The sequence below is a fragment of the Thamnophis sirtalis genome, unplaced genomic scaffold, assembly GCF_051295495.1.
Source record: "Thamnophis sirtalis isolate CommonGarterSnake01/CBP01778 unplaced genomic scaffold, rThaSir2_p1.2 scaffold_1, whole genome shotgun sequence".
Lineage (NCBI taxonomy): Eukaryota > Metazoa > Chordata > Lepidosauria > Squamata > Natricidae > Thamnophis > Thamnophis sirtalis.
This window is the reverse complement of record NW_028261381.1, coordinates 66,166,803-66,286,948: the sequence shown is the minus strand read 5'-3', so window position 1 is coordinate 66,286,948 and position 120,146 is coordinate 66,166,803. Positions and strand designations below refer to the sequence as shown.

The window sequence follows — 120,146 nt, the reverse complement described above, 5'->3', positions numbered from 1 at the left end:
GAACTACCTTCTCCTCTTTCAGTACCTCTAAAGATTTTAGTTGTAGAACCCCCCTTTCTAAAGTGAGAAGTTGTCTGTAAGTGGTTCTATCGTGTTTTTGTTCTATATTCATATTTTCAATTGCATGTCTAGGAATTGCCCACATGGGTAACTTATCATTTAGTTTATGTTGATATTTTTTCCAGACCCGCAATAAAGCATTTCTTAAGATATGAGTTTTAAAGTTCTTATCCATTTTTTTGTTGAATAACAAGTAAGCATGCCAACCATATACCAGATCATGTCCCTTGATATTCAGTATTCTATCATTGGTTAAATGGGTCCAATCACTAATTGCGGATAGGGCCACTGCCTCATAATATAATTTTAGGTTAGGTAATTTCAAGCCTCCTCTCTCGCGTACATCTTGCATTATTTTCATCTTTACCCTCAGCTTCTTTCCAGCCCATACAAATTTGTTGATACTCTTCTGCCATTCTAAAAGATTCTCATCTTTTTAAAGAATAGGTAGCATTTGAAAAAGAAATAAAAATTTTGGTAAAATGTTCATTTTCACTGCCGCTATCCTACCCAGCAAAGATAAGTGCAATTTCTCCCATTTTTTCATCTCTATCTGTATACTCCGCCAAAGTGGTTCATAATTATGCTTATATAGTTTCCCATTTGCGGCTAAAATATTGACCCCAAGATATTTGACTTTTTTAACTACCTCACATCCTAGCATCCCTCCTAGTTCTTCCTTTTGTTTAGTATTCATATTTATAGCTAATATTTTGGTTTTTCCTAAATTTATTTTAAAACCAGACACTTGACCATATTGATTAATCGTGTTCATTAAAACCATACTGGATTCCTGCGGTTGTTCCAATATTATGACCAAATCATCCGCAAAAGCGCGGAGTCTGTATTCTTGCTGGCTAATCTTGATCCCTTTTAGACCATCCAAGCCCCGTATTTTATTCAGTAATACTTGCAAAGTTATAATGAACAATAGTGGGGACAAAGGACAGCCCTGTCTTGTACCTTTTCCGATTTGAAAGGAGTCAGTTAAACTTCTGTTGACTATGATTTGAGCTGTTTGCTGTTGGTATATTGCTTTAATTGACCATAAAAAGCTATCTCCTATCTGCATTTTTTGCAATATCTTCAACAGAAATTGCCAATTAACTCGATCAAAGGCCTTCTCAGCATCCAGAAATATGAACGCAGCAGGGATTTGATTGTTCTTTCCCAAATATTCTAATGCATTAATGATTAGTCTAACATTACTCTTCATCTGTCTCCCCTGTATAAAACCTGTTTGGTCAGTATGTATCAATTGTTGAATAACCACCATTAACCTATTTGCTAGTATTTTAGTAAAAATTTTATAATCTACATTAAGTAATGAGATAGGTCTATAATTTTTTGGTTGGGTAATATCTTGATCTTCTTTGGGTATCAACGATATAAACGCTGTCTTCCATGATGGGGGCACTTTACCTTCCGTTTGAATTTTATTAAATAGTTCTCTAAGAGGTTCTACCATTTCTAACTGTAAGTTTTTATAGTAAACCGCTGTCAGGCCATCTGTGCCTGGCGCTTTCCCTAACTTTCTAACTCTAACTCTCTAACTTCAAGAAAAACAACGAGTTTTAATTTTTTTTTGCTTTTATTAACATTATATCAAACATAAGGGGGAGGGGCGAAATACCCACTGAGAGCTCTGAAGCAAAAAGGTAAAACAAAACAACTGATACTCCCAAAACACAAAGTTTATGTATGGATAATGAATCCATGCATAAAGTTTCTACCTATACATTTTGATAAAAGGTAACCATATTTCCTTGTAGGTTGGATACAGGGGGAAGTGGATGCGTTAAACATGTAAAACAAAAATGGAGACAATGAGCAATACTAGGGTGTTGAATGAATGTGGATTGACTACAATAGTGACTGACCTATACAAAGGAAGTATGTTGAGGAGGTTTAATCATATAAAAAGAACATACACAATAGACAAAAGACATTTTATTTATATGATTAAATGTTGGGAAGAAATTACATAAGAGAACTTTATCTCTCCTTCCACCAGTAGAAAAAACTCTCTGAAAAAGGAACAGACCAAATTTGGTAGGACTGAGTGAAGTTAGGAAGGAAGGAAGGAAGGAAGGAAGGAAGGAAGGAAGGAAGGAAGGAAGGAAAGAAGGAAGGAAGGAAGGAAGGAAGGAAGGAAGGAAGGAAGGAAGGAAGGACAAACAAAAGAGAGAAAAGCAGGGAGAGGCCCCCTTCCTCTTGTTCATAAGACCTAAACTAAACAATGTATAGAGGTGTGCACATCCACGCATACAGACATACAAGGAGAGAGTAGAAGCCTAGTGAAGAAACATATATGCACTTATGTTTTTTCTCTCACACAGACATTCACATACAATATCCTCAGAGGCAACATGCATGCAAGAATTGTTCTGCCTTGGGCGTTGTAGGTTTGCTCGGGGCATCAGTTAACTCCACACTTAGGAATCTCTTTCAGATCAAGTTTATTAACAGGCATTCTTAATAGCAACACTTACAGTTCAGTGTTAAGATACTTCTGACTTTCCATGATCTGTCCCATCATGTAGTGTAAAAAGATGATGATTTCACTCCCATGCTGAGCGGAGATATAAAGCACTACTATTCCAGTTCATCTCCTTCACTGTGGCTGCTCAACAGGGAGAGCCAAGTCCCACCCTGCCTTGCGAGGCAGCAGATCTAGAGTCCTTTGGGGGCTCTGCCTGATTAATAGCAATAGCAATAACAGTAGACTTATATACTGCTTTATAGGCCTTTCAGGCCTCTCTAAGCGGTTTACAGAGTCAGCATATTGCCCCCAACAACAATCTGGGTCCTCATTTTACCCACCTCGGAAGGATGGAAGGCTGAGTCAACCCTGAGCTGGTGAGATTTGAACCGCTGAACTGCTGATCTAGCAGTCAGCCTGCAGTGCTGCATTTAACCACTGCGCCACCTCCGCCACTCATTCCCCTGGAATGAGGCAGGAATGGAGATTTTGCAGTATCCTTTCCCTGGAGTGGGGAGGGAATGGAGATTTTACAGTATCCTTCCTGATGCATTCCTGACTGATGCAGCTCTTTCAGCTGGAACCCCTGAAGCTGCAGCCCCTTCTTTAGCTGGAGCTGTCTCGCCCCCTACCTTGCCTCACCTCACCCTGTGGGATGAACCTCCCGCCCACCGCCCTACCTACCTGAGACCCCTGGGTTCGCTTCCCAACCCCACCCAGCCCCTACTGGCAACATCCACACAAGCGACATCAAGTGGGCCATGCCCCCTGGCCACGCCTAGTTGGATGTGACCACACCAGCCACACCTCTTTCCCCAGCCATATCCTCCCCTGGCCCTTGGAGGAAAACCATAATGCTGATCCGGGCCTCAATGAAATTGAGGTTGACACCCCAGACTTAGGGCTTCAGCTGAATGTGCTCCTGAGTCCCCTTTCTAGAAGTGTGTCTGTAATGTTTTCACACCCTGAAGGAAATCTGCATCTCACTTTTGGGACTATCCTGTTTCCTTATCAGTTGTAATTCCTTCCTTCCTTCTTTATCTTTCTTTCTTTCTTTCTTTCTTTCTTTCTTTCTTTCTTTCTTTCTTTCTTTCTTTCTTCTGTCATTCTTTTCTAAATTGGCACCTGCTATTAGTGTGTGTGCATGCTCAAACTGCCTGTGATGACCCTGGGCACAACACAGCCAGAACAAAGGCTTAACTCTCCTTTATTGTTCCAATTTTTCCCCAAAGGTTCTACGATTAACCAGAGCATGGCAAACAAGTCAAGCACAACAAAGTATCCAGACATCAGTAACAGCATGTGAGACTGGATAAAGCAACGCTTGTTCCCGACAAACACCCCTCCCAACAGCATCTCTTTAAATCTCATTCCCCAGGTGAACCTTTTGACAATTTCTCCTGAGTTGTCGAGTTGCCCTGCACTGATCCTGCCTCATCTCCATTCTCGGGGATCGCGGGGGTGGGGCGGTAATTGCTTGTCACTCACTCCTCCTTTGCTCTCTCCAACTGGTTTCTCACAACCTGGTGTAGTATGCGCAGCTTATGGAGAAATTTGTCCACTGCCAGTACTGGGAAATTCAATGGGGCCAATGGGAACAGCTATGAGTGGAGCCTGTGGCTTGCAAAAAAATGGGGACATTTAGGTGGATGCATGGTAACAGTTACTGTAGGCAAATTTCACCAATGGCAAGACCTCCCCCCAATTGTCTTGTTGATTGTTGAAGCACTGGAGGTACTGCTCCAAGATAGTGTTCACTCTCTCCATGCTCCCTTCATTTTTGGGATGATGGGAGGGCAACAGAAAGGCCACCAAATCCGATTCCAAGAGTGAGTAAATCCGGCCAATTGGCAGCTTAGCATCAGGCACGAGCTCGATTGAGCAATCATAGGGTCAGTGTTGAGGCAACTGATCTCCCTTCTTCTCCCCGGACACATCAGCGTACACATCAGAGTGCTGCAGTGCAACCACTCTAACCCAAGCATCAATGGGAAGTTTATGCAGCCACATAAAATGCAACTCCTCCATATGAGCCCCGATACGCATGTGAAAGAGTCGCATTGACATGACCACCAATCCCAACCACAGTGACCGACCATCAAATTACTGGCTGTTGAGGAATGGCCCAATGCATGGCAAAGTCCAAATCCATAAAGTTGGCCATGGCCCCTGAGTCTACCTTGGCTTGAACCAACCCGGCAAGGACACAAGTACTGTGAAAATGAGATGTTGCGAAGTGGTTGATCCTGGAGACTGGGGACAGACCACATCCAAAGGAGCCAGGCCTACAATGTCCTCTAGGCCAGACCCTGGCTGTTTCCTGCCACCAATCTCGCCACTGATTTGGTCGCCTTTGTGGAGCACATGGTCGCCTCATTGCAAACAAAGAAAGGCACCATTGGTCTTTCTTGGCCTGGATTAGGCATGGTCAGGCAGCCCCCAACTGCATAGTCTCTTCCAGTGGCAGTGGATGCAGTGGATGCAGCCAAGGCCTCCGTCCATCGTCACTGCTGGAGCCATGAATCAATGTGTAGGCATAAGTGCCTGAGGTTCTGAAGTGTGGAGGGTAAATCTGTGTGCACCAGCTCATCCAGCAATTCTGAGGAGAGGCCTTCCTGGAACTGATACATTAGAGCAGTCTCGTTCCATTTGAAGGTCCTTCCTGAAATGTTGCTGATTTTTCCATTCTAGGCCCCTCCCTCTTGTTTATAAGACCCAAAGTCGAGGATATGCAGTTCACCCCAGAATAGTTGTATACACATCCAAGCACCCAGACATACAAGAAAGAAGGATTAGAAACACAGAGAAGTAACATATATGAACCCATGTTTTCTCTCATACAGATTATGCACATATACTCATAGGCAACATGTATGCACCCCGATCGGTTTTTGGGATAAAGTTTGCGTGCGTGCAGCACACACACATGCACATTATTGCTTACATTCAATAGAGCATGGGCACATTCTGTGTCTACTGCGACTAAATAAAGGAGTTGGAAAGAATTTCAGATATTGGGCTCGGCACACAGAAGTTTTAAGCATACAGATAGTCTACCCATCCATCAGTTTCTTGTCTTCTGGATCCCACCATATTGTTATTACAGTTTTCTCCCTTATTGACAAAATTGTCTCATTTCTTCTGAGGCAGCATTATTCTTCTGAAGGTCCTGTTCATTGCCTCTTTTAACTCTTTGCTCCTCAGGCTGTAAATCAGGGGGTTTAATACAGGTGTGATGAAAGTGTAGACGACAGACACCTCCCGAACTTGCGTGGCTGATAAGCAGGAAGCAGGGCACAGGTATATTAAACTGCTAAAGCTATACTGCATAAGGACGACCATTATATGGGAGGAACAAGTAGAGAAAGCTCTTTTACGCCCCAAGGCAGAAGGGATGCGCAGGACGGCCACTGTGATGAAGATATAGGATATGCAGATTAGTATGACAGGGACAGTCAAGTAAACAGCACTTATAATAAAAAGGCCATGTTCCTGGGCATGGGTGTCTCCACATGCCACTTTTATTAGAGCAGGAAAATCACAGACAAAATTTCTCACTGACATATTATTGCCACAGAAAGTCAAAGTCAGTATGAGGAGACTCAACTGGAAAGAAAGAAACCCGCTCATGGCCCATGTTCCAACTACAAGAATCATACATCTTCTCCAGGTCATAATGAGAGGGTAGCTTAATGGGCGGCTAATTGCCACGCATCGATCATAAGCCATGATAGCCAGCAGGATGCAATCTGAACCCCCCAGGAAGGTAAAAAAAAACATCTGGGTGCCACACCCACTCAAAGAAATGGAGATCTTTCTCACTGAAGCAAGATTAGCCAAAGTTAAGGGGGCAATGCTACAGGAGTAGGCGATCTCCAGAAATGCCAGATTAGCCAAGAAAAAATACATTGGTGTATGGAGAGAGTTTACAGTGTAAATGATGAAAGCAACAGACCCATTCCCAAGTAGACTGAGCAAGTAGAGAATAAGAAAAGTCCAGAAGAGCAGCCATTTAATCTCTGGGATGGTTGTGAACGGTTGGAAATGAAATTCTGGATTCAAAGTTTGATTTTCAATCTTCATTTAAGACCTGTAGTCTCTTAAAAGGAGAAAGAACAAAAATATATGAAAATGAAAACTTTGGAAATTAAAGTTGAACTTAAGAAATTCATCAAGAGATAATTAAACAACCCAACATCTGTATATTAGACTATTGTGTTGCCCTTAATGTTGGCTGAGAGGAAGTCATTCTTTATTAAATACTTCACCAACTATTTTTTCTGGGTCAAGATAACATGGTAAATATTTTAAAAGTGAATTTGGTCTCCAGGTATGTACGTATTGTACATCTCTCTTCTTTTATTAAGCAGCAGAACATTTTGACCAATAGCAATAGCAGTAGACTTATATACCGCTTCATAGGGCTTTCAGCTCTCTCTAAGCGGTTTACAGAGAGTCAGCATATTGCCCCCAACAATCTGGGTCCTCATTTTACCCACCTCGGAAGGATGGAAGGCTGAGTCAACCCTGAGCCGGTGAGATTTGAACCGCTGAACTGCTGATCTAGCAGTAGCCTGCAGTGCTGCATTTAACCACTGCGCCACCTTGGCTCTAACCAGGCATTAAGAGGCCAAGAATACTTATTTTTATTGCTAAATTAGTAGCATTAGACTGGCTGCCTGACTTGTTCCATTTATAAAACATTTGCATTAGGAACAACTAAAGCATATACAACTACTTTATCATATATAGTCTTGTATAATGAAGTTTGGGTTGGTGAATAGAAGACATTTTCATTTCTTACCTGTATTTTTAGAAATATAATATCAACTTCTGCTGTCTTTTCTTTGCAGATTCTGGTTCTGAAGTCTTCTTAAATATTCCTTGGGGGGTGTTTTTACTATTGAGGTATTTTCCCCTTAAAGCTATCATCAGCAACATGGCATATTATTATCTGATTACTGCTGATCTCAGAATGAAAATAGTTTATCACACTTTATGTCAAGATTTTTCAATGTCTTACATTATACATTGGCCATGTTGGATTAAATATAATGTATCTCTGATAAGACAGTGCCCTTTGTGTAATACATTGCCTATTAAAGAACTTCCAAGATGAATCTTTATTCAATTTCAGCATTCATAAAAATCATTTGCAACAATACAGCACGTATTTATTGATTTTCCAAAATGTTTTCATGAGCTATAACTCCAAAGGCTCAAAGCACTAATCAAAAAAACAAGTTGCCATCTGCCCTTACTAAATTTTGTGGATGAGTTCAGGCAACGGCACAATAAAAAAGTTGTAACAAGACAAAACATATAAAAATATGGCAAATAGGTTGGGTTTCATTTATGAATGACAGGGGAGTATGGATATTAATTAGTTCTACATTTTCTCAGCAAGGAACCTGACAGTTCATTTTTAGTCCTTTTCACAACCAAACATGTGCACATAACTTTTTAAATTCAATTTCTGGTCAGTCACAGCTGTACTGGTTTAGCCATCGACACAAAATACTGTATGGAGAATCTTATTATATGGAAAGTTTTCAGTCAAAACATTTCAAAAGGAATACCTTACTCCTTTTTCTTCTAAATAACAAAAAAGCAATAAGTTCTTGTAAATTCTAATTCCAACTGGAATTAATGTAATGAATGTTGTTTTACCTGATGTTGCATTTAAAGATTAAATATAACCTTGAAATTAGTTCCAAATCTGGCAATAAGGATCTTTAAGTCCAAGCTTTCCAAATAATATCTTTGATGATAATTTGAACCACCTTTTATATAATTGGCAGAAGTAGCTAACTAAGAATCTCTTGGGTTTGAAGGATGATGCAATTGGGAAAATTTTTAAGTGTGTTATACTTTTTTCCCTTTGTAGGCAGTTGCTTTCATTATAGCATGCCTGGGAGACTTGTTAAAATAAGGAAGTCTCTTATGTGACAGGTAACTAAACTAAACTAAAAATTAACACAATTCTCTAATGAACATCAGTGATTTTTATGGTTTTTAAAAAAGTCATGCATCAGAGACAGATTCCTGTGGCCTATATAGAAAGGTCTCGTCTGTAAATTTAGATTGCAAATCTCATGACAAATGCTTAGGCCCCAAACTCATGAGTGGGTTGCCATTTCAGAATTAAACCAATTTTATATTAGAGAGTTCTGATGTGAACATTTGTCCAATCACTTCTTGTTTAATGGCTGGGATAATATTCTTACCTTTCGAAGAACTATGCTTAAATCCAGCATACCAATGAAAAAGCACCATCAATTTGTTTAATTTCTTCATCTGGCCTGTACATATATTGTACAAAGCAATGCATGCTATCCCTTCTTTGCCTCTCATGAAAGAGCTTGTAACTGCTTTACTTTGCTGTTTACTATACAAGCTTGAAATGCAGACTGCAATGTTAACACTCATATAACGTTTCTTTCCCTCCAATAGGAGTCTGCAAATAAGGTTATCTAATAGTGTCCCACCCACTGAGCTATGCCTAATCCTAAAGCAACAAAATTACCCCCACTTCTCGTTTACACAGAAAGAAAATACAATGATTTCCTAAAGTGATCCCTATTCAACGTTTTCAATACATGTACAACCTAAGGTCCTATGCTATAACTAAGGTGACCAGATGTCCCGCATCTGGTAGGACAGGCACGCCTTCCCATAATTTTTCCCGCGTCCCGGGCCGTTCTCAAAAAACCCCGCTTTATTTTGGCGCTCGCAGCTCGCTCGCTCCCCCGCCCATCAGCTGCTAGCTAGCTCGCTCATTCCGTTCTACACTAAAAATCTAAGCCAGCCCAGCCTGCCACTCACTGATTGGCCTGGATTCCAGCCAATCAGTGAGCTGGCTGGGATGGAAAACTTTAAGCATGCGGCGTGCTTAAAATTTTCCATCCCAGCCAGCTCACTGATTGGCTGGAGTCCGCTTAGCTTAGCACGCCACGCGAGTCTCTATTTCATTTTGTCTTCGCTGTTTGCTTGCTGCTTAACTGGTGAGTAATGGTACCGGTGGGAATCGGGAGGCTTCGTCGCTTCGGGTGGGCGGCGGCGGCCTTTAGCAAGGGAAGGTGTTCCCTTGCGAAGGCCTTCCCTAGGGAGGCAGCGGTCTGGCTTCCGCCCCCCCTGCCTCCTCCACTAGCCTTTGTCCCTCCACAGTGGGGCGGCTGGGGGGAGGAGATGGCCCTCCTCTCCTTCTCCCCCTTTGCGAAGCTTCCCTGTGTCTCCCAGGTCGCACCCATCCCCTCTCAAAAGGATTCGGCTCCCTGTGTGCAAGAAAGGCGCCTGCTCGCCAGCCCGCCCACCCTTGGGCTCTGCAGGGCGCAAAGGAACCAGCGCGGCAGTGGCGGCGCTGGGAAGGTGCTGCCCCCGGAGCCCAAGGGTGGGTGGGCTGGCGAGCGGGCACCTTTCCCTGTGTCTCCCAGGTCACGCCCGTCCTGTGTGCGAGAAAGCTGTCCTGGGCGGCTTTCCCAGCCTCCTTTCTGTGCCCCCGGCCCGGTTCCACCTCCTCCGGCTGGCAGCCAACGGGAGGGAAAGGCGGGAGAAAGAGCGAATGTGACGATGGCGCTGTTCTTTTCTGCCCTCCGCGTGGTGTTGGGCCTTTTTTTCGCCATCAGCGGGGCGGTCACCGACTTGATCGCCGGAGACGCCCACCGGCAGATGGTGAGCGGGGCGCCTCTGAGGAGGGAGAGGAACATGAAAAAATCACAAAATACCAGGACTTAAAAATCAAAATTCAACAACTATGGCACAAACCAGCAGTGGTAATTCCAGTGGTAATTGGCACACTGGGTGCTATTCCAAAAGCACTGGAATTACATTTAAAACAGTTAAAAATTGACAAAATCACCATCAGTCAAATGCCAAAAGCCGCACTGCTTGGATTACGAAAATATGTTATGACGTCCTAGGCCCCTGGGTGGGGCCCGACTAGTAACCAATGCCAAATCCGGCGAAACAACTGGCCGCTGTGATACAATTGTATAATAATAAAAAATAGAAATAGAAAAAGAAAAAGAAAAAAGAACTAAGTTAGATACAATTAAAGTTTTGATTATTAGGGGGGAAATGTTATGAAATAGGACATAGTCAAATAAAAGAAGGATAAGAATAACAACATATATATATTGATATGGGTATAACAAGGAAACTGGATGTAAACTTTAAATAGTGATTTGGAAAGGAGGATTAGAAAACTTTGTTATTAAATATTATGGATGTCTAGCTAAAATCAGACATAAGGATTTAGTGCTAGTGGAGGATTTTAGAAATAGTAATTGAAAGGCCAGTATGTGGTTATGTATTACATTTTGGTATATTTTATGATGGATGCTTAAACAATTATAGTCAAATGAAAATGGAGATATGATGATGGTGACATGTATGAATATTTGAGCTAAAATACCTAAGTTAATATGAATTATGTTTGTTGACTGTGGAAGAGATGCACGAAAGTCTTTTTGTAACCAACTGATACACTTTCTATAGCAATAGTAAAGAATGATGTTGTATTTGTTTTAAATTAAAAATTAAAAAAAATATTTAAAAAAATCTTGGTGCATCTTACTAAAAATATGGTACTTTGTAAAATACTGCTTTCAACTGTCTTCTGTATTGCAAGCAGTACAGAAGGATACTGAGGATGACAAAATCAAAAGCCTCCAAGAGAGCTATGAGAAAAAGAAGGTCATGTTGCTTCTACACAAATGACCTATGGGTCATCCACTAGGATGGCCATCCAGTTTCTGACTGAGGTAGGTCTGAATCTAGGTGTCAGCCTCTGCTTCGCTGCTGCTTTTCGGCTGCCATTGAAATGGGGAGGGGGGGGCATGGTATTTGGGAGGGGAATCATTATGTGCTGAAGGATTGTTATTAGGAGCTGTCCTGAGCATCTATCTCCGCATGTGGAAGAAGGGAGTTTCCCGCCAAGGCCAACTGTCCAGCATTCCAGCCTGATGATGCTTTTTGAAGACATCTCCCACCTGACGGTTGGGTGAATTATTATTGGACTATGAAATGGGGTGCCAAGGGGAGGGGATTGAATTATACATGATATCCATTGCTTTCGCGCCAATTTACTCAGACTCAGCTTTGCTTTGCTACTCATCATTTGTAATTAGTAAAAGTACACTTAATTCTAAGAATGGAGTTGAGTGGTTTCTTTCCTGATTATTAAATGAAGGAGCACCTGACATTAGGCTTGTAGGTTCAGTTCAGAGGACTCTGTAACTGTAGCTCTTTCATTTTCTCCACAATCTTTTCTGGATATATTGCTGTAGACCAGTGTTTCTCAACCTTGGCGCCAGTTGGCTGTAGAATTCTGGGAGTTGAAGTCCACAGGACTTAAAGTCGCCAAGGTTGAGAAACACTGCTGTAGACGTTACTAACAACTGCGGTGATTCACTTAACAACACTGGCAAGAAAAGTCATAAAATGGGGCAAAGCTCACCACAACTGTCTTGCTTAGCAACAGCATTTGTGGGTTCAATTGTGATTGTAAGTCAAGGACTAACTGTACTGCATATTACTCTGCATGGAAAACAGGCACAAATACTTTTGTAAAAAATGAAGCCCAGAAAAGATGAATTTCAGGTTCAGAACAATGACTGAATAGTCCATTTCCAGTCCATTTCCAATCCATTTTCAGATAACCAAATACAGTAGTACCTCAGTGCTCATTGATAATTGGTTTTGAGAGGCATAATGAGTACCAAAGATGCTGTACCAAATGCTTTTTTCCCATAAGGAATGATGTATTGAGTCACAAAGCAGCCAACACTGACAAGATCTAACTTGTGTGTTGAATACCAAACAAATGATGAGTACTAGGACAAAATTTTCATATTGAAATGTGTTGAGTACCAAATGAGTTTCAAAGCAGTTGAGTACCCAGGTACCACTGCAACACTATGCAAGCATAATCATAGATGGGAAATTAGAATTGCTGCATTAGAATTAGAATTTTATAATTTATTGGCTGAGTCATGCTTCTTTCTTTTAAGTAGATGCTTGACTTCCTTTGCTCTTCTCTTTATAATTTGCGACGTATTCCTGAGCTCGAGATCTTCTTTGGTTCAGGATCTAGATCAGTTTACTCAGCCGGCATTTGGTTCTCCTCAGATACAATCTCTTCAGCTAATTCCTGTGATGGAGGCTGAAATTCAGTCTGACTAAACTCTTCGATTTCTAAATCTGAAGAATCAGACTGATCCCTAACTCTATCTTCCCCCAAGCACTCCTCCTGCTGCTCTGAGGATTTACTCTTCAGGGGGTACAGTATATAATATTGACAAATTAACATTCTCTGCATTTTCCCATGCAGGGAACTGCAGAGGAAAATGCAGAGACAGGGCTATTCTTCAGTCTCATATCCTTTCCTATCAATGAGACTTTGAAGCTTTCTACAAGTCAATGATGTGGGCTACCTCATACCTCTGGCTCATCCTGGATCTTGTCACAATGTGTCAAGGTATTAGTAAGGATCTATGGAATATCAGATAGATTTTCATGGGCACAATGAAGAAATGTACCAAGTTTCAACTGTCCATCTTTTTTAAGGGTTGTTTTGATTGCAGATAGAGGCATCCAGTGTTGGAGAAGATGGATTTGATATTGGACTGGATGGACCTGGGGTGCTAGAGAGGATGGGCCTGATGGTGAAGAGAATGATGTAAGATGCAGGAAACTATGAACCACACAAGTAATTCCTCAAGTAGTCACTTTATTGCTGTTCACCTAATATACAGTATCTTTCCAGACTAGAACACAGCCTGCATAACTATCTGATAAGTGCTGTGAAAAATTAGGCGGGATCCATTCTGCACCTCTTCCTACATAGAAATGATTCAAGGTTGATGTGTCTCTTTATTCCTTTCTCTCATAACTCAGTGCCAGATTCCACTACACATGGGACGTGCTGAAGAGGATGGACTTGATATCAAAGAGGATGGATCAGATCCTGGAGAAGATAAACTTAGAGCCAGAGAGGATGGACCTGATGTTGGAAAGGATGAACCTGGTGCTAGAAAGTCAGAGTTTGATTCTATTGCTGGAGAAGAAAGGTTACAAGAACCGTGGTGGCACAGTGATTAGAATGCAGTATTGCAAGGCTAACTCACTGCTCACTCCAGGAGTTCGATTCTGAGTGGCTCAAAGTTGACTCAGCCTTCCATCCTTCCAAGATCTGTAAAATTAGGACCCAGATTGTTGTGGGAACTACACTGACTTTGTAAACCACTTACAGAGGGCTGTAAAGCACTGTGAAGCAGGATAAGTCTAAGTGCTAGTGGTAGAACTATTGCTACTACTGGACCCAATTACTTGAAGTTGGCATCAAGACAGGTTTGTATACAGCTTTTCTTTTTCTCATCATAAATGACCTTATAGAGCTGAGGTCCTTGATAACTATATAGTAAACTTTGGTGAATCTCTTTGTATTGAGATCTTGCTCTGCCATTCCTGATTCGATGAGATGAAAGGCTTCATTTAACTCTTTCATCAAAACCGTTTGTGGTTGTGGAGTTTTAAGCTCCTGTCTTCTTCTTTAAATCCTATCATCCACTGTTACAGTTCTCTAAAGTCTTCATTGGTCAGTTGTCCAGTGTGAGAGTCCTTTAAAATTGTTCCAATCATTGACTGATGGCAGCCTAATGCTTTTCCAATGACCAATGGCATTTCACTTCTTTCTGATTGCTTTATTCTTTTCATTTTATTTTCAGTCATGATTGTTTTCCTATACTTTGAAGTGCTGAGGTTTTCCTTCAAGTTTCAAAGATTACATTTTTACTGGCAAGGTTTACTAATAATTGGTGCTGTTCCGATGTATCTAACTTACTCAAATGATAGGCACAGAAAAGCAAGATCAATGCAGCTTTTAACAAAATAGCCCTTACTGCAACATCAATATTTGTTTATTTGTTTAAAATAGTCAGGTAGGGGCATAGCCAACAATCTCACTGTTGTTTTTCTGTCTATTGTTTTATATTTTCCCTGTAAAGCAAATGTTTTAACTAAGTAAATCAATATCTCCCTCCCTCCCTCTCTCTCTCCAATGTAATTTTATTAAAGCTTACAAAGATAAAAGACTAATATAAACTAAGGAAAATACATTTTAATAATAAGCTCGATATTTATTGCAATGGTAATTCTTTCAATGAAGTGACACAAAGTAGATTAGTGCAAACTCAAAAGCTGTCTGTGTAAACAACAGATGTGAGACCTGTCAGAAGTAGACAATATCAAGAAATAAAAACAGCATGGATTCTTTATTGTTGTAGAGCTAGAGCTGGATTAACAGAATCTTGAAAGCCTGTCTGAATTTCTGTCAGAGTTTATTGATATCAAAAATAATCAAGGCAGGGTTATTTTCTGTTTCTTTCTCCCCACTTTCTACTTTCTCAGGACTGAACTGACATTTTTCCTCTAAATGTTAAGTCCATCTATTTTCCTTCCTCACCGCCAGATTTACATTCATTCCCAAGAGCTTACTTTTGCAAGAGAGTTTGAAGAGATAAGTCTCAAGGTCAGGAATAGTCTATTTTAAGTGCAGGGTTCCAGGTCATCCAGCAACAGCACATGGGCAGAGCCACCGAGAGGAAATTAGAAAGTCATTCTTACTTATAATTTATACAGCCACCCAACTCACAACAACTCAACAGCCAGTTGATTAAAAAAAAGCATTATGCCAGAGGAATATTGAAAACCTCAGCCATATTAACACAATCCCATTCAAGCAGGCACACACCCCACATAATCCAGAGCCTGGAGGAAAAGCTTGGTCTTCAAAGCTTATTTAAAGGACAGCAGAGTCAGGATTGTTCTTAATCTTGTAAGCCGCCCAAAGTCACTTGTGCGAGATGGGCAGCTGTATAAATGATATAAATATTTAAATGAACAAACATCTCAGGGGAGGATCCTATTCCAGAGGGCAGGAAGCATTCCAGAGAAAGTACACTTTCTGCACCCTGTCAGGTGGCACTGCTTAATAGGTGGGACCAGGAACATGATTATATCTTACAAGACAGGCAGAAACAGTGGAAGAAAAAGCCAATCCGAAAAACCCTGTGCCCAGAGGTGCTTTCTGGGTGATAATCAACACCTTCAATTGCAGAGGTTAGATGAGTAGTGTAGTTAAAACAAATGGAATAAACCTTTCCGTAATTAAAATAAATCTTCCATTCCCCTCTATCCTGCCAGAGCCGTAGAAGTGTTTTGGATGAGAAGTGAAACATCTTTAAAGCAAAAAATAAGAAAGCCCAGTTGCCTCCTGAAAAACCACCTTTGGATGACTGAGAAACTCTACAAATTAAAATAAATGGATTATAGTGGATAAAGTAAGCTAAACTTAAGAGGAAAAGAAAAAAAATGAAAAACAAACAAAGCAGATAAGAGATATTAGTCTAGGAGATATTTATTTCATTTGTCCTGGACAGATCAAGATGTCCAGGCTAACTGGAATCATAGCCTTGAAGAATGCATGCAGCACTCATTTCATAAACATCAGCTGAGCCTTGAAAGATAGGAGAGGGTGAGGAAGAACCTCAAGCATGGCCTGATTTGACTGTTTTTATAAGGAAGAAATATTCCGTCAGGCTTTCAAAATGTTATTTCCTCCTATATCAATAAAGCAGAGTACTAGCCTTTGTTGTAGTGGGTGTTTCCTTACCTGCAACCTCTAGAAATATGATGACGCTTTCCTATAGCTTTCTTTCACAGACCTCAGTTTAATTCATTTTTGTTGTACTAACTAAACATTTGCTTATTAGCTGCATCATTCCTGACTTTAAATATTACTTTGCTGCCTTGGAAAAAAAGCAATTGGTAATGTGAGGGCTACTTGAACTCACAGCTCCTGATTGAAAAACAGGTGAAGACAATGGGCAGGAGGACATTAGCCACTCTAACCCTAATCTGGAATAAGATGAACTTCCATATTGTCCATCTGTTAAGCATTCTCTGCAGCAGTCTCCTCCTCTGGAATAGCTTGCCCCATGAGCATGCATGAACTCTAGCCTCATAGCCCTTTGGAAGAGATAAAAACATGGCTCTTCCAGAGGGCCTTTTGGAATGATCTGTACACAGAAGTGGTGTTTTCCATAACTGGCAACCTAAGCAGAATATATACTGGTTAAGGCTCCAGGCTAGAAACCAGGAGACTGTGAGTTCTAGTTCTGCCTTAGATATGATAGCCAGCTGGGTGATTTTCTGCCAATCACTCTCTCTCAGCCCAACTCTTCTCATAGGTTTGTTGTTGTGAGGAAAATAGGAGGCAGTAACCTGGCTGGCAAGTGGTAGTATCCTTATAAATTTAAGCAGAAAAGTGATTGGTGGATTCCTCCGGAATCGCTCTCTCACGCAACCACCAGTCATTCTCCCTAATGTGCTTATATCAGGCTATGAATGGGAGTCTAGCACTCTTTTGAAAAAGTGCTACCCCCCCTCAATAGCTCAGTGGGTGGGCTGCAAATGCAGGAGGGGTTTGGAAAGAGTTGGGAAGTATCTTGTGAGTATAAGAAGCCTGCATAAACCCTAACAAACATGTTCAAAAGTGCTGATCATGTATTACACAGACAATTATCTGTAGAGGGCAGGGGTGTAATCTGACCTGCAGCCAAAACCAAAATGTTTAGTGATCAGAGGCACAAAAAAGGCATATTCCTGGCAGCCTAAATGTTGCCCTTTGGAGTTGGACAGGTCCCAGCCATTACTGCACCATCAATGACCATATTGAGGAAGCATGGCCAATAGTTTCCACAGCAGAAATGGTGTTAGGGGAAGATTGAAAATATGGGTTCACCACTTGAACAGTTTAAGAAAATTCCAAGCTACCATACCTTAGCTACAAGTTCTTCATGATAGAAACTGTTGGAAGAAATGTCCTTCTAGGTTCAGTTCCAAGTGGGGGGAAAGACACTGGAAACATGGAGGCTGCTTGGAAAGATGGTTTTAATGGTGGACAGGACCACATGGTTTGAGGTCCTGGGGGAAAAGGTGATCACATGCTTTAAGATGTTGGGTGAAGAAGAAAAAGATGACCGAGATGCTGAAAGTCCCCAGTTTTATGCTCTCTCTGGCTTTTGATCTTGATCTTGTATTCTGATTGGTTGTCAGACTCCCATGGGGCCATGCAGAGGCAACTCTGAAGGCTGTGCTTTGAGTCCAGGTTTGGTTGAGCATTGCTTCTTCCCAAGTGCCCTGTGGTGAGATGGGTAAAGGGCTAATGCTATCATGCCTTAATCTCATCACCCTGGAGCTGAAGAGGAGAGGGAGATCTTTTTTATGCAGAATAGACTGGCTCATGCCTTTTAATGGCCCATTGACAAAGGTGGGGACTATTAAGGGTGAGTCTGTTTCCTGCCTAAAAACATGTTTTTCCATTTCTTATCCAGGAAATATAATAGTCTGCCTTTTCAATATTTCCCAGGATATTTCATTTTTCTAGAGAGGGGTAGTTTTAACTTCCTATTGTGGGAAGTTATCATCCAGCCCTCTCCCAGAAAAATGAAATATCCTAGGAAATATTGAAAAGGCAGAATATTTCTCTGGACATTAAAAGAAAGAAACATGTTTTAAAAGACAGAATAGTTGCCTGTAGCTTCCTGCCCATCCCCACTGTTAATGGGCCATTAAGAAGGCCAAGCTAGTCCCTTTTACATAATAAAGACTTCTCCACTGCAGCCCCAGAGAGGATGGGAGTAAAGGCATGATAATATTGGCCCTTTACTCAACTGACCACATGGCATTTGAGAACTCAACAAAACCTGGATTCAAAACACAGCCCAGAATGTTGCCCCTGAATGGCCCTATGGGAGTCTGACAACCAATCAGAATACATTTCTTACACAGTAACAGGAAACAGAGAGGTGGGACTGAACAGGTTATAAAAAGCCTAGCAAGCCCCTCCCTCGGCCCTTCTCTTCTTCTCCACCAACATTGAAGCATGTGATCACCTTTTCTGTTCAGGGCTCAAGCCATGTGGCCCTGTCCAACAATAAACCATCTTTCCAAGCAGCCTCCATGTCTCCAGTGTCTTTTTCCCCACTTGGAGCTGAACCCAGAAGGACATTTCTTTCATCAATATAAAACAAAGAAAGACTCATGAGAATTTGGTATATAAAATGTTACAGGGGCATGTTCATGGCCACAGCCGGAAATGGAGAATGCGCTGAAGTTACATTTGCTTTTTGTAATTTGGTAGTGTTTTGATTTTTATTTAACTTCACTGCCCTCTAGTGGAATATTTCATTTTGATTCACTAATCTTCATACTTTAAGTCAGTAAGTATAAAACAATGAAATAATTTGATTTTGTTAAAGAAACTTATGTTTCATTGTATCTTATAAACTAGGAAGCTTTAAAATGTCAACAATGGGTTTTTAAAAGGATCAAAGAAATGATACAGTATTGACATACAAAAAAGCTATTTGTTTTTTTAAATCCAGGTTGTTGATGTAATTCATAAGAGTTTCTGTCCATAGCCCTGATTTATGTCTCTAGTAGTTAAGCTACTGAAATGTAAAATAAATTGACTTGTAAATCATAGCAGGTTTTGAATATTCAAATGCATAATGAGTCCTGACCTATACCAATTTATAACTGAATCTCAGATTATTTAATTTACAGTACATTATCTTCACATGCTCATTCTGCATGCCCAAATATCCAGACGATGCCTCTTTGTGCATACTTAGATTGGTAAAAAGTCCTGCTTCTAGTAATGATTAGTTTCATACTAATCAATCTACCAGCACATTATTGCTTATAAGGCACACACTAATGGATAATTTCATCAAGATGCACTGGACAGAAAACTGTTCACCATTTCCTGAATATACTTCAGGAACAATAGATAGATAGATAGATAGATAGATAGATAGATAGATGGATGGATGGATGGATGGATGGATGGATGGATGGATGGATGGATGGACGGACGGACGGATACTCTTGTGTGTGTGTGTGTGTGTGTGCGTGTGTTTGTGTGTGTGTGTGTAAAAACACCCATAACAATTTAAGGGTAATATAAGTATTTAAACAATGTTTTCTTTTGAATGTATAAAATTGGATTTATAACATAGTAAACTGTTCTGTCCCCCCTTCTCCGCTCGTTAACAAACAGCAGGCAGACAAACTTAAAAGGAACTCTCTTTATCAGTTCTCGACTCAGACTGGCTGCGAGCCCAAAAATAACATAAATACAGTCTCTGACTAGATAACAGAATACAAAACAAAAACTCTTACAACGCAATGCACTTCTCCAAGTGTATCCTTGAATCAGGGTTACAGAAAACAAAGCACTTTTCCAAGTGTATCTTACATAAACCACGACTGATGATCAATCAATGTTGTACGAACCAAGGAGCGTTGACTCCTACAACCAGGGCGTTGACTCCTACAACCAAGACTCACAGAAGACTGATGCTGAGTCACAACACTATCCCCCACCACAGGGCCCTTTCCCCGGGTTCCGATGGTCTGGATGCGGCTGGAATGACGTGTCCACAAGATGACCCGCACCCATTTCCCATGGTGCCTTTTTCATGAATCCCAAACCTCTGGAGGCATAGCCCCCGTGAATCGGAACTCCTTAGGTATCCGGTGGCCACCATGTTTCCTTCCGCCCCTTCACGGCGTCGACACCCCGTCCAGGGTCATTCACCCTCTGCAAGGCCGACCCACCAGCCCCCCTACCATTGGAGGTTGATGGCACCTCTACCAGCTTCGGCCGAGACTTAACACCCTGTCCAGGGTCCTCCACCCTCTGCAAGGCCGACCCACCAGCCCCCCTACTGTCGGAGGTTGATGGCACCTCTACCAGCTTTGGCCGAGCCTTAACACTCTGTCCAGGGTCCTCCACCCTCTGCAAGGCCGACCCACCAGCCTCCCTACCGTCGGAGGTTGATGGCACCTCTACCAGCTTTGGCCGAGCCTTAACACCCTGTCCAGGATCCTCCACCCTCTACAAGGCCGACCCACCAACCCCCCTTCCGTCGGAGGTTGATGTCACCTCTACCAGCTTTGGCCGAGCCTTAACACCCTGTCCAGGGTCCTCCACCCTCTGCAAGGCCGACCCACCAGCCCCCCTACCATCGGAGGTTGATGGCACCTCTACCAGCTTCGGCCGAGCCTTAACACCCTGTCCAGGGTCCCCCACCCTCTACAAGGCCGACCCACCAACCCCCCTTCCGTCGGAGGTTGACGACAGCTCTACCGACTCCTGCCGAGCCACCACGCAATCCCCTCCCACAGAGCCCTTCCCCGGTTTCGATGATTGGGGTGCGGCCCAGAAGGGTTGGTGACGGCCTCCCCAGAACACGGTCCAAGAGACTGGTACCCCACTGGGAACCTAGAGACAAAGTCCAGTGCTGCGGGGACCGGAGTTGACAAAGGCTGGAATCTCGGCGGAGTTCTCCTTGTAGACCTGGCCCAATGACGCTGGGCACATGACTTCACGCACCTCCGCACGTCATTTTTCAGATGGGGCCACCAAAATTGACGGGAGGCCAGGCGCAACATCAGAACAAACCCCCAATGTCTTGATGCAGACGCGCAATGAATCTGCGCGAGCACCCGTTGACGGATGTGCCCTGCGGGAACATAGAGCCGGCCCCGACACTTCAAAAGATCCCCTTCCAAAGTCCATGGGGACGCCGGCCCCACTTCCGCCTTTTGTCGCTCCACCCAGTCGTCACCCCGCTGCGCATCCCATATCAGAGACTGCATGCTCACGGGATGACAAACGGCAGCGCAGGATGCAACGGGTAGAACAGTCCGAGGTGGAAGCGAGTTCGCTGGGTCAGAGTTCTCTACTTTACTCAGCAGGGCATCCGCCCTGGGACTCCACCCCCCCACCCCGAACGCACGCTATCTTGTGCGAATGGGGTATCACGGCCGCACCAAGGTGCTGGTTATCCGACATGATAGTGCGTTGCTGAGGGACGGCTGCAGTCCGCGCAACCCTTCTGTTCTTCTTGGGGCAGCTCCCTGCCAGATGTCCAAGATCCCCACAGTAGAAGCACAATCCCTCCGCACGTCGTCTGTCCATCTCTGTCCGTGACACTCGAGGTCTGACAGCACCCAACTCCATGGGCTCCTCCCAGTCCACTGCAGTCCCTTGCTGAACCGGCATGCTGGTGGTCTCCTGGAATACACGGCAAGGCCTTCACCTCTGCAGCTGGGCGTCTATCCGGAGGCACAGGTGGACCAATGCATCGAACATCGTTGGGGCCACCCTCGCCAGTTCATCCTGCAAGGCCTCAGACAATCCATCCTGGAACGTGTCCATTAGAGCTGGTTCATTCCACGTGGAATCCTGGCTATGTAGCCTGAATTCAGTCACATAGTCCTGCAATGAACTACTCCCCTGCTGCAGTGACTTTAGACTTCTAGCAGATGTTTCCCCCTTGATCGGATCTTCAAACATTCGTTTGAAGTACTGGCAAAAGCCCTGAAAGTCATCCAACAAAGGGCTCTGCTGAACTAACAAGGGGGTAGACCAACGGGCAGCTGTGCCTGAGAGCAAACTGATAATGAATCCCACCTTCGTCCGGTCAGTGAGAAAGTCCTCCGCTCTCAAACTCAGGAACAGCTGGCATTGTCCCAGAAACGCGGCAAACATGGCCAGACTCCCATCATATTTATCTGGCATGGCTACTGGGCACTTCCTCCTTGGCTGGGGCGGGGGGATGTTGCAGCTCTCTGCAACTGTTGAATTTGGTCCGACAACATTGCGATTTGTTGTGCCATTAGTCTATTTTCAGCCATTAATTGTTCCATAATTACGGAAATGAAGGCTTGTCAGGCAGGAGTCAATCTGTTCTGTTCCCCCTTCTCCACTCGTTAACAAACGGCAGGCAGACAAACTTAAAAGGAATTCTCTTTATCAGTTCTCGACTCAGACTGGCTGCGAGCCCAAAACTAACATAAATACAGCCTCTGACTAGATAACAGAATACAAAACAAAAACTCTTACAACGCAATGCATTTCTCCAAGTGTATCCTTGAATCAGGGTTACAGAAAACAAAGCACTTTTCCAAGTGTACCTTACATAAACCACGACTGATGATCAATCAATGTTGTACGAACCAAGGAATGTTGACTCCTGCAACCAGGACGTGGCACCATCCATCCTTTTAGCCCCAGAATATCCCCTAACGAGCCCCAGCTGCATAATTAATCTTGCATCCCGAAAAGACTCACAGAAGACTGCTGCTGAGTCACAACAGTAAACAAATTATGAAATTATAACAATTTTTTCTCATGAACAGTAATGTATTAATGTCTGCTGATACTTTTTTCCTTTCTTCCACTTTCTCTATATTTATCTCTATATTCATAGAAGTTTTAATACTGTTATATTATTTACTTGATGTTTATCAGTAACTTCTCTCTTAGATACTGAGGAACAGGGACTGACAAAATTTTAAATATTTGTTTAAATAATATATCACATTATTAACTTTATATCAGCCTTCCCTGTCTTGGTACCCTCAAATCCTGGCTGCAATTTTAATATTTGTAAGTCAGCATGGCTAAATGGTGGCTGGGTGCAATTATTTTCTCCCCAAATTTATATTTAATTTTTCCATTATCAACATTCATTGGGACATAACATACAATTATCACTATGTATTTCTACTTCCATATGCATCCACTACAACTTGGACGACACCATTCCTAATCAATATGTATAACCATACATTTTAAAAAAGGAAGTATATTTATCATTATAACTATTCATCAAATCAATACCATTCCATAAGATCAAACCACTTTCATTTAAATATATTGCATTTTTCCTTTATTTAATTTCAGTCATCTGCATGGCCAGGTTGTTCCAGTGATAACACTGACTATGAATCATTTCTGGAAAGCAGAAACACTCACTGCCCTCTATTCATCCTAGTCCATTGGAAAGAGAACCTTGGCCCATATTTTTTCTGCTACACACATCAAAAGTTGTGTTTTTGGCTTGCACTGGCTCGGGTCACGTTGTCTAATTCACCTGCTATACTTCCTTTTATATTGACACAAACTCTGTAGTTTGATATGGCCTATGAGCTAATCAATAAAGTAAACCTATTGTACACAACCTCCTCCTCTTCTCCCCTCAATGGTTATTGCCCTCCCCAACTATTTGTCCTGGGCTAACTGGGATGCCTTCCCATGTTGGAAAACAGCTGGACCAGTGGGCCTTTCTGGTTGTTTTTACAAATCCGCTCAGCGGCACAGTGAAAGGCTTTTTCTTTCTCTTCCAAACTCTTTGACAGGGTGTCAAAACTGAATCTTTCTTTAAAAAGAAAGAAAGAAAGATATCAGGGGAAAATTAGCAAGATATATGTCAGTCTCACCCAAGTGAGAGGAAGAATAGTAAAAAAAAAAAGGGGTGAGTGGGGGTGTTTTCTTGTTTTCTGTTTCTATTCTATTCTATTTCTGTTACTTATGGCCGGGCAGCTGATTCGGATCCGATTTTGAGCAAACTTTTGAGATTCTTATATTACTGGTTGGGAATATCTTAGTTCAAAAGCGGGGGTGGGGGTTGGGATAGACTGTGTGCTGGTTACTGCGGAAGGAAGCCGCAGAAGCCCAGAAAAAGACCTCGCTGTTTTATGTTCTTCCCAACAGGTATTGCAGCCAGGTCAAATCACATTCTACATTTTGAAAACAGCCCTAAAGAAACTTCAATGCAGTATGCTCCGCAGCAGCAACAATTGATTCGAAGGCTTTCTATATATAGCCGGGGAAAGCGCGCTTCCGGTACAGAAACCATCGCCTGCCCCTTTAAGGCGGCACTCCCCCTGACGAGGTGCGGGGGGGGGGGGAGACACACATTTTCTTTTTCAATAGCGAGAGCGGGTGGAACGGCGTCCATAAGCACGCATGCGCGCCGAATCCATCTACGCAAGAGGAAATCTGTGTGGTGGACTTTAGGTGATACGTCAAGACGCGGAGCACGTACCAGGGGGGCGGGGTTCCCGGGGAAGAGCAGGGTCCGCGCGGAGCCTCCCGGGCAGCGGGGGAGGGGGAGACCCCCGCGCCCCGCCAACCATGTTCCGCTACCAGGTGAGAAGGTGACGGCAGCGCGCGGCGGAGGCTGCCGGTCTCCCGCGCAGGCGGGGCCTCCTCCGTCGGGAAGGGAAGGCGGCCAGGGACCACCCTTGCGGTGACCTTTGACCCGCCGCGGGAGCTCCCCGGCATTTGCGGAGCGGAGGCTCCATCTACCAGCGGGAGGTTCCCCACCCCCTCTGCACGCCGGGGGGGGGGCATTTAGCCCGGCTTGGCCAAGCGGAGCAGATCTCGGGGGTGGGGAGTGAGTGGGGGGAAGATCGGGCTCCTCTTGGTCTTTTCTTTGCTTCATCCAAGTTCCGGTCTCCTCGCAAGGCGGCAAAGGCAGAGATGACTTGTAGGGCGGCCGATGCTTTGCGGAAGAAGGCTGGCCTCTTCCTCCGACTCTCGGCAGCCGCTTTGCCGCACCAAAATAATAATAATAATAATAATTTATTTCGAGCTGTGCCGGAGCTTCTTTGGCTGCCCAGGGCCTTTTAAGGATCGCCCCTTTTTCCTTGTATTCTCCAGGGGCTGGTATCTTTGAAAACACGTGGAGCTGAATTAGAGACCCCGGCGTGAATCAGTTATATTCCTTTTCGCAGGGAAGAAAATTACCGAAAGGGAAACCTAGCTAGATGTAATCCATGTAAATTAATATCTCTGTGACATGGTACTTCAGGATTGGAAGGCAAGGGAACGAGGAGGTTTGGTTCGCGGGACACAAATCTAGGGATTGGGAAATTTGGAGGTAAAGAGTAACTCTTATCAGGGAAGGTATGCAACTAGCTGGTGCCTTGGAAAGTTCAGTAATCAAAATTATAAATGTTGCTTAAGAATGATGCTTTTAACAGCCGTGTCGAAGTAATCTTTTGTCTGCAAAGATGAGTATGAAAATGGATTTTTTAAAAGAAGAAATAGACATTAGTTGATAATTCCATTATTGTTTTGATCTCAGTTTTCATTTGGATGTTGCCTGTGGAGGTTAGGATTGATTTTGAGACACTAGAATAGGTTCCTCTTATTCTCAGCATTTAACTTAATGCTGTTTATAAGATTCAGACCTGCAGGAATATAAGTGCAGTAAGCTTTTCTAACCTGATGACCTCCACATGAACCTATAGCCATCAGAGTTCCTAGTCAGCATCACCAATACTAGCTGAAAAGACTAGGAGTTGTAATCCAAATACTATAGGGCATAGGCATGCTAGGATGCTAGAATTTTGTTTGGTGGGTCAAACATGACTGTTGAAGATACAAAAGTATTATATGATGCTGTTTTCTCTGAGCAATTTAATGAGCTAAGCTCCATGTAACACAATCTCCATTTTACCTCAACTTTAGTCTTCCCCATAACCAACTCTACACCTGGGATCATATACTAACTCATGTTTGAAGAACTGATGAACAGAAGGCTGTTTAGCACAATGTACTAAACCAGGGATCCTCAGCCCTGTTCTATGAACCGGCACCAGTCCCCGAAATACCAGAAACCCATTCACACAAACAAGTGAAGCCCAATGTGTGGCATGCAGGCAGCATATGCAACCACACCCCCCTCTGATCCATGGAAAAACTTCTCCACAGAACCGGTCCCTGGCACCCAAAAGGTTTGGGGGCCCGTACTAAACTATAAGATGGAAAAGATAACATTTGTGAGAGACAGCAGTCACAGTAGATTCAGCATTTTCATTGTTACCTATACATTTAGAGAGGATGGCTTTCCCCCATGGTGTTTTGTGTGTGTGTGTGTGTGTGTACCTATGAAAGGTTTATCCTATGCTTTAGAAAATTCAAAACTTTCTCATTTACACACTCTTAGTATCTCTAATTTTTTTCACCCCTAGGCCAAAAGACTATCCAAAATCCAGCTTTGGAAATGTATGTTTCAAAAATTCAAAGTATCCTGTGGCACCCCAAAGTGCTATGCCACTAGTTTTGGAATCATGGCTACAGTTTATTGTTTGCTTACTATTTTAAAATTATGAGAAATGACTAGTTTTTGGTAATGTAGTGTGGAGGTGCCCATATGTGACTCTGGCTTCAGGCTTTCACTGTAAATGTATAGCTGGGTTCGTATAACTCACTAAATCATAGTAAATCACATTATGCTTAGTCTGTATTTCTAAAATTACTGAAGTGGCTCAAGCTTTGAGGTGATTCAGGTACAATTTTCCCAGATCAGTCTAAGAACATGAACTCATGATCCCTTAACTTAACAATTATGCTTAAAATTCCATTAAGCATTTTGTACTTGTAACAATGACTGTAAAAACAAGGAGATGAATGTGTGTAATCACACCCTTGTTTTTACACTTTCACTCTTTTATCCGTCTGTGTAGTTGAAGAAATAGTTACTAGAAGGAGTAGTTGAAGGTACTGTAGACTGGTGGCATTAATAAAATCGATCCCTTTAAGTAAGAAAATGAAAATTGCATTCTTTTTCCCATTCCATCATTACTTCTCTCTCCTCCCTAGCTTTTCTGCAACAGAACATTACTTTTATATATATTATATACATATGAGAAATAAAGCAGTGGGTTACATTTAAGTCCAAAGATCTAAACAGGTTTTGATAGATAATGTAAGGAAAACTTGCAGAATAAATAATATTGGCAATGTGATAAATAACTACTTTTATTTGAAGAAAGACAAGTTTTTGCAAATTAACTTTATTCTGCTTTTAAAGCAGACTTTACATAAATGCTTTTATAGTACTACACACACATGGGCGCGCACACTTAATTTCATTATTGTGCTCTATCCTGCAATCATAGGCTGATTCTGGTATCCAGGATAAAAGCAAAAGAAGAACTGTTTGTTATATGTTAACATGTGCATTTAAGCTATACTTAACTCCTAAAAGATATAATAGTTTAGGATTTAATAGGGCAGTTAATTGAGTTGAGAACATAAAAGTACGTGTGAGGTAATTGCTTTCTTCATGATTTGTTCCTTGTCATAATTTAAATTTGTGTACGCACTATGGATAAATTATTCATTTTCATTTTCTGTTGGGAGGAGAAGATTGTTATGATTTGAAACTAAAATATATATTTAATCTAAATATATCTTGAATTGGGTCATGATTGCAGTCATTCACTGAATGAAACAGATGTGCTGTGCTAAAAAGGAAGAGGAAGCATACAGATATTAAATTTACAATTTTATATAGAATGATTCTGCTGGGGAGAACAAAGTATTTTGGAAGAGGTGGTATCCAACCATCAAGTTAGTCATTCAGAATTAGTTTCATTGATGCATTGTGCTGAAATATAGTTTATTTAATAATGGCTTGAAGAAGCCATAGTTGACAGGCTTTGCACATTGTGCTAAATTATATATTATTAATAGTAAACCATAATTGTTTTGGGTCATAAGCGATGTTAATTCAAACCCAAACAAACAACATTGTGGCTAGTAAAAAATGTGAATCCAGTTTGTTATTTAATATGATATATGAATTTAACGTTCAATATTAAACTCTTAACTTGTGAAATTATAGATATTGGGGGTCTAGTTTTGTTTTCTTTTGGGGGAAAACAGATTTCTAGACTTTTTTCTAGAATAATATTTTTGGATTACTGTAGAAGTGGGCTAAAATCGCTAAAATTTTCTTTATTTTAAGTCCCTTGAGGACTGCCCTTTAGATGAAGATGAAGAAGCCTTTCATAATTTGGCTGAGGAAGATGAGGATATCGATCAATTCAACGATGACACATTTGGAGCTGGCGCAATTGGTGAGTTCGTATAGTTAATATAACCTGACTTTCTATTTATATGACTGAGATTCTCTAATACCTTCTGCCCATACATGTAATATCATAATTAAGGTAATCAGTCTCATGTCTTCTCCATGGAGTAACTTTTAAATTGGTTCTATGTTCACTGCTGAATGTAGATGTTCTGGGGAAGCCCCTCTCTATTCCAAGGCGATGATCTTCTGCCTGGGAGATAAAGGCATAACATGAGGCGTGAAGGAATACTGCATGGGAGAAATGTGAGGGAAATGCTGTATGTGTCATTGCTTTGTAGACGATGACTGGCAGGAAGCGCACGAAAGATTGGCTGAGCTGGAAGAAAAGCCTGCTTCCTCAACAGAGCAGGTGGATCACAGAGTTACGGATGAGATGGACCTGTTGGGTGATCATGAGGAAAACCTGGCAGAGAGGCTTAGCAAAATGGTGATTGATAATGAATTGGAAGATCCAGCCATTATGCAGGCTGTGCAGACTCGGCCTCTGATACAGGTATGCAGCGAGTGATGAAAATGATGGGGGAGAAATAGGATCCAATGTTTACTGGTTCATGTAGTAACAATAAAGCCATTTCACTAATTTTTTGTTTCCTTCTTCCCAGCAGCCACGTGGCCTCAATTCAAGCATCTGGGATGGACCCTCAGTTTTGAGGCGCATTAGAGGACCACTCCTCACTCAGGTTCAGTGTTCTTTTTATTGTGTTTCTTAATCATCAAGAATATTAGTTTCTCCTGTCAGATATTGTCTTTCCCTATTCATTCTTACATAATGTTCAAGGAGCTATGTAGGAGCCGTGTAGCTGATAAAGGATCTGTTTTTAACCAAAAAGGTTGCTATCATAACGGGATGGCCAAAGGATAGAAAGAAATCTCTGTTACTGAAGTTTTGCAAAAGGAACAAAGTGCCCTAAAAATAATTAATAACACACCATATCTTATCTCTTTGTTTCATCTATTGATAGTCCAGGTGGAGCAGCTAGAGACTTTGGAGTGCAACTCTTGCTCAATGTTTTGGAACCTTTGATGTTTGTGCTTAATCAGAGTAAAATTAAAGCATTTTAATAGATTATCTAAAATTTTCTGCAAAAATAAATTACGGGTAGTTGTCAACATACGACTGGTCACTTAGTGACCATTAGAAGGTACGACAGGCCTTGAAAAAAAAGGATTTACGTCGTGGATTTGAAGTTCCAACATCTGCATCCCCTTCTGCCGTGCTCATGTGACCACATTTGGGCACTTGGCAGCTAGCCCAATTTGCAACCGTTTGCAGCATCCCACAGTCACGTGACCACAATTTATGATTTCCTCCCCTTCCCCCCAAATCACCATTCCTTGACTTACAGGCCTTCGCTTAGTGATTGTCCAAAGTTACATTCAGCTGCTTGGCAACTGGCATATATTTATGAGGGTTGCAGTGTCCCAGGGTCATGTGATCGTCTTCTGTAACCTCCAACAAGGACAGGCAATGTGGAAGCCAAATTTACTTAATGACTGTGTTACAAACTTAACAACTGCAGTGATTCACTTAACAGTTGTGGCCAAAAAGGGTATAAATTAGGGCAAAACTCACTTATCAGCTGTCTTGCTTAGCAACAGAAATTTTGGGCTCAATTTGGTAGTAAGTCGAGGACTACTTCTGCTAGGATCTTTGGGCAACCACTACCAAAAATGTTGTAAAACCAGTTGTGGTCACGTGGTGTGGCCACTTAACAAATGTCACTACCTAAAACTAAAATAATAGGCTTAAGTTAAGGACTACCTATTAAAAAAATGTAGAATTTTTAAAACTTAGATTAGACAAAATTAGTTATCAGAAATTGAACGACCCTTTAAATGAGGATTAAATCAATTTCACGCTGGATAGTTTGTACCTTCCTTTCCCAACTTGGTCCCCATTCAGTTAGCTGACAGAAAATTATGGGAGTGAGATCTAATGTATCGAGAAGGAAGAAGGTAGAACGACTGCTTGTCAATACCTGCTAGCCTTTCTGCTCCTGCTTACTGAGTCATTCTTCTAAATTAGAGGCGGAATTTATCATTCCCTGCTTCCCCTCCCCCCCACATCGCTTTCTCCCCCTCCCCCTCTCTCTTTCTCTAAAGAACTGTTAACACGGATGAAAAGGGATCCCATGTTTCTCACTATCTAGTATCTAAAACTGCAGGTACTATGTTTATTTAACAAGAATGTTTCTCCTCCATTGCTAGTTCTTGCTTGCCACAAAAAAAATACTTCTGTTTACTGTTTGATAGCCACCAGTCTAAATGCTACTTGAGAAAGATATTGATTAAGCAATATTTAAAGGGAATGCCAGATGTGATTCTCTCCTCTTCAGGAAGTGCCCTCCGTATCTGTGCTGGAATATGCCCTACCACAGAGGCCTTCGCAGTCCCGGGAAGAGGAGCAAGATGTCTCAGAGCGAGCTCTACCCAGGCGATCATGCTCCCCAGTTATTGGCAGTCCTCCTGTTAGGGCTGTTCCTATTGGGACACCTCCTAAGCAGCCCACCATGCCCAACTTCAACCAACAGGTATTGTTTGCCCCCTCTACAATAAAGGTGCGTGGACCTACGGTAGAGGATGCTTAAAGGGACAGAATAAAGTAGAATGCAATGTAATAAGCGATAGCATCCCCTGAATGCTAGCTCTCCTTCAGTAGAGAATGTATTTCTTTTTGGCCAGCTGTCAAATTGACATGGTGTCAATGTCAACCTGAACTTTCCAGTCCTATTTCCATTGTGAAAGTAACTGGGAATTAAACTTGGAACTGGCAGAAACATTTGGTGGTTGAGCCTTAAACAACTTGCCATGAATGCTTACTCTACTTTCTTCTCCTTTCTGTTCAACAGATCCTATGTCCGAAGCCTGTCCACATCAGAGTCCCAATTCAGCAACGTTATCCAAGTCCCTTCAATGAGAGGATGTCTCCAAACCAGCTCTGCAATGTAACGGTAGTCTTGCCTCATTTGTTTTGTATGTTGAGTTGGCCTTTGATAATTATTAGTCTTGCTTCCCCTTTCCTCCTGGATTACTTTATCCTTCTAATGTTCCTGAAGGTGATTTGTCATAAATGTATTCTTAAATTCTATTATCAGCCTGCCCTTTTTTGAAATAATAATTTCTGATCTTAAGCAAATTTAATTCTCTATGGACAGCAAAGACCATGTCAATGAAAGGAAACTCCCAGAGCAATCTCCCTACATTTCTGACTTCCATAACCTGGGGGCTTCAAGAAGAGTGGGACTTTTGGAAATTAATGTAATCCTAACACTTCTGAAAGCTATTAGTTTTGGAAAGATGGACATATGACTTTAGCTTTTCATTTTGCAAATAAGGAATATTGAAAAATAATCATATCCTTTTATTTTTATACAATTTATAAAGACTTTCAGGTCTCTCACAATGAAACTGTTGGTTTCAGCATTAACTCCGTGCTAGTGGCTGTAAACCATACTTAGCCCTTCAGGGGTTTGTGATCTACAGATCTTATTGGCCATTCAATGAAGTATGGCATTCTGTTGTTAAAAAATATTGCCTTTTATATTGAATTGCTCAGCCTCCCTCTTTCACTTTCCTCTTTCTTTATCCTATCTGTATGATAGAAATAATTGCTATACATACAAGATATTTTAAAAAATTAATTACATGTTCATTTTGGTGCTGTCCAAATTAATTCGGTATTTTAACGTAATTATTCTGGATACTTTATGTACAAATGAATAAGTAGTATTTCTGCTTCTCTATGATTGTTCAAGCATTTCTAGTTTTGCATTTTCCTTTCTCCTTCTGAATGTATATAGAAGCAAACTAAATTTTACCTTAAGAATTCAAGTATTCCATTTCTTTTACCAGAACAACTCCCTCTTAGGCCATCCGTTCCCTCCTAATGTTACTCCTGTTCTTACCCACCTCCAGAGAGCACAGCTACTAGGAGGAGCACAGGTAAGCATCAGCCTACTACTCCTTCTCATTTCCATTATTAATGGGTGCAGCATTTTCTGCATGAGGAGCGAAACCTAAAATCCCAAAGATGCATGAAACCCTGAATTTGCTAATTGTATGTTTAAATTAAATCAGATTCATTGTCTATCTTGGCCCTGTTTCTTTTTTGTCCCTTGTTTCTCTTCCTTTCTTACATGCAGCTTTCTTCCCTTCATCCCGCTGGGACCTTCACTTCTGCTATACAAGTTCTTCCTCTTTACATTTGTCTCTATCACTTCCTGATTCATGCATTTAGGAACAGCGGAGCTATAAACAAGTCTGTATGGGTGGTTGAAGATCTGATGCTTCTGCTTTCCCTCTCCCACTCTGTAGGCAGGGAGGATGTCTCCCAGCCAGTTTGCACGGGTCTCTGGTCTTGTTGGCAGCCCTCTTGCACCCATGAATCCAAAACTGCTCCAGGGCCGAGTAGGACAGATGATGCCTCCAGCCGGTGGCTTTCGTGCCTTTTTTGGGGCACCAGCTACGCCACCATCACAACACCACTCCACATGTCCTGGAGCTCACCTGCAGAATTTACGGTAACCTTCTTCCACCCGCCTTTTAACATACTGAGTTGTGTTTGTGAACACTCCGTGGCCCTTTCTGAGGAGGATCTTTTATTTTCCAGGCCTCGGCCACAGATGTTCAGGCCAGATACAACTCACCTTCATCCACAACATCGACGACTCTTGCACCAGAGACAGCAGCAGAACAGGAAGTGAGTAGCCAATACGCTTCTTTGCTTTCATGAAGATAAAGGAGAGTCTAATTGCTTTCACACTGCAAACGGTGAGGTCAGAGCTCCATGTGCTTTGCATCAAAATAACCCATTTTTTGTGTTTGTCCCAAGCGACTTGCGCAGTAACATGATTGTGCTTAGAAACATATAAATCAAGAATTCTGGGAATGGGCTGGAGGGCAGAAGCAACTATGGGAAAATGAATAATCTCTTTAAAAGCTCTATGAAAAATTTCAGAAATATATTGCAGGGAGAGAGAAAATCCAGAGTACTGTATTAGACCAATCTATAGACTTTTGTTAGTTATTAGCCATAATGCTTAAAATTGAATTTCCATAAGCAAAGCATCTGCTGACTAGACAAGAAGAACAGACGGGGAAGTGTATTCCTCTTCTGCATTTCTATAGAGCAAGCAGTGAACCTTTGGACTTGATGGATGGTTAGCTCTTTTCAACAAGGCTTTTCATGCATTCTTGAGAAAATATCTGCACTGGATACCTGTCCCCCTATCTGCCATTTACACTTCTGTTTCTTCATTGCGCTATTCACTGAAAGTAGTAGTCAGCCTTTTGATAGTTTGCCCTATCAAAACATGTTATTGATTGAAATTACATTGTAATGTTATACTTATCTGGAGCTGTCTTTCACGACAGCTGCAGAAATTTGCTTAAAAGCGGTTTGCTCTGCTTAGGATGGACTTGTGCTTTATACAGTTGCAAAAAAAAGTATGTGAAATCCTTGGGATTACGTGGAGTTTTGCATGAATTGGTCATAAAATGTGCTCTGAATTTCATCTAAGTCACAACAATAGAAAAACACAGTCTGCTGAAAATAATACTACACAAACATTAGATGTTGCCATGGTTTAATTGAACATAACATGTAAACATTCACAGTGCAGGGAGGAAAAAGTATGTGAACCGTTGGACTTAATAACTGGTTGACCCTCTTTGGCAGTAATAACCACAACCAAACGTTTCCTGTAGTTGCAGATCAGACCTGCACAACGATCTGGAGTAATTTTGCACCACTCCTCTTCACAAAACTGTTTCATTGTAGCAATATTCTTGGGATGTCTGGTATGAATCGCTCTCTTAAGGTCATGCCACAACATTTCAATTGGGTTTAGGTCAGGACTCTGACTGGGTCACTCCAGAAGGTGTATTCTGTGCTGTTGAAGCCATTGTTTTGTTGAATTATTTGTATGCTTTGGGTCATTGTCCTGTTGCATCACCCATCCTCTGCGGAGCTTCAGTTGGCAGACAAATGGTCGTACGTTTTCCTGCAAAATGTCTTCATAAACTCTGGAATTCATTGTCCCATCAATGACAACAATCCGTCCAGGCCCTGAGGCAGCAAAGCAACCCCAAACCATGATGCTCCCTCCGCCATGTTTTACAGTGGGGATGAGGTTTTGATGTTGGTGTGCTGTGCCTTTTTTTCTCCAGACATAGTGTTGTGTGTTTTTCCCAAACAACTCAATATTGGTTTCATCTGTCCACAGTATATTTTACCAGTAGTGCTGTGGAACATCCAGGTGCTCTTTTGCAAACTTCAAACGTGCTGCAATATTTTTTTGGGACGGCAATGGCTTCCTCCATGGTGTTCTCCCATGTACTCCATTCTTGTTTAATGTTTTCCTTATTGTAAATGTGTCAACAAAAATGTTAGCATATGCCAGAGATTTCTGTAGATCTTTAGCTGACACTCTAGGATTCTTCTTTACCTCATGAAGCATTCGGCGCTGTGCTCTTGCAGTCATTTTTACAGGACGACCACACCTAGGGAGAGTAGCAATAGTGCTAAACTTTCTCCATTTGTAGACAGTCTGTCTTACCGTGGACACATGAACATCAAGGCTTTTGGAGATACTTTTGTAATCATTTCCAGCTTCATGCAAGTCAACAATTCTTGATCATAGGTCTTCTGAGAGCTCTTTTCTGTGAGGCATGGTTCACATCAGACAATGCTTCTTGAAACCAGTAAACCCAAAACAGGTGTGTGTTTTTAAAGGGCAGGACAGCTGTCAGCAATACATCCAATATCATCACACTGATTGGAGTCTAGGTTGGCTCACTCCTGGCTCCAATTAACTCTTGAAGAAGTCATTAGGCTAGGGGCTCACATACTTTTTTCTCCCTGCACTGTGAATGTTTACATGTTCAATTAAACCATGGCAACATCTAATGTTTGTGTAATGTTATTTTCAGCAGACTGTGTTTTTCTATTGTTGTGACTTAGATGAAGTTCAGAGCACATTTTATGACCAATTCATGCAAAACTCCACATAACCTCAAGGGGTTCACATACTTTTTCTTGCAACTGTAAGTCGCATGCCATTGTTCCAAAGTATTTTCTTCAAAAGATACAGAATACAGCTGTTAATTGCATTTTGCCGGATTATGTTGCATTTCTTTTAGTCAACACAGGAATCTAAATGGGTCAGCAGGGGACCGAGGGAACCACCGAAATAACCACCAAGAGCAGATCAGGAAGGACCCTTATGCTAATCTTATGCTGCAACGGGAGAAAGATTGGGTATCCAAGATCCAAATGATGCAGCTGCAAAGCACTGATCCCTATTTGGATGACTTCTACTATCAGGTTGGTATTCCACCTATTTGAACAAGTGACTGTTAATTCTGTAGTCCCTGGTTATGCTTCATGGAAGATGCAGGCAGTAGCATCTGAAGGGTGCTTGGATAGATAAGAGAGTGACAAAACAGATGCAGTGGGGGGAGGTGGAAGGGAATTATCACATTCTCCTTATATTCCTCTTCTCTTTGCAGGTCATTTATACAAAGTTTCTGTCTATCTTTATTGTTTGGGTGGGATAGTGGATTTTTATTTTGTTCTAAAATATGTCAAGCTCATGCTGCTCAAGCTGGCTTCTAACCAACTTTTTGATGCTTTAGAACTATTTTCAGAAGCTAGAAAAATTGTCTGCAGCTGAGGAGATGCATGGCGACGGTCCTAAAAAAGAGCGTACAAAACTAATCACCCCACAAGTGGCGAAACTAGAGCATGCCTATAAACCAGGTAAGTTTCTGTTGTATAGGAAGAGGCTGCTCTATATATGCAGTACGTGGGAGATAAAATATAGATGTGCATGAATGGAATGGAGGGGGATTGAGATATCATAACTAAGGTAATTAAGAATCTGCAACTAGAAAATTCATCCATTGGAAAGATGTGTTTCTTAGTATTTTCTTTGCTTCCTATATTCAGGGAAAATATTCCTTCCCCTCATGCGCATACATGATGTTTAATTTTACTCCCATGTACAGCAGTTCTACAATTCTACTGCAATAGATTTAGCATAATACTGTAGAGGACGTAAAGGAAAGCAACCATATGCACACCAAGGAATAGAAACATTTTGTAGGGGTAGACAGATGTGAGCTCTTAGGGAAGTCAAAACAGAGCAATAGCAATAGCAGTTAGACTTATATACCGCTTCATAGGGCTTTCAGCCGTCTCTAAGTGGTTTACAGAGTCAGCATATTGCCCCCAACAACAATCCGGGTCCGCATTTTACCCACCTCGGAAGGATGGAAGGCTGAGTCAATCCTGAGCCGGTGAGATTTGAACAGCCAAACTGCAGAACTGCAGTCAGCTGAAGTAGCCTGCAGTGCTGCATTTAACCACTGCGCCACCTCGGCTCTTGTCCATACTTGGCTTTATTATCTAACTTGCAGAAAGACTAGAACCTATGGCACGCCAGCCATTGCCCCAACCCAGCTCCACCTTGCATATGTGTGCGCCTTGTGCCAGCCAGCTGGTCTTTGAGTCTGCTGCGTATGTGCGGGGGTGGGAGCACTCGCATTGCATTTTGGGCCTTGCGCAGCGCCCCCACGCCCCGTTTTGGACCTGGAAAGTCACTTGTACCGGCCTGGAAAGTCACCTGCACCAACCTGGAAGCCAAAAATTGAGGGTGGGAGATCACCGGGGGGGGGGTCACACATGCATGCGCTGGGGGTTGCACATGCATGCGGGGGATTGTGAGGGCAGGGGGCGGGGCATGGGTGAGGTCACACGTACATTGCATTTTGGCATACGACGACAAAAAGGTTAGCCATCACTGGACTAGATGTCCAAAGAATATGTAAAGATCACAAGAGTTTCAGACAAACAGTTTTGACTCATCAGACTCATCTGCATTGTTTCTCTTCTGTTCTTGCAGTGCAGTTTGAGGGCTCACTAGGGAAGCTGACCGTATCCAGTGTGAACAATCCCCGCAAAATGATAGATGCTATCGTGACTTTAAGAGGAGAGGAAGATGTAAGTTCCTCTTGTGATAATTACTTTGTCCTTGACTGGAACTTTTGTCTTACTATTTCATGTTTTTCCTTTCAACTATGAGAGGGAAATTTTTGAATTTTCTTCTCACGTTGTGGGAGAGAAATTTTCTGAATAATATATGTCCATTCAGCTGTAATTTCTTTCTCTTCCTTAGGAAACTAAGGAGAAGCAGGTTCGAGATAAAAGGCGCCAGACTCTCTTCACTATTGAAAAAGTGAGTTTGGCATTAATTCCTCATCCATCTTCAGATTAAAAATAATTACTGATAATCCTGCTGATAATAGCAGATTAATTGAAATCAGTTCCATAGTACAAAACAACAGGAGTACTGACTTGAATTAAGCTACAGTTTCAACAATAGTCCCCTGGAAGGACATCCTTCCAGTAGCTTAACCAAAATTAACCACAATTATTGCATTAACTTCGTTCTTATAATGCTGTTTCCAAATAAGTGAAATGAGCTTAAACAAATAGACTAGTTTACCAAGCCAGATGCTTGCCTGTTTAAATCAGAAATCTGTCCATACATACTGTCAATAAAGCATGGACTTGATTCATCGGTTCAAAACCATTTTCAAATTTTGGAAGTGTTGGAATGTTAGATGACATGTCTAAAATCTGTATGTTGGTACCTAGACATATAGCCTCCTCTTGGATGTAGAAGACTATGAGAGGCGCTACCTTTTGAGCTTGGAGGAGGACAGGTTGGCCTTGATGGAGGAGAGAAAGCAGAAAATCTGTGACATGTATGACAATCTGAGGGGAAAGGTGCCCAATCAAGAAAGGTAAGAAACTACCTGGTAGAATACTAACAGTTCAATAAAGAAAATGCTGTTTTGAATTCCTCTCTAATGTTTAGTAAGAGATTTCTTGTATCAGAAAGTACAAAAATAAGTAATTTTGGGGTTTGTTTTCCCCTTTCCACCATGCCTTACTACTATTATTTTGGGACCTATGCTTAATGCTGCTGTCACAACAATTGTAACAACTTCTCCCAGTTTGTCCCTTGCTTCTCAAAAGAGAGCTGAATGTACCTTCCAAATCACTTAATTGCTAGGTCAGCTTAAGATAGTACAAGCAAAAAAATGACATTTGACATTAATATAGCTAGTACAACTCCCAGTGAAAGTTTATTTATTTGAATTTATTAGCTACCCAACTCCAATGGACTCTGGTCAGTGTACAAAACTAGAAAGAAAATAGAAACAGATAAAAACATCAAATCAGAGAAACAGCCCATAATAAAATCATTTACATATCACTCTGTTATATATTTCAGGATGGTTTGGCATAGATCCATACATTTATGATTAAAAAACATAAATTTCATGGCATAAATTTCATGCTGGTGGTAAAGCTGTAAATTCAGAAGTTATTCCAAGATCATGAAATCTGCTTTACTTGGAAAATATAAAGACCATTTACATGTTTGGTTTCTAACTGAAAGTTATATATCCTCTTCCATCAGACTTAGTGATGACCCTTTTGTGCAGATTATGTGTATACGTAAAGGAAAACATCTAGTTGCACGGATCCTACCTTTCTTGTCCAGTGAACAAGCAGCTGAGATACTAATGGCAACAGCCAGGAATTTGCCCTTTCTAATCAAGAAAGATGCTCAAGATGAGGTAAATGAAACCTGAAGACAAAATATTATTATTATTATTATCATCATCATTGTTGTTGTTGCTATGGCACCCGCCTCACATAAAGCAGTTGTGGGTGGCTAGCACAATAAAAACATTGAAACAAAATACAAAACTAATGAGAAAAAAGTATGCAGAAGATAACCAGTCAGACAGCAAATTCACACAACTTATGATCTCAATCATTTTCTGACCCCTGTATCTGAGAGAAAAGCCAGGTCTTGTGGAAGGCCAGCAGGGTTGAGACTAATCTAGTTTGCAGAGGAATGGTGTCATTGAAAGTTTTGTCTGAAACATTTAAAGGACACCATTGTGTAATTCATAATCCTGAATTTTAGCATTCAGAAATTCCTTTGTATACTTTAATGTATTCTCTTGAGAAAGGAAAAGAAACAGTCTATATTTTCTATTTGTTGTTACTCAGATGCTTCTCTGTTATATAATACATATATGGAAATAAAGGTTCATTTGAATGAAGATACCTAGAATATTTATAGTAAAATATGGTATTAAAACTTTTGAGTATTTGAGTTCATTTAATCCAGAAAGACTCTAGTCAATAGATAGCTGCTTACGAAAGTGACAAGATTCATTAATTAATTGGTTTCAAACTTAATAGCCTTGCTGTAATTTAATTCCATATGTAATATACTGTATTTTTCGGAGTAGACACACTCTTTTTCCCCCTAAAAGAGGATGAAAACTTGGGTGCGTCTTATGTAGCTCCACACACCCACTGGCCCCAACCCTTTGGCCTCTGCCTCCCAGCAATTTACCTCCTTGCAGCAAACAAGAGGCTGATCTGGAGAAACTGAAAATGAAACTTGCTGTTTGCTTCACTAGGCAAATTGCTGGGAGGCAGAGGCAGATTTTTTTTCTTGTGCTAATCAGGCTGTTTGCTGCAAGGAGGAAAGTCAATAACTATAAATGCCTATAAAATGTTCAAATTATTAGACTTTTTTAAAAAAAGACTGCTTTATTATTGTTCTAGACAACTTAACAAAATGAAGAAGCTTTTTAAAATAAATGCTTGATCTGAAGAGGCCCTGTGCTATTGTATCTTCTTTTAAATAGCAGAGACTAACTATACTTCCAGAAAGCCACATCAATTTTAACAGCATCTGTACAAGTATAGTCTGAAATATAACACTACAGACTGTGTATATTGTCTGTACTGTTTGCTGTTTGTTGCAAGGAGGCAAATTGCTGGGAGGCAGATATTTTTCCCTTGTTTCTCCCTCCCCCCCCAAAAAAAAAGCTAGGTGTGTCTTATACTTCAGAGCGTCTTATACTCCGAAAAATACGGTAGTTTAGTTCTCCTTTCCCCCTTTTCTTTTCCAGTAACTTCTTCCACTGAAATTATTTACTCTTGTTTAGCAAATTAAAAAGTGCCATAATTTCTACTAGATTGAAAAATTTAGAAATTGGTGTGGTACTCTAGATTTGTTCCCGCCATCTCTTTGTGAGGTGCGTGCCATGTCTAAGTAACATGTGTTTTTTAATGTAACCTCCTTTAGGTGCTTCCCTGCCTCTTGAGGCCCTTTTCCCTTGTTCTTTATCATCTTCCATTGGGAACTGTTACCAGCATCCTACAACAGCTAATGAACCTACCTCACAGTGCAACAGTGACCACAGCTGCCAACCTCCACCTCACAGCAGTTCTCCAGAACAAGGTTTCTAATTCTTATTTTGCTTCCTCTGTACCTGCCTGATGGTTCCAGTTTAGGGTGCTACTTCTTTTCAGGATGTATAGGCAATACTCAACATATGACTGTAATGGAGCCTGCCTATTACAGTCATACGTTGTAACTGTCAAGTGAACCTATCCAACTGTATGACCATTTTTGCGGTAGTTATTAAGGAAATCCATGGTCATTAAGCAAACACCATGGTCATTAAGTGAACTAATTGTTCACTATAGACATATTTTGACAAAAACCAGAAATAAGTACCAATGTGCAGCAATACCATCAAGTCATGTGAACCTGGGATGCTGCAAATGACCATAAATGCCGAGGGCTTGAAGTTCACTCATGTGACTGTGCACTGGACCCAATCATTGGTCTGATTTGTATGATTGGTATGACCCAATCATACAAATCCAGGTTGTAAGTCCCCTTTTGGGGGGCAGTCATAATTTCAGATGGTCATAAGTCAAGGACTACCTATATTAGAAGCTAATGTGGTTCTTTCACTTCTGCTGCTCTGAAATAGGGAATCATGCTAATTTCAGAGTTTTCCCTCTCCCAGAAATGACTTTGAGGAATGAAGGGAAGACAATCTATGACACTTAGTCTGTAATGTAGCTTGGATATAGTTGTTAGCATAGGAATGCTTTTGTACCACCTGTTCAATGAAGCTCTTGAGGTGGTATCACTTTCCCTCCCTATATTATGTGGTAATTCTTGAGATGCCTGACTGCTTTGCATGCTTTTTATCACTCTAGCTTTCTTTTGACTATAATTGAGAATTGCTTTGGTGCAAAAGTAGGCAATCTTTCAGGGTCACAAAATGTTTATGGTCAGCCACAAACCCGCATTTTTCCAGGCAGTAAGCTAGGATACTTTCTTTTTTGGGACTTGGGAGAGTGTCAATACGTGACTTGCTTTGCAGTATGCAGATGTAATTTTTTTGTTGTTGTTGTTTTGTTTTTCCCCATTCTTTAGTTTGGCCTCTCTTTGTTATACTTGGTCTTAAGTCGAGGAGAGGAGTTGCAGAGTTCAGATTCTGTCACAGAACTCACACAAGATAATCAGTGGTGAGTCTTAAAACAGTGTATGTTGGATACATTTAGACTTGTGTTTCTCAGCCTTAGCAACTTTAAGATGCGTAAATGTAAACTCCCAAGAATTTCCCAGCCAACATTCCCAGTCAATTCTGGGAGTTAGAGCACACATTTTAAAATTGTTGAGGTTGAGGAGCAGTTATTTAGACTTTTAAAAGTTGTTCAGACTATAAAGCCAGCTTACTTAATGGAACATTTTCCATGGCAATTCCACAGTTGGCAGTTTAATTTCTGTATCGAACACTGAATAAAATTCACTGTTTTCACAACCATTGTTACTTTGTCCTTGGCAGGACGGAAGTGATGATCATGGCAATTAGGGAGTTTCTTCGAATCCCTCAGGCGGTCTTGGCTAAGCCAGTATCTACTCCCTCTAATCTTTTATCCCTCTTTTCTCGCTATGTTGATCAACAAAAGCTGAATGTGCTAGAGACAAAATTGCAGTAAGTATGTCCTGTTATCCATATAATAAGGGAATAGCAATAGCAATAGCAGTTAGACTTATATACCGCTTCATAGGGCTTTCAGCCCTCTCTAAGCCACCTCGGCTCAGTGGTTAGAAACAAGTGGGAAGAAACAAGAAATAAAGAATATTAGTGAAGAAGGGTTTGGAGAAGGTGGTATTGATCATTCTGTCTTAGTATAACCTACCTCACAGGATTGTTGTAGGGAAAAATGGCGGGAGATATGCCACTTTGAGCTCCTGAGGGAAAGATGGGGTTATTAAAGTAGCAAATAATGTATATAAAAAGGAGGGACACTTTAGATGTTATGTGTGTTTATACAGTCTTCTAAAACTCCCACAGTATTTCTGTAACACAAGCTTAAAAAAGAAAATAGGTAGGCGGGAAAGAGAAACATGGGTATTCCGAATCAAATAATTGTAATGTCATTAAATGTCAAAGACATTATATGAGCAGAGCATTGAATCAGGTTGAAATGTTTTCTGCAAAATATTTTTAGCCTATTAAAATGAGATGTAGAAGGGTGTAATGCAAATTTCATGCTTTATTCATGCCTATTTCCTCGTGGTCTTTTTTAGACTGTAAGGTCATGCAGTGAAAACATGTAATCTTATTCACATTATTTATAAATAATTCTCTTTATTTCAAAGATGGGTTCTGCTGTACTGCTTTTAAATTTGTTTAATCAGATTGTCAGTTTTTGCTTGGAAGTTATATACTGAAAAAAACTTTACCTTTCTGGCTAGTATTGCTATAGCCCATCTCATGGTTTTTATTCCCTATTTCAGGTTGATCCAAGGAATACGGTAGAAGGCCTCAAGAGTGTGGTCATGCTGGTCCATCATTGCTGTCACTCCAGCATCTTTTAGTGGGCAAAGAGGAGGCAGTGCCTTCTTCAAATAAATCCTTATAGGGTTATGTCTCTGGCCCAACACAGAAGATTGCTCTCTTGCCCTGAGCTTGGTTGGGGTGGTGCTTTTCCTTCTGCATGCCCTTGAATTGAATTCTACCCAAGCTCCGCCATCCTTTTCCTTAGCACTTTTGCAATGGCTTCTCTTCCCTACACAGATCCCTCTGCCCACTACACTACTGATGGACTATTAGAGAAAAGAGACCCTTCCTGTATTACTGCTAACAACCCAGAGCCAAGGGGTAGTGGTGTCGTTTTATTGTGGAAATGGAGAGGCCTGATGTTTCCGTGCCTCTGATAACGTTGGAGTGTGTTTTTAGATGATGGGAATTCCTCTTGATTGACCCACTGAGTCTATTTTCTGCTCTTCCTGTGGTAGATGCCGCATTGTAGTGCTGCCCATTCCCTACAAAGTAGTCATCTTTCTGAACCTTGTGATGAAGCAACATCATCTTTGCACACGTGTCTAGTCTTCCCAAGACTCATTTTCTACCTAAGCTTGTCTCTTAACCTGCACCTTGCTTCAAGCTGGCCAAGATCTCCCCGTAGACTAACCAAGAAGGTACCAGGAATGAATTCCTCTAGAGCAGATTAATCTTAACTGAATTTTGGTATCATACATTGCTAAGTACTGCTGGGTTGTCTTTTATTTTTTTGGAATGTGGTGAGGTTTTTTAATTTTTACTCTGTTTTTAAAAACAATTTGCACATGTAGGCATCCTCTAAGCAGTGAACTCCTCTTACTAACTGGCTGCTTCTCCACAGTATTCTCTTCCCCTATTTTCCTCTTGAAACCACATTCTATAGGACATTTCACCCCTTCCTTGAGCCCTCGCCCCCACTGTTACTCCTTCAGTATACACGATCAAGTGGTCCATTATTATTGTGCTTTTACTTTTTGGTTTGGTTATGATTAATGAAAATTTCTAAATTTACATTTTTATAGGGTATTGTAAATAAAAAAAATCTATACTTGTGGGGAGCGTATAGGTGTGGTTTATCTGTATATCTGGTTCATCTCTTGTTACACAAACTCCAGGGTGTTTGGGGAGACAAGATTAATTATATATCCCTGATGTTAGGAAAATATAACACAAGATTAATGTGTGCATTAAGGATTCCTACAACATATATCTGAAAAAATTAAATTGATCTAATGAGAAAACACTACCGTGTTTTCCCGAAAATAAGACAGGGTCTTATTTTCAGGGTCTTATTTTCTTTTTACCCACAAAATATGGCTTGGGCCTTATTATGAGGGGAGGGTTTATTGTTTTGGGGTTGCCGAGCAGCTGCTCTCTTGTGAGCAGCCTCCCAAAGAGCTGGGCACAGCCTCATGGGCGAATGGCTGTGTTGCGCTGTCACAGCAGCACAACACAACAGCCATGAAGCTACCACGCTCACGTGCAGCCACCCGGCAAACCCCCTTTCCAGCTGAGCACAGTGCCATTCACTGACCTAGGGGTATTGCCAAGCCGTGTGAGCACCTGTTCGCCGCCACCCGGGTCCCGCGGCTTGGTGCCTTCGAAAGGCCAGTGAATGGCGCTCTGTACGGCTGGAGAGGGGCGTTGCATGAGCAGCTGTTCCGCTCTTGCTCATGCGCCTGCCAGCTTCACAATGCCCGGTCCCAGCTCTCCCTGCAGAGCCAGGGCATCTCCGCCATCACGCTCTGTGCGTACGGTCTATGGTTGTACACTCTGCCGGCAGCTGGCCCACAACCCAGAGCGGCTACTGCCAGAAGACTCGGTTTGGAAGCCGCCGAAAAAGCCATGCTGTGATGGCTGCGGCGGCAGCAGCGGAGGTGCTCTGGCTTTGCGGGGAGAGCTGGGCCAGGGAATCTTGAGGCTAGGAGGCGCGCAAGCAGGAGCGGAACAGCCGCTCGCGCAACCGTCCTCTCCAGCCGTGCAGAGCGCCTTTCACTGGCATTTCGAAGGCGCCAAGCCGCGGGAGCTGGGCGGCGGTGAACAGGCACTCACGCAGCTTGGCGATACCCCTAGGTCAGTGAATGGCGCTGTGCCCAGCTGGAATGGGGGTTTGCCGGATGGCTGCTCGTGAGCGCAGTTGCTTCATGGTCCACAGCTCATTGCTTGTCTTGCTAACTTTCCATATTAGTTTGTGAAAACAGTGAATCATCTATCTAAGCACAGACCCTCCTCCTGTCCTCTAGATTTTCTTATTTGAAAGTGATACATAGAAACCCTAACAGACAAAGAATATACATGGCAGCCTGGATCGGGACCTTGCACTGTACTAAATGTAACAGACAAGCTGCCAATTGAGCTTTTATGTCTGGAATAGGATGCTGCCAATATTGAGAGCAGCAGAAATGAACTCTTGGATGATTGTTCCAAAAGGAGCAGGCACATTGATAACCCATAGCTTTCTTAGCAGATCTATATAACAGTAAGGCGAGCCACAGGAAAGATACCCTTAGGTCAGGGGTGTCAAACCCGTGGCTCATGGGCCAAATGTATCGTGTTGGTCATGCCCACCCCTGTTTTAGCGAAGGAAAAGTTGTGATACGTCACGTGATGCTGCAAGTTTGACACCCCTGCCTTAAGTCATCCATTCATTCCATCCTGCACTTGTTTAGTGCAGGAATCCCAGTTCAAGCAGCTTCAATAGAAGGAAGGTTGTGAAATACCTGTTTGAATTTATCCAGAGGAGAGTTCAGTACTTTCTCAATGACTGAAATCACTGTCTTTAAATTTCTTCCCAATATGCAATGAGAATATACCTTCCGGTAATTGAAGACTTGTTATTTAATTACTTTGGTGCAGGATCTACTGTTTGTAAGAATCTGTTCGAAACAAGTTAAAAAAAGACCCATTTGGAAAGCCTGTTTGCAACTGAGAGCTATTTTTGGGGATGAATGGTGGGTACCCATACGGGAGAAAAGTTGGGGTGAATATGGCTCCAAAAATGGATATCTTTCAATTCCTGCAAGGATTGGCCCATATAAAACTGGCATACCATCCCAAACCTGCTGCTTTAACGATTCTAAATATAGAGGCCAAGCCAGGATGACCTAAAGCAGGATGCCTGACCTTTGATTTTGAACTTGAGGCTCCTTCCCAAAAAAGTAAGAAAAGCTAGCTGGGAAGTTAAATTCGGTTTATGCTTTTGTAATGTAATGTCAAATAAACTAATAGGGAGGAGGGAGTGCTAATTAAAAATTAACATCTTTTAAACCAAGAATTTGCCCTAGGAAATTCCACAACTCCTAATAGATTTTCACGCAGGTTTCCTGAGCTTCACAGCATTGTACCTTCCCTGCCTCCCTTAGGCACTGCTATCAATGTCCCAGTGCAGCATATTTTGCCTATTAACTCTCCTTAATTGTGATCTATTAAAATGGTGTGCATGTGTGTAATACATCAAAATAATTTGTTGCAACTTTGAGGGGATTTAAAAGCAATATCTAAGATCTCATAATGTTACAGATTGCTTCTACATGGGCCATGCTACTATCTGGGAAATGAGAAAGTATAGCTTAACTATACTGTGCAAAATTTTCCAACATTTTGAAGATTTCTGAAAATTTATGGGCTAACAATAGATGTGTTCTTTTTCACAGTGCAGTTGGAATTGTTAATGATGAGTAATATTCATTTAGAGCGTCATATATAGTACAAGGGACAACTTGGCAAAATAAAGGATTCAACAATACCCTCCATTCAGGGACAGATTTGGTGCTAAAAGTGAAGATTGCTGCACCTCTCTTCCCGAAACCTTGACAGCAGATCATTGAATCCGATGAGAATAAAAACTTTTATGTGAAACACAGAGAGAATGTTCTGTTGCTTAACTGGTAGTTTGGACAGCATAAGTAATAATGTAGGTTGCTTAAAGACTGTCCTGTTTAATAATGGAAGTTACCACAATGCTGAAAGAGTAACTTTATGACCATCACAGTATCTCCGCAATCTAGCATGCATTTATGGCCGCATTCCATGGTCCACCATTTGCACCCTTCACAACTGGCTTCCAACAAGCAGAGTCAATGGTGAAGCCAGCATTAAAACTGCAAATCACAATCATATGAAATCTTGCTTAACAATGACTTATTGACCAAATGGGAATTGACATTGTAAGTCCATCAGAGTCATGTGATGTTTCACTTAGTAACCATGTCAATTAATTACCAGAAAGTAAAGGAACTTTTCTCCTGAACTGCTTACATCAGTTTTACCCACATTTTTGTTCCTTTTTTAAAAATTACAATGGAATTTTATCCCCTTTTTTGAGTTACGAAGTTTATCTTGAAGTTAGTGACCACCGTTCTTATAAATGCTGTGCTATGTAAGTAATTTATCCCTTACATAATTTTAATTTTCCGAATAGTTGCAGCCTTAGTTTTTAAGGAGTTTTGGATTAAGTTAATCAGATCATGGTTCATATTTTAAGAATCCATGATTAGACTTTGAATTACCTAAGAATTGTTTAAGGAATCCTACATAAGGAAACGGGGGAAAATGGCAAGGTGACAAAAGGCTACCAATGTTTGCCTTTCATTTTTCCCCTCAGTGCGGCTACCATATATAGTAGAACATCTGGTCATGACCATAATTTGTTGCATAACTTTGGCCGCAACCCAATTTGGTCGTGACCTGAACCAAATTTTGGAAATATGGCACTTACAAAAACAAATGGTCCCGAAGGGGAAATTGGCCGCAAAAAAAAAAGTGATTTTTTTTGTTGGAACCCAATTTGGTCGTGGTCAGAAGCGTATGCTGCAATATATCTGAAAAACAGAAGGAAGCTGCTAACAATCATACAGACCTGGAAAGCCATCCTGATTATATATTAAATATCCTTATTACAGCTGGCTAGATTTTCAGAGACTAAACTGATTTAGGTTGCTCTCTCTGAGACCAAGCTAGGCTTTACCATATGAATGTGAGTTCAGCAGCTATATAAATTGAATAAATAAAAATAAATATACTAATCCATAATTAATTGAAGCATAGTTTGATTAATTTAGTAAACTATGCTTCCGTTAATTATGGCCTTCCTTCCTTCCTTCCTCTTTTTCTGCCTCTTTGTGCTCTACTTCCCTTTTCAATCAGGCTTTCGATTTCCTGAAGGAAGTCGCCTTAAATTGTTTGCTTTCTGGACAATATTAAAAAGCTCTGCTGACCCCTTTTTTTTAACATTGTGGAACCCATTATAGTTGATTTATTTCTTAACTAAACCTACTATTACAGTGTTGGCTAACTTTTTTCAAACAGGAGCGCATCCAAGTGTTTTTGGCACTTCCGGAAACTGGAAGATCATCTTCCCAGAGCGCGCATGCGCATTGGGAAGCTGCTCTTTCGGTTTCTGATGCTCCCGCATGTGTGAAGACCAGCTAGCCAGCACACCGGAACCCGGAAGAGCAACAGCGATGGCTCTGCGTGCCATTTCTGGCACACGTGCCATAGGTTCACCATCACGGAACTACCGTGTAGATAAAATAACAGAAGAGCGATTTTGAAGAATGGGGAGTTTAGGGCTCTGAGTTGATTTGGGAACCATCTATGTCCATTGAAAGACCCTGAGTACAACCTTTATCCTCTCTTGAACTAAGAGCATTTCCCCTCTCAGGATGGGAGGGAGGGAATATAAAAATAATATTTAAACTCTGTTTAGTGATTGGGAACATAAATGGAAGGGACATGGAATTACTAGAAAGTTTTCTTACATTAAAAAAAGTTATAGTAGTTATTCCTTTGTTCCATCTGTTTCTTATCTTATTTTGCCTTCTATCATTTTAACAAATAAAAAAATAATCGGAATATTAATTATATGTACAGTAATACATATTATAAAACATATTATGCCTATACATGTGGGGAATAAAAACAACTTATTTAAATAAATGAAGCAGAAAAAGCAGTAAGTGAGTTGTCTGGGCCAATAAATAAAAAAGTAATGAAAGGTATCCTCAGGGAACATACAGTACATGCATTGCAGAGAACTGAATCTTCCCCATGTAGCTTTACTACTGAAGTAGGTTAGATATCTGAACTAGATTGACTTTCTCAGGAAGCAAATTGGAGCAACGAAAGCAAATACTGTACAGGGAACAAGAGAGGTTATGTTAATACATCTTGACAGTCTGTACTAAGAAATCACTGGGTTCTGATGGCATCAACCCAAGAGTTCTCTAATAAGTTACAGCAGGAAAGTGCTGGCCTCCTCACAAAAATGTACAACTTGTCATTTAATCAGGATCAATATCAGAGGACTGGACACCATTGTTTAACAGACACTCTGGGGAGATCCTGGAAATTGTAGGCCAGTCCACTTAATATCTTTCCCAAGCAAATTAATAGAAATGAAAAAGAAAAGAACATCTGGGCACATAGAGGAACAAGGAGCAACGCTAATTCTTGCCTCACTAGCCATTCAAAAAATTGTGAGAATATCAGCAGACCCATGGCTGCTGATGCTGCTGCAAACTTTATATGATTTTTTTAAAGTCCCTTTGATACAGTTCTTTATTAAATGTTCTTGTGTAAACTTCTGTCTCATACTCACACACTCCAAACTGCACCAAGAAGCTATGCCACTTTATTTAAATGACCTGCTCTGATATTGGCTTCATCTTATTCCTAGACCACACTGCAGCCATGAAAATTTGATTAACAGACAATATCCTTTTAGTACTGATCTTACAATTATTATTTATTTACACAAAAATAATCATTATAAAAATGGAAAACCACTATTAAAATATCATTTATTTGAATGGAGGTGGGGTCTGCTCTTTCTAGTGGTACCACTGGATGCTGCCCACTTGCCAGGGCAGCCTTGAGCTGCACAGAGACCAAACTGACTTCAGGCCCAGGTGACAAGCTAATCGGTTACTTTGTTGTCGCAACCAATGGATCTACAACCATCTCGGCCAAAATGCAGAAATAAATCTGCATTTGATCATGCAAGGTGGCATTCATTGATATGAAAAACGGACCCTGCACCTAAAGGAATAATGCTAGTAAAATGATGACGGCGATATTTATTTTTATCTGAGTATTGTAATCTACTAATCATTTTTTGGGAGATGGGCAGTCAAATAAATTGGATTAATATTGTAAATAAATAATAAAGCCATCATAAGGTATTCTTGATCTTCTAAGAGAGTTTTTAGTTATAGATATAATAATACAAACAGACATTTGGATCTGCCCAATTGCTAATTGTCACATTAGGCTCTTGTGGATATACTTCCTCTTCTCTGGTTATTATGCTTTGCTTTCTAGGGATATTCTGCTTTTGGGACAAAGACATTCCTTCTCTTAGGCTGGACTCTCTTTTCCCCCCCAACAGGCCTATTAGCAATTTTTCAAACTAGCTGGCAAGCGCTGGTGGTGGGGCCCACCCATGATAATACACTTTTCCACCTGGAAAAGTGGAAGAGGATTCTCCCCCCCTGCCCACCTATTATATAATAAATGGGGTAAGGCTGCCCTGTAAAAATAGTTCACAATGTCTTTATGTTGTGAAACGAATGCATGCCACCTTGTTGGCAGTACTGCACTACCACTTTCATGTCACAAATGTGGCCATTCCCAGAATTGCCTTCCCCTTCACGTAAGTGAAGAAAGCCAGTGAGACTGGCTACTTGAAGATCGCATTTAAACAAGGCAGCTGGATATATTTAGAATACTGTAATGATGTTTATGCAACCTTGCCAAGAAATACCCATGGACCCATTGACGTGTTTGGGAAACCCAAGTATTTCCAACTAGCTGATAAATCCCAAGGCAAAAGCAAGGACTGTGGCATGAAGGAGGACCTGATAAGGATCTGGGAGTCCCCTCCTGCTGCCCCTCCCTCCCCTATTTCCATCCACTTTCTCTGTGTGATCTGTCAGCTGGACTTATTTTTGAACACAAGTCCAGCTCTTACTCCAACGCCTTTCCAGCATGGAGGTTTTAGAGGCAAAGTTTCCAAATGCCCAATAGCGGTTCTTTTTCTCTCTGAAAAGAAGAGAGATTCACACAACAGGAAAAAAAAATTACACGCGGAGATTAGAGCAGATGACGTCCACCGTCTCCGTTCATCGGCGAAGTGCACAATGGTCTCTATATTTAGATCCAAGCCTCTCCGCGCGATACTTATAGGCTTTCCATTTTTTTTAATGCGGAGCTCAACTGCCCTGCTGTAACCGAAACGAAGGAGATCTATTTCGATTTGGGGGGGGGGGTGCACACCGTAAACAGAGATTTGGGGAGCCGCGGATTATATATATTATAAATATATTTTAATTTCCCTTTTGAAATCCAAGTCTCCGCTTGCCGTCAACGACCGCGTTTGACACCAGTTCAGCAAAGGGGCGAAGCTTTGCCCGTTAAGTCTTCAACAGTCGTGAACGAAGCGAAAAGAACGGAACTTAAAACGTGAAGTAAATGTTAAAATCGGGAGGGCTTGCTGAAGGCTGCGGCCAGAATTTTAAAGATGCCTCTGCGAGACGATGGCACTTTCCCGGAATGGAGCAAGCGTCGCCTCTCGTCAGTCATAGGCAGATCGGTGGCCCCCTGAATGTGGAGCTTCTCTTCGTCTTTTCCATAAACTCCCATTTTTGCGGAAAGCCAAAATACCAGGCATATCTCCCCAACCAGGAGTTCCGGTTCTACAATTACATCATGGCAGACCCCTCCTCCAAACTTCCTACTGGTTCCTAAGAGAAAGACGACAGAGGCGGCGGCCAATAAGACCGACGATTAATAAAGAGAACAGGACAACTGAGAGAGCGCATGAACTGATCACTTTACCGAGGGAGTCCCGCCCCTCCGACTTGGGCAAACCAATAGCAGTCGCCAGAGGCAGTACCAATCGGGGTTCCAGCTGCTGGAGTGGATGACTCTGAGAATAGGGCGGGCTTGTGAGGGCTGGTAGCCGTTCCATTGGTGGCGCGGTGGGGGTGGAGGGCGAAGGAACGAGAGAGGGAGGGAGGGAGGCGCTCAGCCTCCGGCGCTTCCTCGGCTCCCGTTAGCAGACAGCGCTTAAGCTCGGGCTTGCGAAGGCGGCGGTTCTGCGGCTGTGCGATGTCGGAATTGCGAACAGCGGGACCCGGCCCAGGGATGACGCCTGGCGGACCAGGGACCCCCATAACCACCGGCCCAGGAGGAACCTGCGGACCTGGCCCCGTGACCCCGCTGCCATCGCCGGGGCCAAGTGCCGGAAAAGGTGACGCCGGAGGAGGGACACTGGGCCCTGGGGGACCGGCCCCTGGGGGGGTGACGAACGCTCCAGGGGGGAGCTCTTCTTCCGCTTCCGGGTCAACGAGCTCAACTTCCGGGGCAGCTCGGGAAGGCTGGCTTTTCAAATGGACCAATTACATCAAAGGGTATCAGCGGCGATGGTTCGTTCTGAGCAATGGGCTTCTCAGCTACTACAGGTGAGGCCGAGTCCTCTTCCGCCCGCACAGCCTGGCTCTTCTGCCCCGCTTTCCCTCGTGAGGGCTGTCCGAGCCTTTCTCCCCTCTTGCCCTTCTGCCGCCTCCGCCCCGCAGGCAGGCTCGCCAGCGCCCTGCGTTTTCCTGCCACGTGGCAGGAGGGTATCCAGCACTAGCTACAGCCCCGAGGAGTGTCCGGGGCGGAGCAGGGGTAGGGGGTGGGCAGCTGTGCTTTTCCAGCCGCAATTGGAAGCCAACATCTGGCACCTCTCTGTCGGACACCAGCTAGTTGGGGCTGCTAGTAGTTGGAGTCCAACGACTTCTTGGAAGCCACGGGGGTCCCACTCGTTTGCTTAGCCCAGAGGTTCCCAACCTTTTTGTTGTCATGCCTCGCCTAAGCACCTCTAAAATTCTGACACCCCCCCCCCCCGGTGACATATAATTCTTACTTTACTCAGCAAGTGAACTCTATTCACGCCGAGGAAGCCTAAAAGGCCCTTAACTTGGTTTAAACAAGGTTACAATTGCCCCCCTGTGGGGCCTGGGCCTTACATTGGGGACCACTGGCTTAGCCGAACGCCCTCGCCAAGATGCCCAAATCCCATCCAGTCTGGCCAGTTGTTTGGAGGGACCACCCTTAACATGTTAGAGAAAGTTGTGGGGATTTTGTTGTATCACTTCTTTCCTTTCCGACCCTTTGGAACGAGCTCCCCGTGGAGATTCGTACCCTCTCCACCGTCCAAGCCTTCCGCATAGCCTTGAAGAACTGGCTCGCCCGTCAGGCCTGGGGATAAGGACCGTTACCCCGCCCGAATACTGAATGTATGGTGTTGATTTTATTATATGTTGTCGTCTTAATGTTGTATTCCCCCTCCCTTGGTTTTCTGTGAGCCGCCCTGAGTCCCCTCAGGGAAAAGGGCGGCCTACAAATATTAATAAAACCTATAAAACCTATAAAACCTTCCCCCTCTTTATGTTTCCCCCACCCATTTACAGTACCTTCAACTCACCAGTGTTTTGAGAGGTTTTGGTTTGGTTTTTTTTAAAGTTAAATACATTGGAAATTATTCACTGCAGCTAATGTTAGGAAAAGTTAACTCATATTTAATGGCCTCTGTAAGCAAATTGATAGTTCTTTGCAGAGCTATGGCCTAGATGTGGCTAGATGGTTTCTCCTCACTCCAGAAATCTAAGCGACTGTGTCCAGGCTGCTAATAGAATAATTAACTCTTCTGAGATAGGTGTTGTCAAAGTTAGGAGAGAAATTCATTTTGGTAGCTTAGAAACGTTATTCACAAACTCTCCATGTCACACATTGCAGCTCTTTTGAGGCTGTGGATGTGGCATAACGTACTTTGGACAAAGGCTGATGGAAAGGAAAGGAAACGGATGACGCTGTGCAGGCAAAACAAAAACATTTTCAACCCAGTTTATTTGCAGCTTCTCGCTACCTACAGCCTAGATAATGAAGGAAAGTTTGGCTGACTTCCACAATACTATATCTTCTTTAGAAACCCATTAAGGCATGCTTGTTCACGCATGCATTATGAGATAACAAGTTGAGGACCAAATTGTCTTATAAGTTGGTCTGTTCTTTTGTTGTGGCCTTTTTGATAAATGAGCTTTGTTTTAATTTTTGTACTTTCTGTCTCTGAGTGCTGTTGGAGTTATTTTTGTTAATTTTATTTAAGACTCCCCTTACACACATTATTGGTTTTGGAGGAAATAAACTGCTATAAGGTCCTCCAAGAAGAAGAGCAGTACAGAAAATAAATACATACATGCATACCATTGAGGTGCAGGGATAGAATAAGCTTCTGAATACTCCCCCCTCAACTTCTTTGAAAAGGAGTGGATTAAAAATATAATATCCCAAACTGTTAGATTTTGCTTTTAGAAACAATCCCATTTGAATTGCTTCTCCTTTAAACTCTGGTATATTTGTGTTTAATTTATCTTCAGGACATTCAGAGTGGTGTTTTTTTTTCCTGCTAAGCAAATGCTTACCAGTATTTATTGTCTGTCTCTCTAAACAGCCCATGGTAATTTAGAGTGCTGGGTTGCCTCCCTGCCTGACCCATCTATATGTTTCATATAAATATTAATGTATATCACTGCAGATGAACAACAGTTTTCACTTTCCAATCTTGTGTGCCACTATATAATAAGTTTGTTTTTTCTGTAAATTAAACTATTTACTTTAATGAAGTATATAATCTGCTATTTGAAAGACAGTTGTATCCTCCCAAGTCCTTCAGGTCAGAGGTGGGAGGAATCTAATTTCAGAATACTAAATTTGACTTTGAATCCCTCCTCTCTGCTTCAAGGAATCTGCTCTTCAAGGTCATTTTGATCTCAGAAGCACCAAAAGGAAATGTGTCTATCTGGAGACAGGACAGGACAGGATAAGGATCTAAAGAAACATGATCCTCTCACTCCAGAGGAAAATTTAGACCTGCCATTAGAGGGGAAGCAATCCAGAAAATAGAGGGAGAATTTAAAATCTCTCTCTCTTATTCTGTGCTCTACAGAAATACAAGGAAAAGACATTGGATTTGGTGGAGTGTTTTGATCTTGGCTTTGTTCCTGTACTAAATGGCAAAACAGAAGATTATTGTAATAAATAAAAAGCATTTCTGAAGATAGAGGATTTATTTGTGTATTGATAAATGTTATTCTAGTTTGTTTAAATAATTTGTTTTCCTTTGAAATGGGAGACTAATTTCCCCTTTTGTCCTGAGTTTACCTAGCAGGCTTATTGTTATACAAGAGAAGAGTTGCTACCTGTTGCTATCTTAAAATGCAGAGTAACTACCACTTGAAGTATCTCTTCCACTGAATTATGTGTGATGTTCCATTTGGAACCCAGTCTTGCACATCATCACTTTTATTTGGGGTTTAATGCATAAAGACATTTGAAATAATACATCAGCCTGCTAACTAGACTCATAAATTTACTGATCTGTAAATAATAATATAATGTACTTTTATTAGCTGCCAAGTGGCTAGCAATTCTTTCTCTATTGCCAAGCACAGCACTCTGTTTTAAAAACACTTTATAAAGCAGCTTTGTAGTGTAGATGAAAACCTTCAGAAGAAGTCTGAAATGAAGAGATGGAATCATCTGCCCCTCATCTATTCTTTCATACACATTGAGTTTGTTGTCACTCTGTTGTTGGGCTGTTAATGTGTGATAGTCTTAAGCCAGGCAACTGAAAATTTATTGAGAAAACTCAGAATAGAAATGTGCTTTAAAATAATAGGGGGTTTTGGTGGTGAAATTGGTGGGCACTATTGGTCTTGGAACATTTTTTCTCTTTAAAAATGGCATGGTTTAAAGGAAAACTATTTGATAGAAGCAGATAAGTTAATTCTTATCATTATATGATAAGAATATTGAACTGAATTGTTTCTTTAAAAAAACACAATTATGACTTTATGATCAATACTTGGGGTTATATACAGGGTATGTTAACCATGCTGCATATTGTAAATGCCCTTCTAAATATATTTAAGGTACCATTTTCCAGGAGATGTTAAAACATAAGGGTCTCCTGAGCTCAGTAGCTAATGTGCTGTTTAAAGGGCCTCCAGCTGTCTGAGCTGTGCAACAGGTTCAGTTTTGAGTTATAAATGCTTATGACACTACTAATGAAATAGGAATATTATTCCTTATACATCTCAAGTAGAAATATTTCCATGAGTATAAGCATAACCTGGTTATGGATATTCTAGAAAATTTATAAAGCCTGGCTATATTCAATCTTATTTGTAAATAAATTCACAGGATTCAGTGGGAAATGCTTCTAAATTAATCTGCAGAGAAACAACATAAATCTCTGAGATTTAAATCTGAGTAAATATTTATAGATTTGTGCAGTTAGATTTCACATGAGTGATCTTGCATGGGAAGAGAGGCATCAAAGGAAAACCTAATCTTTAAATTTAAATATGTCATTAGGGTAGAAACAGGCAGTCTTCAATTTATGACCACAATGGAGCCCAACATTTTCATTGCTAAGTGAGACAGTTATTAACAGAGTTGTGCTCTGTTTTACAACCTTTTTGTCCATGATTGTTAAGTGAATCTGGCTTCCCCCATTGTCTTTGCTTGTCAGAAGCCAGTTGGGAAGGTTACAAATTTATTTCTTTTTATTTAATTTGTATCCTATGTTTATTATTTTTACAAACAACTCAAGGCAGGGAACAACACACTCACCTTCTCTTTTCCACACAATAACAACCCAGTGGGGTGGGTTCAGCTGAGAGAATGACTGGCCCAAGGTCACCCAGCTGGCTTTCATGGCTAAAGTGGGACTTGACCTCTCACTCTCCTGGTTTCTAGCCTGGGGCTTTAACCATTGGACCAGGAAAGTGCAACTATGATAAATACATGCCAGTTGCCAAGTGCCTAAATTTAGATCCCTTAACTATAGGGATGCTGCAACGATTGTGTGAAAAATAGTTATAAAAAAATGGTTACAACAGCACTTTTTTTGGTGCTGTTGTAACTTTGAATAGTCACTAAACAAATGGTTTTAAGTTGTATTTGGAATTGTAGATTTAGGTTATACAAACATCTTTATACTTGTATTTTTGATATTCAGCAGATTCTTTCTGTTCCCAAACCAAATTTAGGCTTGCAAGTGGTTCTACTTTTTCATCATTGAACTCCAGTGTGTCTGATTGGGTCGTCTGGTGATTTCATGAAAATAATCATGTAGCTTGGCAGCAGTATGTAATTAACATTAGAGTACCTTCTTCCAGGATTTATTTTTCAGTAAGTTCCTAGTATCCTCATGTAAAATCCTGTTATGTATAGCTTCAGTTATAACCATAACTGAGCCCAGAATTACAGTCACAAATGGAGACATCATGTGACCAGACCCAATTTTTTTGGCATTTTTGTGGTGATCATGAAACAAATCCTGTGACTCTTAAGTAACTCCATTATGCCCAATGGGTGGGGTTTTTTTTTGCCAGAAACTAGAAGTAAACCCTGGGAACTAGTTAAAAAAACCATCGAAAATAGCAGTCACGTGACTGCAGGACAACTGCAAACAACTGTAAAAAAGTAAGCCTGTTGATCATGGGGTGTAGGCAGCTATTGTAACTTCAAAATCAAGGTCGTAAAGATTTTTTTTTTGAGGGGGGGAGTCTGTCATAATTTTGAATGGTCACCATGCCACTGGTTGTAAGTCAAGGACTTCCTGTAGAAAGGAACATGATTAGAAAGTACTAACCTTTAATCGCTTGCTTGTTGACTACAAGCTCTTTATTATTCATAAAGTAACCAGACTCAGGTGGATAAGAAAAGCTGGCAACCAGAGGTCATATTTCTCTGGTGGCCTGAAGTTGCTGAGAAGGAGGCCTGCCTTGTTACTTTCTCTAGACTCGGGATGGGGAGGTAGAAAGCCAGTGGCATTTGTAGGGATACTTGTTGGCAGTTTCTGTGTCCCATCTCAAAGTAGGTTATGCATATTCCAGGCAATGTTGCTCAACTTCTCAGTGGAAAAGAGATGGCTCTGTCTGGTACCAGGTCAATATAAGAGGACTTTGTTCTCTGTTTACGCTGGAGCGGGGAGGAGTTGGATGAATGTCAAAGGTATGTGCGGTTGGTGGAAGCACAGCAACATCTACAGCCAGTTTTGAGAGAATTGAAGGAAGGAAGGAATTGTGGTATGGTTGACAAATGAAGCCTTGCTCACAAATATGGTGGTCTCATTGATGAAACGCTGATTAGCTCTGGAACTTTTGTCAAAGGCTTGGGAACAGTGTGTGTGTGTATATACATAGAGATGGGTGCACATTATATGTTTGACTAGACTTTCCCACACTTAGTCCCTCCTTAGTGTGTTGGATTTCATCTAATTATCAGATAATCCGTTCATATACACATATTTACACACACACACAATACGTAAATGTATTTGTACTTAGGATATGTTACTGATTTCCATTCGAGAGATTACACTTAGATAACATATGCTTAGTCTCAATTTCACTCTTATTATCCTTGGATGCCACAGCAAATACTCATACCCTCTTTCCTTTAGTCTGGAGCTGGGAATTCCCATCCACTCACTCTTCTCCCCCTGCCCCCAGAAATATTTAAAATTTCCTCATTCCTGGGTTTTGTGGCTGATATGCATCACAGTGAACATTTGAAGAGATGTAATCTGCTGGGGTTTTTGTCTTGCTTTGTTTTTTAAGGGAATCCTGGGACAATTTTCTGTGCTAGGAAAGAAGGAAAGACCCTGAGCATTTTTGTGAGTGTTTTATATTGTATGCAAAAAAAGGGGAGAGGACTAAAAGGAAAAAAAATATACTTTCATCCACTAGTAAAAAGATTGTTATAAAGTGTATTCATCTCTCGTTATTGTTATTTAAATGTATTTAACAAAAAATAAAAAATAAAACAAGAATAAAAATCTAAAATTAAGAATATAAGATAGCATTTGCAGTCCCATTTTGACTAATATATCTTCTAGAATAAAATTAATATGTGAAATAACTTGTTTCTAAAAGAGGGTTAACAAGCCATTTTCAGAAGTGGCTGACTATGGGCAAATCCAATGATCTCTTGCACCAAGGCTTGTGCAAAGCTGTCTCTTCCAGCTCTCCGAGGTCTAAAACCTTCTGGAAACAGCAGTTTTATGGTCTCAAGGAGCATCTGTATGAAGTACTTATCAGCATTTTCAGTTTCTCCCTTTTATCCAGGGACGAATTTTGAGGCCCTAATCCTTTGCAAGCTCCTTGTTCTGCCATGGTAATTGCCTCTGCAAAAAGCAAAGGAATCTTAAATCCACCTTTGTTTCCCCTGAAATCAGTTCATATCTAGACCTTCAAAGATGTTTTAACTAAATATCATCATTTTGTGCATTTTGACAAATGATGCTTATGATGGAACTGCTCAAATGGAAGCACAAATAAATCTATACATAAAAGTTTATGTTAAAGTGGGTATGCACACAAAATTCAGTACTGAATTTATAACCTAACTTGCTGCAGTTCAGTAGAAAAAATTGATGCACCTGCATGTGTTCACCTCCACTTAGGCTTTCTTGGAAGTTTAATACTTTGTGAAAACTATTAACGGTAGCTTGTAAATAATTCTGGATTTGAATCTATATAAATCATAATTCCCACTGTTATTTGGCTGCAGTACTTACACCAGGTGTAATGATTGTGCAATTAGCCCAACCTTTCCCAACTTGTTTTCTTCCAGTGAGTTGGGATTACAACTCCCAAAATGGCCAGGGATTATAGCCAGAGAAAGTGTGGCCAGAAATTTTGGAAATCAGAATGCCAAAATTTCTGGAAAACACCATTTTGAGAAAGGCTGCATTAGACGAGATGAGATGCTTCATTCTGGTTGAATAATTTTGGAGGTACTGAGCAGCACACTACTGAAATTTGGGGATGTAGCTAGTATGATCAAAGATATGAAGTGCCTACTAACACATTATTTCTAGGCAGTACCAGTTCACACTGTCTGGAAGGGTGTGATGTGACTCATTGTTTTTCTGTGGACAAATATATCTGTGGAAGAGTGTTTTCTTTTCCTTTTTCTTTTTGAGTAAGAGATACTTGAACTAGGTGAATACAAGTCATATTAATATCATATAATTACTGTCTTTAGGATTACTGTCCAGGAATGTATTAAACAAATATAATCATGTTTGTCCATGAGAGAGAAAATTTCAAAATGTACAACTAGTCAATACCTTTCTTAAAACTATGAAACAAAAGAGAATTGTTCTCCATTTCACTTGATAGCTAGAGAGTCTACATTACTTTAAATTGGAATTGTTGCTGCCATATGTTCATAAAATTTAAACCAGATTTTATTCCCACCTGCGCATTTGAAAAATGTAAGTAGTATTGATCAACTTCACAAAACAGTTGCTGTACAAATAATTAATTGGAGGAGTGCTTAAAAAATCAGAGAGCCAGATGTACATAGGGAGGGAAAGAAATATGGCTGGTGTTAACATTATCATGCTTAATAATTGGAAGCTCAAAGTAATTCCACTTTCCTTCTAATCATATAATTTAAACTGTGTCTATTCATATGCAAAACTGCTTTAGGATTCTGCTCCTACTCTGGTCTCATTGCTTTATGTACTAGAAGTCCATTTTTTATTGACAGCTCATTTATTTAGTTCTATTGAACATCACACCTGGTAGCTATTCTTAAGCAATTTATAATCACTGAAATCCCTAGACTTCTTCCTTCTTGTGGGAACAGTAGCAGATTACTTACTGCCCCAGGGCATCAGGTAGCCTAGCCCAGTGATGGCGAACCTATGACACGCGTGTCAGTGCTGACACGCGTAGCCATTTGGGGTGACACGCACAGGATTCATCCCTAAGGTGACCAGACGTTCCGCTGTTGGGACGCGATGCATCTGTAGCGGAGGAGCGGGATCCCGAGGGAGGCTGTTGCAGAAGGGCGAAATCTGAGATTTCTTCGCTTCTGCGGCAGGATAACATTTGTTCTTTAGAGGAAGGGGGGGGGGAGAGACCACTACAGTTGCATTTCTTTTCTTGCTGGGGATTTAGAAGTCTTATGTTCACTTTTATTCCCGGGGAAAAAAACAAACCCGAGCCTCCGCCGTTGTCCAACCCTCGCATTTCCTGGCAAGAAATCCATCCCCCATTATGACGAGGTACGCCGGCTTTCGATTGGTAAGGCATCCTCGGCATCCCCCGGGTGATCTCCGGGCCCCCGGCTTCCCCATCTCTCCTATGGGGAGACGTGCATCATAATGTTGTAAGCTGCCCGGAGTTACCTGTGTGTGAGGTGGGCTGCCCTATGCATTTGCGTTTGTGTGCTGGAGAGAGAGTGAAAAAGAGAGGGAGAATTATATTAATTAGAAGCGGCGGTGGCGGACGTCGGCAGCGACTGTAACGACTGCTCGGGTGAGGTGCGGAGGAAGAACGGAAGGTCCCTCCCGCCCGCGACGACGGCTCCAGCCATGGATGACCAGGCTGGCCCCAACAACAACAACGCACTGCTCTTGCCGCCACCTCTGGATGGGAAGCAACCACGCCTGTGCAGCCCCTGTGCTGAGGTGGGAAGCGAGTCGGCAAGGCGTGGTTGCTTCCCACCCGGAGGTGGCGGCAATAAAGCACAGAAACCGCTTTGGTCGCATTGACCGATGATCTCTGGATGGCCAGAGATGGAGGCTATGCGTCCATCCTGGTTCTCCTTGACCTCTCAGCGGCTTTCGATACCATCGACCATGGTATCCTTCTGCGACGACTGCGGGAGGTGGGAGTGGGAGGCACTGTTTTACGGTGGTTCTCCTCCTACCTCTCGGACAGGTCGCAGTCGGTGTTGGTCGGGGGGCAGAGATCGTCCCTGAGGCCCCTAACATGTGGGGTGCCGCAGGGCTCGGTCTTATCCCCCCTACTATTTAACATATACATGAAACCGCTGGGCGAGATCATTCGGAGGCACGGGATAAAATACCACCAATATGCGGACGATACGCAGCTGTATCTGTCCTCCCCGTGCCAACTCAATGAAGCGGTGGACGTGATGAACCAGGGTCTAGAGGCCGTTAAGAACTGGATGAGCGCTAACAAACTGGTACTCAACCCGGACAAGACCGATTGGCTGTTGTGCTTCCCTCCCAATAATTTGGCTAATGTACCAACGCTTAGGCTGGGGGGTCAAATTTTATACCCCTCAGATAGGGTCCGCAACTTAGGAGTCCTCCTGGACCCACAGCTGACCTTTGACCACCAGCTGTCAGCTGTGACCAGGGGGGCATTTGCCCAGGTTCGCCTGGTCCGCCAGTTGCGGCCCTACCTAGATCGGGAGGCTCTCACAACAGTCACTCGAGCCCTTGTGATCTCTAGGCTGGAATACTGCAATGGGCTCTACATGGGGTTGCCCTTGAAGTGCATCCGGCGACTACAGCTAGTCCAGAATGCAGCCGCGCGAGTGATAGTGGGCGCACCGCGGTTCGCCCACGTTACACCCGTCCTCCGCGAGCTGCACTGGCTACCTGTTGGTCTCCGGGTGCGCTTCAGGGTACTGATGACCACCTTTAAAGCACTCCATGGTAGTGGATCTGGGTACTTGAGAGACCGCCTTCTGCCGATCACCTCCCTACGACCAATTAGATCGCACAGACTGGGCCTCCTCCGAATCCCATCTGCCAGTCAATGCCGACTGGCGACTACACGGAGGAGAGCCTTTTCTGTTGCAGCTCCGACCCTGTGGAACGATCTCCCCGTTGAGATCCGTACCGTCACCACCATCCAGACCTTCCGCGCAGCCCTCAAGATCTGGCTCTCCCAGCAGGCCTGGGGATAGGTTCCCAATTCACCCGCCCGAGTGTTTGATTGCTGAACGAAAGTTGTGTTTTTACTATTTTTCTCTGTTCACATTTTGTTTTGTTTTTTTGACATTGCACCCCCCTCCCTTGTGGTTGTAAGCCGCCCTGAGTCCCCTCAGGGAAAAGGGCGGCCTATAAATCCCAATAAACTCAAACTCAAACTCAAGAGCAGCGCGTTGTTGTTGTTGTTGAAGAAGACGCCGGGGCCAGCCTGCTCGTCCATGGCTGGAGCCGTCGTCGCGGGCGGGAGGGACCTTCTGTTCTTCCTCCACACCTTGCCCGCGCGGTCGTTACAGTCACTGCTGACGTCCGCCACCGCTGCTTCCCTCGTCCGTCTCGATTGCTGGAAGCAGTAACAAACGGCGCGTCTGCTCCGCTGTCAGCGCCTTGACAGCCACCCCAGCCGGCGGCTACCGGGCCTTGCTGGAGTCAATTGCAAAACCACGTTCAGCGCTTTGAGGACCTGAGGCATCTTGGGAAATGCAGTTCCCTATCGGAAAGAATGGAGTAGCTGCGAATTTGTAACAACAGAAGATAATAACTTGGTGCTTCGCAGGTTACGAAAATCTCAAGTTTGATTTGCACACTGTTTTTTAAAAGTTAGATAAAGAAATTATGCTGTGAAAGCGACTAGAAAGCCGCCCCTCCCCTTCCTGTGTGCGAGAAAGGGAAGGAGAGGAAGGAAGGAGGGAGGGGGAAAGGAAAAGAAGAAGGGAGGGGGGAGAAGATGGAAGGAGAAAAGATGGATGGAAGGAGAAAGAATGGGAGGAGAAGGAGGAAGATGGAAGAAAAAAAGAAGAAAAAGAAGAAGGGAGGGAGAAAAGAGGGAAGGAGGTAGGAAGAAAAGGGGAAGAGAGGGAAAGAGCAGAAAGACAAAGAGGATGAAGTTGATAGGCAAGAGGAAAGAGGAAGGAAGGAAAAAAGAAAAAGGGAGGGAGAGAGGAAAGAAGAAAAGATGGAACTAGAAAGGAAAGAAGGGAGGGAGGGAGGAAAGGGGAAGACAGGGAAAGAGCAGAAAGACAGAGAAGGTGAAGGTAGATAGGCAGAAGGAAGGAAGAAGGAAGAAATAGGGAAGGAAGGAAGGAGGAAGGAACAGAAGCGAAGAGGAAGAGAGAAATGGAAAGAGCAGAAAGACAGAGAAGGTAGATAGGCAAAAGAAATGAAGCTGAAAGAATGGAAGGAGGAAGGAAGAGGAAAGGAGGAAGGGAGTGAGTGAGGAAAGAAGAGAGGATGGAAGGAGAAAGGAAGGAAGAGAGGGAAAGAGCAGAAGACAGATAAGGTGAAGGTAGATAAGCAAGAGGAATGAAGGAAGAAGTGAGGAGTCTCGAGGAGGGGGAAAACATTTAGTGACCAGAGTTACAATGGCATTGAAAAAAATGACTGATGAACAAAGAAGTTACTAAGCAGGTATGTTAAATAATTTGTTTTTGGTTTATTAAATACAATTATATTGCAATTATATATTTTTGTAGTTTAAACTATAAATTGCGCAAAATTATGTTTTTGTCGAAGTGACACACAACGCGAGTTATGCTCGATTTTTTGCCGATTTTTGACACACCACGCCAAAAAGGTTGCCCATCACTGGCCTAGCCTCTGCCCTCTCGTCTCATCCCCTCATCTCTCCCTCCCCTGTATTCCATAGAACCGCATCCCATTGATCGCAGAATTGAAATAGAAATGAATTTTTTAAAAAAACCTATAAAGTAAGCCTAAAATAAGTTTTATATATATGAAATAACTGGGGTTCTGTTGGTGCCATGGAGTGACTTTTTCAATGAGAGCATCAATTAATTGAGTATGGAGGGAGATGAATTTCCATGATCTCCTCTTGTCTTGCAGCCTCTCACCATCATCCTACCCAGCTAGTCTTGTTGATTTGGTGACTTTCAGAACAGAAGGGGAGGATAATGTGTTGTGACTACAGAATGGATGGGCATGAAATTGTCTCCCTCACCTTTCTCGTCAGCAGAAATATCTTCCAGATCGCAGAGCCTTCCATTAGTTGAGTGACATCAATTAGATACAGCCTAATGATGTTTCTAGCTTGCTGTTAATGTGAAGTGCTGGTCACATTTTCCCAGAAGGAAACTTAAGCTAGCTTTTCCTCTCTCTCTCTTTGGTTTCAGACTAAACTGCTGATACTTTTACTGTTTCATTCTCCTGTGCTCTCTATGTGCCTTTCCCACAGATCCAAAGCAGAGATGCGACACACCTGCCGTGGAACCATCAACTTGGCCACAGCAAACATCACTGTGGAGGACTCCTGTAATTTCATTATTTCCAACGGAGGGGCACAGACCTACCACTTGAAGGCTAGCTCAGAGGTTGAGCGGCAGCGCTGGGTCACAGCTCTGGAGCTGGCCAAAGCAAAAGCAGTTAAAATGCTGGCAGAATCAGGTAAAAGACAAGTTAAGAGCAACAGAAATAGAGCAGGATGCGGAGGAGGGGCAGGAATATTAAAAGGCTTATTGTGGAGGAAACATGCAAGAGAAGTAATGTGAAAAACAGGGCAATGAGTAGGCCTAAACTTGCATGAACTATCACTCTTGCCAATGGAAAGTAACTGAGATTGATCAAACCCTTTTCATCCTACTCCATTATTTTTAATATCTAATCTCTCCTATGGTTTCAAGGATGGGTAGTTGGATGCATAGATAAATATATCATGTATACCTTGTATATGGCTGTCATGTATATAGTGTCTATATGTGACCAAGAATTAAAATATTTGTAGATAGTATCTCCCATTTTATTCTCAGCTATGAATTATGAATGTTATTCCAATTTGTCCTGTTCAGGCTTGCAGCTCCCTGAAGCAAGAATTTCTACCAAACACCAAATGTTTATCATTCAGTTAAATTGCTCGATGCCCTCTGGATTGTGTGTAGGGCATACTGAGGCCATTGGCCACATTGAATTATTATGAATATAAAATTATACTTCTCAAAATTGAGGTTTCTATTTTTAAGCATAAGATTTCCCAGGACCAGTTAGACTTATTTTCTATGGATACCATTGAATTGACTCTTTGGTTCATGTAATGCCTTGAATCCTTTATACCTGATTAGGTAAAATACCCAAACGTCAGTATCAAATGGTTACTCCAGTATAGAAGAAAACTTTGTGATTAAGAAGTTGTGGTTTAGACCCTCAGTTCCTTATATGATTATGCTAGATATAAATGTTGCTATTTCCGAAAATACTTTTATTCCTTTCTTGATATGTGCTGGGTGCATTCTTTGCTGACTTGCCTTTAGTTTTGTAATTTTGTACTTAATTACTGTTAGTGAAAGGGAAAACACATGAAAAAATGTGCCACTAGCTCCTGTATGGTGTCCCCCCACCCCCCATTTCCATGGAGTATTAAAAATTTGGCTCTGAAAGCTAACAAGGTATTTGGCAGATTTTCCTGGAACAACATTTTCAGTGCTTTCAAAGCAAAATGCCATCTGCCTAGTAATATCTTTTCAGTTCGCTTTGAAGGTTGCCAATGTTAGCTTTACTTTAAAATTCTGTTGAATTTTCAGTCCACTATTTATTTTTCCATGTAGTCTAAGGTAAAGGCAATAATAGGACCATTAATTGTACAGATTATTGTACTTAATTTAAAAATGTAGTAGATTGCAAGCCAGAATTCCTCGACCTAGCAAATTCTTCTGACCATTACCTTGGGTTAGAGAGTAATATACAGTATTTGAAATCTTGCCAAACACAGTACTGTACTATTGATTTTCATGCTGTGTCTGTGTTTTACTTTTAAATATTTGTGCTCACAGTTCACTGTCATTCTGGTTTGTGACTCACTGTTTGTGGAGAAGGATGAAAAAGAGTGATGCAACTTTTTTAAAAAAAAGATCGGGGTGTGTTTGCTTTTTAAAGAAGAGCTTAAGAAAAACAATCAAAGGTCCAACTAATCCACCCTTCTGTCTTTGAACAGACTCTGGCCATATACTCTTGAAGTCCTAACTAGCGCACAGAAGGAACATACTTTATGTCCAGAATTTGACATTCAAAGGTGTTTCTATAATCGAGGTTCCTTGTCCCCTTTGCAGCGTAGAGCTTCCTGATCCTCTGCTTTTTGAACACTTTTGTCTTTATGGTTGCTACCTTTGTGTTATTGTTTTACTGGTCTGTCATTGCTTCTTATTTTTATCATTCGTGCCGAGAATTGCTTTGCTTGTTTATTGAGGGTATAGACATTATTTTGCTTACGTGGGGAAGGTATATTTTTCCCTATCATATTAAGTATCTGTACAGAGGTGGTTGGAGAGTTTGTTCACTTTTCTTATGTGACCACCTCCACGTGTTCTTGTAAAGGCAGTGGCCAGATGTGCAGATGTGTCTGGTTTAGAAATAGGCTCCTGTGGTACTACATTTCCAGCTTATTCCTCACAGATGAGTCAGGTGATGAAGAATCTGTATCCCAAACTGACAAGACAGAACTACAGAATACTTTGCGCACCCTCTCCAGCAAGGTGGAGGATCTCAGCACATGTAACGATCTGATTGCCAAACATGGAACAGCTCTTCAGCGCTCGCTCAGTGAACTGGAGACTCTGAAGTTACCTGCTGAGAGCAATGAGAAGATCAAACAAATCAACGAACGTGCCACGCTCTTCCGCATCACTTCCAATGCCATGATTAATGTAAGTGGGGTTTTGTGTGTGTGTGTGTGTGTAATTGCCTATGCAGCGATGCGAAAATCATCAAATGTGCTCTAGCTCAAATAAATGCTCTGGCTAGTTAATAATATTATATTCAGGTTAGAGCATCACAGTGGCATTTACTTTTCTTTTTATTGCTCATATGGGTTTTTAGTTGCCTCGACTTTGGGTGGATTGGTAAAATGCCTTTAGCTGGGGAGTGGTGTACACACAATACCTGTTTGTTTTGAATACCCTGTAATAGCCATATGCTTGCTGTTCAGTGTGGTGCCACCGCATGGCTAGTTGAAAATGGCATTAAAATCAAATTCCAATCAGAAGAAAAATCGGGTTTTCAGATACTGGGAAGAAACAGAAGAGATGAGTAAACTAATATGGGGAAAAGGATCTTCGGAAAAATTACGATAAGACTTCATTAGGGTTCACGGCACAATTGCACTCTTTTTTTCCTGGTTGTTGCCATCAGATGAGGGCATGAAAATAGAAGGCGGATGGGGAGGTTAAGAAATGGCAGAGTCAGCAGAATCTTGGAGAGGCTTGGCTTCACTGAACAGTGGGATACATTTCTGGGCAGGGTTCAACATGCAGCAAGCTCCCTTATCTTAAAGGAAATATAAATAACAAGTTAAGCTAAACAAACCCCCATTAATGTCTGAAAAGCAGCTTTATGGTTCCAGTTCAGTTGGTAACCTTAGTACTCTTTAGCGCTGTTCTAACTCTTTAAGAAACTACCTTGAGAAAAACATTTGTGCAAAGGAGATGTATTTAAAAATGGGAGGTTGAATAATACGCCTGTAAAACCAGCATTCTAATTTATATATCTGAATAAAGGAATCTTATTATTTAAAAAAATCTTAAATAGCTGAGTTCTCTTCTTCCTGATCAAATAAATACAATCTTTGGTATTATTTTTAGTCACTAGAAATTGCCATAATTAAATCTTCTAGGCTAATCTCCTGTTGTTGCATAGTAGCGAGATAAAAAAATCTTACCCACTTGCATAATTATTTACTTTTCTGATTAAGAAGATAACAATTACAATAGTGATGAATACACCATTGGAAATGCCAAATGACTAGCTTAGGGATAGGTCAGTATGGAAAAAATTGTTAAAGAGCTGACAACAACTTGATGGCACATAATTAGTTGTAATCAGCCTGTGATTTCATTGCGGAGATCAGAGGCTTCCCCTACCCTCATCTTCTAGGCAGATGGACTGAGTGATATGCATATCACTTCTGAAAGGCTATTCATAGCCCATTATGGAATTCCTTGTTGCCTGTGGCTACCAAGTGTGTTGGACTGGAATTCTGATCTTTGAAGAAAGAGTGACATCACAATATTCTTACAATGTGTGTTTTCACTTCAAAACGGTTTTATGCATCAAAATGAAAAATAGCCCTTTAGGAATGTTGTAGTTGGCCTCAGAGATGCAGAAAAATCTCAAAGTGGATTCAAAATGTGAAGATAAAAAGGTGAGAAGGGTCCTGGTATATGTTTAGAGCAATATATCTTGGAAGCTATATTTTTCTTTTCACAAAAATTAATAAGGCATCCATACATGCTTGTATTGAGATTTTTAAACATGAGTGCTGCTGGGTCACTCATCCAGAGTCCTGTTGCTGTAGTAGTCAGATTTCTGTGAGAAGCCTGAAAGCAAGACATGAGCTCAGTAGATCTTAATTTCCTCACCCCCATCCTTCCGCTCCACCTGGAATGATGAAGCTTACTGCCTCATTATTTGTTTGTTTGTCTATATCCCGCCTTTATTGTTTTTATAAATAACTCAAGGGGAAGCAAACATACCTAATATGCCTCCTTCCTATTTTCCCTACAACAACAACCACCCTGAGAAATGTGTTGAGCTGAGAGAGAACGATTGTCCCAGAATCTGAATTTAATTTCTATGGTGGGATTAAAACTCACAATCTCCCAGTTTCTAGTTTAGTGCCTTAACTACTAGATTAAACTAGTCTAGGTAATGTATAGCTATCATACATCAACCTAAAAGGAGCATGGTGGCTTATGAGGTTAGGGCGCTGGGCTGATGTTCAGCAGGGTCATGTTCAAGACCCAATTGCTGCTGCAGGACTAGCTGAGCTCCAATCAATGCTCCAGCTCCTCTCAACCTAGCAGTTTGAAAGCAGGCCACAAATGGATAGATGGGTACCACTTTGGTGGGCAACTTAACAGGGATATAAAAAGAGCCCCCAACTGGGCATCTCCCAGGTCATAGTGGTGTCACCATTCAATCCTTTCAACCCAGAAGTCCTTTGATGCTCCTGTCATGAAGGTAGTAGCATATATCAACCTTTTAAGAACCAAGTTCTCTGGCTTTGTCTAATTCTGTTTTAAATCTACTTTATTTGTCATCACTAGTTTTTATGGTAGTGAATTTCATCGTTTAAATTTATACTGTATGAAGAAATGCTTCTTTTATCTGTCTTGAATTACTCATGACTCAATTTCATCACATGATTTTAGTATCATGGATGTGTGAGAAATACCGTTTCTATCCTTTTTCTCCATACCAAGCATAACTGTATACAACTTTATTATAGACTCTGAATATTTAAAATTGTATACATTGGCAACTCCGTTCTCAAATATCCAGAATACTTTTTTTCAAATAGATAAATGCTCCACTGTTTTTTAAAGAAACTTTTTTAAATCTAGGTATTTCACATTCAGGAGTACTAAAATTAAAATACTTTTCTAATTTGCATGATAAAAATTGTCTGTTCAAGTTTCTGAATGTAACACATTATCTGGCGGGTTCTCCTTACTCTTTATATGTCTGTCCTTTTCTGTCAATGTTAGTCTTCATGATCTTGTGATTTATGATCTTGGAGCCATATGAAATATTTTCATTGGAATTTTGGTAACCAAATGATTCTAGCTGTGCCTATTTGAGTGTAACTGTTCAAGTATTTTTGGAATTCTTTGGGAATTTATTGAATACCTATTGGGTCCAATAAATTCTAATGGACAGAAGTAAGCTCTTATATAGTTAGTGTTGTCCTAACAAGAGGTCATTGTTGGCAGTGTAGTAATAACAGGCAATCTAGTATAGTTTAACCTGGGATGGCTCTATTATGAAGCAGAAAAAATGACTTCTTTCAGGTAAACATCCTTTAGAGGAGGCAGATTAGTGTAAAAAGGAATTAATGCCAGAATAGCATGGCAAGATTTCATATAGTTTTCACCTTAGGAAGATGATATTGAAAGCAGCATAATGATTTTAACCATATCTTCTTCCATTCAGGCTTGTCGAGACTTCCTAATGCTGGCCCAGACACACAGTAAGAAATGGCAGAAATCTCTACAGTATGAGCGTGACCAGCGTATCCGGTTGGAGGAGACCCTAGAACAGCTGGCTAAGCAACACAATCACCTGGAAAGAGCTTTCCGTGGAGCTACAGTCCTACCCGCCAATGCACCTGGCAACATGGATTCCTCGAAAGGTAAAAGCCAAACTCTTCTTCCAACCCGTCTCTTGTCATTTATCTTCCGCTGAAGTTCTAGAATCCCAGATAATTAAATTCATAAAAAATGATGTTGATATGTAATTTTCTACAGATCAGTGTTGCTCGTCAAAGGGTGATATGAGCGATGAAGATGATGATAATGAGTTCTTCGATGCTCCCGAGATCATCACCATGCCCGAAAGCATGGGACACAAGTGAGTGATCTCCTGTTCCAGCCCTTCAGCCTTTGGCTTTTTGCCAGATCCATGGAAGTATTTCCCTTATCCCCTGACCCTCGTCATAGCGAGCAACCAGAACCCTGTGAACAAAATGCAGTGCATAAAGCAGGTTCCCCATCTTCCTTAAATACCTTTGTGTGTGAGAGAGAAAGGCAATGCAGGTAGCCCTCCACCTATGGCCACAATTGAGCCCAAAATTTATGTCACTAAGTGTGAAATGTGTTAAGTGAGTTTTGCCTCATTTTACGACTTTTCTTGCCACATTTGATAAGTGAATCAGTGCAGTTGTTAAATTAGTAACACAGTTGTTATGTGAATCTGGCTTCCCCATTGACTTTGCTTGTCAGAATGTTGCAAAAGGTGACCACATGATTCTGGGACACTGCAACGGTCATAAATGTGAGTCGGTTGTCAAGTATCCGAATGTAAATCACATGACCATGGGGATGCTGCAACGGTTACAAGGGAAAAATAGTCATAAGCAATTTTTTTAGTGCCGTTGTAACTTCAAACAGTCACTAACCGAACTGTTGTAAGCCAAGGATTATCTGTCTTGCTCTTTCATTATTGAGCTCTTAAAATGTGGGAGGAAAGAGGATGAACAAAATATGTATGTCAGCTTAGACCAATCTGATACTCTTTAGAAATACTGGACATCCAAACCCATAATTCTCAGTGTGTCTTTTCCGTAAGGGAACAATAACATTTGGTCCAAGAAATGTAGTAAGGGCAGCTGATGGTAGAAGAATACGGTAGAATCATGATGAATTTGCTTTTAAATGCAGATATTCACAATTGCGCCCAACATGTCTATTGTTAAATGAGACATTTGTTAAGTGAATTTTGCCCCATTTTACAACCTTTCTTGCCAGAGTTATTAAGTGAATCATTGCAATTGTTACTTTAGTAACATGGTTGTTAAGTGAATCTGGCTTCCTCATTGACTTTGCCTGTCAGAAGATCTCAAAACATGACCACAGGACACTGCAAGAGTCAAATATGAGCCAGTTGCCAGGCGGTTGAATTTTGATCACGTGACCATGGGGATACTGCAATGGTTGTAAGTGGGGAAAATGCTGATAAATCACTTTTTTTCAGTGACATTGTAACTTTGAACTGTCACTTAACAGATTGTTGTAAGTCAAGGATTACCTGTATCTTCCTGCTAGTACATCATATCTATTAATGGCCTGGTCTAACCCATGTCTATTACTGTTATCAGCTGCTTTTTGACATGTGAAGGATTGAGATTATTTGTGGTTTTGCAGTGTCCATGTTAATACTTTTGAATGTAGAAACAAACTGGTAGCCATTACAGTTTCTTAAGATAGTTGTAACATTTTAGTATCACTTTATGTCATTAGCACTTGACATTTCAATTCTATAATATCTGAAATTTCTGAAACATGTTAAAATCACCTAGGCATGACTATGCAAGTTCCTGAGATGCCAAGAATATCTGTGAGCTGTATCTTTCTCTAGGGCAGCCATTTTGAACCAGGCTAACTTATTGATCTCCACTACAGACTTAAAGTTTAAGCTCAATCTTTTTCATAGATTCATCTCTGACTTCATTGGATAGAAGATGGGTGGCAAATAAATTTAATAATAAATTAAATAAAATTTCAGACACAGGGAAATTTCTGTCTAGCTGGGCGAAATGAAAACAAAAAATTGAGCTTAATGTGCTTAGAAAACAGATGTTATTCATTTCAGTAACTGTAGATCATTCCAAATGCAGTTAGTTCAGATAAATGTTAAGTAATATGAGCACTGGATTGAATTGTGGGTGGAAAAAAACCTATCCCAAAATTAAGAAAAGTAAACCTTATCAGTTATAATGTCTTTTAGGGAATGTCCCTAAGACTTTTAGAGAACACCTCTAAAATTCTTTTAAAAATGAATAGAATTATATTTTCCCAATCTTTCTGCCAATATTGGTGATTATCTGCAGTGACCAAAAGATGTTTCTGCTACTAAACACTAAGCCTGAATTTCAAACTGAAAGCATGTGGAAGTTATTCAGATAGACATTCTTGAAACTTGTTGAATACACTTAGCTGCAGAATTATGGTTCTTTCCCTTATCTTTCTTCTTGCTCTCTTTTTTGCCCAAAGCACATTAGTTTCTCTTGTCTGGAAACCTGGAGGGGAAGATACCTAAAGTTCAAAGAAACTGCTATTTGTCTCCCACCAATTCTTGTGGTTGCAAATCTAAGTGGGAGAGCATATAAAACAACTGACAAGCACTGACCTTACATACGTTATTGTGCTAAAACACTTGAGGCACTCAATTCCTGACATTCTGGAGTGGATCTGGTTTTCATTCAAGTTTTTTATCTGATTCTGTTGCAAAAAATCACCATGGTTTCCTTGTAAGAAGACCATTGTTGGGTAAGAGAGAGAGAGCATGTGTGATCCACTTGCTTCATTGTATAATCTCAAGAGACTTTAAAACCATTGACTTTAGAGTCTGATTGATTGGGGGAACAGAGATTATACAGGTAATCCTTGCTTAACAACAACACGTGAAACCAGCAATTCCATTGTTAAGCGACACAGTCATAAAGCATGATGAGATGTGACCACATCAACTTACGACAGCAGTTTGAGACAGTTCCAGTTGCCTCTATTAAGGGAATCCCATGCAGCCATTAAACTGGGATGTTATGTGATCACCATTTAGTGTCTCCTGCAGACTTCCCCACTGACTTTGCTTTTTGGAAGCAAGCAGTGAAAGTTACAAATGGCAATCACATGACTGCAGGATGCCACAGTTCTAATTGTGAGCTAGTTGACAGCCCACATTGTAATCAAATGACGGCAGGAATGCTGTGATGGCCGCAATAAAATTGTTTCCTTGTTCAGTGCTTTCATAACTTAGAAAAGTCTCTTAACAAGTGGCCATCAAGTAAAGACTATCTGTATAGCATTGCAGTGACCCCACACTTCCCTGGTGACTATGATTAAAAGATGGTGCTGAAGCACTTGTCTCTCAGCTCTGTGATGCCCCATAGAATTCTGATTTGTTTGTCATGTAGATCACCATCTATGTGAAATAACAGAATAGATAATCCAGAGATGGGAAGATACATATTAGGTATGGGAACCAATCACTAATGATGGCAAGATAATCAATTGAAACTCAATTCATAAACAGCTTTAGTAGATGGTTTCTCCACCCAGACAAGTCGTGATCAGTAGCTTTTACACAATTGCATCATCATCACTCAGTTGTTCAGGCCTGTTACCAATCTACAGCATTCCTTGGATTAGATAACTAGTGTTTAGTGTATTATGTCAGTGGAGGCCTCTCAATGAGTCTTCCTTCAGTAAGAAGCTCAGGATGTAACTCTGCAAGAGAGTAATCGCAGATGAGGCCACCCAGTTGTGGAATGTTCTTTTTCCCCAAGAAGCTTGCTATGTTTTTTGCTACAGGTAAAGACATTTAAATTCTCCCAGGCTCTTATTATCTTAAATTATGTAATGTTTCAGTTCTGTCCACAGCAAGAATTAAATGTTCAAATGCCAATATTAATGTTTTAGGTGTTTGTGACTTTTGCTGATTCATTTTGTATGAGCTGATACACATTTCTGAATTGCATTCAATTTGCTTTATTACTATTTCTTCATTTTTGTTATAAATGCTGATATAGTATTTTAGATGATAAATAATTGGTGGGGAGTAAAACTTGGAAGATTTAACAAATTCCTAAATAACATTGCTAAATCAAAATAGTTATCTGCAATTGTATAGTTGTATAGTGCTTTTATGTTCCCTTTTGACTTTAAAACATTTTTAGCCCTAGTAGCCAACAAGAATCATGAATGTTTCATATTTGACAGAGTTCTTAATGGTTTCCAACCCTGGCAAAATAAGTAGCATAATGTAGCTCTGCCAGTTGCTTTTTGAACAGTTTTTTTTGGGGGGGCAGGAAAACATCTCAGGTGGAGCATCCAAAATTCCTTCTTTCTTATGGTTTGTCTTTCTAACTCCTTTAGACGAACAGGCAGCAACATCAGTGGCGCCAGCAGTGACATCAGTCTTGATGAGCAGGTAGTTTGATTTTTTTTTTATTTGAGAGGAGGGAAAGGGACATGGCTTTTTATTAGATTCTATTGGGTGATCAAAATTTAACTGTGGTTTAAGGTCTAGATCAGGGCTAAGGAACTTTAACAGCTTCCAAGTATTTTGACTGTCAAATCCCATAAATCTAAATTATGATTAGTGGCAAAATTTACAGGAATTATAATCCAAAGTATCTTGAGATATCATATTGCTTGTCTCTGATCTAGATTACTCATTCTAGTGTAAGTTTGAAAAAATTTAAGCCATAACTTGAGATACAGCTTATTGAAGACAAGGGGAAAAAAGTATAATCTTGACCACATCTTAACTCACCCCATATTTTTGCTATTTGGAATGCAGATTTTACTGCTTCAGAGGCAGCATTTTTGGGGATAGATGTCTTCATTTTGATATATTAGATGTGAGTATTTGACATCAGAGTAAGTGTACTTCTAAACTTTCAGCAAAGTGAAGTGGAAATTGTAGGAATTTGCTCAGGAATTGATATGCATGTTATCCATTCCCTATAAGACTATAACTACAATAGTCTTCTTTTTCTCCCAAAGTACAAACATCAGGGAGAAGATACTAAGAAGGAGAAGAGAACTCGGATTCCACACAAACCAAATTACAGCCTAAATTTATGGAGCATCATGAAGAATTGCATTGGCAAGGAACTCTCCAAGATCCCCATGCCGGTGAGTGGCTTTAATCTGGTTTTTGAGTAAAACCCCATGCTGTGTGGAAAAGGGTAGAAAGCCAAGTAATCCCAAGGAGGATAATTGTGCAAACTTCATTCTGCAACAGACAGTTTGATTTGGATTTTGGTACAAATTGGGGCATGGTAGATACAACTAGCTTTGAATCAGATACTTCATCCCTAAAAAGGATTTCCTGCTTAGCACCTATTTCTTCTGCTTCCAGGTTAATTTCAACGAGCCATTATCCATGCTGCAGCGTCTCACAGAAGACTTGGAATACCACGATTTGTTGGACCGGGCTGCCAAATGTGAGAACTCCTTGGAGCAGCTCTGCTACGTGGCAGCTTTTACTGTATCGTCCTACTCCACGACTGTCTTCCGCACTAGCAAGCCATTCAACCCTCTCTTAGGGGAAACGTTTGAGCTAGACCGATTAGAAGAAAATGGCTATCGTTCCATCTGCGAACAGGTAAAAAGCAAGAGCATGTTCCTTTTCTGTTCCTTGATCCCATGACAATTCTGGCACTTTCAGTGTTTATAGTATGGGGATGATAGGCCTTCTCAATGGTGGTTCCTACTCTTTGGTTGATCTTACCCAAGGCTATGAGGATGGCCTCCTCCCTCTTTGTATTTGGGAGGCAGGTTAAAGCCATGTTATTCCAGCAGACACATGGACTCTGTCTTAGTGCTTCTTATATAGTTTATTTTTATTTGGTTGGACTTTGTGTTAACTTAACTGTGTATTCCAGCTGTGTTATTCATTGCCCAGAATTATAGCTGATCGGAGTGACTTAATTAATATGGTAAATTCTGTCTGCCTGTCTGTCTATATCACCAGTGGAGTTTACTTTCATATGAAAATTCCTCGTAACTTAATAAAGCCATTGCTGGAATCTCTTTTCATCTCTTCTTCTGGTGCATATCCCTTAACCCTTCATTCTAGGATTGAATATGCCTTTTTTGTCTATTTGTCATATCTGCTAGGTGAGCCACCATCCTCCAGCTGCTGCTCATCATGCTGATTCCAGACATGGTTGGACCCTTCGGCAGGAGATTAAAATCACCAGCAAGTTCCGTGGCAAATACCTCTCAATCATGCCACTTGGTGAGTCCTGGTCACTTACCGTCCCTTTTGTGGCCTGCTATTTTAGGAAGGCATAGGCAATTAATATAACTATTAACACCTAATAATCATATTAGTACAAAGTCTGGTATTTCCAGCTTTTTCCTAACTAGACATAAACATGTGAGAAAGATGGAGCCTCTATACTGAATATTTGTCATTAAGTGTAGCATTCAGGGAGCATTAATCTGTGCTATGTATTTCTTGGAGATATTTAGAATATATGCAGACTTTAAGGGCCCATAAAATACATGCATGGAAAGAATAGCAAGTAGCAAGAAAGGATAAGAATTAAAGTCTTTCCTGTCCATACCCAATAGTTACCGTGTTTCCCCGAAATTACAACATGTCCTGATAATAAGGCCATGCCACATTTTTCTGGTGGGCAAAAATATAAGCCCTCCCCCTCAAATAAGCCCCCTAGACAACCCCCCACACCAACCTAGCGGTATCCCGAAGGTGCAAAGCTGCAGGAACCGGGGGGGGGGGGGGAAGAGGCAAAAGTGATCACATTGCTTAGTGCCTTCAGGATACCGCTAGGTTGGTGAGCAGCTGTGTGCCCAGCTGAAGAGGGTGGTTGCCGGGTGGTTGCTCTTTTGCGAGCAGGCTCCCAAAGAGCCGGGCCCAGCCTCATGGGCGAATGGCTATGTTGCGCTATCACAGCAGCGCAACACAGCAGCCATGAAGCGACCACACTCATGGGCAGCCACCCGACAAACCTTTCCAGCCAGGCACAGCGTCATTCACTGACCTAGGGGTATCGCCAAGCCGCTGAGCATCTGTTCGTTGCCGCCTGGCTCCTGTGGCTTGGTGCCTTCGAAATGGCAGTGAATGGCTTTTTCTGCGGCTTCCAAAGCGCGTCTTCTGGCAGTGGCCACTCTGGCCGTATGCTCTATGGTTGTACGCTCTGCCGGCACCTGGCCCACAACCATAGAGCGTACGGCCAGAGCAGCCACTGCCAGAAGACTTGGTTTGGAAGCCACAGAAAAAGCCATGTGGGGGCAGCGGTGGTCTCCTGGACCAGGGCATTGTGAGGCTGGGAGGCACGCGAGCGAGAGCGGAACAGCCACTCACTCACCCCCCCTTCTCCAGCCATGCAGAGCGCCATTCACTGCCATTTCGAAGGCACCAAGCCGCAGGAGCCAGGAGGTGGCGAACATGCGCTCATGTGGCTTGGCAATACCCCTAGGTCAGTGAATGGTGCTGTGCCCGGCTGGAAAGGGGGTTTGTCGGGTGGCTGCTCGTAAGCGTGGTCGCTTCATGGCTGCTGTGTTGCGCTGCTACAACAGCACAACACAGCCCTTTGGCCATGAGGCTGTGCCCGGCTCTTTGGGAGCCAGCTCGCAAGAGAGCAGCCGCTCGGGAACCCCAAAACAATAAACCTTCCCCTCATAATAAGGCCCAAGCCATGTTTTGTGTGTAAAAAGAAAACAAGACCCTGTCTTATTTTGGGGAAAACACGGTATGTACACGGAATATGACATATTTTCCATCAAACCTTAACAAGAAGTCTAAAACATGGTGGAACCATCTTAAGTGTATCATTTTCCTATCTCTAGGTACCATCCATTGTATCTTCCATGCAACCGGCAATCATTATACATGGAAAAAAGTCACCACCACAGTACACAACATCATTGTGGGCAAATTATGGATTGACCAGGTGAGTTACAGTAAGATAACGTTTCAGTGAGATGAAGTTGTTGCTGTCAAATGTATGGCTGGAGAATAATGGCTAGAAGCCAGCCTTGGAGACTGGTTCCTCCATCTTTTGAGGACCACTACAACAATTATGTAACTGTTTAAAAAACTTTCATAGGTAGTATGGAGCCTGCTTGAATGTACCTCTCTTTCTTTCTCTCTCTCTCTTTTGCTTTCCAGTCTGGTGAAATTGAGATTCTCAACCATAAAACGAATGAGAGATGTATTCTCAAATTTGTTCCTTATAGTTACTTCTCCAGAGATGTGGCGAGAAAGGTAAGAAATACCATGCTTTGTTTATTATCGTGGGGTGATAAGGATGAGCCTGTGTGATAGCAAGAGGGGCCTTATTCCAAAAGTAATGGGCTCCATGGAATGTGCTCCTTCTGCAGCAGGGCTAACACATCCTTCTTGTATGTACAAGCTGCTCAGTATTCTGGAGAACACTCGGATGAGTGTCTTTCAGCTTATGTGTGAGTCTGGAAAGCGTTCAAACACATTCTATCCTGTATGTAGATTTGTGTTTACCTTTATTGAAAAGGTAAGTAGCAAAAGTAGAACTCTGCCCAATGATTTTCCTGAACTCCTGATAACAGGTCACTGGAGAGGTATTGGATCCTTCAGGAAAAGTGCATTTTATGTTGTTGGGCACTTGGGATGAGAAGATTGACTGCTTCAAAGTGAATTCTAGCGTGGAGAATGGTGGTGATAGCCGTCTAAGAACACATGAAACAGAGGACAGCAGGGTGGTGTTATGGAAGAGGAATCCACTCCCGTAAGTAATGGATGGTACCTGCAGGGAGCTATGGAAGAAGCAAATACATTTCCTCTTATGACTAAAGAGGACGTTCTATGGACTCAATTGATTTTGGTTGAAGGGCGGGGGGGAGGGGGGAGAAGTAGACCGTGATAGCATTTAAATCACACCACAGTATAGTCAATGTAATGACTGTTTTCTATATTCAACAAATACATTCAAAAGAAACCATTAAAATAACTGATGTATTATGAAGTTTGTGGAGAGGGGTGTTTTCTAGCAGTGGTGTAAGTCAGAGAATGGAGAGCACTGAAAAATCTTCCCCACCCCTAGACTTTAAAGCTCATTCATCAACCTTTTAATTGAATGTACCATAACAGCTACTTTTATTTCAAATGGAAATAACATTTCAAGTGTCAGTTATGGGTAGGCATATTTATAGATCTTGACATCCAGGTGAAAATGGTCTGATTCATTAAGCATTAAGCAATTAAAAGACATCTGAGAGGCTTTTTTTAAAAAACTTTTCTCATTGCTCACTTGATGGGTGATCAACAGATCACTGTTTCCCTTCTGTTAGTAGCAACAGGCCACTGATGCATCTAATTTCCCAGGATCAACAGTTGTTACTTCTGACAATAAAACACAATAAAACAGCATTCATGTGAAAGACCAAAGGGTTGGAGAGAGAAAATGAATATGTGTCATTGCCTTACCCATGAGCTTTGCTGCCACTTCTATTATTTTTCTCCTTTTTTGATACAGGAAGAATGCAGAGAACATGTATTATTTCTCAGAGTTGGCTTTGACACTCAATGCCCCAGAAAGTGGTACCGCTCCCACTGACAGCAGACTTCGGCCTGACCAAAGACTCATGGAGAATGGGCGCTGGGATGAGGCCAATGCAGAGAAGCAGCGCTTAGAGGAGAAGCAACGCCTTTCCCGTAAAAAACGTGAAGCTGAAGCCATGAGGGCGACAGAGGATGGTAAGAAGTGTCCCATTGGCCTCTTCCACTTAGGGAGCGTTTAAGAATTTAAGAAGCTGCCTTATATTTTTACAGCTGGGCAATGGTTCGCCTGATCTGCTGTTCTGTGCTCCCCATTAGTAGTGCTTCCGCCACATATTGGGCCAAAGTCTTTTCTAGTCCTGCTAGCTAAGATGCTGTTTGTATGGAGGTATGATGATTACCTTTAAACAGTAGCCATTCCCTGAGAAGGAAGTTTTAGTGTTCCCAGGAGAAATAGCCTGTCTAACACCGTTTTTCATCAGTCTGAAAATTCTCACCCTTCTCATCTGCTGCCTCCCTTGCGCAGGAACCCCGTACGATCCCTACAAGGCATTGTGGTTTGAGCGGAAGAAGGATCCTGACACCAAGGAGGTGTCCCATGTGTACAGGGGAGGCTACTGGGAAAGCAAAGAGAAACAGGACTGGAACGTATGCCCTGATATCTTCTGAGCTGGAAGCAGCAGGTCTCTTCCCAGGAAGAGGTAGTGGACGAAGAGTGGAGGGAAGCAGCTGATCATGGGACTTCTTGGCTCGTGCTTTTCTCACTGACTTGTCTGTCTTAATCAATTGTTTTGACTCAATCACCCAAACCAGAATCCAGCAGTGGTGATTGGCTGGATTGCCTTAGCTGAACGAAGCTGAAGTTGGTGTGTGGATTCCTGGATGGTTAGGGAAAAATAGGCATAGAGGACTGCATCTTCCACTTCCCTGCTCACACCACTTACACAGGTAGTTTGGGGAGGAAGAAGAGAACGTCTGGATTGACACCTGCCCTCTTCTCCAGATTTCTGGTGCTGTATCAATTATACCCCTTTTCAACTTTCATAAGGCAAAGGCAAGCAGCAAGACCAAGACTCTTTGTTTGCCCAGAGGTGGTTGGAAAGGAACAGGAAGACCTATCATTTTGACCAGAGGGGTTTGCTTCTTGTTTTTTCTCCCCTAACCCTGTATAGCATCCTTAGGACAAGGAAGACTTCCTAACCATATTGAATAGAGGGAAAAGATGGAAACCAAAGCTGTTGTGTCTCTCAGTTCACATAGATAGGAAAGCGATTAGCTGTATCTTCAAAGAGTTCAACTTTCCTTTGAGGATCACTAGCTGATCACTTGGTGTTGCAAAATCAAAGATGCAGTTTTCCCTTTTCAGGTCTACTCTCCACACCAGGCCCAAGCACCTTCTCCCAAATTGTGCACTTGGATGGGCAATGATGCAAGATAGAAGCCTCCCTGTTCTAAAGCAACTTCTGGCTTAATGCACAACTGTTTATATGTATATTATATATATGTAGAGAGAGATCTAATTTTTGTTCTGATTTCTGTTCCTTTTATTCCTTAGGCCCCTATTTGGTAACACTAGCCTCTGCTGCTTTCTTCCACTGAGCCCCAGATCCATGAAAATGCCATACAGGAACCATTACCTAAGAACAGATTGTCTTGCCTTTAAAATAACGGATAATTCAACATAGGCAGAGTTGGAGCTTAGTGGCGTCACTCCTAAAGCTCCCGACTCTCTGTCAGTTCAAGCCAGGAATTCATTGATTCTTTTGTAAAATGAGGAGACTGGGAACAGCCCAAACTGGTCTGGGCCGTTTGGTCACAGCTGCCATAACCAGATCCTAAGAGTGAAAAGCTGTTGCCACTGAGCAGAAGTGGCAAAGCGTAAAGAGCCTACCCAGGTGAGGTGTACATGTGGGTGGGGATGGGGGCGGGGGCAAAGACAGCCCTGCCCTTGGCTAAAGATCACACTTTGAGGTGCCTTCCTTTTGTGTTTTCGCTCCTTGTTTTGTTTTGTTTTAAACAACCCCTCCCCTCCCTACTTTTCAACTTTAGCCCATAAGGAAGAAGAGGCAACAGTGGTGCTTGCTGGTTGGGAGAAATGAGGCAACCCAACAAGTATGCTGCTCAGCAGAAGTAAATTGGGTCTTGGATGCAGTGTGTACACTGTGGCTTGGTCCCTATTGGAAGCCTTTTTTTCTGCAGCAGGCGAAGGCCAGGGCCTCCCTTAGTGGGGTAATGGTGGGCTTTTTATTAAAAAAAAAAAGCAGGAGAGAGACTATCTTTGCAATTCTATTGTGGTTGGGTTTGTTTTTGAGGGGAGGGGGATTATTGTCTTTTTTTTTTTCCAAAAAAACCCCTAAATTAAATAATAAAACCTGAAATATCCACAAAGGTTCATTTGTGCCTTTCTGTAAAGTATCAACACTTGAGGTGGTTTGGTCTCACACCTAACCCTTTTAAATTTCGTCAGGTGAGTTCTGTGTTGAAAATAACATACATCATATCCTTTGCCTTTCCTTATTTTTCCAGTTTACATTAGTTCTTCAGACTGGGGGGGGGGGATGGGACTCGTTATAATTAGGGTTTCCTTTTGCATTCAGATTATGCATCTTGAAATGGCTGGCAAGGCCATTTTAGGGGGATCCTTTGAAATTTGGACAGTGAATACTTTCTCCTATTGACCGGGTCCAACCAATGAACAAGGGAAGGGAAAAACAGAAGAAAAGAAAGGTTAATGTTTTGCCAAAGCTATCAATTTAGCAATATAGTTTTTACCTATTTCAAGGTATAAATTCTTAATGAGAAATGACTGGCAGTATCATACAAATGTATTGACTCTTGCTCCTTTTCTGCCTGCCTCTAGGGGGAATATCTCACGTGTAAAAGATCTTTACTTATGGCAGATAAACAGACAGATTCTGTGAACTTTTATTTATCAACACCTGATGGGGGGAAACATTTGGAGGGACCTAAAAGAAGGAACCTAGTTTCTCTAACTTTCTCTAATGATACCTCTAGGTGTTGCTTTTCATCAAGAGTCAATGGAAGTAATTAGACAAATATATTACCCAAGATTAAGAAGAATTGGGAGTTTAACTACGTTTACCCTGAAAACAATTGGGTGATTAGGCCTGTTTAAAATCAGTTATATAGGCAGGTGGAATGGTTTCATTCACTTGTTTTGTCTGAGTAAGAAGAAATGTTACCTGCACATCCTCTTTGAGTTCTATGGTATTATATATCAGGACATAATAAAAATCATCAACTGGTCCTTAGCAGTTCTTAAAAGTATGTAACTACAACCTCAGATGAACAATAACACATGACATATAACACCATTGTCATCATTTATTTTACAAAAAGAAAGCCAAAATGAAGTCGTGTGGAAAAACTAAGTACATATTTACTGCTTCCATAGCCAAGTGCTGTTAATTAAGTGCCCTTAGATCAACTGATCACCAGCAAGTGTGATTATCTTTATAAAAGCTGAAGTTTTAGGAGTTTGCTGGTCTCCAGCGCTGAGGTGTGTGTTATCAGAATGCCAAAGAGAAAAGACGTCAGCAATGATCTTAAGAGAAAGAATTGTTGCTGTCATTGTTCTGGGAAGGGTTATAAGGCCATTCCCAAACAATTTAAAGCTCATCATTCTACAGGGAGGAAGATTATTCACAAGTGGAAAACATTCAAGATGGTTGCCAATCTTCCCAGGAGTGGATGTCCCAAGATATTCATCCCAAGCTCAGACAGTGCAATGCTCAGATAAATTGCAAAAAAATCCAAGAGCTACAGCTTGGACTCTACAGGCCTCAGCATGTTGAATGCAAACCCATGACAGTACAATTTAAAAAAGACTGAACAAGTATGGTTTCTTTGGAAGGGTTGCCAGGAGAAAGCCTCCTCTCTCTAAAAAGAGCATGGCAGCATGGCTTAGGTTTACCAAGTTGCATCTGAACAAATCACAAGGCTTCTGGAACACCGTCCTTTGGACAGATGAGAGCAAGGTATTTGGCCACAATGCACAGTGCCACATTTGGCAAAAAACAAACAGCATATTGGCACAAACATCTCATACCAACCATCAATCATGGCTGTGGAGGGGTGATGACTTCGGCTTGTTTTGCAACCACCTTACAATCATTGACTCAATCATGAATATTGTGTATACCAAAGTATTTTAGAGTCAAATGTGAGGCCATCTGTCTGACAGCTAAAGCTGGCCGATATTGCATCATGCAACAGGACAGTGATCCCAAGCACACCAGCAAATCTACAACAGAATGACTGGGAATAAAATTTAAGGTGTTGCAATGGCCTGAAGTCCAGACCTCAAACTCATTGAAATGCTCAAGAGAGCTATGTATAGAGAAATGAACTGAAGCAATGTTGTAACGAAGAGTGGATCAAATTTCCTGCACAATTATGTGAGACTGATAAAGACACAGAAAACAATCACTTTGTGTTATTGCTGCTAATGGTGGTTCTACAATCTATCGAATCATAAGGCGTACTTAGCTTTTCACACATGACTTCTCCATTTTGGCTTTCTTTTTGTAGAATAAATGATGTTATATGTCGTGTGTTCTTGTTCATCTGAGGTATTTTCTTAATTTCAGGAACTGCTAAGGACCAGATGATTTTTAAAAAATATTTTGATAATGTAAAACCCTAGAACTCAAAAAGGTCTGTTTTCTTTTCACATGATTTGTAGTTTCTCTCTCTTTAAAAAAACAAGTTAGAACTGGCGACTTTTCTGAGCTGAAATCCTGCCACTGTGACAGAAGCCTTTCTAAAACTCCTTGATTCCAATGTGTAACATGAAAGATGTTAAGTCTTCCCTGTTTCAAAAAAATAACTAGTACTTCAGGTGCCTTTCCTCACTGCTGCTGTATTTAATTCTAGGACACTTTAAATGGCATGGGTGTGGTTCAAGTATTGCCTGGTTGCTACATTTTTCTTCTTGCCTTCAAATAATATCTCACACCCATCCCTGAGTCTTCTGCAGTAACTTGATTCCTCTGAGTTTTGCCCTTAAGCAGCAAGTACTGGACACCATGTTCTTTGCTTCAGGTGATAAAACATCTTGAGTTGAACTTACTTCTAGGCCCTTCCTTGAGTAGTGCTGCCTATTTGTAGCACAGTAGCTGCCTATTTGTAGCACAGCCGGGAAACATTTTCCCAGAAAGATATGAAAGGTTCCATGTAAATGAACATTTGTTTTCAGAAAAAAAAACCTTTCAAGCCTCTGTAGCACATACTTCTCTAAATATACTTCATTATAATCTGGGAATGTATCCTGCTTTATCGGTGGAACTGGTAAGCACAAATTTAGATACAGAATTTGAAGGCATTTGTAGAATAGATTTTAAAAGAACAGCACAAATTTTACATACAAGAGCATTAGTCTGCATTTACAGTGCAAAAGAAAAATCACTTTCCTCACATTTTGGGAGAAATACAAGCAAGACCTAGTAGTAAAATCTCAGGATTCTGCAAAGGACTCCTTTGCACACAATTGTATTTATGAAGGTGGAAAATTTTGAAATACTCAATTCTACATACAGACTGGTCAAACTTGTAATGTTAAGCAATACTGTATTAGGAAATACTAAGTTTCTGCAACTTGGACATAACATTCTTCAATTCTGAACATAAAGCACATTTCTGACAATTTACATTGAACATTTAGTAAATGAACCCCAAGTCAACTGCTTCAGAGGCAATAATTACAATTTTTAATCTTTCTTTGAAAACACTTTTTAAAAGTTGGTAGGCAATCCCAAAATTGGTACAGGTTGGGAGGCTGCCTCATCCAGTTTCAAAAACCTTTCCAGCTCTGATACTTTTGTTAAGAGATTTGAGATTACTGAATTTGAATTGACAAGAGCTGGAAAATGCTAGCAATAGCACAGTGCCATTAGAATTGTACATATTCACAGGATGTGTAAGGAAATGCTAATATTAGAGCCAGAAAATGGACCTCCACCTATTTCATCAAGAAGGTGGAAAAGTGCAAAGATTCATCAAGAAAATTGTGATTTTAATAATGGAATTCCAAGAATAATTGCAAATTATATTCTGCTGAAGACTGAAACTATGCTAGACTTCATATATTACAATATTTTGCTTGTGATGACAATTCTGGAAAAGCCAAAACAGAATTTTTGTCTATTTTTAGACAAAATGTGTTGTACATTCTCTATGAATCTTTTGATGAAGGATAGCAAAACCAAGTCAGGAGCAAAATAGGGACCCTTCTGGAACTTATCTGTGGAACTTCATGCCAATCTCTAACCTTACTGGCACTAAAACACTTTTATACCAAAATGTTTTTAAAAATTGGAAAAATTACTTCCAAAGGAATCTGTGCTTAGTATTATTAATCATTAGATTATTATAACTGTAATTCATTCCATGCTTGTCATTCACAGGGGGCTGGGGGAAGCCTCTGGTGAAACTCAAATTTATTACTTGCAAATCTGAGGGTTTTTCAGAAGTCTCTGCCTCAAAGCCCTGAAAATTCTTTCTGTTCTTTGTCTCTTAAATGTGCAACTTCCTACGTCTTTCCTGGGATGTAAAAAGGAAACATATATCAAAGCAGTTACTTTGAGCTTAGAGCTGCAGTTACAGTACTGAAGCAGCTGTCAGCAAAGAAAAAAAAATCCCGAAATAATGTTAAATTGAAATACTTTTTTTAAAAACCCCAAATCAATGTTTAGCGTTTATCGGAAACCAAAATCATGCAACCAGAGCGGTAACTTTACATCTGAAGCCGGCGTTCCCTGCTGCCAAAGCTTTGGACGGGGCCGAGCACCGGTTGCGAGCAAGATGCCAACTTCTTCCTGCCAGAACTACCATCCGCAAGTTGGCTTGATCTCAACCGTCTCAAGATGCCTCTGGCAACTTTTCCTTAACCCACATGCAACACGCTCTGCTGTCAGAATGGGTACGAGGCAAGAAGGATCAGCTCTAGGGGTCCCAGAAGCTTATTGGTCGATGTGAAAGGACCGGAATGAAATGGTTTGTCTGTCTGTCTATCTATCATCTATTTGTCTGTCTGTCTGTCTGTCTTTCTATCTATCTATCTATCCATCGTCTATCATCTGTCTGCCCCCCCTCTCATCTATCTGTCCATCCATCCATCCATCCATCCATCCATCCATCCATCCATCCATCCATCTCTCATCTGTCTGCTTCTCTCTCTCTCTCTCTCTCTCTCTCTCTCTCTCTCTCTCTCTCTCTCTCTCTCTCTCTCTCTCTCTCCTCCCCCCCTCTCTCATCTATCTGTCTATCCATCCACCCATCATCTGTCTGCCTGCCTGTCCCCCTCTCTCATCTATCTGTCTGTCTGTCCATCCATCCATCCATCGTCTGTTCGTCCGTCCGTCCGTCCGTCCCCCTAGTCCGGGAGGGAAAAGGAGCTGGAGGGCCCCTTCGGGAGAGGAATCCCCACCGAGGCTCCCCACCCTCTAAAGTCGCTGCAACTAAGACTCTCCGCCCCGCTTATTGGTCCCCGAGAGGGTGTCTGCTTCGTTCCCGAGAAAGGGGAGACCCTCGGGAAGCGCAGAGCGTATTGGCTGATGCTTCCAGGTGCGACGGGATTGGCTCCTCATTTTAGGCGGGGCCAATTTGCCCGCAGGTGAAGTCTTCGCCTAAAGCAACATCGGAGCAGCGCAAGTCGCGCGCGTCAGAGGGGCTTAGGAAGCCGAGCTTTGGGCGGAGGGAGTTGCGGCTGCTGCTCGGTCGGCTCGGTGGGAATTGTCAGTTTGTTCCCAAGCCTTCCCAATTCTTTTTCGGAGTTACCAGAATGGCCGAGTGGTTAAGGCGTTGGACTTAAGTTCCAATAGACGTGAGTCTGCGTGGGTTCGAACCCCACTTCTGGTAGTGGTTTTTTTCCTCCTCCTTTTAATGCCGAATGTCTGCACGAAGGCTGTGAGGAGCCGCTGCTGCCAAGTGGGTGATTTGAAGACATTAGATATCTTCGAATCGATTTGATTAATGACGATACTTGGAGCAGTGTTTTAGGTTATCTGAGCAGCTTGATTTGTCACAATATCCAATTTCCGGCAATTTGGAATCTTCCTCCCTCACTGTCTCTCTCTCTCTCTCCTCCCTCCCTCTGTTCCTCTCCCCCTTTCCTTTCCTCTCTCTCTCTCTCCCTCCCTCTCTCTCTCTCCCTCCCTCCCTCTCACTCTCTTTCTCTCTCTGCTTTTGTGAAGAAAAGTATTGCCTTTTTCCAAATTCACAGGAAACAAAGAAACCAATTGCATTTTAAAGGTGAGCAAACAAAGGTACCACAAACTGCAGGAAGAAATTAGATTGGATTTCCTGAATCATCATGTGCGACAGATGAACAAATACCCTGAAATTGTGGGTTTCCTGCTTTGATATAAGTCACCCTTCACGGCTGATTCGGAGTCCTTGTCATTTGTGCAAGTGGCATCTCTTTGCATGAGGAATTCCAGGTCTGGCAGTTCGCGGAGATCTCGGGCAACTCCCCGAAGGGCTTATTTCTAAGCAAAGGCTTTGGTAGAGATGTTGCTTGCCTTCTTACTCATGTCCCATAGTCCAGCCTTCCCCAACACAGGGCCCTCCACTATGCCTGAGGACTATGGGAGCTGTAATCCAACCCAATGGAAAATAGGTAGCTTATCCATGGTCTTGAATAAACAGCTGGAATTCTTATAGAATGTTAAATTCAACTATAGTTTACCTATCACCATCTAATGGATACTTTTAAGACAGCAGATCTATTCTGTGCATCTTTTTTCAGAAAAATATTACAGTTCACCAGGCCTTAATGGTACTCAAGTGAGCATGTAGATGCTTAGATTTTTTTAAAAACATCTTCCTATCTTACTTCACATACCACCATATCTGCCAATTTCCTATGGCTTGGCTTAGCAAAGAAGTAGCTATTCAGAGGACTTAAATGGGATTTTATGGGTGGTATATCAGGTTGTCATCCCTGTGAATGGCATCTTATCAGAAACAGAATAACACAAAAATTCTCAAAAGTAATGCTGAGTCCTGGGTACAAGTGGATGGAGTGCTCTGAGTCAAGCTTCATCTGAAAGGTGTTAATCCTCTTGGCAATGTAATAGTGTACTAATCATTTTTTTCAGAATTTCTTGATTCCACTGTTGTCTTCACACACAAAAAGCTACCTGAATTTTTTGCACATGAAAGAAAGGTATTTGTCATCCATCAAGGATTTCAGTAATAATGGAATGGATTATGGAATAAACAGTTGTTAATTTGCTCATTTAGATACTTAATTATTAGTTTATATAAATGCTGTAGAAGTACTTTCAATGAGTTCACTGGAATCCAAGTAGTCATGTACTTGATACTACTTATTTATTAAAAAGGATGAAATTAATATGCACGGCTGTTATTTCAGATGGTATTAAATCCTGGGATAATTTTACACTTTAATCTTCAAACAGATTATCAATAGTCCACCGTATAAAGTTGTTGTAATTTCCTGAATCAAATAATAACATGAGCAGCCATAAAACCAGCAAGAAACAATTTTTATTTGCATCTCAATAAAAATGATTTTAAAAAGACTCTATAGTGGTAAAATCCAGTTGCTCCTACAGAATAGGACAAATAGTTTGATCTGCACTAAAACAGGTTTCTCTAGAAAGTTGCTATAGAAAAGCAAAGCTTCACACAATAATCCTCCAGCGTAGAAATAAGCTTTTTTCACCTTGTGAATGTGTGTCTCTCATATCTCCTAACAAGGAGAGCATCCTCTGTTTAGGAAAGAAAGAAACTGACAGTCAAACCACAAACACATATGTTACACCAGCTTTGTGCAATATGCAAATTGTATCCTTAGAAATAATCATCCCTATATTTGAGCAAATGACTCCTAGATTAATATCCCCCAGTGTGCAGAATGAATAATCTGATTCTCAAGTGCAAAATTTAAAGCATTTCACACAAACGGATGTTAATGTGGTGATATTGCTGGCTAGTATTGCAGCAGAAAAAAAGAGATGGAATTTATGCTAAGTTATGGAGACAGGCTGCTTTGAGAACGAATATGGATCTGGCTTATCATATGACTCTAAGTTAAACCTCAATGAGAATAACTGGCTGGCTTAAGAGAAGGGTAGGAAAAGAAGGGAAGTGGCCATAATGTGTGATCATAAAATAACCTGTCTGGTCTAGTAGTGAAGGCTTCAAGTTATAAACCAGGAGACTGTGAGTTCTAGTCCCACCTTAGGCATGAAAGCCAGCTAGGTGGCTTCTGGCAAGTCACTCTCAGCCTAACCCACCTCTTGTTGTGGAGAAGATAGGAAGGGAAAGTTGTGCTGTGTTATTGTGCCACCTTGAGTTACCTATGAAGTAATAAAGGCTGGATTTTAAAACTCTTTTAACATGTATCTTGCAAGGCAGCCAATTCCTGCATGGTTGAATCATAATGTTGGTCTAGCATGCTGTGTGAACACAGGCACTGTGTTTCTAAACTGTGGCTAAGGGCAATGTATTAAACCCAGTCTTAAGAATTTGAGAAACTATCTGCATCCCATTAGCACACCTGATTTTCTTTCCATGCAAACAGTTGCCTGCATATATTTGATTCCACTGAGAGTGTATCTCGTGGGAAAATGAGGCTCTGCCACTGAAAGGAAAGGCTTTTGCCAAATTTAACCCAATGCATTTAGGAATGGGAATCTGAGGATGTGAAATGGGTGTAAAGCTTTGGGATGGAACTTTTCATGGTGTGAAATTTTGTATCATATTTAAAACAATTGAAGCAACATCGAAAAATAAAATAAACATATCACCATCCATTTTTTACTGTCATAATGATTTCTGGAAATTAAGTGAGAGGGGAATACCCAAAATATATTGCAAGAGGTAAAAGTTACTTTTTAAACAAATAAATGCTGTATGGCAATTGCATCTGGAAGCTGTCAGCTCCTGTTAATGTGTTGCACTTAACACAATGGAAAAGTTAGATACAGCTTTTAGAAAAATAATTTTCTTACCTATTTGCTAGATTATATTTACAAACAGATAAGAGTTTCCATGAATTGGAGTAATCATTCCACGAAATCTTTTCTAAAGGAGAACAAATGAAATCATGGGTTTAGACTGGTTAAACTACACAGGAATTGCTTTCTAATGTTCAGTGAATAGCCTTACAATTTCTGTCTTTGAGATTGTGGTACAACATAACTATGGGAGTAGTAATATGGGCATAATTTAAACCAGAGGTAGGCACCTTTGAAATTTTGAGAGCATATGAGGAACACAACACACAAAAAGGCTATTGTTGAGATCTGCCTATTCACAAAAGGGGTGCCATAATCAGTAAGGCCACTCACTAATGTTTCCCCTAAAATAAGCCTTACCCAAAAAATAAGCCCTAGACTGATTTTGCATGTACTCCTAAAATAAGTCCTATCCAAAAAATAAGCCCTGATTAAGGTTATCATCAGTGAAGGGGCCTGGTCACCGAAGGAAGCAAGGGGGCAGGGACCAACAGTGTCTGGAGCAGCCGGAGCCTGCACAGCACATGTGAGTTGATTCCCTGTCCAAGCAGCAGGCAGAGGCAGGGGCAATCCAGACACCCCACGCAGGATGCAGGAAAGCTGAGAATTGTGGGCTGGAGCAGGTAACCAACTGCAGGAGGATAGTCTTCGCATGGCGGCACTGGCAGCAGTTGAAGGCAGAGGTGGGGGAAAGGCAGATATGCCGCATGGCTCATGGGAAAACCAAGAGACGTGAAGACGAGCCTCCTGCACCTGCCCGCTCACTCTGTCCCACTGTTTCTCAGCTTGCCTGCTCCATCGCAGCCACAAGCAAGCAGAAGTGGGCTAACAGCCATGAGGGTCCTACTGGACAAGTCTGCTGGAGCCACCACCTTAAGGCAAGACAGGTGCCGGAATGTGGATGGCTTGGCTGCAGGGCCCTGAGGTAACTCAGTGTGGGGTGCATGGGGCAGCCCCTTGCCTCACAGTGATGACACTGGTGCACCACACAGCCTCCTGCCCCCTTGTGACCGTAAACAAGCTGAAGAAATGGGCCTCCCATACATGGAAAAAAAATAAGACAGCCCCAAAATAAGCCCTATTGCTTATTTTGGAGCCCTCAAAAATATAAGACTGGATCTTATTTTCAGGGAAACACAGGAACATAGAATAAAAGCTAGCCCACACAAGGCACTTTATATTCCAAGTGCAATTTTAGTAAGGCCTAAAGACATTCCTGCTGAAGACTTTGCTCTGTATTAGTCAACCTGTTAATTTTCTACTTCAACAAGTTTTTTTAAAATGTAATTGTAGCAAGGTGCCTGGTGAGACACCATGTAGTAAATATGTAAAAGTTACCATTGCGTATAAACCAGGAGCCAAGATAGTGTTCTCCTGCCAATCCATCAGGTTGTTCAGAAGGAAATGAGTTGAAATCAAATCTTGAACCATCTGTCCACACAAAGGTTCCCTCCTGAGGAATTTTCACACAGAATTTGTTAAAATAAGTGTTTTATGTTTTGTGCAGAGCCAACTTTCTTTAATCTGGTACCCTCCAAATGTGCTGGACATCAGTTCCCATAATCAGAGGGGCCATTGGTTAAAGAGAGGACAATACATGGGAAAAATAAGTTGGGAGAAGGATGTGCAAAGCATAATCAGCCACCCTTTGCCATGTTAAGAGTTGTCTATCCTGAGCAGTGGTGGGATTCAAATAATTTAACAACCTGTTCTCTCTTCTAATGACCAGGTGGGTAGGTGAGACTTAGTGGTCATGTGACCGTGTGGGCGTGGCCAACTCAACATTACTCAGGTCGATGGGCACTTTGGCTTAGCTGTTACAATGTAGTAAGGGTTAATCGGAGAGGCAGTTTCTGTAAGCAGGGCAATAAAGATTAAGCTAGAAAAAACACCAGAATGTTTCCTTCCTGCAGGATTAGCCCTGTAAAGCAGAAAAAAACCAAAAGAAGATTTCTTCCAACAACCGGTTCTCTGAACCTCTTAGAAAGTTAAGAACTCGTTCTCCCAGAGAGTGGGGGGCGGGGAAAGTAAAACTTGATGCCTTTCCAGATAAGTGATTAATCATTGGTGTTACCTTTTTTAAGATATTAAAATATTACCCTGAAGGTGTCATGTGCACCAATCCAGTAGGCCTCTCCTCGGTTGTAGTCCACTGGTTTGCCCATCATATGAAAAATGAAATCATTTTCTTCTGTGCTATGGATGGAGGCCAAGTGGGAGGTCGGAGTGAAACGCTGACAAGATATCTAAGAAGAATTCACAGTGAAGCACATCTACTTTTTAACTATCCCAGAATATCAGTTTCACAAGAACCTTATGCAAACGTCCTCATCAAATACTTCACTCGAGCTTTTCCAATCAATGTAATTATATGTTTTTGAAGTATTTGAACTGAGCTTTTCATAAGTTTGTGTGCCACTAGAAAACTCAAAAACTGTGTTACAAGGTCAAGATAACTGCTTGAAACCAGATGCAGCGATTCAATCAAACATTTGAAGATATCAGAACAGCCTGTATGTTGTTGCTTTAGTGAAAACCTATTCTGCATTCATAAAGTGGGGCAGGTTTAAAAATCATCTTTCAGTAAAGCTACCATATCCAGACTGCAAAATGTGAAGGACAGCAAAGAGCTACAAAAAATGTTAACCCTTTGCTCAGAATTCTGCAGATAGATCTAATTTTAATCATTATTTTTGATTCAAAAGCAAATTATTCAGTAGATCCATTTAGCGGATTATTTAGAATCCTAAGTGGCAGTGCCATGCTTTCAGGAGAAGGTCCATTGATTAGAACAAGCAGGAGGTGCCACCAAATGCAATAGGCAGACTGGTTGGCTTGTTATATCTTGAAGCAAATATCATCTGCTATCATGTCGAGGAGAAAAGAGGAGGTTGCTATAAGCTCACTAAATCTAAAGTGTTCTATAAAGGTAAAGGTAAAGGTGCCCCTCGCACATATGTGCTAGTCATTCCCAACTCTAGGGGGCAGTACTCATGTTTATTTCCAAGCTGAAGAGCCCGCGTTGTCCAAAGACGTCTCTGTGGTCATGAGGCCAGCATGACTAAATGCTGAAGGCATTGTTACCTTCCCACCAAAGGTGGTTCCTATTTTTCTACTTGCATTTTTACATGCTTTCGAACTGATAGGTTGGCAGAAGCTGGGACAAGTGACAGGAGCTCACTCCATTATGCAGCTCTAGGGATTTGAACCACCGAACTGCTGACCTTTTTGATTGACAAGCTCAGCATCTTAACCACTGAGCTACTGCATCCTTTAAAGTGTTCTATAGAGTGCTGCTATTTATTCCCAGAAGCAATATAGCTAGCATAAGACTAGAAACTAGGAAAAGGACAATGATCCCAAACAAAATGTGACATGCAAATATATTGGCTTGTGCGTATCTAGATAAAACTAACTAAACCATGGCATTATGGCACTTTGCATCTTTGAGAAGATGGGGACATAAATGGTAGATTACCTAAATTGCATTACTGTAGGAAAAGCACTAAACTATTCTTGGCAAGATATGGGAAGAGAGTTAGATGCATGTCTGTGGTTCTTGGTCATGGTCAAAATCTTGCTCACTTAAAGCAACTAAATCACTTTGAGGACACAAAACAATTTTATTAACATGCCAAAAATAATATACCATAGTATATACTGGAGCCGCAGCAAAGCTTTGATTCTTGGCTAAGCAGCTGGGAGCAAAGGCAGAATCAAAGCTTATAGACTTTTGGCCCACTATAGTGCAAGGCATGTTGGGCTCCAAATGGCAATGTTGTTGTTGAACGTACCCAGAATTGCTTAAAAAGGGAAGCCAGATAATTAAAAAAAAAATCAATAAATCAAAGGCAAGACAAGGGAAAAGGCAAGTACAGTGGAAATTCTTATGTAACATTGGATTTTTTTTAAAAAAACATCTGGGTGACTTTATTATTAATGTATTTACCCCTAACTATTCCGTCAGCATACTAGCTCTGAGACAAGGTAAATAATTAGAAACTATTCTTTCCTTCCTTCCTTCATTGAAAATGTTTATGTAGCCACTTATCTTCTAACCAACACTGGGTAGCTCCCAATCAAAAGTTAAAACAGCACATAAAATCCTATTAAAACTATAAAACTAAACACGCTAAAACATTAAAAAAATTTCCTGGGCCACAAGAGAAATTCCTGACTGAGTCTTCTCCCTCTTGTCATTCAGGTTGACTTCAACTGGCTGTAAATTTTCTCTTACAATTAATTATAATAAGCCATTCAAACGTAGGAGTCGGGGGTGGGGGGAACCTCCCATAGGTTTGGTCACAAATGTTCTTGCTCCCAGGGTCTGCTCTGCTCCCCCCCTCCCCGTGCATCCCCATCACTTGCCTCAGCCTCAGTCCAGCTGTATCGCTGCTTCACAGCCTTGTAGCAGGCAGACTTATATTGGACCCAGCCACTGGCACACAAACCCTGGGCACAAAGGCAGTTCTGGGCAGAGACATCTGATCCAAAGAGAAGTAAAAACAAGGTTTTGGTCACTACATATTTCAGCTCATTTTATTCATCCCCACTTATACAATCCAAGTGGAACCTTATATAATCCCCATTTATATGATCCAAGTGGAATCGATCTACCAGTAGTATGGGGAAGAGAAGATATGTGAAGGGGCCGTTACAGAAATTGTGTATTTCTATGCCCTTTTACTCTGTTATCTCCTACTCGGAGTTAGTCCTGGAGCCTTAAGATATAATTAAAACAATCAGGTTTATTCTTTCTTAGAAATCCTCCATGGAATAAATTATATCCACCCAATCAAGAATTGCTATTTAATCCTGCAGCCTTTATCTACAGAGGAGTCAGAGCAATCCAATCCAGGTAGCCCTCGACTTACAACAGTTCATTTAGTGGCTGTTCAAAGTTACAACAGCACATGAAAAAAGTGACTTAAGACCATTTTTCACACGACCTTTGTAGCATTCCCATGGTCATGTGATCAAAATTCAAATGCTGGGCAACTGGTTCACACTTATGGCCATTGCTGTATCCCAAGGTCATGCCATCCCTTTCTGGACACATTTACACATTATGGACTTTGGGGTTTTGTTATAATTAAAAGGAGGCATTGATATGGTCCAGGAGATACCAAACTCTTAAAGACTGCAATCCCAGGCATTCTTCCACCCAAAGTCAGACCAGTGCCTGAATCTTGTGGCCCATACCTCTGGATAGGAATGCATAAAAATAAACTGCAGCATAGATATTGGCTCCCTTTCTTCTTCCTGTTTTTATCCTGCTTCTATTTTTCCCTTGCAGTCTGACGAATGCTACTACTGCTCCTATCACTACTACTACTACTACTACTACTACTACTACTACTAATAATAATAATAATAATAATAATAATAATAATAATAATATGGATACCTGTCAGTTAATTTAGTTCTCAGATTCTTACTTTCCTCTTTTCTCCTTTCAACTAGTGTAAACTCACCATGCATAGAAGTGATGCCCAGGACGGTGCAGATAAATAGCCAGGACCACATTCTCATTGAGCAGAAGCAGCCCAAGCTGTCAGTCAGCAGATGAACAGGAGAACGGCTGAAGAGCTGAAGTTTCCCCTTGTATTTATGGGAGAAGAACAGTATGTAAAGAATATTATTGCGTAACTAATTTGCCGAAATTGCATAAGTTGGGCAAGTGTACACAATATCTTGGTTGAAGATCTTCTTCCTTGTTTGAAAAAGAAAGCTGAACCCACAATACTGACCAGAAAAATCAAAGTTCAAAACACTCCTCTCTAAAGTTGAAAACAAATAGAAAAAAAGAAAAAAATATTAAAAATTAACTTCTGATATTCTTCACAGCTGTTATAAGAATTATAATTTAGTTTCTCTCTCTAAAGTTACATCATAATGCTCTTTTTCTATAAGCCATCCTATCCAATCATCAAAGCCATACACCAGAAGTTCCTTTCTTTATTTTTAGCCAAAAAATCCATAAGAGGTTTCCATTCACCAATAAAGATAGATGGTGTCTTCTCTTAATCAAAGAAATTAATCTATGCATCTCAGCAAGATCTGTCATTTCACTATTTCTCTATAGTGGATTGTGTTGAATTTTTTCACATCTGTGCATATAATGCTGTAATAATCATATCCTGAAATAATCTTCCATGGCTTTTTTTTCTGTTTATTGATTAGTCCTAAAAGGAAAGGTTTTGGCTTCAATTAAATATTGATTCATTTTTCAGTCCATTGTTTTTAGCTTTTTGACATGTCTACCAAGCATAATAAAATGTCCCTTCATGTTGTTCACATTTCCAACTTACATTTGAACTGCCTTGATCCATTCTAGATAATTTCTCATATACCATACCATATGAGAAACTGGCATAATATACTAACATCACATGATTTTATCAAAACTCTCTTTCAGATCTTAATACAATATAAATCTCAACTCTTTCAGCCACATGTTTTCCCATTGGTTCATCTGTACATTATAACCAAAATTCTTGGCCCATTCTATCATGCATTCTTTAACATGTTTTTCCTCTGTTTCAAACATCAACAAAAGTTTATACATTTTAGCAATTACTTGTTCATCTTCGGTCCAGAATTATACTTCAAATTCTTTCTTTCTTTGCTCTAAACCAAAATATCGTATTTAGTATGACCATTTTGAATATTTCTGATAATTGTAAACGGGAAAACCATGGACAATGTACAGGTGAAACTCGAAAAATTAGAATATCGTGCAAAAGTTCATTTATTTCAGTAATGCAACTTAAAAGGTGAAGCTAATATATAAGATATACTCGTTACATGCAAAGCAAGACAGTTCAAGCTGTGATTTGTCAAAATTGTGATGATTATGGTTTATAGCTCATGAAAACCCCAAATCCACAATCTCAGAAAAGTAGAATATTGTGAAAAGGTGCAATATTCTAGGCTCAAAGTGTCCCACTCTAATCAGCTAATTAAGCCATAACACCTGCAAAAGGTTCCTGAGCCTTTAAATTGTCTCTCAGTCTGGTTAAGTAGGAATCACAATCATGGAAAAGACTGCTGTCCTGACAGTTGTGCAGAAAACCATCATTGACACCCTCCATAAGGAGAGAAAGCCTCAAAAGGTAATTGCAAAAGAAGTTGGATATTCCCAAAGTGCTGTATCAAAGCACATTAATAGAAAGTTATGTGTGGGAAGGGGAAAGTGTGGAAGAAAAAGGTGCACAAGCAGCAGGGATGACCGCAGCCTGGAGAGGATTGTCAGGAAAAGGTTATTCAAAAGTGTTGGGGACTTTCACAAGGAATGGACTGAGGCTGGAGTCAGTGCATCAAGAGCCACCACACACAGGCGGATCCTGGACATGGGCTTCAAATGTCGTATTCCTCTTGTCAAGCCGCTCCTGAACAACAAACGTCAGAAGCATCTTACCTGGGCTAAAGAAAAACAGACCTGGTCTGTTGCTCAATGATCCGAAGTCCTCTTTTCTGATGAGAGCAACTTTTGCATCTCATTTGGAAACCAAGGACCCAGAGTACGGAGGAAGAATGGAGAAGCATACACTGCAAGATGCTTGAAGTCCAGTGTGAAGTTTCCACAGTCTGTGTTGATTTGGGGAGCCATGTCATCTGCTGGTGTTGGTCCACTGTGCTTCATTAAGTCCAGGGTGAATGCAGCCGTCTACCAGGAGATTTTGGAGCACTTCATGCTTCTTTCCACAGACGAGCTTTATGGGAATGCTGACTTCATTTTCCAGCAGGACTTGGCACCTGCCCACACTGCCAAAAGCACCAAAACCTGGTCCAATGACTGTGGGATTACTGTGCTTGATTGGCCAGCAAACTCACCTGACCTGAACCCCATAGAGAATCTATGGGGCATTGCCAAGAGAAAGATGAGAGACATGAGACCGAACAATGCAAAAGAGCTGAAGGCCGCTATTGATTCATCCTGGTCTTCCATAACACCTCAGCAGTGCCATAGGCTGATAGCTTCCATGCCACGCCCCATTGAGGCAGTAATTGCTGCAAAAGGGGCCCAAACCATGTACTGAGTACATATGCATGCTTATACTTTTCAGAGGTCCGATATTGTTCTATGTACAATCCTTCTTTTATTGATTGCATTTAATATTCTAATTTTCTGAGATTGTGGATTTGGGGTTTTCATGAGCTGTAAGCCATAATCATCCCAATTATGACAAATCACGGCTTGGACTGTCTTGCTTTGCATGTAATGAATCTATCTCATATATTAGTTTCACCTTTTAAGTTGCATTCCTGAAATAAATGAACTTTTGCACAATATTCTAATTTTTTGAGTTTCACGTGTATATCTTTCTAATATTAATTGTTCACCTGATTTAATTTTAAATTCTGTTTGCTGACTTTCCAATAATTCCTGTTACATCAATCATTTGTCCTTGCCTGCTGTTTCTCTTCTGCGATATGCTTCTAGGGCTAAGATCCATAAGGGTGTTTTGGGGCATAACATGGGGTTATATATATTCCATGCTCTCACTATGGCACATCTAATAAAATGGATTTTAAAATCCATATTAACTTTAGCTTTACTATACCATAAATATTCATGTCATTCAAACCTCAGGTCGTGACCTTCTAATTCTAAAAGTCTAAATTTTTAAAAAAATCTACACAAATTCAATACATTGATAATATCATTATAGATTAGGGAAGATTGAGGGCATTTTTACAACATTCTCTTGCTTCACCACACTATCTTTTCCACTATTTCAGCTAAAGGAGGAAGGATATGTGTTCAAGTATTTAGAGAACAATCAACAATTGTGTAATTCTGACAGACCACAAGGACAGTGTTCCCGTCTTTAACTCTTTAGAGTAAAAATAGCTGAATTGCAGCAGACAAGGTTGTCCAGAGAATGGATCAATGCGATGAGTAATGAATAAGTGCTACTCTGATCAAACCCACTACTGATCATCTGTATTCACTTTCAGTCTAGTGGGAAGATAAGGGTTGCAGATTTTATAGAGTTCATGGATGCCATAAAATGTTATGGACTTAAGAAAGGCAGCACCATGTTAACTTCATGTTGCCATTTTTATAGCAACTCATTACAAGATGCCCAACATGGTGGTCTACTTCTAACCTAGTCACTCGAAACCTAGTGGCTTTACCTTTGTGAGTTGTTCAGCACAGCTCCTGCAACACTTGAGGTCTCAGTTTGGGTGCTGGATGTTTCTTAACTCCTACAAAATACAACCACTGTTAAGTGTACATTCATAACAGTGTTGATAAAATCCCATTAACTACTTCCTTCACTGTTTTTCAGTGTTCCTGGTTTCTTGAGTAGACATGAAACAAAGTTGGATTTCTCCTTTTTTTCTCTCTCTGAATCATCTCAGCAGTGATGGGAAGATTCTTGATCCCCTGAGAGATGATATGGCAAAAGAATTCCCAGTGTCAACCCTGAAGCTGACCTGGGTGAAGCCATCTTGGAGCTTCAGTGTTGCCACACTGGAGCATGTGATAAGGAGGGGAGATTAGAGATAGCTGGGCTTGTATAGTCAAAATAAAATACTTTCTCAAGACTTTCTCCTGGGAACCAAGGACATTCTCATACCTGGCTGAGAGAAGGAGGAGTGATGTCACCAGACCAGCAGACGCTGCAGTGATTGGGCCATGTGACTTATTGTTGGGGGTCCAGGGAAAAACTTTTACTTTTTATTTAGGTGAAAATCAAGGGGCCTTTCAGAGTTGGTTTTCACCAGATATGTGCCAATATGATATTTCCAATAAAGCTATTCTTTGAGGAATTCACCTGCCTCGGAGTTTTGCTTACAATGGATTTATTACTTGGAACCCTAACACCCATCTGATGTGGATTATTTCTATAACTGTTTAATCTGGAAAGTAAGAAAGGCAATCTGCCCACATATGGGTGATTACCTGACCATATGATTTTCATTTTGCCCTGCAAGGAAGTTGTTCAACATGTTACGATAAGCATCTGTTGTAAGCAGAATCCCTTTGTGAGGGTCGAAGACAGTAGCAGGAGCTGATGATCAGTCATGTGGACAGCTTTCCATATAGATAATCTTTCAAATATTTCATTCCTTAAACTAAACTCATCACTTCCTGTATTTTTTTCTAGGCAGCTGTAAGAATGTGCAACGCAAAAGCTACCAGGTTCACAAGCTTACATGGGCCTTGTGTGTTAGTGGTATGGCTTGAATATGGAATCTCGGATTTAAAGAAATCACATTTGTACCATCCGACTCAAAAGCTGAAGTCTTCCTAACTCTGCAATGCTGTCTTGAGGATTTGCAGAAGCCCCTCATTACTTTCTGCAGTGACAGTGATGTCATAGAAATAGTTTTGGAACACTTGGTCTATGGTTCCCTGCCGAAACACTGATGCAAATAATACGCCGAAAACTGTTATAATGATGTATGCATGACCCGACAAAAGCATGCACGACAAAACCGTATCGCTAAAACTGCGACATCATCAACGCGCCAACAGCGCGTCGACAGAAGGGCGATTTCAGTTAAGGTAAGGGTTAGGTTTAGGTTTAGGGTTAGCGTTAGCGTTAGTGTTAGCGTTACATTTAGGGTTAGGTTTAGGGTTAGGATTAGCATTAGGGTTAACGTTAGGTTTAGGGTTAGGTTTAGGGTCAGGTTTAGGGTTAGGGTTAGGGTTAGGTTTACAGCGCGCTTCTCTCACCGCGCTGTTGTTGGCGCAATTCAGCGCTCATTCGTCGGCATGGTTTAGAACTCGCGGTTTTGTCACCACGGTTTAGTGGGCCGCAGTTTTGTCGTTCGCCCTTTTGCCAGTGAACCTGATGTATGTATTTATGCTGAGAAAACACCTGGGAATCTTTCTTATTTCCATCAATTAATGAGATTCCAGTAGGCCTGTTCTGTTGAAATGTCCTCAATTCTAGGAAAAGGCACAGCTCAGCTTCCAACAGTTGATTAACCTTGACTTTAAAACTCTGACAACTTCAACTGTTTTTGGCTAGTAGCCCAGTTATGGACCATAATTTACAGTCAATTATTTTGAATCATTTCAGCTTCCATTTGATCCAGATTCCTTTTTTTTTTGCTATGATCTATGGAATTGAGCATGCTTTGTGAAACTGGACTGTGGCATTTTTTCTCTAGTACTATTTTACACAAGATGTCATCCAATGCCCAGAATCATTGGATACGAGATGGGCAGCAAAAAAAATGTTATAAATAAATAAATAAATACTGCTGTGGCAGCATTCAATACCTTTCTCAGCTTGTTTTTGGTGGTTACCGTGGTGGTAGGAAGTATAACATATAGACACTGGTGTCACTCCATTCCAGCAGTAGCTTTCTCGGCGGGTTCTGCCTCCCAAGTGCTGGTTTATCTGCTTCATAATATGTGCATCTGACATACTTTACAATGTTAGCTCTCCCATCACTGCATCATCTTTGGCAATAATTTATACTTGCATGTTAGTGGTACATTTGTGGGCCCATGTACAGCTCCACAATACACCAGAGGTGGTATTCAGCCAATTTGGACTAGTTTGGGTGAACAGGTAGCTCTGACGATCAGCCAGAGTTTCACCACACGACTTAAAGCATATTTTCACTAGGAACAGTAGAACAATCCTGCAACAGTGCCGCCACTTTTACACCCATTGCATCATCAAATGGCAAGATTAGAGAGGGTCTTCACATGCTCTTCCTCTAGTGCCAACATCTGCCAGAAATGTCCCGTGGGGTCACATACCTACATCACAAGGTTTCAGGCTATCTATGCGGGTTGCCACAAATACAGTGGGGTTTTAACAGGTTATAATTGTTAATTGGTAATGTACTTGCAATCTGTCTCACATGCAACCCACAACAACATAACCACCCTGTGTTTGGGTTTCTCCACAGGAAGCTTTAAAGAAAAGAAATGGTGATGGCAGCAAGACTACTCTAGGCATGGAAATGGAAGATCCCCACAATGGATGAATGGCTGCAAAAACTGATGGAGTTAGCAGAGATAACTAAACTGACTGTTTTGATTAAAGAAGAAAAATACAAATACTTTTATTTCTACTTGGAAACCACTTCTGCACTTTTTGCTTGAGGTGGGAAAAAATGAAATTTTGATTTTGGATTTTACCGATTAGATAGAATTGTTATATAAATGCCTAGTTTCTATGATTATGAAAAAGTAAAAAGTTGAGGGTAGATGTTAATGCCTTATTTTACTGCATCAAAGGAGTCGGAAATCAATGCCTTTCCCCCCTTGCTTCCCTCACTATCCACTTCCCCCTTTTCCTTACCTAATTTCCCTAATATTTACTTTTGTATTCTCTTTGTATGTCATACTATAAATTAATAAAAAAACAATTTAAAAAACCACCCTGTTTTCATATTTCCCCCCCTTCCTCCTCCCTGTCTCATTCCAATTTAAATCCCACATCAGTCTGTCCACTTCATGCAATCGGTGAAATGAGCCATAGCTCACAAAAGGTCATGCCTTTTAATAAAATGTGTTAATTGGAGAAGATGCTATCAGACTCCTCCTGATTTTTCTCTCATATCTTGTTTCTTTCTACTTGTTTGCTTCAGCCCTCCCATTCTTACACAAAAATAGATGACGTCTTTCCATTTTCCATGATCAGAAAGAAGACATTTCTCTGCTTAGTATACATTTGACGAAATACTGGGATTTAACGATGTATAGGAAAATAAATTCTTTATTTTTAATCTGTTTCAGAACAAAGGTAGTTATTATTGTAGTTATTACTACATTTAGGCAAGGAAAACAAAATGCACAGATACAGTATATGTGGTACCTCACTGAATAGTAGTACCTGTGAGAAGGATCTTGGAGCCCTAGTGGACAACCATTTAAATATGAGCCAGCAGTGTGCAGTAGCCGCCAAAAAAGCCAACACAGTTCTAGACTGCATAAACAGAAGGATAGAGTCAAGATCACATGAAGTATTAATACCAATTCCTTGGTAAGGCCACACTTGAAATACTGCATTCAGTATTGGTCACCACGATGTAAAAAATATATGGAGACTCTAGAAAAAGTGCAGAGAAGAGCAGCAAAGATGATTAAGGGACTGGAGGCTAAAACATATGAAGAACGGTTGCAGGAACTGAGTATATCTAATTTAATGAAAAGAAGGACCAGGAGAGTCATGATAGCAGTGTTCCAATATCTCAAGGGCTGCCACAAAGAAGAGGGAATCAAGCTATTCTCCAAAGTACCTGAGGGTAGAACAAGAAGCAATGGGTGGAAACTAATCAAGGAGAGAAGCAACTTAGAACTGAGGAGAAATTTCCTGACAGTTAGAACAATTAATCAGTGGAACAGCTTGCCTCCAGATGTTGTGAATGCTTCAACACTGTAAGTTTTTAAGAAGATATAGCAATAGCAGTAGACTTATATACCGCTTCATAGGCCTTTCAGGCCTCTCTAAGCGGTTTACAGAGAGTCAGCATATTGCCCCCAACAATCTGGGTCCTCATTTTACCCACCTCGGAAGGATGGAAGGCTGAGTCAACCCTGAGCCGGTGAGATTTGAACCGCTGACCTGCTGATCTAGCAGTAGCCTGCAGTAGCCTGCAGTAGCCTGCAGTGCTGCATTTAACCACTGCGCCAGATATTGGATAACCATTTGTTTGAAGTGGTGTAGGGTTTCCTGCCAAGGCACAGAGTTGGACTAGAAGACCTCAAAGGTCCCTTCCAACTGTGCTATTCTGTTAAATTATTGCTATCAGGCTCAGTTGTAGGAAATTATTTGCTTACTACATAAACTTTTTCCTATCTGGCACTCCACAAATGTATTGAGTGACAACTAAAACATAAATCTGGCTAAAGATGCTGCGACTGTAGCTCAAAAAAACCAGAGGTTTTTCCCAACCAGTTTGGGAAAGCTACATAAAAGAAAGCAAGAGGATCAGAGTGTAAGATAAGTGCAAGATACTTTGCTAGGCTCTTAAGAAGAACATTAGGATCAAAGCAAAGTGGGGAGAACAGAAAAGAATTGTTAAGTTCAGAGACTTTTAGCGAGGGGATTTGGCACAGAATTTCTACAAAGATATGTCCGTGAAATTCTTACCTGAAAATAATATTTAAAATAATTAAGGATACTTATCAATCAGAGGTGACTTTCTGCAGGTTTGCCCCGGATCAGGTGAACCGGTAGTGGCAGCGGCGGGAAGTTCCGCCTACCTGCCCGGATGCTTCTGCACATACGCATACAATTGAACCAATAGTAAAATAAATAGAAACCCACCACGACCACTGGCTTTGATATGAGGATTCTGTGGCAGAACCAGCTTTGGGCTGTGAGATCACACAACATTCAACAGTCCCTCCCTTTCCTTGGCAATACTTCCAATCAAAGCAGAGCAGAATGGGTATTTTACAGTCCTATTGGTCAACTGCAGGGAAAGATAATAGGCTTATGACAAATTCTGCATGTCCTTAATGTTTGAAGCCAAACGAAGTGAAAATTACTACAAATTAACTTCAGAATATTTTGTGAGCGAAAATGCTTTGACAAACCAAATATAGGGAGTTCTACTGATAATTGAAAAAGATTAACTTAGTGCTAAAGTCATAAGCAGCCTGAAAAAAAGTAAAAACAGGAAAAGATAATAGGTGAGAAGCTATGCTGTCTTGTATTCAACAAGCAATATCTTTCGATTGGTGGGAATTTCCCCTGCTCTCTTGCAGTAAAATAGATCACTTTGCCTTAGCAAATTAGCTCTTACCATGTATCTAATCATATTCTCTAGATTAACCATCTGGAGATTTTCCTTGTTCTGCAAATCTTTTGGAATCCCCTACAATGACAACTGCAGGGCAAATCATAAATTGATTTCCAAAATAAATCTGTCATGTTCAATGAATTTTCATTTGAGCTCTTTCTGCCTCAAAGGTCCTATGCTGATTCCTCTGCAGGGATTTTCTGATTGACCCACAAGTATTATGCATGAGGCCATATGATCCTCTGAATTACTGTCAAATTGGATTCAGGCTTTTTTTTTTTTTTTTAGGAGAGTGTGCTTTGCGTCAAGGCCATACTCATTTTCATAAAGATAGTTTAATAAAGAAACCATAGGCTGGTTCTTCTGACTATACCTGAAGCATGCTAAATTGCTTGCCCTCTGTCATAAAATCCCTGCATATTGTCCAGGTGCATTTTGAATCGCTCAACAAATCAAATCAAATTGGCTGTTTGAATGAAATGCATCATTTTTTGCTTAATTATGGTGGTCAAGAAGCTTTCATGTACGGTAATTTTGAAGCATAGTGAAATCGCACAAGTAACCATTTTACAGAACAGCCTACGAGCTAAAATATCACTTTCAAAATACATTTCCAGTTTCAAATACTGTGCTATTTGTTTCGTTTTCATGCATTTTATCTCTCAAGCAATACAATATTTGATGTGGTGGTAAAGGCACTGGTTTAGAAACATGGGAGAGGGGGTGCTGAATTCTAATCCTGCCTTAAGCACGGAGTAAGCTGGTGATTTGGGGCCAGTTACTGTCTCTCAGTCATAGGAGGAAGGTACTGACAAGCCAGTTCTGAAAAAGTATGGCCAAGGAGGGACTTGTCCCTACAGTCAACAAGAATCAGGGCTGACTTAATGAACTACATCAGGCATTTCCAACCCACAGCCTGGAGGTCACTTATGGCTCTAGACAGCAGCCCTACAAGATTAAAATAAAAATATAAAAAGGAAGTTTGTTACTTATATACATTAGTAATATTTTATATTTTATAAGCAACCTGAGATAATTCTACTCAATGTGGTCCACGCAAGCGAAAAACCCTCATGAATGATATTGTCAAGTATTTGGCTTTTTAAAAAAAGCTGACTTTGTTGGTAAACTGGCCAGATAATAGGATTCTCATGGACACCTGCTTAAGAGTAAAGGAAGACTTGCATCTTTTTTGGGAAGCAACTCAGAAACCTAGGTGTTATTCAGCCAATTCGGACCGGTTCACCCAAATCAGTAGCAGAAGTCACAGGTGGCCCCGGCCACCCACCCCATTTAGGCATGTCTTTGAGGCCGGACACATGTGTGGAAGGGATGTGTGAGGCCATGAACCAGTGATAACAAAATGTGAAGCCCACCGCTGCTCAGAAGGCAGTACATGAAGTCATGTCAAAGGCAAAATCTTGGAACATTAAATATATGAATTCTTAAGCCGAGTAAGAAGTAAAGCTGAAAACATTTTCTAGCAAAATGGCTTCAGGAATGTGGTGAGCATGTTGTATGTCCTTAGGCAGCAGTTGCTCAGAGCCTCACACCTCCTTTCCAAAGAGCTGTGGGATATAGACTTATGTCTAGCAGTAAGGCACTTGGTTCACATGTCTGTGTTGCAAGTTAAATGTACATGGAAAATTGTTGCAACTTCAGGCTAGGATTAAAATGTGCTACCTACATATTAGAATTGTCAGAATCAGTCTAAATTTAGAGTGCATTATGACTCATAAATCATGGTGCATATTACTTATGAGAAAATCCTCAGGGCTTAATTCCCACTCATTAACTAAGCCTGCTGCCTAACCCTTTGCAGGGAAAATGAGCAAGTTTATTGCAGCCTGGCAATAAAAATGATTAAAAGTGATGCAAACAAAAGGTAATAAAATAATATGATAAACATCCCCCACCCATAAAATTTGAAGCATGTTGAAACAGAAGGCACATAGGACTGTTTGCTCTCAGAAGTATTCTTTCCTGATACCGAAAGCAGCCATGCTAGAAAAGACTCATAACAGATGTGCCAATGTAAATAGCAACAACATTTAGACTTATATATTGCCCCATAGTGCTTTACAGCCTTCTCTGAGAGGTTTACAGAGTCAGCATATTGCCCATAACCAGTGATGGGATTCAAATAATTTAACAACCAGTTCTCTGCCCTACTGACCAGCTGGGTAGGCGTGTGACCATGTGGGTGTGGCCAACTCAATGCCACGCAGGTTGATGGGCGCTTCACCTTAGCTGTTACAATGTACTAAGGGTTAACCGTAGAGGCAGTTTCTGTAAGCAGGGCAATAAGGATTAGGCTAGAAACAACACCAGAATATTTCCTTCCTGCCTTCCTTACAGGATCAGACCTGTAAAGTGGAAAAAAACAAAATGAAATTTCTTCCAACAACCGGTTCTCCAAACTGTTTAGAAAGTTAACAACCGGTTCTCCCGAATAAGTGAGAACTAGCTGAATCCCACCACTGCCCCTAACTATCTGGGTCCTAATTTTATTGACCTCCGAAGGATGGAAGGCTGAGTCAACCTTGAGCCAGTAATGGATCGAACCCTTGGCTGTAGGCAGAGTTAGCCCGCCATTCTTATTCAAACAAGAAAAGGTAAAATTTCAAAGTGGCATGTTAACCATTAAAATGTGATTAAGTGAAATAGACCTTGAAGTCTATTGAATAGGAATCAATATCTAAGTTTGTACCCTCTGATGTCATGGTTAGCACCTTGTTGCCAGAACTCCATTTAGATGCTGACAAATGAATTTACATATATAATATATGAATAACATGTATACATGTGATTTATCTTAGCTAAGATATTCCAGTGATAAACTCTATGATATTGTAGTACTAGCTCTACCCCTTCCATCCTTCAAAAGCAGTTTTGAGATGATTTACAATTATTTTTACTCCCACTAGTTTCAAAAGGCTGGGAACAATGAATAAAGAACATCAAACATTCTTTTTAGAACCACAAATTGCCACAGGTTCTTTAAAAAAAAGAGGAACAAAAAGGAGAAAAAATAATTGTTCCTTTTTCTTACTTCTTGTTAGATTAGTTCTGTTTAGTATTTGCCAGAACTAAATAAAATATGGTTGCTTATAGGGAACTGCACATCCACAACCTCACATTTTCCTTTGAAAGATGAAAACTCAAGTGCCAGGAGGCAAGTAAAAAAATGTTTCTACTATTATGACAGCGAACTATTCATTTCACTACTGTACTGTGAGAATGAATTAGCTAAAAGCTCTTCAGATCTGCAGCATTGGAAAAATAAAAAAAAAGCTTCACGGTATTTTGTTTCAGATAAATCGGTATGGAATTGTGAAGGGGGTGCAGGGGAAACCCCTTCAAATTCTCGTTCCATAAGAGCCATTTCATAGAAGTGCTGCTATTGAAGTGATTCTGCCGGTGGCTACGCCTGCTTCTCAGATAATTGTCTGAAATAATTCTTATTTCCCAATGCTCTTCCTAGAGTTGTGATTATGATGAAGGTCACACTGTGCTTTGTTATTACTTTTCTCTGACCAGAAACAATGGCTTCTGTATGCAAAAAGTGCATACATTTTAAATGAACGTATGAGTAAATGAACATATGTGACAATGGCAGTTTTTACCAAGTTCTAGAAAACTTTTGCAAAAAGAGATTATGTCAGAAGGGCATACACACACTGGGATGTCATGATGCAGATTCCAGTTGCATCTTGCTGTCTGGCACAAGAAAGCTCTTTGAATGCTCAGTCGCTTTGAATAGTGAGACGGTCAGCATATAAATTTAATAAATAAATTGAGAAAAATCATGATGCACATGCCACTGCCAGTCTCTCCATATTTCTCTGTGATGGACGTGGACAGCTTTTGCAAAAAAAAAAAAACCACCAAAAAAGAATTTTTAATTTTATTTTTCTATATACATCTAGTAAGCATTCCTATCAAGATGCTCTGACTTAGGACTTTTCTTCCCTTTTCTTGTTCTCCACCCTTCCTCGAGTCTCCAGAAAACTATACTAGCATATAATTTGTTCTCCTTGTTTTCAATCCATATCCCAACTCTGTCAAGAGTCTGGTGAGAGTTAATTTTCAGAGTTATTGAGAAACCAAATGAAAACAAATCTGACCATTGTAAAAAACAAAGGATAGATGGAAACAAACCTAACCAAATGAAGAGATCAAGTAATGCGTTAGGTAGGATAGGATGAAAAATCAAGCCCTCCCCCCACAAAAGATTAAACCTTGTGTGTATTAGTAGGATTACTGCAATTAATTCCAGGTGTTGATATTCTTTTAGTACTGTTTTTTGACTTTCTTCAATAAATACTACTTATATTTAGTTCTTGCATTTTCTTGTAATCTTCTTCAAGATTGACAAGGCTGTTCCCAATAACTGCCAGTGCTTTGATTTCAGAGCAATGTAGTAGTGACAAAGTTTAACCATTTGACCCACCATTGCATAGAGTGACTCCTCATGGGGAGTTCAGAATCAGCAAGGTGGTGGGTGGAGGATTGGGATACAAGTCCCACCCCTCTGACAATTAAACATAGACAGGGCATCATGAAGCCATCCGCCATCTTGCCGATTTTGAATCTCCACCCAACCTTCAGAACATGTTGTTTTAATGGTCTTTAGATGGAGTTGTATGGAGTTGCTTACTTTAACACTGATCCAACTAAAGATCATTGAAACCTTTGTGTTCATGGGCTAGGAATGACCATGGGGACATGGTAGCTTGTGAACAAAGAATGTTTGTGCTGTGGTTAGATCCAGGTGGGAAAAGGCTTATAAACCCATATTAATATGTATTATATAAGATTACAATCTGAAAATGTTTTAAAAGGAAACGAGGAAGATGTGTTTCTAAGGGGAAAGAGGGTGGGTCAAAAAAGTTTATGGCTTAACAATGTTAACCGGATGTGCCTTTCTCAAACAGAACCTGAGCTGGAAATGTAGATTAAAATGTCTTTATTTGTGTACATAAGTAAGGTGAGGCACTTCACCCAGAGAAGCGGAGCACTCTAGAAAGGCAAGGAATCATTTTATATACAATTCAATTGTATTGGGTTTGGGATGAGTTCTTTCATAGTTAACACCGTATTGTCTGACACAATACATCTGCATACTAACTCTAATATGTAGCATGTAATGTTCCATAGCATCCCACAATATTATTGGCATTATTTTATTAATGTTCATTCACATATTCAGGAGGTATGGTTTTTACATTATAATGAGGTATAAAGAGTTTGCAAGTAAACTCTTTTTACAAATCAACATCTTTGACAAGTCAACATCTTGACCCAGCTATTATCAAATGCTACATTCTTCATGGACAGCTTGCTTTGTTACTTCAAAGACATATTAATCTCCTAGTAACATTAATCAGAAAACCTCCTAATTACTAAACACATTAATCAAAGATGTCTTCCTCTGCTGTTGCCATCAAGTGGAACCCCACTCCCAAACGTTTAAATGTGCATTTCATGGCTTCAATTGCACAGCCATACCTACCTACCATCTTGATTTTTGGGGGCCCTGCCTCCCACTTCATTTGCAGATATTCCCATTAAAAAACAGTCTGAAATCAGACAAAATCTTTTTTCACTGGACTTTTCCTTTAATTAAATTTGTTTTAATTTGCTTTTGCCTTTGCCTGGCTTTTTAAAAAGCAAAAGCAAATTTGTTATCTTTCTGGATTCTGAAGAATGTTTGAATTAAGAAGATCTGAAAGTTTTTGGATGCAGTAGACAAAAACTATTAGTCATTTTATGCAAGGATAAATTCCTATTCTCTTAAATATGCATAACATTTGTAAAATGCATTGCAGAGAATTCCATCTGGATTTAACAGAGATTCCTAGTAATTGATGCCTTTCCCTCATTAGCCTGTTAAATTGAAGGTTACTGTATATGTAAGATTTGATTTCCTGATGTTATTGACATGCTAGACAGAAATTATCTGATGCAACCTTACAAATGCTATTTATCTGTTAGTTAGAAAATAATGTTTTGCAACAGTGGTGGAGGAATCCATATTAAAGCCAAATTATCAAAAAGAAAATTTATGCTACATAGACATATCTAAATCTCTTACTTTGGATTCATCTCACTGAGAGCTGCAGGGCTTTTCTAATAGTTCTCCTGCACAGCTACTTTGAAGGGCTCAGGTTTCTAGTTTTGAGAAATCTTGCCTCTAACCTTAGCCCTTCAAGAACAAATCAGCTTCACAATTATGGAGGAGAAGAAAACCCAAGGTCCTTTATGGCTCTTATTCTCCTGAAGCACAGAAAAATGAATATTTGGGGACAATAAGTAATTGAACTTTGGAGTAACTTCAAAGGCAAGGAGAGTTAAAAGGTAGTCTGCAAAATCAATAATCTTAGAACTTTATATAAAAAGGCATTAGACACCAGCCAAAGATCATCTGCTGTGAGAAAGGAACTCAGACACTCTTCCTAATTTTTAATGGAACTATAGTATAGGCATGTAAATCCATCGGATCCTGGTTCAGAGGAGGGAGAGGAGTTGGGTCATCCTACGGGATTGTCCCACGGAGATGGCATGTCTCCCCTGGAATATTTGGAGAGGACAGGGACTGAGGACAATGTTGTCCCCAGCCCCTCAGGCATTAGGGGGAAGGGTGGTTGACCAGATGGGGAATTGCCTGCCCTCACAGACACAGAGGATTGGCTGCAGACAGGCAGTGGTGCTGAGAGGCAGCAGAGCCTCTCTGATGAGGAACAGCTGCCTTCCCCATTCAATCCGAGGGCACAGAGAGTAGAGCGAAGGCAAGCTCAAAGGAGGTCTGGGAGGCTGCTTGGGAGAAGATTGCCCTACCTCTCCTCACAAGAACACCTGGCTAGGTTGACTTAAGCAAAAACCAGGGGAGATTGTCTTTGTTGGGAACAATTATTTTGCTTTGGCATGCACTTCCCTGGCCTTGGAAAAACTCTGCCTTGTTATTGTGTTTCTGCCTGTGGATTTTGATCCTCGCTTATAGACTCTTGACCTTGCTCTGTGGGCCTGGACTCTTGTGTACGACTTACTTACTTACTTACTTACTTACTTACTTACTTACTTACTTACCTTGCTGTGTGGACTTGTACCTTGTTTTTGGACTTCTTCTGTGCCTTTGTGGTTTGGGTCTGGTGATTATTGGCTTTGTTTGTGGAACTTTGTTTGCCTTCACGGACGTTTGGGGTTTAGCTTTACCAGCAGTTGCTGGCCCATTTGTTGTGGGAATTAGCAGAACAATAAAGGTCTCTGTTGAAGCCTGCCTCTGCCTAGGCAACCTGGGTCACAACAAGACCTTTCATTGACGTTTACCCTCCTGGGCTGCTTACATGGCTTAGAGATTGGAGGCAATATGTTGCAATGATTTGCTGTTACTGGGAAAGGTCATTCAATGGTTAAGATATGTGCAATAACCCCTAACTTTCATTGGCATCCTTCAGTCTCGAAAGACTATGGTATCGTGCTCTGGAAAGAGTTCCTAAAACAGCATCTGGTGTGAATAAAAAGGGCAATTCAAGAGTGGCAATCCCTTCCACAATGAGGGAAGATACATTCTGTCCCCTGCCCAGCCCCACCCCTAATTTTACTGGTTTCGGGACTGCCTCTTTGTCTTGGCCTGACGAAGAAGTGTCTCTTCGAATTGGAGAATGCCATGCTGCATCTTTAGCCTCCAAGCTGAATGATCAGAGGTCAAGGTTTACCAGCTGTTAATGTCCATTCCCATGGCCTTTAAATCACTCTAGCAGATATCCTTGTATTACAGCTGTGGTCTCCCTCTGGTGCTTTCTCTGCACTAATTCTCCATACAGGAGATCTTTCAGGATCCGACCATCAGCCATTCTCATGACACGACACCTAGCTTTACAGTGTATCATTATCCCAGACTGTGATAGAGATGCAATTGATGGCTCATCTAGGAGGCTGTCATGAGTCTGGATGGAATAGAAGAAGCTGAAGTAAAATGGCAGTGCCATTGTCCATCACTGTTGACACCAGTCTTGTCTCTTGACAGAAGGGCACATCTTGAAAGTCACAATATTTTAGTATTTTATAAAGTGTCAAGAGTCATTTTTGTTGCAGCAAAACATGAACCTAACAAATAAGAGATAACAAATCATTATCGCAGAAGGAACACATTACATGGATGTTGCACAATGCCTTTTTACATTTTCTTTTGCAGAAAGATTTTTCCTTTTGTTGCACCATTCAAGTGATAGCTCAACAAAATGCAGATGTGTGGTTTCCTGAAAGAATCCTGGCCTTGCAAATCTCTTTCAAACTAGTCAGAGGGACATGGAAAACGTGCCCGCATGATTGTATTTGGAGGAAGTTACTGTGAGCTGCAGAATGCTTTACAGTGTGAATTTGCTACTAGAATTTACATTTTTTTCCCCTTACCTGAAGGGGTCCCTGGAGAAATGAGTAAAGTAGTATCTGGTGAAATTCTCCCTTCCCTACAGCAATTAAGGAAGCCGCATCTTGGGAGTAAGATTATGCGGTATGGACAAAAAATTCTATTGCAAAATACTTTCAATCATATTTTTACGGCTTCCCAGCAAGCTGGAGTGTACCTAGATTCTAGATACTTCCTAATGTTGCCAACAAATGTATTCCTGGTAGGTCTTCCAGGGACCACTTTTCTAGGCTCATGGCTGGCGCTACCAGTCTGGTTGTTGATGTTGCAGCTCTCAGACTGCCTCACCAACACAGCTTTCCTGTTTTTTATGGTTTGAGCATGGCAATGTGTGTGTTCTGGGAGATCAATATTACTAGCGCTGTCAAAAATAAATGTTTCACACGACTTATGAGGCAGCCCTCTTTCCCCATTGTACCAAAGAACTGACTTTCATTGTGCACATCCCTTCTTCTAGAGCTGAAAATTGCACCATGTTGTTTTTTTTTAAATACTCCAACCGAAGGAAGGGCTCTTATGGCTAGAACATGGAAAATCCATGTCATGGTTTTTATCTCTGAGAGCAGGATCAGAAAGACTTCAGCTTAGGGGCCAAATGCCCAACGCTGCTTAGATGCTAAAGTTTTCTGAAAGAAGCAGCAGAAGGTGTGAAAAGGTAGGCGGATTGGCCTGCTCGATGAAGACCTGCTGCTAGGAGGTTCCCAAGTTGGTGGCAACTGCAAGCTGAATAGACAGGTGGGGTAAGCCAATAAGGCAAGCTGGGACAGGTATCCCCTGAGACAGGTGGCTCAACTCCAAAGTGGGCATGAGAAGGAGCAGCAAAGCCCCAAAGCTATCTCTTGGGGGCTTCAATGTGACAATTACAAAAACTACAGGGTATTTTTGTTAAAGGAATATTGATCTCTCCATCTTCCAGGAAATCAATATTCCTGGGCAATACATAAATACAAAAAAATTAATATTGACCCTGAGCTGCCAGAAAACAAAACAAAACCAAATTGGAAAATACTGCAACTGTTTAGCTTGAGTATTAGGAGACTGGCCCTCAGAGGGGCTCTTCCAAGCTTCATAGCATCTGGCAGAATAGAATAGAATAGAATAGAATAGAATAGAATAGAATAGAATAGAATAGAATAGAATAGAATTGGAATTGGAAATGGAATTGGAACTGGAACTGGAACTGGAACAGGAACAGGAACAGGAACAGGAACAGGAACAAGAACAAGAACAAGAACAGAATAGAATAGAATAGAATTCTTTATTGGCCAAGGATGATTGGACACACAAGGAATTTGTCTTTGGTGCCTATGCTCTCAGTGTACATAAAATGACAAGATACATTCATCAAGAATCAGAAGGTACAGCACTTAATGATAGTCATAGGGTACAAATAAGCAATCAGGAAACAATCAATATCAATATAAATCATAAGGATACAAGCAACAAAGTTACAGTCATGCATAATTAAGACGGTAAAGATCAAGTGGACGTCATCAAAAGTTTTTAGGAGCAAAGGGCAGAATCTTGGCAATGGCAAGAGGAACCCCCAGCTCATGTTTCATAGAATTAATTAAGGTGGAGTTTCTCTGAATGTTTTGAATCAGTATTTCCAGGACTTGGTGCAACTTCACCCCAGCTGCCATTTATGATATATGGACCAAGGATGTCCAGCTTCGCCAACTTGAATTGTGGACTTCACTTCCAAAAATTCGCCAGTCAGCATGAATTCAGCATTTCCTTCCCAGCAGAATCCTGGGAGTTGAAGTCCACAGGTCTTAAAGTTGTTAAGGTTCAACACCCCTGATCTAAACAATTCAAGAACTTTTTTCTAACCTTATAGTTCTTTATGATGAACATTCTTTATATTTGCCAGCCTCCCTACAATCTCTCGCAGGGGGAAAGATTCCTGGAGATACTACCCCTGTCCTGCCCCATCCCATCCCTTACACAATCAGGATAATAATTGGGGTTCAGTTTCCTCTTCATTAAGAGGGGGGCGAGGCAGACATGTTTGTTGAGCGGGGGAAGGAGAGGGTAAAACTTATCAATCACTGCTCTGAAACTACCCTGCACTAAGCTGTACAATTATAGCAATCAGCTCTTTGACCAGCTCTTTGATGAGCTGCAGTAAAGGTAGGCCATGTGGCAGTGCTCTTTCTATTTAAATACATTCCTCTTGACTCATGAATCAGAGGAAAAGCACATTCATGTGGTTGTAAAGAAGTGCCAATAGGCCAGTTACTAGTACCGTAGTACAGCTTGCAGTTATGTCCTAATAGCCTTTACACATGCAAAGAATCTAAGGATTGTCTCTTAAACAGATACAACTGGGTAGTTTACACACTTTGTAGTGAAACCAACAGTGAGCCTGTTTTGTTGTCTGAAAGATAGGGAGCACACAAACACACAAACACACACTGGAGTGTTAGTAATCATGGTACACAACACTAGGTGGCGCATCAGGTCTGAGCTATAAAAGGTGGTCACTCCTGAAAATTGCAGCAGAACAATTTGGCTTTGGCTATAGATAGCTTATTCTGTAGAGAAGAATTTGGTCTTTGAAGCACCTTCAGATCAAAGTGTAATGAAATGAAAATGAAGAATTATAAGATGGAAGAAAAAGAGCCATGAAGTTATCCATCACATCATGGAACAGAGAAGCAGAAGTGGATAAGTAAAAATCATCCCCCACCCCCCCCAGGGCCCTCAGAGCAAAATACTTAGTTGAGCTATGGAAACTGAGTATGATTTATTCACTGTAGCATTGTCAGTGAAAACCCAAACTCCCTGATTTCTTTGAACTGATGATTGCCTTCTCTCCTAAGGGATCCAAATTGATTGAGAAAATCTAAAGGTCACTGCAGTGTATTTAAAAAATTGTGTGTGCATACCCATGCACACCCAACAACAACAATGGAAGTAGGCTACTTACAACCCATATTGCTGACTTTTTCTCTTGCCTCCTTTTTGTATGGATGACCTTTTAGCTTACCCAGATGATATTTTAAGAAATAATCACTGAGTAATCCATCTTTAGTGTTATGTGTGCTATTTAGAAACATTTCTTACTCTTCCTGATGAAATGGCTGGTGTTAGAGCTGTAAATTAGTTCTGATCCTAATGACCAGAGGTCCCTTTCTGAGATAACGTCTGAAATAACTTATGGGATTGATTCATTTAATTTGCTCTGCATTTATATATATTAACATATTTTCAGTAAGATACAAGAAATAATTGACTATAGGTTTTAAATGACTGGTCTTTCTAATCTTAGGTAAGGTATTCTCACTCTAAGGTGAAGGCACTGAGCCGAGGTGGCGCAGTGGTTAGAGTGCAGTACTGCAGGCACTTCAGCTGACTGTTAGCTGCAATTTGGCGGTTCAAATCTCACTGGCTCAGGGTTGACTCAGCCTTCCATCCTTCCGAGGACCCAGACTGTGGGGACAATATGCTGACTCTGTAAACCGCTTAGAGAGGGCTGAAAGCCCTATGAAGCGGTATATAAGTCTAACTGCTATTGCTATTGCTATTGCTAAGAACTTTATTTTCCTCACACAGCAATTTTTAACTGGTTGCATTCTGGGTGCTTTCTGAGCTTTGTTGTTTTTCTGAAGAATAAATAGAATTGTTTTAACGTTTCATTTTTTTTCCTTGTAGCATCCCATCCAAATATTAGCCAGGTCTGACTCTGGATAGTTTTTGAGATCTGCTAATCTCAAGATCTGCTAGGTGTTGCTCCTGATTAAGCATGATGAGATGAATCTAGATAAGTTGCAGTAATGGAATATAACTTAATCCATGCAATTTAGTACTGTATTTTATCCTCTTTTCTGATGATTCCAGCAATAGTAGCTAATACTAGTAGCTAAAATCTGGGGTCAACCAGGAAAACTGAACAGTGGGAGGACAGATCAAAACAAAGAAGTCACAATACACATCAAGGATGACATTTCTTCCCATGGAATGTGGTAAGCAAGTGGGATGGCCATTCATTGAGGAAATCACTGTGATGAACCGATAGCAATACAGAAATATTTTTGAAGGAACTGAAGCATGCCAGTTTCCAGATTTTTATCTTGAATAACAGTTGCCAAACCAGCTCTGATCACAGGTAAGTTTGACCAACAGATATATCCAAGCACTGATGCTGGAAAAGGAGTAATTTGACCAATGTCAGAGGTGAACAGAATCTTAAACTAAAATCTCTCACTCTAGATTTTAAGGTTAATGGACCACATCTGCAATTACCAAGGTACTGCCCTCCAGATAGCATTAGCTCTTAGACTTATATACTGCTTCATACTGCTTTTACAGGCCTCTCTAAGTGGTTTACAGTGTCAGCATATTGCCCCCAACAATTTGGGTCCCCATTTTACCCACCTTGGAAGGATGGAAGGCTGAGTCAACCTTGAGCTGGTGAGATCTGAACTGCTGAACTGCAGCTAGCAATAGCATGCAGTACTGCAATCTAACCACTAAGCCACCTCAGTCTATTGATCTAAGTCTGTGATGACGAACCTATGGCATTCGTGCCACAGGTGGCACGCGGAGCCATTTGTTAGGGCACGCAAGGAGTTGCCCTGTCAGCTCCAACACGCATGTGCGTGTGGGCCAGCTGACTTCGGCCTTCATTTTCGGCCGGTTTTTGCCCTCCGGAGGCTTCCCTAAAGTTGCACGCATAAAATTATGAGCATGGACACACATGTGCACGACCCCCCACCTTGAGCTCCCACGGTTTTGGCATGTGATGGGAAAAAGGTTAGCCATCACTGATCTAAGTCCTATACTTCTGAGAACAGCCAATGTCATCTCGGCACTAAAGGAAGCAGCCTAATAATTCTGAAGAAAACAGTTGGGAAAAGCTAACTTTGGGATCAAAACTTATTTTCTTTGAATTACCAAATTGAAGAAAGGATTGTTTTCATTTGAAACCAGTAGTGGGGGGGGGGCGTCCTCATGGACACGTGCAGCGTGCGCATGCATTCTAGCGCCTCCGGGACACTCAGCTGCTCCGCGGAGCATCGCACAGGCGCTGTACACACCATGCACGTGCATGGCAGCACAGAAACTTTAAAACACAGGTAAGGAGCGTGGGCAGGCAGGTGGGCCCTCCGGAGCACCGTACTGGAACGGTATCCGGTGCTCCGGGCTGGCTCCGGTACGCCTGTACCGGGGCGTACCACCGGCAACCCACCACTGGTTGAAACACATTGTCACTTTCAGGCAGGAATTTGCTCAGTAGAAACTGAGTGGTGGTGGGGACTGCTGACATCAGAGAGAGAAGAGGGAAGAGGGAGCGTTGCAACCAAACAATGCTACCACCTGAATGACATGGGAACAATGCCTGGAAGTGAACGGCAAGGTAGCAGAAGTCATCTGTAACCATATTCTTATTGTGATTCCCCTTTTTGTGGCAGGTCAGGAGGTACCCCCCATTAGCCCCCACTTCTCTCTACTTTTAAAGTCCTCAGCTGTTTCTTTTCACAAGCCCAACACCTGTTTCCTGTAGCTGAAGGAACCTCTCTTTACTACAGAATGGCTTGAGGTGACGACCCAA

At 41.2% G+C, this 120,146-nt stretch overlaps 4 protein-coding genes and 1 non-coding gene across 7 annotated transcripts; 3 read left to right on the top strand and 2 right to left on the bottom strand.

Annotated features, from left to right (window-relative positions):
• Window positions 1-5,674: 5,674 nt before the first annotated feature.
• Window positions 5,675-6,625, bottom strand: LOC106540068 (olfactory receptor 10V1-like). The gene has a single exon (XM_014055061.2). The coding sequence runs from the start codon at window positions 6,623-6,625 to the stop codon at window positions 5,675-5,677; it is 951 nt and encodes a 316-aa protein (XP_013910536.2).
• Window positions 6,626-24,457: 17,832 nt separating this feature from the next.
• PATL1 (PAT1 homolog 1, processing body mRNA decay factor) lies at window positions 24,458-44,154 on the top strand. 2 transcript variants are annotated; one of them, XM_087714498.1, is made up of 19 exons: window positions 24,458-24,611; window positions 28,222-28,333; window positions 28,629-28,843; window positions 28,956-29,030; window positions 30,687-30,881; window positions 31,200-31,301; window positions 32,203-32,292; window positions 32,665-32,870; window positions 32,960-33,049; window positions 35,491-35,674; window positions 35,986-36,109; window positions 37,254-37,351; window positions 37,527-37,586; window positions 38,009-38,157; window positions 38,841-39,000; window positions 40,536-40,691; window positions 41,685-41,776; window positions 42,097-42,246; window positions 43,056-44,154. In XM_087714498.1, exons 1-19 carry the CDS (start codon window positions 24,597-24,599, stop codon window positions 43,075-43,077), a joined length of 2,295 nt encoding a protein of 764 aa, XP_087570624.1. In that variant the 5' UTR covers window positions 24,458-24,596; the 3' UTR covers window positions 43,078-44,154. The 2 variants fall into 2 exon arrangements, with proteins under 2 accessions (XP_087570624.1, XP_013913933.2); XM_014058458.2 differs by having other exon boundaries at window positions 28,953-29,030.
• A 7,946-nt stretch (window positions 44,155-52,100) lies between these two features.
• Window positions 52,101-82,811, top strand: OSBP (oxysterol binding protein). Of its 2 annotated transcripts, XM_087714480.1 has the most exons (15): window positions 52,101-52,562; window positions 65,103-65,311; window positions 67,310-67,560; window positions 70,844-71,042; window positions 71,158-71,260; window positions 75,286-75,340; window positions 75,919-76,050; window positions 76,277-76,522; window positions 77,038-77,158; window positions 78,736-78,839; window positions 79,058-79,153; window positions 79,474-79,652; window positions 80,400-80,620; window positions 80,949-81,123; window positions 81,789-82,811. In XM_087714480.1, the coding sequence occupies exons 1-14, from the start codon at window positions 52,210-52,212 to the stop codon at window positions 81,089-81,091; spliced, it is 2,412 nt and encodes an 803-aa protein (XP_087570606.1). In that variant the 5' UTR covers window positions 52,101-52,209; the 3' UTR covers window positions 81,092-81,123; window positions 81,789-82,811. The 2 variants fall into 2 exon arrangements, with proteins under 2 accessions (XP_087570606.1, XP_087570613.1); XM_087714487.1 differs by lacking the exons at window positions 79,474-79,652; window positions 80,949-81,123; window positions 81,789-82,811 and having other exon boundaries at window positions 80,400-80,614.
• Window positions 82,812-88,217: 5,406 nt separating this feature from the next.
• TRNAL-UAA (transfer RNA leucine (anticodon UAA)) lies at window positions 88,218-88,300 on the top strand. Its single transcript has one exon. It is a non-coding gene; the product is annotated as a tRNA-Leu (tRNA).
• Window positions 88,301-89,933: 1,633 nt separating this feature from the next.
• LOC106542661 (struthiocalcin-2) lies at window positions 89,934-97,065 on the bottom strand. Its single transcript, XM_014058461.2, has 6 exons — window positions 96,903-97,065; window positions 95,797-95,912; window positions 93,528-93,674; window positions 92,767-92,881; window positions 91,423-91,495; window positions 89,934-90,177 (listed from the first exon to the last, which is right to left on the bottom strand). Exons 1-6 carry the CDS (start codon window positions 96,958-96,960, stop codon window positions 90,159-90,161), a joined length of 528 nt encoding a protein of 175 aa, XP_013913936.2. The 5' UTR covers window positions 96,961-97,065; the 3' UTR covers window positions 89,934-90,158.
• Window positions 97,066-120,146: the final 23,081 nt, after the last annotated feature.

Coding starts and splice junctions, on each gene's coding strand:
- LOC106542661 (XM_014058461.2), bottom strand. CDS start 96,960: ATGAGAATGTGGTCCTGGCTATTTATCTGCACCGTCCTGGGCATCACT. Junction 93,675..95,796: donor ACAGCTGGACTGAGGCTGAG/GCAAGTGATGGG, acceptor AATTCTTCTTAG/ATATCTTGTCAGCGTTTCAC. Junction 91,496..92,766: donor CTCCTGGTTTATACGCAATG/GTAACTTTTACA, acceptor GTTCTCCTTTAG/AAAAGATTTCGTGGAATGAT.
- PATL1 (XM_014058458.2), top strand. Junction 33,050..35,490: donor AGACAGCAGCAGAACAGGAA/GTGAGTAGCCAA, acceptor CATTTCTTTTAG/TCAACACAGGAATCTAAATG. Junction 35,675..35,985: donor TGGATGACTTCTACTATCAG/GTTGGTATTCCA, acceptor TTGATGCTTTAG/AACTATTTTCAGAAGCTAGA.
- OSBP (XM_087714480.1), top strand. CDS start 52,210: ATGTCGGAATTGCGAACAGCGGGACCCGGCCCAGGGATGACGCCTGGC. Junction 52,563..65,102: donor GGGCTTCTCAGCTACTACAG/GTGAGGCCGAGT, acceptor CCTTTCCCACAG/ATCCAAAGCAGAGATGCGAC. Junction 65,312..67,309: donor TAAAATGCTGGCAGAATCAG/GTAAAAGACAAG, acceptor TATTCCTCACAG/ATGAGTCAGGTGATGAAGAA.
- LOC106540068 (XM_014055061.2), bottom strand. CDS start 6,625: ATGAAGATTGAAAATCAAACTTTGAATCCAGAATTTCATTTCCAACCG.